Source organism: Dermacentor andersoni, chromosome 3 (assembly GCF_023375885.2).
Source record: "Dermacentor andersoni chromosome 3, qqDerAnde1_hic_scaffold, whole genome shotgun sequence".
Taxonomy (NCBI): Eukaryota; Metazoa; Arthropoda; class Arachnida; order Ixodida; family Ixodidae; genus Dermacentor; species Dermacentor andersoni.
In genome coordinates this window covers 191,801,059-191,945,237 of record NC_092816.1, presented here as the reverse complement: position 1 = coordinate 191,945,237, position 144,179 = coordinate 191,801,059, and the positions used below count along the sequence as shown (strand labels likewise).

The window sequence follows — 144,179 nt, the reverse complement described above, 5'->3', positions numbered from 1 at the left end:
TTTTGTTTTGCAAGATGCAGAACAAGTTTACTACATCAAGTGCTTTATTTTTAGCAAGTGGTCAAATGAAGCACTAGGCAATAATATATTTCTCAGCGAAACAAAAATGTGTAAAGGCTTTGAAATACGTTATTTGGTTTGTCATAACGCCCGAATGCTTTTTCATTCAACAGTCATTTATTCAAACAGTTCGTTAAGTGGATAATTCCTTTAAACCGAAGCTTCTGTGCTCTATCAAATCAAGAAATCAGAGCAGGCTGCTAACTCACAGTGAGACTGATAAAACCATGTCGGCAAGCTTTTGATGTATGTTTTCGAAGAAGCCTTGAATGTATCTGGCCATCATGTACAGCAGCCTTCATTTACTTCGTTACACAAGCACAATGTGTGGTAAATCATTGAGCAGAGTTGTGCGTCGGGCTATGCCTAGTGCATGAATTGGCTATTGGATGCATCCACACGCATCATCGCAAGCATGCAAATGTTGTTCTGTATATATTGTTCATTTTGGCAGTGTAGGAAAATCTGTTTAGTAGCGCTTCGTGGTGACCACTTGTAGCAAAGCAGCAACTCCTCCAAGGCAATATTGTGGAAGAACAGGGCTATATTTCTTGACTTTTCCTGCAAGAAGAAAAAGAAACTTCAGAGGCTCCACATTAGCATGCCCGGATTTTAATGCCGTCATCTTTTCTTTCCTTTTTAATTTGCTACGTCACTCCGAGATTAGGGCGTGACGCTTTTTTCTAGTTGGTCAACGCGCTCTACGTGGGTTTCATAGCTACTGAAGGACAAAAGGTGTAGAGATGTTTCACTCGACACCCCGATGAAGTCTGTCAGAAAGCACTATGCTCTCAATCAGGTTTCTATTGCTTCCGGCATGTGCTTATACGCAATGTGCAAAGTCTTTTACTTAATTGAAACGCTGGTGCAGGAATACCTTGCCAAATTGTGGTAATTATAAGTAGCCATCAGTGAAATAAACTCACCATAAATCGTAAATCTGGCAATTCGAAATTGGTCAGTGTCATTCATTCGCGACAGTGAAGCAGCATCTCTTCCTGGCTCTTGTCTGCGCAGGGCTGGGGTGGGCATGCGGGCAGGAAACGGCCCGGCCAGCTGCGCTACGAGTCGCGGCACCTGAAGCGAGCACTGGACCTGACCACCACCACTGCCACGCCAAATGGAGGCGGCAGCATGGCATCACCATCTGCCGAAGTGCCACTTGCACCATCGTCATGGTGCGCCTCCCCTTGCATGCCCATCTAATGGGACAACACAGCCACTTGCCTGCCTTCATGCTGTGCCAAGCTGAAGTGTCGCAGCAACATTCTATTGGTGGCAGTCAGGCCTCAGAACAGTTTTATTTATTTATTTATTTATTTATTTATTTATTTATTTATTTATTTGAAATACTTTCAAGGCCTGAAGGCATTACAGAAAGGAGTGGGGGAACATAAGAAGACAAATTTTGCAACATACAAACATTCAACGTGGCGTTTCATGAATGTTGGTTTTGAAGGTGTCGGTATCCAGGATAGCTGCAACGGTGCGCGAAGTTGGCTGCAATCTTTGCTTGTGCTAGGGATGAATGCATTAATACAAAGTTTAGTACGTGAAGACGGCACACAAACTTTGAAACTGTGGTCAGAGTGAAATAATATGTAGGATGGTTGGGTGATAAGCTGTTCTTTCAACAAAGGGTTGTGGTGGTAGATTTTATATGGGAGAGCAAACGGTGGAAGCATCTATGACAGAAAGCTCTGGCAGGTGTTGTTTTCATTGAGGTAATGCTAGCATATCGGGAGTAGTTTGATAAGATGAAACACGCTACACGATTTTGATTGGCTTCTATGATGTTTAAGAGTGTAATGTCAGCCGGGTCCCAAATGGCGCATGCATATTCTAGTTTGGAGAGAACTAATGTTTTGCAGAGTTAGTTTCCGTGACGATGATGCAGATGAGAAGCTTCGGCGAAAATAGCCCAACATGCGATTGGCATTGCTACATATGTCTACGTGCATGTGCCAGGAAAGGTTGCTGGTGATGTTTAGGCCAAGGTATTTGTACGATGAGACAACTGAGAGAGGGCTATCATTGAGGAAAAATGTATGCATATCAGCAGTAATGGTACGCTGTGATACGCTCATGCATTTACGTTTGCTTCAGTTAAGCCTCATGGGGCACTTGTTGCACCATAACAAAACGTTATTAATCTCGTGTTGAAGTTTGCGAGAATTATTGAGGTCAGTAATTTTATGATAGAGAATGCAGTCATCAGCAAAAAGCCTAATAGTTGAAAACTACACACAGGAAGCAATATCATTATATATATAGAGAGAGTAGAGGACCTATAACCAACCCTTCTGGTACGCCTAAAGTTACCGTGAGGGGCGCAGACAACGAACTTTTCGTGATTACGCATTGTGTTCTATTAGCAAGAAAGTTTATAATCCAGTTCAGTTCTAGCGGATCAATGCGGAACAAGTGGCAACTCGGACTGGTTCCATTGCCCTACCATTCGTGACTTGACCATCATGTGTTTGCCTCATGGGTCGTCAACTTCTGGAATGCTGTGGCCTGTGACAGAAAACCAGCTCATTTGCTGTGCTGCTTTTTATGTGATGGCGTTTTATATATTTGGCAGATTTTGTAAAAGGTACTGCTTCTGTGCCCATTTGATAGCTTTCGGTGGCTTAAAGCAGGCTCGTCTCTCACCTTAGATAATGCAGCGCATTTAATCAAAATTTCTTAAACCAGCATTCGGTGAACGAAACCATGCACTGCCTGTTTGAAATAAGTGATCCGGAAGTCAAGTTTGAGTAAAATTGCACGTGCGACATCATTAACAGCTTCTGCATGGAACCTCACTAACTGAAACTCCACGAGCAGCCGTGAATCTGTTCGAATAAGTTGATGCGTGTTATTCGTGGCCATGGTCATCTATGATGCGATTTAGCGGGAGATCCCGCATCCCTTCCTTGGTGTGTAGGCTATGTACGTAATACTCGACATTAGCAGTGCCCACGCATGACTTGCTCTAGCCGAACGAGTTTTTGGGCTCGCTCGAATAATAGGGCATTTTCGCGGCAGTACCCTGTGCTCTGTTGGGACAGTTCCATTCTACAGACTAGCAAAGTACTGCCTCTTAAATGTTTTCGTATAAAGCACGTACCTGGTTGCATTTCTCAAGGTCGGGCATTTCTCAGCCTTCAGAGAGCAGTTTGGTGAGAAGTGATTATAACAATACCTTGATTTGGGTGTGTTAGTTGATCTTGAGTTTTCATAGAAACGCGCTCCAGACGAAGACGAAGGAACACATTCGACAGGACTGGCGCTACTTTCAACTGGCGTTCATTATAAACGGTCATCTATTTATGCTCTGCGCATCAGGTACATCATGCACTCGTCATCATACACACAAAAGATTGTAAATGAATCAGATGATACACACAATTGTATGGTCAAACAGTTCATGTGCCTAGATATCTCGAAAGAAACGTCACTTCTTTTTGTTGCAAAACCAAAGACGGACAGCTGACGCACTTGTCGACTGCTTTCCTTATAAAATATGCTTCAACTATTTCGCGTTCCCTTTTTGTGTTTTCTTTTCTCAAGAAAGCTGTGTCGCCAAACATGCGTGTGCATGCGCACTTTTTGCAGTGCTCGGCCAAGTGACTACCACATCCTTTTCTAACATCGTCATTGTGCTGTCTAGCCCTGTCATTGAAGGACTGACCACTTTGTCTTATATAAATGCATCCACAATCTAAGGATATCTGATACAGAACAATGGAAGTGCATTCGGTGTAAATGGTCCGGCGATTAGTATGACTTTGCATGCGTTTCTGGTGCTTCTTGTTCTGAAGGTTACACACCGCTGGCAATTTAGAAGGCGCTGAAAAATTTAGATTGACATTGTGTCGGTTTGCCACCTTCTTCAAGTTATGTGAAACTATGGAAGCATAGGATTACATGTACAGACCTTTTGTCGCGATCTTTAGTTGGGCACTTCCTCCCCCGTTGTAATTTTTGAAGCCATGTTTCACGGACAGATGAAATGACACACTGGAAATCTAGCATGTTTCAATCTTTCTACTTAGCTACACATACTGTGCTCAATTTTGTGAACACATTACTTTTGCAAAGCACTCTGAAGGCATGTGGTGGCTATGCCCCTCTTTTTCAATTTCGCATGGGCGCGATCGAAAGGCAAAACCCTTTTCTTTGATCTTGGGCTGTATCTCCAGCATACGTTGTCATCTGAAAAAAATTAAATTTTAAGATCTAGAAACTGGGTACAGTTGTCATTAGGCAGTTCAGAAGTAAACTTGAGCCCATGGGAAAACTTGATGAAAATTTTTAGACAATCTGCTACAGCATTGTCAAGACAGAACTGATGAATTGTTAAGGACTATCAGATAGTCGTCGACATACCTAAATACACGAATGATTGATTTCCCCAGTTAGCTATGTATTACCGTGGTTCTCAAAGGGCGCTAAAAAGTACCACATAATATTGGGGCTATTAACGAACCAATAGATTCCTGTGCATTGAATGTAATAAGAATCATTGTGACTAGTAGCAGTAGAATCCTAGTAAAATTCCAACAAGTTTACAAAATTGTCGCAGTTCGTGGATACTACGCGCTGAAACATCAGTGCACCAATTTCAATTTTTTTTTCACGAATAGCACACAGAATGGCTTCACGCATCGCTTAATCATGTCTTCAATGTCTAGTGAGAAAGCTCTGGCTACACATTCCAGACCATCTTGCAGCTATAAGCTAACGTCATCAGAGCACCTCACCATGAAAGGATCTTTGATTGGTGGTCACTTCGGGTGTACTTACAGGAACCGTCCAACCTGGAGCTACCACAATGCATTCTCTGAGATGATGGCGCGCAAAGGATATTGAGGCTTATGGGTCTTGCATGTAAAGAAGGCTTCGAGGTAATTATTTTCAGTAGATTTCACCCGCTTGTTTATAGAGTCCAACTGCATGTCTTTCAACAGTTTTAGTGCTGGTTTATTTGGTTTCTCCGGGTTAAAGTCGATCAGCTTGCAGTTTTTGTTTATAGCTTCATTAGTCTTCTCTTCCAGCAGGTTTTCTGGCAACACCACAAATCGTACTTCTTAATCTGCTTGGAGAAGGCCAATGTTTAGTCCTTCAGGTATATCGCTATCCTCCTGAGCGGAGGTTGGAATGCTGTTCCACAATCGGCTTTTGTAGGACGCAGTCCACGGCTTCACTGACTTGATCACGCTCCCTTTCTTCTGCTCTAACGCCGACCTTTCTTGCTAGAGTTACGAGCTGCTGCCCGCTGAGGGGCGGCTCGACTCTTTATTTAGGGCCTTTCTCGAGGACATTGCTTACGGTGCCAGGTAGACTAGCATTTCCGAAGATGGTGACCGTGTTTGCATTGGAACGTCTTGCCCGCTGTTTAGGTAACGTGAGCCTTGTACATTGCCAAATGAATTCCATAGTCGGTCCTGCTAACTTTTTCTAGTATTTATTTATTTATTTATTTCCAATACCCTCAATCGCCGAGGTATTGCACAAGGGAGTGGGTGACAACATATGAGCAAAGAACAGAATGAAACGTATATACAGTAATAGTGACAAATTATAGAAGTGACATAAGATATAACAGAATGGTACTAAAATAAATATAACGCAACTGACCAGAGATAAACGCAGCATGTTATGCAATACTAGTGGCGAATATGAGCGTAAGAGAAATTTGGGAAATGGGAAAAGAGAGACAGGAGAAAGAAAAAGAACGTGGAAAAGCAAAAGAAATTGCAGGCACATGGAAAAAGAAAAAGAAAGGAGTGGCGAGGAGAGATACACGAGATGATTAAGCAGGGCTATCACAATGCACGTGTGCAGATAAAGAATGGGAAAATATAGAATGATCAGAAATGGAAACAATATCGTCAGCTTGGTGGTTCCAATCGTTTGATGTGTGCGATATGAAGGAAAAATGTGTTTGTGTTACAAAAAGTGTCATTAACTTTGTGTTTATGGTCAGTGCGTGATGAGCTCGATGAGCCCTTCAGTTAGGTGCTTTGTCGTACTACGTCAAGAAAAAACTTGTGCATCCGGAAGTTCAGGCCATTTCTGGGCTTGTTCAGCCACACTGGGGTAACGTCAGAAGAATGTGCAAGCTCTTAAAATCGGAGAAGTAGCGCCCAATCCGAATCTAAGATGACTGGATGAAGGAGTTAGTTCATGAGGGTAACGACCAGAATAAAGACATCAGAAAGCTGAGTTACTACAAAAAGTTAGCAGGACAGACTACAGAATTCATTTGGCAGCGTACAAGGCTCACGTTATCCAAACAGCCGGCAAGAAGTTCAAAAGTAAACACGGTCACCATCTTGGCAGATGCTAGTCCGCCTGGCACTGAGAGCAAGATCCTCAAGAAAGGCTCGAAATACAGTTTCTAGCCGCACCTCAGCGGGCAGCAGCTCTTGGGTCTAGCGAGAAAGGTCGGCGTCAGAGCAAAAGAAAGGGAGCGTGATCGAGTCATCAGTGGAGCCGCGGACTGCGTCCTGAAAAAAGCAGCTTGTGGAACGGCGTCCCAACCTCTCTTCAAGAGGATAGTGATTTGCCTGAAGGACAAAAAATTGGCCTTCTCCAAGCAGATAACGGACGATTTGCGCTGTTGCCAGAAAACCTGATGGAAGAGAAGTACAATGAAGCTATAAACAAAAACTGCAAGCTGATCGACTTTAACCCAGAGAAACCAAAGGAAGCAGCACTAAAACTGTTGAAAGACATGCAGTTCGACTCTAAAAAAGCGGGCGAAAGCTACTGAAAATAATTACCTGCAAGCCTCCTTTACATGCAAGACCCATAAGCCTCAATATTCTTTGCGCGTCATCGTCTCAGAGAATGCATCGTGGCAGCTCCAAGTTATGACGGTTCCTGTAAGGGCACCCGAAGTGACTACCAATCAAAGATCCTTTTATGGTGAGGTGCTCTGATGACGTTAGCTTATGGACCTCAGACTCTGGAGTTTTGCCAGACGCGTAACGACACCTGCCGGTGCGAAGAGGCAGTAATTGAGTAGTGCGAAGCCCGACTCCCTTGCTAAGTTGCCTATGCAGATAGCGACTGCGAAAGAACGATTTAACTAGATTTTGGTCCATATTGCGAGTGTTTTGCGCATTTAAAACCCAGACAGAGAGCTATGAATTTCTACGCTAGTCGGACGCGCCGCCGAACTGCCATGAAGCGCTTGCACTCTTCAGACTGATGGCGGAAACGACGGTAACCGCGATAGCTCCGCGCGCTACGAAGAAACGCCGCAATCGAGGCTACTGTTGTGTTGTAAATTGCCATGAACGTGAAGGACGGAATAACAACGTTGAGTTTTACCGATTTCCATCGCGATCGTATGAAGGGGAAAGGCGAGAGCGCTGGATACGGACCGTTCAACCTGTTGGGTAATCGGGTTACTTGCATTCCCCACAACACAGCGGCTCGCATGAGAAAGTGCGACAATTTTGTTCTTCTGTAATTTTGTTGTGTAGCTCTGACAGAGGACCGTGGTAACCAAGTCAAAACTCAAAAATCTGCAGCCGCCACTTCGTTGGTAACAGAAAAAAACAACGTTGCGAACCATGCTGCTTATGTGCCATCGATATCTCCAGCTTTTAACAGACGTCCGCCTCCGCTTAACTCAACAAGTGGAACGGAGAGATTTGGCAGGTCAGCTTAACCAAACATTTTGGGTCTTTTATGAATTCAAAATCCTTTTCTATAGCATCGTTGTATCGCGAGCTCATTTCCACTTTCGATATTTTTTATGTCGATCCTGGGCCGATACAACAAGCACGCTTTGCAATATGCTAGCCTGCTCGACTGCGTTTTTCAAATGTGAGCAATAAAGTTGTTGTAGAAGCACTGGATGAGTAATTGCGAAGTAACGCACGTGTGTAAAGAAAAAAATGTCGCGTTTATTTACATTTATTTGTGCGCGCTTGTTGCTCGAAGCGTCTGCGAAAAGTTCAAATTAAGGTACTGAGCGATGCTGTAGCTCCTGCGAGAAAGAAAGATGGAGCGCGTAGGAAGCTTACTTTCGTTATGATCGCACGCTGTTTGCTGCCTTGGAAAACGTTTTCTGTTTGCTGCCCTGGAAAAGGCTATGAAAGGATTTACTCTCTGGAAATAATTTCAAGACAAATCATTACGATAAAATACATAAAAATATAGGAGATACTTAAGTCTTAATAATTATGTTCAGGACATATTCAATATGAACCAATTTGAAATGCTTAGATTTTTATGCTGATATGCCTGTAGACAAACCTGATGCTCTCTGTACTTGCGAGTTGTAGCACGTCGAAATAACACTTGAGACGTTATTTTATATTGTACACGTACTTCGCCCTGCTGAGCTTCCTTTCCGACGCGTGAATGGGCGGAAGAAGCTTTCCAGGTCCTTGATTTTTAGGAAACCGTGCCTCAACACAAGCGAAAGAGAAGGGTTCATTGTGGCCTATGCGCCTTCCCTTGCGGACAGCTCTCCTTGCACTACTCAGTTTGCGCCAAGGCTGCGATGGGGGCGCTGGTGACGGGTTTTTCCGCAGCGCCGCCTGGGCGGAGTCTGAGGTCTATAGCTCCAAGATGGTCTGGGATCTGTAGCGAGAGCTTTCTCACTACACATTGAAGACATTATTAAGCGATGCGTGAAGCCATTCTATGTGCTGTTCGTGAAAAAAAAATTGAAATGGGTGCACTGATGTTTCAGAACGTAGTATCCACAAACTGCGACAATTCTTTAACCTTGTTGGAATTTTACTAGGATTCTACTGCTACTAGTCACAATGATTGTTACTACATACAATGCACAGGAATCTATTGGTTCGTCAATAGCCCCAATATTATGTGGTACTTTTTAGCACCCTTTGAAAACCACGTTTATGCATAGCTAACTGGGGAAATCAATCATTCGTGTATTTAGGTATGTCGACGACTATCTAATAGTCCTTAACAATTCATCAGTACTGTCTTGACAATGCTGTAGCAGATTGTCTAAAAATTTTCATCAATATTCCCATGGGCTCAAGTTTACTTCTGAATTGCCTAATGACAACTGTACCCAGTTTCTAGATCTTACAATTTTATTTTTGTCAGATGACAACGTATGCTGGAGATACAGCCCAAGATCAAAGAAAAGGGTTTTGCCTTTCGCTAGCGCCCATGCGAAATTGAAAAAAGAGGGTCATAGCCACCATATGCCTTCAGAGTCCTTTGCAAAAGTAATGTGTTCACAAAATTGAGCATAGTATGTGTAGCCAATTAGAAAGATTGAAACATGCTGGTTTTCCAGTGTGTCATTTTATCTGCCTGTGAAACATGGCTTCAAAAATTAAAACGGGGGAGGAAGTGCCCAACTAAAGATCGCGACAAAAGGTCTGTACATGTAATCCTATACTTCCATAGTTTCACATAATTTGAAGAATGTGGCAAACCGACACAATGTCAATCAAAATTTTTCAGCGCCTTCTAAATCGTCAGCAGTGTTTAACCTTCAAAACAAGAAGCACCAGAAACGCATGCAATGTCATACTAATCACCGGGCCATTTACACCGAATGCACTTCCATTATTGTGTATCAGATATCCTTAGATTGTGGATGCACTTATATAACACAAACTGGTCAGTCCTTCAATGACAGGGCTAGACAGCACAATGACTATGTTAGAAAAGCATGTGGTAGTCACTTGGCCGAGCACTGCAAAAAGTGCGCATGCACACGCATGTTTGGCGACACAACTTTCTTGAGAAAAGAAAACACAAAAAGGGAACGCGAAATAGTTGAAGCATATTTTATAAGGAAAGCAGTCGACAAGTGCGTCAGCTGTCCGTCTTTGGTTTTGCAACAAAAAGAAGTGACGTTTCTTTCGAGATATCTAGGCACATGAACTGATTGACCATTACAATTGTGTGTATCATCTGAGTCATTTACAATCTTTTGTGTGTATGATGACGAGTGCATGATGTACCTGATGCGCAGAGCATAAATAGATGAGCGTTTATAATGAACGCCAGTTGAAAGTAGCGGCAGTCCTGTCGTATGTGTTCCTTCGTCTTCGTCTGGAGCGCGTTTCTATGAAAACTCAAGATCAACTAACACACCCAAATCAAGGTATTGTTATAATCACTTCTCACCAAACTGCTCTCTGAAGGCTGAAAAATGCCCGACCTTGAGAAATGCAACCAGTTACGTGCTTTATACGAAAATATTCAAGAGGCAGTACTTTGCTAGTCTGTAGAATGGAACTGTCCCAACAGAGCACAGGGTACTGCCGCGAAAATGCCCTATTATTCGAGCGAGCCCAAAAACTCGTTCGGCTAGAGCAAGTCATGCGTAGGCACTGCTGATGTCGAGTATTACCTACATAGCCTACACACCAAGGAAGGGATGCGGATTCTCCCGCTAAATCGCATCATGGATGACCATGGCCACGAATAACACGCATCACCTTATTCGAACAGATTCACGGCTGCTCGTGGAGTTTCAGTTAGCGAGGTTCCATGCAGAAGCTGTTAATGATGTCGCACGTGCAATTTTACTCAAACTTTACTTCCGGATCACTTATTTCAAACAGGCAGTGTATGGGTTCGTTCACTAAATGCTGGTTTAAAGACAAGCCTGGTTTAAGCCACCGAAAGCATCAAATGTCACAGAAGCAGTACGTTTTATAAGATCTGCCAGCATACCTAGCTCCTTCTTCAGTTCTATTTTTTCTGCGTGGGCGACTAATACTGAGGCAACGTTTCACTATAGGCTTATTGGAGGGGAGCCTATGAATGACATCGTCTCGGACAGGAGGGGTATTCAACTACAACTTGGGCGTTTAAGTACCGCTAGTGCCAGGGGTCCCGATGACTTGTCGAACTTTCTGCTTTCCGCTTGTGCAGGCCCGTAGTCTAAATACCTTTATGTGCTCTTTGCTAATTCCTTGACATGCGGAATGTTGCCTGCAGACAGGAAAATTGCTAATGTTGTTCCTATTCTGAAGTCAGGACCATGAAGATCTGTGTTTAATTATTGATCGGTGTCCTTGAGTAGTTTACTTTGCAAGATCTTTCAGTATGTACTTTTTAGCAACATCATGAATCACTTAAATTTGTTTTGCTTATTGACCCCTCAGCAATACGCATTTTAAGTGGTTTTTTCCTGTATTACTCAGCTTACTGAATTAACGCACGACCTAGCATCCACTCTTGACAAATGGGGGTTGTGTAAATCGCATCTTTTTAGGTTTCAGGAAGGCCTTTGACCTAGTTCCCCACTCTTTGTTGCTTGAAAAAATGTCGTGGTACAACATAAGTAAAACGGTTGTTGAATGAATAAAAATACTTAAATTGTAGGACACAATGCGTAGTCGGTAGTAAGCGGTCGCATGGTATTGATGTGCCATCGGGGGTACCTCAAGGTTCAGTCTTGGGTCCGCTATAGCTTTTCTTATACATGAATGACGTATCACCTTTCATCTGATTGTTTGCAGATGACTACGTTTGGTATCGTGTTATGAAAGGTGCTGATCATTACAATGAACTACAGAAGGATTTAGACAAGGTTGTAGAGCGGTGTGATAAATGGGGCATGAGTATAAATATTTATAAAACTGTGCAGATGTGCTTTACGAGACAAAGGTCACCACATGTATATAAGCATTAATGGGACAAATCTTGCATCCGTCTGTGAATATAAATATCTTGGTGTGTACTTGACCCCTTAATTACACTGGCACCGTTATGTTAACTGTATAATTGCTAAGGCATGTAGAGTTCTTGCTACGCTACGTAGAAATGCCAACTCCTTTCCTTTAGAAACAAGGAACTTGCTTTACAAGACTAACATAAGACCGATACTGAAATATGCTTGTACGATCTGGGACCCGTGGACTGTGACAAACTAGAAAGAGTACAAAGCTTAGCAGCCCGTTTTGTGGTTCGAAATTATACTCTGTATTTTAGCGCATCCCAAATAAAGGAAACATTAGGCTGGAATACACCTCAAAATCGTAAAAAAACGTTCACATTATAATTTTTGCACAATATATATCATTCTAAAACCGGCCTCATTCGTAATAGCTGCATAAAGTCACCGGAGTACACTTCTGCCAGGCAAGAGCACCCACTCAAGATTAAAGAGTATAGATGTAGAACGGAGCTTTTTAAGATGGTCTTTTTTTTAAGACGGTCAGTGAGTGGAACAGGTTGCCTAGTGATCTTGTGTCGCTACCTTCAAGTGATGCCTTTGCTTCAGCCGTGCGACTTGCAAGTTTTTTCTGTACTTTGTGCTTCCGTCACCAGAACCGCTTTTTCACTTCCCGCATGTATGGTTATGCTCTGCTTACGTTATTTGTTTTGCTGTGTCAGCCATTTGGCCCTGGACTGTAATTTTGTCTCTTGATGTATTCTATATAAACTGCTTTTATTTGTCAAAGATATATGTACTTCTCCCCCCCCCCCCCCCCCTATAATGCCAAACTGGCACTGTGGGTATTGTGATGCTCGACAGCTTCACTGATAGCATGCAGATGACAAGGCCATCTGCAAACATGGCTCGTGAGGGTGCTGTGTTAGTGTCAAATTTGCTGTCTTGTCATCTCTGAGAAAATCACAGGATGGCTACGCCTTGCCTTACTAGTTAAAAAACATATGGTGGCATTGGACAGTGTCCAGAAAAGCACTGCTTTTTGACGTTGTCGGCGGCACATTAAAATGATAAAATGTGCAAATAATACCAAGTTTAATGGTTGAAAAAGTTGGTTCACTTAAGTAAAGCGAATTTTGAAGTGTTCTGCGCCCCTGAGCTGTGCAGCTTTCCACGATACCTCAGCACTGTGAATAACGTGCGAAATCGTATTGCTCTTTGGTCCCTATCACATGGATCTCTACCGAGAGTCACCTAGCCCACCACGCGGGTTTGACGATCTGAGCCCTTAGGGGAACAATGAACTCGGCCACGTGCATTTCACTGTGCACGAAGTGGATGCTAGTTCACTCCCTACCGGGAGCGATGTAGAGCACCGCACAACGAGAAGTCATTCAGTACTATTGATTAGCAAAAGAAAGGTGTTTATTATACGTCTATATTTTCATTCACTGACTGCTACAACATATCCTCCTGGTGAGCATGAGCCTAAGCTCCCGCCATACGATCGTCACACCAAAGACGGATACAGGGAGGGGAGGAAAGGACATCACCTCTTCCCCTTCGAGTTTTTTATAGTTTTAATGCTTGTGTAGTTTGCATAGTTTCTACAGTTTGTATAGTTTGTAGAGCTTGTATAGATTGTAGAGCTCGTATACTTTGTAGAGTTTTGTATAGCCTGTAGTGTTTTGTAGAGCTTTGTACAGTTTGTAGAGTTTTGTATAGTTTTGTATAGTTTTCAATGGTATTTCTTTCCCTGTTACAAAAATTAGTAACTCAAAAACTATATTGCGGTGCTGCAGTTACATGTGTCCTATTTCTTTCTCATTTTGGATTTATGAGACGTGAACTTCTGTGCTGTTTCAAAAAAAGAAACGTTCCTGCCACCTTTGGAAATATTGCCGTGTGCTTTTTTTATTCTTCAACAGTCATCTGGCGAACTGTTGTACTATATCCTGAAGGAAAATATGCATGGTCGCACACACGGTCACAAGCCTGTCTTCCTTTCATTGTTGTGTCTGTATGTTTGAGTGCACTAATTCCCCTAAAAATGTCATACAAGCTGGCCACAGAACAAGTCCTTTTAATCACCAAACTCAGCTTATTTTATATCCACTTCAAGGCGAAGGCTTCTCCCTGCGATGTCCAATTACCCCTGTCCTGCGCCAACTGATTCCAACTAGCGCCTGCGAATTTCCTCATTTCATCGCTTCGCCTAGTCTTCTGCCGTCCTCGACTGCACTTGCCTTCTCTTGACTCATTTTGTATTCCTAACGGTCTACCGGTTATCTAACCTACGAATTAGATGACCTGCATAGCTCCGTTTTTGGTTTAATGTAAATGAGAATACCTGCTGTGCCCCTTTGCTCTCTGATCCACACCACCACTCTCTTTTTGTCTCGCAACGTTACGCCTAACAGTTTTCCTTCCATCGTTCTTTGAGCAGTGCTTGTTCTGAAGCTTCTTTATCGGTCTCCTAGTTTCTGCCCCATATATTAACAACAGTAAAATGCACTGATTGTGCACCTTTCGTTTCATTTATAAGGCTAAGTTTCCAGTCAGTATCTGAAAATGTCTGCTGTATGCACTAAACCATTCTTATTTTTCTGTAAGTTTTCTTCTCATGATGAGGGGCGCCTTTTAGTAGTTAACCTAGATAATTAACATTTACCTATAACCTAGGTAATGGCACTCCTCCACACAAGAGGCTGACTGGCGATCCTGAACTCCTGTTCCCTTGCCCAGCTATTGATAATTATCTTTGTCTTCTGCTTACCATTCTTTAACCCCAAACTTCCACTCTCTCTGTTATGTCCACAATCAATTGTTGTGAATCGTCCCAAGTCTTGCTGAATAGGACAGTATCATCTGCAAACCGAAGGTTGCTGGGATATTCACCGTTAATCCTCATTCCTAAGCCTTCCTTGTTTATTAGCTTGAATACCGCTTCCAAGAACGCAGTGCCTGAGTGACGCAGAACTATGTTTTATGTCAAGACAGGCTTAAACCATGTTGCCCGATGCTGTCACTCTGTAGTAAGCATATGAAAAACAAATTAAAAAGCGACCTAATCCAGTTTGAATACTAAGGAGCAGTGTTTATGTTATTCAAAAAGAGAATAGGAGGGAGGGGTTAGTCAAATGCACAGCAAATAAGATGACTTCGAAAAAATCGCAAATCGACTCAGATATTCTCATATACAAATAAAAAGGAGATAGATACAGACGCAAATATTTTCGAATACGAGCTATTTCTATGAACTGATAGCAAGCTCAGCGGTATGAGGCTCGAATTTTGCCACAATTGAGATTCTCAGCAGCTGGCAAGTTAACCTCAACTGTCCTTACATACTCTCAGCCCGCGCACGACATCTCAGTGTTGTTTCATTGCTTTAAATATTTTGTTTTTCTTTGGATGAGAGACACCTGCATCTCGGCATGAGCCAACACTGTGCTTTGAGCTCAAGCTCCTTCAAGACAGCGGCAGCACGCTTCCTTTCCCTTTCATTCCTCAATGCGTGGGTCCTTTTTGTTCTTGTCCTCCTTCCGCCACTCGTTCGACCCACGGACCATTTGAAGCAATTTCTTGGTCAGTTCCACAGTGCACATCCGATTTTTCGAACTCCCTAGGGGCCGCGAAAACAACCGAAAAATCGGCCATTTGGAAAAAATAAATGCATGTCATTTATGTCCTTAAGGGCTCAAACCGCCCCAGGCACATTCGAAAATACTCTGAAGGCCTGTTACTACACGTATTAGGCATATCAATGCTCGTACTGTGAACGGAGATACCGGGTGCACGCGTGTATAATTAAGGAATGCATAGTGCGTCCGTACGCAAGTACGGGGCAGGAACCTGGAGGCTTACGAAAAGGGCTCTACTGAAACTGAGGACGACGCAACGAGCTATGGAAACAAGAATAATGGGTGTAACGTTGAGAGATAAGAAAAGAGCAGATTGGGTGAGGGGAAAACGCGAGGTAATGACATCTTAGTTGAAATCAAGAAAAAGAAATGGGCGTGGGCAAGACATGTAATGAGGAGGGAAGATAACCGATGGTCATTAAGGGTTACGGATTATATTCCAATGGAAGGGAAGCGTAGCAGGGGGATGCCACAAAGTTAGGTGGGCGGATGAGATAAAGAAGTTTGCAGGGACGACCTGGCCACAATTAGTACATGACCGGGGTAGTTGTAGAAGTATGGGAGAGGCCTTTGCCCTGCAGTGGGCGTAACTAAGCTGATGATGATGACTGTCTCGTGGCAATAGCCCCTTCCCAATCTTGTTATGCTTCACTGCAATAGTTTGCGTATGCTTCACCAAGTAACATTTCTGTACCGAGGCGAAGCTGACTATCGGGCACCGGCATTATGCAACGCACCGTGCTTTCCAAGCTTCTAAGCCAATCACAAGGTCCACAAAGGCGGAGTCGGTGCCATTGCTGACAGCGGCGAATTCTTTCAATGGAAAACACGGCACCCAATGGCAAGAAGCATAATCGCGAACGCCGAAGCAGCTAGGTATAGCGTTGCCGCAGTGGTGGCTACGGGTGCCAGCGCATCTGCGTGCGAGAGCGCCGGTTCCAGTCGGCGAGGTTAATCAAAACGGCAGCGGTGGTTGCTTTGATTAATGCCCTTTCGGACCTGCGGTCACAATAAAAAGCACCGGAAAATCGGACGGCGAAGGGTGCTTGCGTCTGAAACTTCAGACGTTCTGATACATTGCCTCTATGGAGTGCATGGTGGTGCCGCGAAGCTGTGCAAATTATCGGGCATCCGGCAAGTCGGTCGTTGACTGTACACTGGCAACTCCTCGAGCTGACGACAGGGCATCAAATACGATTCATTACGATTCATGTCTGTTGCTCTAGCCAGCATTACCGCGACTTTGGACCCTTTCAACAAAATCACAGCTAATTTTCCCTGACAGAGGTACAAATTCCCCGAGTTTTCCCTGAGTTTTTCGAGACTACTCAATATTCCTCGAGATTCCCGGTTTTTCCGCTTGGTAGACACCCTCATTATGTCTCCTACATCATCATAATCGGCCTGGCCGCGTCCACTGCAGGGCAAAGGCCTCTCCCATACTTCTCCAACTACCCCGGTCATGTGCTAACCCGCCCATTTCACGGCGCGATGGCACATTTGCCCTGCCCTAGCGGATTAGTCGCGAAACGTTTTGGAAGGGACGCGCGCGCGACCGCGCGGCCAGATTAAGGAGTCTAGAATACCTAGCCATATATTGGGGGAAAGTACCCCGGAAAAAAAGAAGCGCTTGGACACGCGCTGTTGCAAACGCTCGTGCCATGTACCGCGTTGAAACTCTACTGGTAGCTCGACGTCGGTGCGGTGCCGGCAGGGCCGGATTAAGAAAAATGGGGGCCCGAGGGTAATGCGCATGCAGGCCCCCTTTCCCTATACTGACCCCCCCCCCCCCCCTGTCGCCTGCTACGCTACTGAAAATATGCCATCTTTCGTTTTAATTCCACCTCATTAAAAAGAACGAAGTGCGATCAACGGGATTAGTATTATTATTACTATTATTATAATTATAAGGAAAACAAAACTTGCTTAAAGCGCGTGCAATTGTAAAACCAACACATACGTTCGCTTTGTGATTATTCTGCTTTCAGTTTTCAGCAAAAGCTAGGCTTTGAGGGAAAGTTTGGTGCACTCAAGACAAACAAGAACGTAGAAAAGACAACACAGCTCAGATGTCGATCCTTCTAAGCTAGGCTTTGTTTGCATCACTATGTTTAATCCCGTGAGAAGACGCATTGTTGTATCCAAAACATTCTTTATTAAAATTCAAGCATAAGACTGCAGCAATCGTTATACACGTTGCTCTATAAATATGTAATAGATATATACAATACTTAAAGCAATAAAAACACCATAAGATGCACTGGAATACAGATGAAAATCACCAACTGTAATTACAAAACATAATTTCAAAATATTTTCGTTAAAGGTAAGACAAGAAGGGACCACACCAAATAAACGTGGCACTATCAAAAACAACAAAATAAAGTTTTTCATAAGCACGCTAAATATCACAAGAATAAACAAGAGACGAACAACGAAGATTTGCATATCTTGAATTACACTGCTGAGCGTTTCATTGGCAACGTGGAGGCTGGGAGGCGACACAACGAACTTATTGGAACTATTAATATATAGCGTAAACAGTCCACTTTTAAAATGGCATCTTTCCCGCCTTCGCTTTGGCGAAATCAGATATAGTCTGTTCGAAGGATAGATCGCGGAGGTCACTTTCAATGCACATGATAGCAAACGAGTTCACCTTGTCGTCAAGGTGGCTCGAACAAACGCGATTTTTTATCAGCGAGGACTTGGAAAACGATCGTTCGGTCTCACAGTTTGCCACGCGTATGCTTAAGTACATTCACAAAGCAATACAAAGGTTCGGAAACACATGAATAAGCTTTCTTTCGTGCAGCAACTTCATTATTCCCAGGGGACTCGTGTCCTGGCACACAGAATTGTGCAGAAAGTTCGCAAACGGAACGATTACAGTGGAAAATGCTAGCTCAAAATCATTTCCGTCGGTTTTCACCAGCTTCTCAGCCTGCTGTACCAGAGAGGCCTCACTCCCAACTTCTGTCAGCAATTTTAAGAATCCGAACCTTTCGCAGAGTTCAGTGTAGGTAGCCTTTCGCACTCGCAAAGCAGAGCCTATAGACTGTCAAGTACAACATTCTAGGTCTCTCTATGATCCCTCTATGACAATAGTGCAGCCAGCAGCCTCCTCTTCGAGGCACGAGCCGGCGCTCTCAGAACTCTGGTTTACAGCCGGCGCTTTGACGACAATGTAGGAAGCGCTATCTGCAGAATGTGTGATGCGGACGAAGAGACAATTGAACATTTGGTCCTGCACTGCGCGAACCTCACACCAGCGACTATAGATGGCACCACACTACCGCGAGCGCTTGGCTTCTCCCGCAGCGTTCCATCAAGCGGCGGTGACCACGTGGCCACAACCAAGAGTCGACGCAATGAGTGGTGGGCCATAGTGCGCGCGCATTACCGGCCAAACGTGGCGTGTGCCTGAATGCATGTGTGACTGTGCTTATGTGTGCGTGTACCTAATTGTTACCTACCTAGGCCAGGGCATCGCTACTTTTTCACGGCGATGCCCACCCATTACAGAGGGCGAGGCCACTAAATCCAATCCAATTCAAGTAAACAACGTTCCTAATAGGAGGTCAGAAATTTTGGCTTTGGGAGTTCATAGTGGCTTTCTTTTCTTTTTTTCTTTCTTAACTTAGGTAGGACATTAGGCAGTATAATAGCAAGAGCTTGGTGGCTCAACCCACAGCCTCGTTCCAAAGGGGACGCTCATAATATCCATCCATCCATGCACATAAGCGTGTGTGCGTGTGTGTGTGTGTGTGTGTGTGTGCGTGCGTGTGCGTGTGCGTGCGGGCGGGCGTGCGGGCGTGCGTGCGTGCGCGCGCGCGCGCGCGACGGATTTCTGTATGGATGTCCCGATGCTTACGTAGGTTCTACGCCGCGATATTCTAGCGATGACATTCCTTTTCGCACTTGGTCAGAGGTTTGAGTGACGCTCAGCTCGCGTTATTAACGTTATCAGCCGGCCGTCAACGTTGGGTAATAAGCGGGGCAGTCGAGCGGAAGGCATCGCTACGAAATGGTGTCGTACTTGCACCTGGTTCCTTGTATGCGCCAAAGAAAGCGTAGCGAGAGTGTTTTTTTTTTTCGTTTTTGCAAATAACAATAACGTACACTATGCTTATGACGTGCTAGTTCTCAGCTGGAAAACAACGTACGCATTTCGTAGGCCTAGTCGCATCCATCGCTTCGCTTCCTGGAGTCGGCCATGTTGGTTTTGGAGAGGGAGGAACCGTTGCTCCCATGCATGAGGGAGGAATCTTGCTCCATTTAAAGAGGAACATAGGCGACATCGCCGTTTCTTCCTTATTGGAGCAAGCGTCAGTCCTTTTTTTTCTTCGAGTGTAGTTATAAGAGGAGGCGCACATAGCAACAGGAGCTTCTCCAGAGGAGCTAGGTTACTTTCATTTGACTACTGACGTCTACATAAATGAATGAGCTCAAGAGCAAGCACGAAATCTTAAGACATAAAAGAGAGCACTCAGGCAGTATACAAACTACACAAACTACACACTGCATATTCATCCTGCATGCCGAGCGCACTAATAGATGAAGCACTTGTTCTTGCACATGAAAACCAAATCACCGAAGCCCTTGTCCTGCAAAAAAAAAAACACTGCGCATGCACACCAGGGCATCACATTGCAGGCTGGTCATCAGGCACACTTAGCACATCACCAGATGGAGAACATGTTCATGTGGCACATACGAAAAGCAACTATCAAAGCACTAAGCCAGCACACTCAGAACACCCTTTCAATAATACAATATGGCATCACATCGAGGCTTTGCGTCCTGCACACCAATTGTTCGCAGAGTGACTATGCTGCGGGTCGTGTGAAGTGAAGTCTGTGCTGTCCCATGCTCCCATCATCTGGTCAATTATCCTTCACTGAGACGGTAAAGCAAGACGTCATGACGGCGATCGGAGCCGTGCTAATCCTGCTCATGGGAGTTTACAAATCCTTGCTCAGTGCGAAGGGCCAGAAATGTAAAGCGAGTACATCACCAGGAGCACAAGTTCTTGCGGCATGTGGAAAAAGATCGCCAAAGTTCTGCCGTCTTGCATAATTACTGGACAGAAATGGGGCATACTCGACACTTCTCGTTGTCTGGCGCTATCATAGCGTGCCATGACAAATGAAATCTTGTGGCACATCAAATGAAACTAATCCCTCTTGTCCTCTACGAACAATGAAGTGTGGTTAAATTTAACACTTTAGCTTCACCATTGAAATAACTGTCTTTGTCTACCAGCCGTTGCCACGATTACGAACTAGCTACGAAAATATGCTGTCTTCCAGCTGTCTGTCGCTTTCTGCAACAAAATAAATACTGTGTTTGCAGCGACTATATTTACACTTTTCACGGCTCCAATTTGCTGGGTAATGTAGTCAACTACTGGGCTGCTCGGAACATTGCAGCATCCTGTCATGCGTCTGCCTGCCCGCCTTGTAGAGTGCGGCCACCGCCTGATCCTTGTCGTCGAACGTGCCTGCGTCTCCATCAAAGTCGTCGATGCCGGAGCTGCCATCTGGCTCTGCAAACTCAGCACGAATGCACAAGTTGTGCCGCATTGCGCAGGTGGCAATGATTTCAGAAATAAACATTGGCCCATAGCAGAGCGCCCGTTGCCGCTGCAGACACCCTAAGCACATCTTCAGGACGCGAATAGTACCACCAAAGAATAGTACCACCGAAGTACCACCAAAGATGCGATGACCAGGAACCGGTGTGACAAGCTTTAGCTGGAGTGGATAGCTGCTGTCACGTGCACATTATTTAACAATGCTTTGCACACTAAATAGGTACCCTACTTGAAGACATGAGACAGCAAACATTATTTGCGTAACATTACCGTATCTTAGAGAATATATTTAAATAACGCACGTTTTTATTTAACGGCGCTTAGCATCTAAAAGCTGCAGTGACGGTATCGTATATTGCCTTGACTATTATGATTATCTTCAGTCAGCCAGTGTTCATTTGAATGCATTTCAAGCTAAATGCACGTTTAATTTCATATTGTTTCACCTGCACTAGTTACAGTAACTATACGGTCACATTAAATTGCACAGATCACTGTTTATTTCCTGACAAAATTGTGAGTGATATTTATGAATATTCAGAAATCTGCAAAATATGCTTGACATAAGCACAGATGTTAAAAAATAGAAAATAGGTGAGCCGCCTTTAAGTACTAACGCAGTTTGGATTTGCTACTTTCATTCAAACTATGTGTTCACACCACCATAACGGTTGCTTCACGCAAATGTATTTTGTTCATTACAAGACATCCTCGGAGGCTCCTTGAGCGGCACTCTCCGTACGCGCTTGATGCTTTCCACACGAACGAGTCATGCACAGATCCTGGCTGTGATTTTTGAGGGCAGTTCTCAGGCTTGCGTCGCATACCTGAGAGATATTGCGGAGTGGTTACACTTTACCTAACACTTTATACGAAAAATGCAGAAAGTCATCGGGATGGCCACTGTTGAGCACCTGCGGTCGCACTGCCCGGTGAACAATTAGCATCCATTCATGCGAAAATGCTCGGTCGGAAGCATCAAAGTGGTGCGTCTAAAGGAAAGGCGAAGTTAGAAAGAGAACAGCGTGAAAAGAAGCTACCCAAAGATGACAAAGTACCTACTGGATGCAGCTTCCGGGGAGCATTATGATCGCTCTACCCAGAGTCCGTGTCAAACTCTCAATAGTACCGACTGTGCTTCTGTGGCGGACTTGCCGACTCCAAAACCACGGTTTCCTGGCAAGAAGCAAGCTTTGACTCATCTTGGTTGTCTGGATCCTGTGAAAACGGCGCCAACCTCGGTCATCCATATTTCTGAGCAACCGACGCTAACCGAGCCCTGTCCTGCTACTCGGCCGGGCCCCTGCCACAGAGCTCCAGGTGTCCGGTCAGCCACGCCCGATTTCTAGTACTGCTGATCAACAGGTGCCAAACCTCACCGATGAGCCTCATTCTACTGACGAGCGCCAGGAAACAACATTCTAAGAACTGACTCACTTGTTTCCTGTTAGTTTGGCTTCAAATAATCATGTTCCCACACAACAAGTGTGCCTCGAGAGGACGAATGAGACGGCTTCTCTTTGCGGCAACAGAGGAGTACAGACAACCCCGAAGCAAGAGGTACGTTGCAAGATTGTCCGAAGTGACCCTGTTAAGTGGCCGGACGTTATTACATACGGAGTTTATGCCTTGAGAAAGGGTCATTTTATTTTCAAAATCGGGCAGAAAATTTTCATTCTTCCGAAAGGCAATACAAAACTCAGAAACGCTATATTTCACCTCATCATTTCTTGCGAAAGGCGGTAAATGGGGAGGCGTACGAGCGACACTGGTTCATGTACTCCGAGTCCAAAGGTTCCGTTTACTGTTTCATGTGCAAACTATTTTTGATTTCAAGCAACCCCAGTGCTTTCACCACGCACGCCTTTTCCGGTTGGAAAAGAGAAGAAGAAAAGGTTTGCGCACATGGAAATAGCGTCGAGCACCGGAACTACGTGGCAGCACGGCTCGCCCGCTCTAACCCGAGCAGCACAATTGACAAGGAGCTGGTTAAGCATCTTGTCACTGAGACCATTGAGACCGTGATGTCCCTCTTGACGACCAATGGCATCTCAATTGATGACTGTAGGGGCCAAGGTTATGATAATGCGAGTAATATGTCAGGAAAATACAAAGGACTGCAAGCTCAAATCAATCACCTGAACGAATTCGCAGTCTATGTCCTGTGTGTGCTGGTCATTCACTGAACTTAGTTGGCACGAGTAGCGTTGACAGTTGCCTTGAGACAGTAAAAGTTTTCACTGTAAACGCGCCGTAGTTGCTCAGTCGCTATGGCGTTGGGCTGCTGAGCACGAGGTCGCGGGATCGAATCCCGGCCACGGCGGCCGCATTTCGGTGGCGGCGAAATGCGAAAACACCCGTGTGCTTAGATTTGGGCGCACGTTAAAAACCCCAGGTGGTCGAAATTTCCCGAGTCCTCCACTACGGCGTGCCTGATAATCAAATGGCGATTTTCTGGTGCGAAATTTTGGAGCGCTTTGACAAAACGAGCGCAGCACTTCAGAAACCAGGCCTAGACATTTCAACTGCTGTAGACCTGCTGAGCTCTCTAGGAGGCTTTGTTAATTCTTTGCGACCTCTCTTTGATACCTTCGAAGAGAGAGCACGCACGCTAAGTACATATCAATGTTATCAGGATGAGGGCGAACGCATCGTTTTGAGTAAGCACCCGGACGGAAAAAGCGATGGTGGGCTAAAGGTATGAATGAATGGATGTGTATTGTTTAGTGGCGCAAGGGCCAGTTACGGCCAAAGAGCGCCATGACTGATAATGTTGTGTTAAGCGCTGATTTGTGAGTTGCGATGGTGGGATGTAACATGGCTGTAAAGTGGCCTAAAATCAAACCTTATCATAGAAGCGTAAAATGATATATAGTGTAAAATTATGATAGTGATACATATAGTATATTGATATAGTACGCGTGGTAAGTGATCATGAAGCTAAAATGCAAGAATATGGAATAAGCACCTATGCCTCCGGGAGGCCTTTGAGCCCGAAGGCTGGGAGGCAGGTGCTTTCTTTAATGCAGTTACCGCAGCAGAAACCTCAGTTAAGAGGCCGTGCTACGGATTTATGGTGATATGACATGAAAACTACGTACATCTTTTAAAAATTTGAACAACGATTGATATTTAAAGCCTGGTTCTGTACCTATGATCATTAGAGGTTGAAGTGGAAAACGTTGCCGGTGTGGTAATGGAAAATGCTTTTTATTATTAGCGTCTAATTCAGTACATTGCAGCAGTATGTGAAGCACGGTAATTGGCTCACCACATTTATCACACATGGGCGGATCGCCACCGGACAAGAGGTATGCGTGTGTGCTGTATGTGTGTCCTATCCTGAGTCTGCAAAGTGTTACTTCTGTGTGGCGGTTCTTTGATACCTGCGGCCAGTTGCCAAGATAAGGCTTGATAACATGTAATTTATTTGCTGTTTCTTTATCCCATAAGCGCTGCCAGAAATATATTAGTTTCTTTCTTATTGAGGGCTTGAGGTCCATTACAGGAATAGTCGTGGAAGTGTCTGCAACGTTCGCGTGGACGGATGTGGCTAGCTGGTCAGCTAACACGTTTCCCTCTATTTCTCGGTGCCCCGGCACCCAGCATAAGACGATATGCTGCTTAGACGCATAGGTGTTTAGCAATACTGAGTAAAGAAAAATAATTACAGGGTTTTGATATTTCTTGACAGTTTTCAAAGCATTTACGACGCTCAAAGAGTCTGTGTATATAACTGCCTTTGGGATATTAAATTCGTTAATGTGTTTAACAGCGGCCAATATCGCGTAGGCCTCTGCTGTGAAAATACTTGTGTTAGGGTGCAGAACACCAGCATCCGAAAAGGATGGACCGACCGCTGCGTAAGATACGCCAGAATTACACTTCGATGCGTCTGTAAAGAATTCAGGAGAGGAGTATTTGTGCTGTAATTCGAGGAAATACATTCGTATATGCGCGACAGGCGCGCACTTTGTAACAGCTACGAAAGATATATCACAGTCTATTGGTTGCCACTGCCATGGCGGGGGCCGTATAGCAGGGGACATAAGGTGGTATTCAAGCAGTGGAACCCTTGTTTCTTCAGCCATGTCTCTGACAAGCAGTGAGTAAGGCTTTGCCACTGTGGGCCTGTTGCGAAAAAAGTTGACTACTGCACAAATCGTTTATGGTGGAAAACGCGGGCTGCTCAGTGCGTTCACTCTCAGAAAATACATGAAAGACGAATATGCTCTCTGCAGATGAAGTGACCACTCATCCGATTCAACGTAAAGGCTTTCCACTGGGCTTGTTCTAAAGGCGCATGTGGACAAGCGAATGCCTAAGTGGTGGACAGAGCAGTTGGAGTAGCCGACTGGTAAACTGTGGCTCCATTGTCTAGTCGTGTGCGTATAAGGCTTTTATACAAGTTCATGAGACATTTTCTGTCACTGCCCCAGGTTGTGCGTGAGAGCACCTTTAAGATATTCATTGTTTTCATGCACTTGTTTTTAAGATATTTTACGTGCTGCACAGAGGTTAGTTTCGCGTCTAAAATTATGCCTAAGAATTTATGTTCCCTGTTTACGGGCAAACGCTCACCATGCAACACAATTTCAGGATCAGGGTGCAGGCCTCTTTTTCTAGAGAAAATGACACAGGTGCTTTTTTGTGGGTTCAGTCTGAACCCGTTCTCATCAGCCCATTTGGAGACCCTGTTAAGACCAAGCTGGACTTGTCGCTCACAGATTGCAAGAGAACTTGATTGAAAACCTATCTGTAGATCGTCAACATAAGTTGAATAGAAAATGTTATGTGGTATGTGTAGACGAAGAGAATTCATTTTTACTATAAAGAGCGTGCAACTGAGCACCCCACCCTGCGGCACTCCAGTTTCCTGTAGAAATTTCTGTGACAGACCATTGCCCACTCGAACACGGAATGTCCGATTCGACAGATAACTTTCGATAACATTGAACATATTTCCGTGTATACCTAACTGTGAGAGGTCTCTCAATATCCCAAACCGCCACGTTGTATCATAGGCTTTCTCCATATCTAAGAATACTGATAAGAAAAACTGCTTATGGACAAAAGCTTCGCGGATACGTGCCTCGATACGTATTAGATGGTCAGTGGTGGATCGACCCTCCCGAAACTCGCACTGGTATGGGTCCAGCAATTTGTTTGATCTAGGAGGTGTAGTAGGCGACAGTTAATCATTTTTTCGAATACTTTGCACAGGCAACTTGTTAATGCTATAGGTCTGTAACTTGATACAGAGGAAGGATCCTTTCCGTGCTTCAGTATTGGAATTATAATAGCCTCCTTCCAAGCAGAGGGGATCTCGCCGGAAGACCATATAGCGTTGTAAAGGGAAATGAGGGTTTTCTGTGTTTCGCATGGTAGTTGTTTTAACATCTCATATATTACGCGATCTGAACCTGGGGCGGATGTATTACAGCAGTTCAGTGCTGCCTGCAGTTCTGCTATGCAGAATGGTTCATTGTACGGCGCACTTCTTGCACATTTCCTTTCTATCTTTTGCTTCTCTATTCGTGTTTTGTACTTTAGGAATGTTTCGGTGTAGTGTGAGGAGCTGGATACGTGTTCAAAGTGTGTGCCAAGAAAGTTGGCTTGGTCTTCCAGGCTTTCTCCGTGGCTATTTACTAAAGGCAGGGAATACGTTTGTTGTCCATTAACTTTTTTTCACTCTATTCCATTCTTTTCTCTCATCTGTGTACGAGTTGATGCTTGATATAAACTTCGTCCAACTCTCTCGTCTTGCTTGTCGGCGCGTTCTCCTTGCCTGGGATTTGACATGTTTAATGTTTTTCAGGTTTTCAGCTGTTGAAGAATCGCGAAATATCGCCCACGCTTTGTTCTGGATCCTCCGTGCTTGCCTGCATGCATCGTTCCACCAGGGAACACGCCGTTTGGAACCTATGCCGCTCGCTTGAGTAATACATTTACATGCGGCATCAAGTATAAAAGCTGTAAAATATGCAACAGCGTCATCTATGGTTATAGCGCACATCTCAGACCAGGTCATGTGTGTAAGAGTTCGGTACTGTTCCCAATCGGCTGAGTCAACCTTCCACCGAGGGACCTGCGGGGGAAGTTGATCTTGTTTCGGCGTAGTTAGGATTATTGGGAAATGGTCACTCCCATACGGGTTCTTAAGCACATTCCATTTAAAATAGGGTAAAAGCGTCGGCGATAAAATGCTAAGATCTATGGCAGAGTATGACTTGTTGGACAGGTTAACATATGTGGGCTCCTTCGTGTTCAAGAGACATGTTCCAGAGGAAAAAAGCACCTGTTCAATGACGCGACCTCGCGCATCACAGCGTGAATCGCCCCACAAAGTACTGTGTGCATTAAAATCACCAAGAATAAAATAAGGATCCGGGAGCTCATCTATTAATGACTCTAAGTCGCGTCTGTGAAGGTGATAATGTGGTGGTATATACAGAGAACAGATTGTAATGAGTTTATTTAAAAGCACGGCTCGAACGGCCACGGCCTCAAGGGCCGTTTGGAGCTTTAAATGCTGACACGCTACACTTCTGTCAGCAATAATGGCTACACCGCCAGATGATGCGACAGCATCCTCGCGGTCTTTGCGAAACGTAACATACTTTTGGAGAAAGCTTGTGTGTTTAGGTTTTAAGTGTGTTTCCTGTAAACACAGCACTTTTGTATTGTGTTTTTGGATGAGTTCCTGCACATCATCAAGGTTTCTAAGGAGACCTCGGACGTTCCATTGAATTATCTTTGTATCCATGTTGGCAGCAAATATGTGCTGTGTGTACAGAAACAGAGGTAGTGATTATGGAAATTGCAGATATTAAATTACAGAGCCCTTTCGAGGCCCCGTAATCGGGGTTTTGCCCTTTCTGGAGCGTTCGAGGGAGCCTCGCCGCTCCTTAGGCGTTTGGTGCGCCTTCAGGACAGGTGTAGTGTCCATTGCCTCTAGTGAGGCTCCGGACACGTGCTCTTGCGAGCGAGAGGTTACCAGAGAGAGTCCCGCCTTGGAGGGCAAGACCCCTGCGCCCACCAGCCCGGAGGTCGATGGGGCTCCCTGAGGGATTTGGCTGCGCCGGCTGTTGCCAGCGCTGGAAGGGGCCGGGGATGTTGGGGCAGCCTCGGCTGCGCCCACCTGCGGGGTCTGCTGTGTTGGCGTAGCAGCGTAAGTATCAGGTGTTTGGTCTGTATTTCCTTATTATCCCGCCTCATCTTAATTCGCTTAACGTTGATGACATACCGCTCACTGAAGCCCTCCAAGAGCTCAGCCTCGGTCAACTCCAAGAGATCATCATCGGAGACTACGCCACGGGTTGTATTCATAGTACGATGCGGAGTTACTGTTACTTTGGCGTCGCCAAATGATACTAGATTGGGTAGCTTTTCATATTGCTTCAGGTTGCGGAGCTCCAAGAGGAGATCACCGCTTGCCATTCTGGATGCTTTGTAACCAGTACCAAAAACTTGGGTCAGAGACTTGGACACGAGGAATGGTGAGATTGTTCGAACGGGTTTGTTTGGTGTTTCAGAGTGGACTACATAGATTCGAGGAAAAATTTCTTTTTGACGGGCGAAAAATTCAGACATCATCGGTGCGCCCCCTCTTCAGGGAACGATCAGGTAGTGCGGGGAAAGAAGAAGCCATAAGAGATTGTAATTTCGGAAGTAACGCCAGCCACCCACCGTGGAGTCCTACAAGGGGACGCTGCAGGGCCTGTGAAACACGGCCTGCAAACGCCAGCTGTACATTACCACTATAACCAAATATGAAATAAGCTAGGTTGGCTATTCACACAAGGTTAACCCTTGCCGCCGTGAAGAAAGGAAGTAACTGGAAGAGAGAAGAAGCCAGGAAAGATCAAAAAGTGAGAGATAAAGACGAAGGTTTGAGGAGAGAGAGAGAGACAGGAAGAGGCGCCTGCCGATTTCCCCCAGGTGGGTCAGTCCGGGGGTGCCGTCTAGGTGAAGCAGATGCCAAAGAGGTGTGTTGCCTCCGCCGGGGGGCCTTAAATGTCCAAACACCCGGCATCGGCTCAACCCCCAGGATCCCCCTTTCCCCGGACACGGCAAAGCCGCGCACAGCTACAAGCGGGAGGGTCCAACCCTCGTGTGCTCGGGTACGTGGTGTCGCAACACACCAAACGCCTGCTGACGCAGACGCCCCTGCGGGTTGGGCTACAGGTAGAAAAAAGTTTATCGTAGAGACCTAGAATGTTGTACTTGACAGTCTATAGGCTCTGCTTTGCGAGTGCGAAAGGCTGCCTACACTGAACTCTGCGAAAGGTTCGGATTCTTAAAATTGCTGACAGAAGTTGGGAGTGAGGCCTCTCTGGTACAGCAGGCTGAGAAGCTGGTGAAAACCGACGGAAATGATTTTGAGCTAGCATTTTCCACTGTAATCGTTCCGTTTGCGAACTTTCTGCACAATTCTGTGTGCCAGGACACGAGTCCCCTGGGAATAATGAAGTTGCTGCACGAAAGAAAGCTTATTCATGTGTTTCCGAACCTTTGTATTGCTTTGTGAATGTACTTAAGCATACGCGTGGCAAACTGTGAGACCGAACGATCGTTTTCCAAGTCCTCGCTGATAAAAAATCGCGTTTGTTCGAGCCACCTTGACGACAAGGTGAACTCGTTTGCTATCATGTGCATTGAAAGTGACCTCCGCGATCTATCCTTCGAACAGACTATATCTGATTTCGCCAAAGCGAAGGCGGGAAAGATGCCATTTTAAAAGTGGACTGTTTACGCTATATATTAATAGTTCCAATAAGTTCGTTGTGTCGCCTCCCAGCCTCCACGTTGCCAATGAAACGCTCAGCAGTGTAATTCAAGATATGCAAATCTTCGTTGTTCGTCTCTTGTTTATTCTTGTGATATTTAGCGTGCTTATGAAAAACTTTATTTTTGTTGTTTTTGATAGTGCCACGTTTATTTGGTGTGGTCCCTTCTTGTCTTACCTTTAACGAAAATATTTTGAAATTATGTTTTGTAATTACAGTTGGTGATTTTCATCTGTATTCCAGTGCATTTTATGGTGTTTTTATTGCTTTAAGTATTGTATATATCTATTACATATTTATAGAGCAACGTGTATAACGATTGCTGCAGTCTTATGCTTGAATTTTAATAAAGAATGTTTTGGATACAACAATGCGTCTTCTCACGGGATTAAACATAGTGATGCAAAAAAAGCCTAGCTTAGAAGGATCGACATCTGAGCTGTGTTGTCTTTTCTACGTTCTTGTTTGTCTTGAGTGCACCAAACTTTCCCTCAAAGCCTAGCTTTTGCTGAAAACTGAACGCAGAATAATCACAAAGCGAACGTATGTGTTGGTTTTACAATTGCACGCGCTTTAAGCAAGTTTTGTTTTCCTTATAATTATAATAATAGTAATAATAATACTAATCCCGTTTATCGCACTTCGTTCTTTTTAATTAGGTGGAATTAAAACGAAAGATGGCATATTTTCAGTAGCGTAGCAGGCGACAGGGGGGGGGGGGGTCAGTATAGGGAAAGGGGGCCTGCATGCGCATTACCCTCGGGCCCCCATTTTTCTTAATCCGGCCCTGCCGGCACCGCACCGACGTCGAGCTACCAGTAGAGTTTCAACGCGGTACATGGCACGAGCGTTTGCAACAGCGCGTGTCCAAGCGCTTCTTTTTTTCCGGGGTACTTTCCCCCAATATATGGCTAGGTATTCTAGACTCCTTAATCTGGCCGCGCGGTCGCGCGCGCGTCCCTTCCAAAACGTTTCGCGACTAATCCGCTAGGGCAGGGCAAATGTGCCATCGCGCCGTGAAATGGGCGGGTTAGCACATGACCGGGGTAGTTGGAGAAGTATGGGAGAGGCCTTTGCCCTGCAGTGGACGCGGCCAGGCCGATTATGATGATGTAGGAGACATAATGAGGGTGTCTACCAAGCGGAAAAACCGGGAATCTCGAGGAATATTGAGTAGTCTCGAAAAACTCAGGGAAAACTCGGGGAATTTGTACCTCTGTCAGGGAAAATTAGCTGTGATTTTGTTGAAAGGGTCCAAAGTCGCGGTAATGCTGGCTAGAGCAACAGACATGAATCGTAATGAATCGTATTTGATGCCCTGTCGTCAGCTCGAGGAGTTGCCAGTGTACAGTCAACGACCGACTTGCCGGATGCCCGATAATTTGCACAGCTTCGCGGCACCACCATGCACTCCATAGAGGCAATGTATCAGAACGTCTGAAGTTTCAGACGCAAGCACCCTTCGCCGTCCGATTTTCCGGTGCTTTTTATTGTGACCGCAGGTCCGAAAGGGCATTAATCAAAGCAACCACCGCTGCCGTTTTGATGAACCTCGCCGACTGGAACCGGCGCTCTCGCACGCAGATGCGCTGGCACCCGTAGCCACCACTGCGGCAACGCTATACCTAGCTGCTTCGGCGTTCGCGATTATGCTTCTTGCCATTGGGTGCCGTGTTTTCCATTGAAAGAATTCGCCGCTGTCAGCAATGGCACCGACTCCGCCCTTGTGGACCTTGTGATTGGCTTAGAAGCTTGGAAAGCACGGTGCGTTGCATAATGCCGGTGCCCGATAGTCAGCTTCGCCTCGGTACAGAAATGTTACTTGGTGAAGCATACGCAAACTATTGCAGTGAAGCATAACAAGATTGGGAAGGGGCTATTGCCACGAGACAGTCATCATCATCAGCTTAGTTACGCCCACTGCAGGGCAAAGGCCTCTCCCATACTTCTACAACTACCCCGATCATGTACTAATTGTGGCCAGGTCGTCCCTGCAAACTTCTTTATCTCATCCGCCCACCTAACTTTGTGGCATCCCCCTGCTACGCTTCCCTTCCATTGGAATATAATCCGTAACCCTTAATGACCATCGGTTATCTTCCCTCCTCATTACATGTCTTGCCCACGCCCATTTCTTTTTCTTGATTTCAACTAAGATGTCATTACCTCGCGTTTTCCCCTCACCCAATCTGCTCTTTTCTTATCTCTCAACGTTACACCCATTATTCTTGTTTCCATAGCTCGTTGCGTCGTCCTCAGTTTCAGTAGAGCCCTTTTCGTAAGCCTCCAGGTTCCTGCCCCGTACTTGCGTACGGACGCACTATGCATTCCTTAATTATACACGCGTGCACCCGGTATCTCCGTTCACAGTACGAGCATTGATATGCCTAATACGTGTAGTAACAGGCCTTCAGAGTATTTTCGAATGTGCCTGGGGCGGTTTGAGCCCTTAAGGACATAAATGACATGAATTTATTTTTTCCAAATGGCCGATTTTTCGGTTGTTTTCGCGGCCCCTAGGGAGTTCGAAAAATCGGATGTGCACTGTGGAACTGACCAAGAAATTGCTTCAAATGGTCCGTGGGTCGAACGAGTGGCGGAAGGAGGACAAGAACAAAAAGGACCCACGCATTGAGGAATGAAAGGGAAAGGAAGCGTGCTGCCGCTGTCTTGAAGGAGCTTGAGCTCAAAGCACAGTGTTGGCTCATGCCGAGATGCAGGTGTCTCTTATCCAAAGAAAAACAAAATATTTAAAGCAATGAAACAACACTGAGATGTCGTGCGCGGGCTGAGAGTATGTAAGGACAGTTGAGGTTAACTTGCCAGCTGCTGAGAATCTCAATTGTGGCAAAATTCGAGCCTCATACCGCTGAGCTTGCTATCAGTTCATAGAAATAGCTCGTATTCGAAAATATTTGCGTCTGTATCTATCTCCTTTTTATTTGTATATGAGAATATCTGAGTCGATTTGCGATTTTTTCGAAGTCATCTTATTTGCTGTGCATTTGACTAACCCCTCCCTCCTATTCTCTTTTTGAATAACATAAACACTGCTCCTTAGTATTCAAACTGGATTAGGTCGCTTTTTAATTTGTTTTTCATATGCTTACTACAGAGTGACAGCATCGGGCAACATGGTTTAAGCCTGTCTTGACATAAAACATAGTTCTGCGTCACTCAGGCACTGCGTTCTTGGAAGCGGTATTCAAGCTAATAAACAAGGAAGGCTTAGGAATGAGGATTAACGGTGAATATCCCAGCAACCTTCGGTTTGCAGATGATACTGTCCTATTCAGCAAGACTTGGGACGATTCACAACAATTGATTGTGGACATAACAGAGAGAGTGGAAGTTTGGGGTTAAAGAATGGTAAGCAGAAGACAAAGATAATTATCAATAGCTGGGCAAGGGAACAGGAGTTCAGGATCGCCAGTCAGCCTCTTGTGTGGAGGAGTGCCATTACCTAGGTTATAGGTAAATGTTAATTATCTAGGTTAACTACTAAAAGGCGCCCCTCATCATGAGAAGAAAACTTACAGAAAAATAAGAATGGTTTAGTGCATACAGCAGACATTTTCAGATACTGACTGGAAACTTAGCCTTATAAATGAAACGAAAGGTGCACAATCAGTGCATTTTACTGTTGTTAATATATGGGGCAGAAACTAGGAGACCGATAAAGAAGCTTCAGAACAAGCACTGCTCAAAGAACGATGGAAGGAAAACTGTTAGGCGTAACGTTGCGAGACAAAAAGAGAGTGGTGGTGTGGATCAGAGAGCAAAGGGGCACAGCAGGTATTCTCATTTACATTAAACCAAAAACGGAGCTATGCAGGTCATCTAATTCGTAGGTTAGATAACCGGTAGACCGTTAGGAATACAAAATGAGTCAAGAGAAGGCAAGTGCAGTCGAGGACGGCAGAAGACTAGGCGAAGCGATGAAATGAGGAAATTCGCAGGCGCTAGTTGGAATCAGTTGGCGCAGGACAGGGGTAATTGGACATCGCAGGGAGAAGCCTTCGCCTTGAAGTGGATATAAAATAAGCTGAGTTTGGTGATTAAAAGGACTTGTTCTGTGGCCAGCTTGTATGACATTTTTAGGGGAATTAGTGCACTCAAACATACAGACACAACAATGAAAGGAAGACAGGCTTGTGACCGTGTGTGCGACCATGCATATTTTCCTTCAGGATATAGTACAACAGTTCGCCAGATGACTGTTGAAGAATAAAAAAAGCACACGGCAATATTTCCAAAGGTGGCAGGAACGTTTCTTTTTTTGAAACAGCACAGAAGTTCACGTCTCATAAATCCAAAATGAGAAAGAAATAGGACACATGTAACTGCAGCACCGCAATATAGTTTTTGAGTTACTAATTTTTGTAACAGGGAAAGAAATACCATTGAAAACTATACAAAACTATACAAAACTCTACAAACTGTACAAAGCTCTACAAAACACTACAGGCTATACAAAACTCTACAAAGTATACGAGCTCTACAATCTATACAAGCTCTACAAACTATACAAACTGTAGAAACTATGCAAACTACACAAGCATTAAAACTATAAAAAACTCGAAGGGGAAGAGGTGATGTCCTTTCCTCCCCTCCCTGTATCCGTCTTTGGTGTGACGATCGTATGGCGGGAGCTTAGGCTCATGCTCACCAGGAGGATATGTTGTAGCAGTCAGTGAATGAAAATATAGACGTATAATAAACACCTTTCTTTTGCTAATCAATAGTACTGAATGACTTCTCGTTGTGCGGTGCTCTACATCGCTCCCGGTAGGGAGTGAACTAGCATCCACTTCGTGCACAGTGAAATGCACGTGGCCGAGTTCATTGTTCCCCTAAGGGCTCAGATCGTCAAACCCGCGTGGTGGGCTAGGTGACTCTCGGTAGAGATCCATGTGATAGGGACCAAAGAGCAATACGATTTCGCACGTTATTCACAGTGCTGAGGTATCGTGGAAAGCTGCACAGCTCAGGGGCGCAGAACACTTCAAAATTCGCTTTACTTAAGTGAACCAACTGTTTCAACCATTAAACTTGGTATTATTTGCACATTTTATCATTTTAATGTGCCGCCGACAACGTCAAAAAGCAGTGCTTTTCTGGACACTGTCCAATGCCACCATATGTTTTTTAACTAGTAAGGCAAGGCGTAGCCATCCTGTGATTTTCTCAGAGATGACAAGACAGCAAATTTGACACTAACACAGCACCCTCACGAGCCCTGTTTGCAGATGGCCTTGTCATCTGCATGCTATCAGTGAAGCTGTCGAGCATCACAATACCCACAGTGCCAGTTTGGCATTATAGGGGGGGTGGGGGGGGGGGGAGAAGTACATATATCTTTGACAAATAAAAGCAGTTTATATAGAATACATCAAGAGACAAAATTACAGTCCAGGGCCAAATGGCTGACACAGCAAAACAAATAACGTAAGCAGAGCATAACCATACATGCGGGAAGTGAAAAAGCGGTTCTGGTGACGGAAGCACAAAGTACAGAAAAAACTTGCAAGTCGCACGGCTGAAGCAAAGGCATCACTTGAAGGTAGCGACACAAGATCACTGGGCAACCTGTTCCACTCACTGACCGTCTTAAAAAAAAGACCATCTTAAAAAGCTCCGTTCTACATCTATACTCTTTAATCTTGAGTGGGTGCTCTTGCCTGGCAGAAGTGTACTCCGGTGACTTTATGCAGCTATTACGAATGAGGCCGGTTTTAGAATGATATATATTGTGCAAAAATTATAATGTGAACGTTTTTTTACGATTTTGAGGTGTATTCCAGCCTAATGTTTCCTTTATTTGGGATGCGCTAAAATACAGAGTATAATTTCGAACCACAAAACGGGCTGCTAAGCTTTGTACTCTTTCTAGTGTGTCACAGTCCACGGGTCCCAGATCGTACAAGCATATTTCAGTATCGGTCTTATGTTAGTCTTGTAAAGCAAGTTCCTTGTTTCTAAAGGAAAGGAGTTGGCATTTCTACGTAGCGTAGCAAGAACTCTACATGCCTTAGCAATTATACAGTTAACATAACGGTGCCAGTGTAATTAAGGGGTCAAGTACACACCAAGATATTTATATTCACAGACGGATGCAAGATTTGTCCCATTAATGCTTATATACATGTGGTGACCTTTGTCTCGTAAAGCACATCTGCACAGTTTTATAAATATTTATACTCATGCCCCATTTATCACACCGCTCTACAACCTTGTCTAAATCCTTCTGTAGTTCATTGTAATGATCAGCACCTTTCATAACACGATACCAAACGTAGTCATCTGCAAACAATCAGATGAAAGGTGATACGTCATTCATGTATAAGAAAAGCTATAGCGGACCCAAGACTGAACCTTGAGGTACCCCCGATGGCACATCAATACCATGCGACCGCTTACTACCGACTACGCATTGTGTCCTACAATTTAAGTATTTTTATTCATTCAACAACCGTTTTACTTATGTTGTACCACGACATTTTTTCAAGCAACAAAGAGTGGGGAACTAGGTCAAAGGCCTTCCTGAAACCTAAAAAGATGCGATTTACACAACCCCCATTTGTCAAGAGTGGATGCTAGGTCGTGCGTTAATTCAGTAAGCTGAGTAATACAGGAAAAAACCACTTAAAATGCGTATTGCTGAGGGGTCAATAAGCAAAACAAATTTAAGTGATTCATGATGTTGCTAAAAAGTACATACTCAAAGATCTTGCAAAGTAAACTACTCAAGGACACCGATCAATAATTAAACACAGATCTTCATGGTCCTGACTTCAGAATAGGAACAACATTAGCAATTTTCCTGTCTGCAGGCAACATTCCGCATGTCAAGGAATTAGCAAAGAGCACATAAAGGTATTTAGACTACGGGCCTGCACAAGCGGAAAGCAGAAAGTTCGACAAGTCATCGGGACCCCTGGCACTAGCGGTACTTAAACGCCCAAGTTGTAGTTGAATACCCCTCCTGTCCGAGACGATGTCATTCATAGGCTCCCCTCCAATAAGCCTATAGTGAAACGTTGCCTCAGTATTAGTCGCCCACGCAGAAAAAATAGAACTGAAGAAGGAGCTAGGTATGCTGGCAGATCTTATAAAACGTACTGCTTCTGTGACATTTGATGCTTTCGGTGGCTTAAACCAGGCTTGTCTTTAAACCAGCATTTAGTGAACGAACCCATACACTGCCTGTTTGAAATAAGTGATCCGGAAGTAAAGTTTGAGTAAAATTGCACGTGCGACATCATTAACAGCTTCTGCATGGAACCTCGCTAACTGAAACTCCACGAGCAGCCGTGAATCTGTTCGAATAAGGTGATGCGTGTTATTCGTGGCCATGGTCATCCATGATGCGATTTAGCGGGAGAATCCGCATCCCTTCCTTGGTGTGTAGGCTATGTAGGTAATACTCGACATCAGCAGTGCCTACGCATGACTTGCTCTAGCCGAACGAGTTTTTGGGCTCGCTCGAATAATAGGGCATTTTCGCGGCAGTACCCTGTGCTCTGTTGGGACAGTTCCATTCTACAGACTAGCAAAGTACTGCCTCTTGAATATTTTCGTATAAAGCACGTAACTGGTTGCATTTCTCAAGGTCGGGCATTTTTCAGCCTTCAGAGAGCAGTTTGGTGAGAAGTGATTATAACAATACCTTGATTTGGGTGTGTTAGTTGATCTTGAGTTTTCATAGAAACGCGCTCCAGACGAAGACGAAGGAACACATACGACAGGACTGCCGCTACTTTCAACTGGCGTTCATTATAAACGGTCATCTATTTATGCTCTGCGCATCAGGTACATCATGCACTCGTCATCATACACACAAAAGATTGTAAATGACTCAGATGATACACACAATTGTAATGGTCAATCAGTTCATGTGCCTAGATATCTCGAAAGAAACGTCACTTCTTTTTGTTGCAAAACCAAAGACGGACAGCTGACGCACTTGTCGACTGCTTTCCTTATAAAATATGCTTCAACTATTTCGCGTTCCCTTTTTGTGTTTTCTTTTCTCAAGAAAGTTGTGTCGCCAAACATGCGTGTGCATGCGCACTTTTTGCAGTGCTCGGCCAAGTGACTACCACATGCTTTTCTAACATAGTCATTGTGCTGTCTAGCCCTGTCATTGAAGGACTGACCAGTTTGTGTTATATAAGTGCATCCACAATCTAAGGATATCTGATACACAATAATGGAAGTGCATTCGGTGTAAATGGCCCGGTGATTAGTATGACATTGCATGCGTTTCTGGTGCTTCTTGTTTTGAAGGTTAAACACTGCTGACGATTTAGAAGGCGCTGAAAAATTTTGATTGACATTGTGTCGGTTTGCCACATTCTTCAAATTATGTGAAACTATGGAAGTATAGGATTACATGTACAGACCTTTTGTCGCGATCTTTAGTTGGGCACTTCCTCCCCCGTTTTAATTTTTGAAGCCATGTTTCACAGGCAGATAAAATGACACACTGGAAAACCAGCATGTTTCAATCTTTCTAATTGGCTACACATACTATGCTCAATTTTGTGAACACATTACTTTTGCAAAGGACTCTGAAGGCATATGGTGGCTATGACCCTCTTTTTTCAATTTCGCATGGGCGCTAGCGAAAGGCAAAACCCTTTTCTTTGATCTTGGGCTGTATCTCCAGCATACGTTGTCATCTGACAAAAATAAAATTGTAAGATCTAGAAACTGGGTACAGTTGTCATTAGGCAATTCAGAAGTAAACTTGAGCCCATGGGAATATTGATGAAAATTTTTAGACAATCTGCTACAGCATTGTCAAGACAGTACTGATGAATTGTTAAGGACTATTAGATAGTCGTCGACATACCTAAATACACGAATGATTGATTTCCCCAGTTAGCTATGCATAAACGTGGTTTTCAAAGGGTGCTAAAAAGTACCACATAATATTGGGGCTATTGACGAACCAATAGATTCCTGTGCATTGTATGTAGTAACAATCATTGTGACTAGTAGCAGTAGAATCCTAGTAAAATTCCAACAAGGTTAAAGAATTGTCGCAGTTTGTGGATACTACGTTCTGAAACATCAGTGCACCCATTTCAATTTTTTTTTCACGAACAGCACATAGAATGGCTTCACGCATCGCTTAATAATGTCTTCAATGTGTAGTGAGAAAGCTCTCGCTACAGATCCCAGACCATCTTGGAGCTATAAGCTAACGTCATCAGAGCACCTCACCATAAAAGGATCTTTGATTGGTAGTCACTTCGGGTGCCCTTACAGGAACCGTCATAACTTGGAGCTGCCACGATGCATTCTCTGAGACGATGACGCGCAAAGAATATTGAGGCTTATGGGTCTTGCATGTAAAGGAGGCTTGCAGGTAATTATTTTCAGTAGCTTTCGCCCGCTTCTTTAGAGTCGAACTGCATGTCTTTCAACAGTTTTAGTGCTGCTTCCTTTGGTTTCTCTGGGTTAAAGTCGATCAGCTTGCAGTTTTTGTTTATAGCTTCATTGTACTTCTCTTCCATCAGGTTTTCTGGCAACAGCGCAAATCGTCCGTTATCTGCTTGGAGAAGGCCAATTTTTTGTCCTTCAGGCAAATCACTATCCTCTTGAAGAGAGGTTGGGACGCCGTTCCACAAGCTGCTTTTTTCAGGACGCAGTCCGCGGCTCCACTGATGACTCGATCACGCTCCCTTTCTTTTGCTCTGACGCCGACCTTTCTCGCTAGACCCAAGAGCTGCTGCCCGCTGAGGTGCGGCTAGAAACTGTATTTCGAGCCTTTCTTGAGGATCTTGCTCTCAGTGCCAGGCGGACTAGCATCTGCCAAGATGGTGACCGTGTTTACTTTTGAACTTCTTGCCGGCTGTTTGGATAACGTGAGCCTTGTACGCTGCCAAATGAATTCTGTAGTCTGTCCTGCTAACTTTTTGTAGTAACTCAGCTTTCTGATGTCTTTATTCTGGTCGTTACCCTCATGAACTAACTCCTTCATCCAGTCATCTTAGATTCGGATTGGGCGCTACTTCTCCGATTTTAAGAGCTTGCACATTCTTCTGACGTTACCCCAGTGTGGCTGAACAAGCCCAGAAATGGCCTGAACTTCCGGATGCACAAGTTTTTTCTTGACGTAGTACGACAAAGCACCTAACTGAAGGGCTCATCGAGCTCATCACGCACTGACCATAAACACAAAGTTAATGACACTTTTTGTAACACAAACACATTTTTCCTTCATATCGCACACATCAAACGATTGGAACCACCAAGCTGACGATATTGTTTCCATTTCTGATCATTCTATATTTTCCCATTCTTTATCTGCACACGTGCATTGTGATAGCCCTGCTTAATCATCTCGTGTATCTCTCCTCGCCACTCCTTTCTTTTTCTTTTTCCATGTGCCTGCAATTTCTTTTGCTTTTCCACGTTCTTTTTCTTTCTCCTGTCTCTCTTTTCCCATTTCCCAAATTTCTCTTACGCTCATATTCGCCACTAGTATTGCATAACATGCTGCGTTTATCTCTGGTCAGTTGCGTTATATTTATTTTAGTACCATTCTGTTATATCTTATGTCACTTCTATAATTTGTCACTATTACTGTATATACGTTTCATTCTGTTCTTTTCTTTGCTCATATGTTGTCACCCACTCCCTTGTGCAATACCTCGGCGATTGAGGGTATTGGAAATAAATAAATAAATAAATACTAGAAAAAGTTAGCAGGACCGACTATGGAATTCATTTGGCAATGTACAAGGCTCACGTTACCTAAACAGCGGGCAAGACGTTCCAATGCAAACACGGTCACCATCTTCGGAAATGCTAGTCTACCTGGCACCGTAAGCAATGTCCTCGAGAAAGGCCCTAAATAAAGAGTCGAGCCGCCCCTCAGCGGGCAGCAGCTCGTAACTCTAGCAAGAAAGGTCGGCGTTAGAGCAGAAGAAAGGGAGCGTGATCAAGTCAGTGAAGCCGTGGACTGCGTCCTACAAAAGCCGATTGTGGAACAGCATTCCAACCTCCGCTCAGGAGGATAGCGATATACCTGAAGGACTAAACATTGGCCTTCTCCAAGCAGATTAAGAAGTACGATTTGTGGTGTTGCCAGAAAACCTGCTGGAAGAGAAGACTAATGAAGCTATAAACAAAAACTGCAAGCTGATCGACTTTAACCCGGAGAAACCAAATAAACCAGCACTAAAACTGTTGAAAGACATGCAGTTGGACTCTATAAACAAGCGGGTGAAATCTACTGAAAATAATTACCTCGAAGCCTTCTTTACATGCAAGACCCATAAGCCTCAATATCCTTTGCGCGCCATCATCTCAGAGAATGCATTGTGGTAGCTCCAGGTTGGACGGTTCCTGTAAGTACACCCGAAGTGACCACCAATCAAAGATCCTTTCATGGTGAGGTGCTCTGATGACGTTAGCTTATAGCTGCAAGATGGTCTGGAATGTGTAGCCAGAGCTTTCTCACTAGACATTGAAGACATGATTAAGCGATGCGTGAAGCCATTCTGTGTGCTATTCGTGAAAAAAAAATTGAAATTGGTGCACTGATGTTTCAGCGCGTAGTATCCACGAACTGCGACAATTTTGTAAACTTGTTGGAATTTTACTAGGATTCTACTGCTACTAGTCACAATGATTCTTATTACATTCAATGCACAGGAATCTATTGGTTCGTTAATAGCCCCAATATTATGTGGTACTTTTTAGCGCCCTTTGAGAACCACGGTAATACATAGCTAACTGGGGAAATCAATCATTCGTGTATTTAGGTATGTCGACGACTATCTGATAGTCCTTAACAATTCATCAGTTCTGTCTTGACAATGCTGTAGCAGATTGTCTAAAAATTTTCATCAAGTTTTCCCATGGGCTCAAGTTTACTTCTGAACTGCCTAATGACAACTGTACCCAGTTTCTAGATCTTAAAATTTAATTTTTTTCAGATGACAACGTATGCTGGAGATACAGCCCAAGATCAAAGAAAAGGGTTTTGCCTTTCGATCGCGCCCATGCGAAATTGAAAAAGAGGGGCATAGCCACCACATGCCTTCAGAGTGCTTTGCAAAAGTAATGTGTTCACAAAATTGAGCACAGTATGTGTAGCTAAGTAGAAAGATTGAAACATGCTAGATTTCCAGTGTGTCATTTCATCTGTCCGTGAAACATGGCTTCAAAAATTACAACGGGGGAGGAAGTGCCCAACTAAAGATCGCGACAAAAGGTCTGTACATGTAATCCTATGCTTCCATAGTTTCACATAACTTGAAGAAGGTGGCAAACCGACACAATGTCAATCTAAATTTTTCAGCGCCTTCTAAATTGCCAGCGGTGTGTAACCTTCAGAACAAGAAGCACCAGAAACGCATGCAAAGTCATACTAATCGCCGGACCATTTACACCGAATGCACTTCCATTGTTCTGTATCAGATATCCTTAGATTGTGGATGCATTTATATAAGACAAAGTGGTCAGTCCTTCAATGACAGGGCTAGACAGCACAATGACGATGTTAGAAAAGGATGTGGTAGTCACTTGGCCGAGCACTGCAAAAAGTGCGCATGCACACGCATGTTTGGCGACACAGCTTTCTTGAGAAAAGAAAACACAAAAAGGGAACGCGAAATAGTTGAAGCATATTTTATAAGGAAAGCAGTCGACAAGTGCGTCAGCTGTCCGTCTTTGGTTTTGCAACAAAAAGAAGTGACGTTTCTTTCGAGATATCTAGGCACATGAACTGTTTGACCATACAATTGTGTGTATCATCTGATTCATTTACAATCTTTTGTGTGTATGATGACGAGTGCATGATGTACCTGATGCGCAGAGCATAAATAGATGACCGTTTATAATGAACGCCAGTTGAAAGTAGCGCCAGTCCTGTCGAATGTGTTCCTTCGTCTTCGTCTGGAGCGCGTTTCTATGAAAACTCAAGATCAACTAACACACCCAAATCAAGGTATTGTTATAATCACTTCTCACCAAACTGCTCTCTGAAGGCTGAGAAATGCCCGACCTTGAGAAATGCAACCAGGTACGTGCTTTATACGAAAACATTTAAGAGGCAGTACTTTGCTAGTCTGTAGAATGGAACTGTCCCAACAGAGCACAGGGTACTGCCGCGAAAATGCCCTATTATTCGAGCGAGCCCAAAAACTCGTTCGGCTAGAGCAAGTCATGCGTGGGCACTGCTAATGTCGAGTATTACGTACATAGCCTACACACCAAGGAAGGGATGCGGGATCTCCCGCTAAATCGCATCATAGATGACCATGGCCACGAATAACACGCATCAACTTATTCGAACAGATTCACGGCTGCTCGTGGAGTTTCAGTTAGTGAGGTTCCATGCAGAAGCTGTTAATGATGTCGCACGTGCAATTTTACTCAAACTTGACTTCCGGATCACTTATTTCAAACAGGCAGTGCATGGTTTCGTTCACCGAATGCTGGTTTAAGAAATTTTGATTAAATGCGCTGCATTATCTAAGGTGAGAGACGAGCCTGCTTTAAGCCACCGAAAGCTATCAAATGGGCACAGAAGCAGTACCTTTTACAAAATCTGCCAAATATATAAAACGCCATCACATAAAAAGCAGCACAGCAAATGAGCTGGTTTTCTGTCACAGGCCACAGCATTCCAGAAGTTGACGACCCATGAGGCAAACACATGATGGTCAAGTCACGAATGGTAGGGCAATGGAACCAGTCCGAGTTGCCACTTGTTCCGCATTGATCCGCTAGAACTGAACTGGATTATAAACTTTCTTGCTAATAGAACACAATGCGTAATCACGAAAAGTTCGTTGTCTGCGCCCCTCACGGTAACTTTAGGCGTACCAGAAGGGTTGGTTATAGGTCCTCTACTCTCTCTATATATATAATGATATTGCTTCCTGTGTGTAGTTTTCAACTATTAGGCTTTTTGCTGATGACTGCATTCTCTATCATAAAATTACTGACCTCAATAATTCTCGCAAACTTCAACACGAGATTAATAACGTTTTGTTATGGTGCAACAAGTGCCCCATGAGGCTTAACTGAAGCAAACGTAAATGCATGAGCGTATCACAGCGTACCATTACTGCTGATATGCATACATTTTTCCTCAATGATAGCCCTCTCTCAGTTGTCTCATCGTACAAATACCTTGGCCTAAACATCACCAGCAACCTTTCCTGGCACATGCACGTAGACATATGTAGCAATGCCAATCGCATGTTGGGCTATTTTCGCCGAAGCTTCTCATCTGCATCATCGTCACGGAAACTAACTCTGCAAAACATTAGTTCTCTCCAAACTAGAATATGCATGCGCCATTTGGGACCCGGCTGACATTACACTCTTAAACATCATAGAAGCCAATCAAAATCGTGTAGCGTGTTTCATCTTATCAAACTACTCCCGATATGCTAGCATTACCTCAATGAAAACAACACCTGCCAGAGCTTTCTGTCATAGATGCTTCCACCGTTTGCTCTCCCATATAAAATCTACCACCACAACCCTTTGTTGAAAGAACAGCTTATCACCCAACCATCCTACATATTATTTCACTCTGACCACAGTTTCAAAGTTTGTGTGCCGTCTTCACGTACTAAACTTTGTATTAATGCATTCATCCCTAGCACAAGCAAAGATTGCAGCCAACTTCGCGCACCGTTGCAGCTATCCTGGATACCGACACCTTCAAAACCAACATTCATGAAACGCCACGTTGAATGTTTGTATGTTGCAAAATTTGTCTTCTTATGTTCCCCCACTCCTTTCTGTAATGCCTTCAGGCCTTGAAAGTATTTCAAATAAATAAATAAATAAATAAATAAATAAATAAATAAATAAAACTGTTCTGAGGCCTGACTGCCACCAATAGAATGTTGCTGCGACACTTCAGCTTGGCACAGCATGAAGGCAGGCAAGTGGCTGTGTTGTCCCATTAGATGGGCATGCAAGGGGAGGCGCACCATGACGATGGTGCAAGTGGCACTTCGGCAGATGGTGATGCCATGCTGCCGCCTCCATTTGGCGTGGCAGTGGTGGTGGTCAGGTCCAGTGCTCGCTTCAGGTGCCGCGACTCGTAGCGCAGCTGGCCGGGCCGTTTCCTGCCCGCATGCCCACCCCAGCCCTGCGCAGACAAGAGCCAGGAAGAGATGCTGCTTCACTGTCGCGAATGAATGACACTGACCAATTTCGAATTGCCAGATTTACGATTTATGGTGAGTTTATTTCACTGATGGCTACTTATAATTACCACAATTTGGCAAGGTATTCCTGCACCAGCGTTTCAATTAAGTAAAAGACTTTGCACATTGCGTATAAGCACATGCCGGAAGCAATAGAAACCTGATTGAGAGCATAGTGCTTTCTGACAGACTTCATCGGGGTGTCGAGTGGAACATCTCTACACCTTTTGTCCTTCAGTAGCTATGAAACCCACGTAGAGCGCGTTGACCAACTAGAAAAAAGCGTCACGCCCTAATCTCGGAGTGACGTAGCAAATTAAAAAGGAAAGAAAAGATGACGGCATTAAAATCCGGGCATGCTGATGTGGAGCCTCTGAAGTTTCTTTTTCTTCTTGCAGGAAAAGTCAAGAAATATAGCCCTGTTCTTCCACAATAATGCCTTGGAGGAGTTGCTGCTTTGCTACAAGTGGTCACCACGAAGCGCTACTAAACAGATTTTCCTACACTGCCAAAATGAACAATATATACAGAACAACATTTGCATGCTTGCGATGATGCGTGTGGATGCATCCAATAGCCAATTCATGCACTAGGCATAGCCCGACGCACAACTCTGCTCAATGATTTACCACACATTGTGCTTGTGTAACGAAGTAAATGAAGGCCGCTGTACATGATGGCCAGATACATTCAAGGCTTCTTCGAAAACATACATCAAAAGCTTGCCGACATGGTTTTATCAGTCTCACTGTGAGTTAGCAGCCTGCTCTGATTTCTAGATTTGATAGAGCACAGAAGCTTCGGTTTAAAGGAATTATCCACTTAACGAACTGTTTGAATAAATGACTGTTGAATGAAAAAGCATTCGGGCGTTATGACAAACCAAATAACGTATTTCAAAGCCTTTACACATTTTTGTTTCGCTGAGAAATATATTATTGCCTAGTGCTTCATTTGACCACTTGCTAAAAATAAAGCACTTGATGTAGTAAACTTGTTCTGCATCTTGCAAAACAAAAAGCATTGTTTACTGCCTGCAGCTCCTTCAAAAAAATTTCGTCCTGAATATAACACACAGTTACAGCTTGTCTCCAGGATTAGTATTCATGTCATGCAGTTCAAACTGACACCAAGTTCTTAAATGTAGCACTGGGACAATGGAGACGTTTCGGACAATCCAAAACAGCGAAAGCCCTACGTTTTCATCAGTGAACATGAATCAGCCTTTGGGAACACGCAGGCATCTGTGTGCATGTTTGTGCCCCATTGTGAAACATCCTTTCTTTCTGCATGTGGAAGAGTGAGCGACGTTCTATGCAGGAAGAAACCACCTTCACATTGGCTTCACACAGTGGCTTCACATTGCAACAAATGCGGCTGCAGACCAGATATATTAGGCACTCAATGTTGCATAAGAGCAGGAAATAAACTACACATGAACAGAGGCGTTTTTCTTACACGATGGAGAACATCATTACACTGATAAATCATTATAGACAGCAGGTGCCCATTTGCAGTGTTTCAAGTGAATTTTTGCCTTTTTGCTGTGTTGCGTTTAGGTAGCTTGCTTTACTTGTTTACTTTCTTTGTGAGCGCTGCCTACGTAAGGAAACACAGTTTTGCCCTAAGTTAACAGGAACAGTCTATTTGCCTCTGGCAACATCCAGCACTGTACATACGCCAGATCCCGGGGTGAAATCGGAATCTACGGGGCTTTCGCACCAAAGGCGAACAATACATGAAGGGACGCGTCTAGCACGTCTCTGTGGGAGGATGTCTCCCCGTGACATCGTTAGGGAAAAGTGCTCCCGCAGCTATGCTGCTTGCTCGCGAAAAGAAGAGTGCCTCGAGCGGGAAGTTGTGCGGCAGTTTTGCGTGTATTTGCGGGCTTCTTTCACGCTCGAAAAAACACTTCCGTGTAGCACGTATTGTGCAACAGAAAGGTGTGTCGCGGGTCTTTCAGGTAGCTCTACAATTTCCTCACTGACACTTTTCCTCTAATCATAACATTTGAGAAGTTGATTAACACCACTTATGTAATTAGTGTTATGTCGGCGTGGCCGCCGAGTACGCCACGTCAGGCACACCAGGACGGCGTCCTAAAGAGTGACGCAGACGGGGACCGAGGCTGAGAGTCCATTTATTGTAAGCGCGACGCCTTAATAGACTCAGCGTCGCTATCACAGCACCCCGTGAGGAAGAGTAAGCTTGGCTCTCAAAACCGAAACCCTATATAACAATTAGGCAGAATGCAAAAAATAATGAGAGTATCTCCAAGCAACGACAAACAGCATTACCTTTATGTCCCGCTATGTGGCATTTGCATTTTTAAATCTTGGCGGATGATATAGTTCGGACACCCTGTACACAGTCAGGCCTTGATACAGCTAATACACATATAACAAATTATTGAATATTATGCAATAAATATAATATTTGGTTGGTCATTCTGTTTCAATGGAGCATTCTCTTGCTATAACAAAAAAAAAAATGCGGGATCTGACAGAGTATTGTTAGATTGAAGCAAAAATGTCAATATGATTGCAGCGATTTTTCAGATGCCAAATTGTTCAAATCTGCATGCAAATGTTGACTTGCTTCGCGGCACTGCAGCTTGACTAGAACAGAAAAATAAAAAAGCGAGTAACAGCGCAAAGAACGGGATGTGCAGACTGAGACCGACAACGTGCTGGGCTGTCTCAGTGCATCATCTGTTTCAGTCTGCCCGTACCTAGTTACTAGTTTTCTTTTATTCCAGACATGTACCAACTGACACAACTTAGCACTTTATTGCTGACTAGAACACTTACATGAGCCACAAAAGGTGTGGCGAGGAACATGGAGTAAATAAAGCAGCTTCACCAGAGAACGAGGCAGTGCACAAAGGCAGGATGTATAGTATTAATGATGGACACAATGCTGTGTGCAGTATAAGTACCGTCTTCTTGCATTGTTCGAATCCCTTCAATACGCACCAACCATCCCAGTTCAGCACACTCCAGCTTGACCAGCTCCTGTGTATCGAATCCACAACGAGACAAAACAAAGTTTACATGTTCATGGTGTGTCACTCAGTCTTTCGTTCATGACCTGCCCGTCTGATGCTGCATGTTTGCTGGCTGTGAGCAATGCTTACGCCACATCAACTCGGTACCAAGTTGCAACTGTGACTGCCGACTGCCGTGAAAGTGGCACTGTTTAGGCCTAACGGCCTACAGGCACTATGGCTGCAACAAAATATGCCAATGTCCAGTGGCATGGCTGGCGACAAGCTATTGCGTGAAGCTCACCATTAATATCTTCATTCCAGCAGGCCTCATTAGTAATTGACTGTGAGGTCCCACGCATGGGCTAGGCTGACGGCAGTGGCAGATGAGTTTGGTGCACATGTGGCTTCTTCTATGTCTAAAGAAATTGTTGGCAACTGTACTTGCCAAGCGCAAGTTGCAGAAAGAAAAACTTTCTTTACTCCGTGTTGAAATAGAACATTCAGGACGTGCTCGTGCGTCTTGGCTTGCAGCTTGGCTTGGTTGGACTGCAGCCGACAACAGACAATATGGTTGCGTGTCAGCGACCGTGGAAAGCACATGTACGTAGGTTACTGTTGTTCACTCACGAGGTACTTGCATGGAAAATCCTAACAGGCTGTCAAAATATACATGCGAGTGTTTAATGGCTTATTGGAGGCTGGCATTTCTGTCAAGCGACCACTTTTTTTTAGACGTTTGAGATGTTTTTCTCAATATGTACGCTTACAACGAATATCGGATATAATGAGGGTATGTTCGTGACAGATTCAACTTAGGTACAACGAAGTTCAACTCTGCCTACATATTTAAGCGCATTCTGTGTTAACTTCACAATATGTCTCGTGTACTGGGCTGTGACCCACATGGCACTTGAGTGGCTGGCACGCATTACAACAGATGGTGCTCAATATGGCGCTTAGCCATCGTGGGTAGTCAAAGAAATTGACGGGGTAAAAAATACAGTAAAAAGCAAACAGGTCACACAGACCCCCACCTACCCCTTTGCGCATATCTGGCTCTAGTGTTAGTGTAGCCTGATGAATGCCCAAATTTTTCTATTAGATCCTGCACTATAAAATCTATTGTGGTTTGGGCTACATCACTTTTTGGAACAAGCAATTTTGAGCCCTTGCTGTAATCACTGCTTATATAAGTCATATATCATTGCTACAAACTGTACACTAAAGTCCCTTGATAAGTTGAAAGTACCACTGCTCTTTGAACTATGCCACCATCGCGCGGTCTCCTCGCCTCCTCCTCGCCCCTTGCGCGCCCATTGCACGTCCTTTCCGCAGGAACCGGTTTCGCATCTATGTTTCTGCACGAGAATTGGTCTCCTTGCCATTGCCCTTGGGAATGCGTAGGCCTTGCGTATTGCTTGCATTTTTTCTTTTCGTTGGTGCCATTTTTCTCCTTAGCTCAGCACAGTGAACATTGCACACTGTTTCCTGCGGTGTAGTGATAGTGCTGTGCTGTGCTGTAGCGCATGTAACTGCAACACAAAGCCTGAAGATGGCCATGCAGTTTTTGAAACCACAAGGCAAGCGTGATTACTCACGCTTTCCTTGTGCAAGAAGCAGGGGTTGCACAGCATTGGCCTAAAGAACTTTGTTCTGACAAAGAACAGTGTTGTTTGCGAGGTAGGTCACCTTTCTTACTGTTAGAATGAAATCATACCCTAATGCTCCATTTTTATAGTGTAAGCCTTCTTTGGCGTGTACCCTAGCCCATTACACAAGTGCAATGCCCTGTATCTGCGCCAGAAATGCGTAATTTGCAAAGTTAGGACATCTAATAATTATTATACTGTAAGTGTAGATTACCGAAAGCTTCATAGGTGATACGAAACAACGGAGACAAAAAAAATTGTGAGAGCATTCCCATAGGGATACATTGTCCTCCATTAAAAAAATGCATGGGGAATCCTACAGTAGGGGAGGGCCAACTGAAATTTGGCAATGGGCGAATTTAAATGTGGGGGTGGGCCAACTTGAAATTTTGGGGTGGGCTATCTTTAATTTGGGGATGAGCCAACTGAAATTGGGGAGTATGCTTGTGCATACTTAGACAACTCCAGTGGAATTTCTGCGTAATTTTTTTTATTCTTCGAGCCTGCTCATCCGCTTTCCGGTGCAGAATTTGTACGTTACATAAAAGTGAGGTTGTTCTCAGCATCCTGAATATTCTTCTGGGACCACATGTACCCTCATGTTTACCGGTATTTTGTGCTCTCTGCTGTGAACAATTATGTGCGAAAATAAAGCCTGTAGTTTGCGCCGTTTGCGATTGTTAGGATCAGTTGCCTCTTTTACTGAAAATCGAAATAGTGGCTCGTAAAAGAGGTTTATTTCCAGCTTATTTGGATTTGTGGACCCGTCACTTAGATATAATGAATGTAGGCCTTGAAAAAAAATTATGGCAAGTATACCCACGTTATAGAGGGTGCTGAGCGCTAGTAATAGCCTACATTGCGTTTTTTCAGTTCTTGAATTTGCTTTGAATTGGGCTGCCACGCACGCATGAATGGGAGATTATTATTTGGTTTTCTCACGGACACAGGCAACGTGCAAGGGGTGTCCACATGATCGTGCACGCTTGCTCGCACAACAGACCAATTCAATTTAGAGACCACAGTGCAAGAGCTACTTTAACATTAAGACCAACATACTGATGTACGATGCACTCTCCATAAGCCTAATACAACACTTGCAGTGCACATGCGCAAACAGGCAAGGAAAAAAAAGCCAAGCACCAACGGATATGCCACAAGCAATGCTAGACGAAATGCAACTCACCTCAAAGCTCCTTTTACATCAGTATAGCTTTAAAAAGAAGCCAACTTCCTCCCAGACGTTACCTTCAGCATGCTCTATGCTGTCATCACGATGTTTTGAAATTTTATACACAACTGGAGCACGCCACTGCCCCAAAGTCATGCGCCCTCATCGAATGCAGCGGCCCCTCCGTGGTAGCCAAGGAGAAAAAGCATGTCGTGCACAGTACACACAGCCGGCGCGCGAGGAGAATCGCATCAGGACTACCTTATTTTCTATGGCCTTGCAGACAACCCATCTGAAACATGGACACAATCTGAACAGCATGTACGTGACGTCCTTTCTTGAACTTTATATCTTAGTTTGCCTGACGATGCTATCTCAAGTGCTCACAGATTACGCCAACACAACGCCAAGTGACCATGACCTATTATTGTTAAATTACCTTTGTCAAACCAGGGGGAAAATATCCTTTCTCAACGCTCCAAATTCCATGACTCGAGCGTCTTGTCTCTGTTGCTGAAGATTTTTGCACGCGTCAATCATGTAAAAAGCTAGTTGAATTTGGAAAGGCTAGCGGCCAACAATTCATGCTTCGTTTTAATAAACTGTACATTAACCGGTACTACAGTATATACTGTTATGTTGCCCACCAAGTACATGAAACGAATCCTTCCAATAGCAGGACTGCCACCAATACTAACATATCCAGGGCAACTTCAAGCACTTCCCATACACCACAGTTATAGCCACCCCATGGTACCAAAGAAAGATCAGTTTTCGTCCTGTATTCCAACATACGCAGTGTATGCAATAAGCTCGATCAGCTGTCCAATTATTGACACATGTGAAGCTGATATTGTGGTACTGAACGAGACATGGCTTACTGATCGCGAGATCTTGGCAAGTCAAAATAGTTAAATTCTTTCGAGATGATTGTGGCCGGCGCACTGGCAGTGGTGTACTGATAGCTGTCCGAGCTGGGATTATCCGCAGCAACAGCAACAGGCACTTTCGTCGCTTCTTGAATTAGTATACACGCATATATGCGCCGGGCACAGGGACTTCATTTTTTTTTGTGTGTTACCGCTCGCCCACTTCATGTAACATGTTTTGTTGAGACTTTCATGGTGCGCTAAACAGTATAACCATAAGATTTCCCTCATATCCATTATTGATCCTGGGCGACTTTAACTACCCTATTATTAATTTAGCTACTGGTTTTCCCTCAGTAAATAATTGCTCGTCCGAGTGCTCATCTTTCATCAATATTTGTTTGCACTTTAATTTAACGCAGCCAGCTCTTAAACCAACTCGGTGCACGACACGTTTTGCTAATATCTTGGATTTAATCCTCACGACCATATCCAGCTTTAGTGGACACGTACCATCTAGCGCCCCAAGCGGCCCCGGCACGAAGCTAGAGCGTTTTCAATGGAACGAGCGGGTTTTTCGCGAATAACAAAAGCTGCAGGTCGATTATCGAAAAAGGCAAGTAACAGACGTGTTCTGGAAGACAATCCACACGAGCAAAATGCAGTGATTACTCTATGGGACGTAAGAATTGTGTTCCCGCAGCGGTTAAAGATTTAGCAGTGTGAGCCTATGGAAACGACGAAAATTCGTACTTGATTTTCGAGGCAAGAACCGTGCCTGTCGTTAAACTCCAGCGTCTATCGTAATACCGAGTGCAGTGTATGTAGTCCGGAGACTCAGCTTTCGAGTGATGCCTATCTAGACTCTCCACACATGGCGTAACTCTAATCCCAAAAGCGTTTTTTGTAACACTGTCGTGAAAATTCGCGTGGTATCTATAAGATGATGAGCCTACCACTGAGCGAAGCGTCGGAAGCCGTGGCCGAGTGGTAGAATCGCGTGCAACTTTAGTCCCGCGTCGCGGTTGCCGCGGTCCGATTCCCGCTTCGCGCTTTTTTTTAAGCCGCATAGGACCTAGCTTTGTAGCCTGTCACTAGATGGCAGAAACACAAAACCCAACATTTGCTTTCGGTTCTGGTTTTCCAGTGGTTGTCTTGAAATATGTTTTCTATTTTTCCTTCCTGAAACATAGCAGTGCCGTGTTCATTTGTTAAGTCATCGCATTTATGCAGATTTTATCCATTGGACATCATAACTAGAAGCTTGCGCATAACTTTGTGTTATGCAAAAGAAAAAAAGACTTTCGTGCTTTGTAGCGTGGAACCTGGGAGAACAAAATGGCTATTCTTATTGCGTTCTTCTGCAAGGTCCATTTTGTTCGACTTTCGCCTTCCTTAATCGCACATACTCCTAGGGAATCAGGTCCACCTGGGCCACAATGCCACCCGGTGGCCAGTGCCATTCCTATGCAACATTTGTGCGGAACAGAGGGTCTGCTAAGCTGAGTCGCTTCCCGAACGTTAATTATTTCTAAAGATTCATCCAAATAAGAAATACACCAACTAGGAGAAGATGTGAGCGTGTGGATTAATAGCTACTGTTAATGTGTTCCCTACAGCCAAGTGGTATGAATCCGTAGGTGTGGCCGTAAAAATACCATTTGAATAAATGTCCCGTGCTGTGCCTGCCCCGGTCGCTCTACAGAGAAGCTAGCTTGGCTAGCCGTCAGTATTTAGGATCAACATATGGCGTCGCTCGTTCGGTGCAGTTGCTTTTAATGCGCAGCAATATTTGGCGAGTACCCCAGCAATTTGGTAGCAAAATCGTGCAAAAGGCCAAAAAACTTGACGCATTTCCCATATGAATACACAGGTATTTATAAAAAGAGTTGGGGTGGCCAACTTAAAATTGGAACTGGCATCAGCACAAACTTCGGCGTGATACAGGGATGGACCAAGTTGAATTTGGTAGTGATATGGGAGTGGCCCAACATAAATTTGGGGTGAAATGGTAATGAGCCAAGCTGAATTTGAGGCTGATGATATATGGGGCTGGTCTAATCTAAATTTGAGGTGATATATGGGTGGGTAAGCCTAAGTTCGGGGGAATATGGGGGGAGGGCCAGCATGGATTTGGGGATGATGCGGGGTTGGGTAAACCTACATTTGGGGGGGGGGGTATATGGGGGATGGGCCACCCTAACCATGGGGGTGATGTGGGGCTGGGCGAAGCTGAATCGGGGGTGATATGGGGATGGGCTAACCTAAATGTGGGAGTGATTTGCGATGAGCCATCCTAAATTTGAGGTGTTAGAGGGGTGGGCCAGGGTAAGTTTGGGGCTGATATGGGGGTGGGCCAACCTAAATTTTGGGGTGACATCGGGACGGGCTAATCTAACCATGGGAGTGATGTGCGGCTGGGCCAAGCTGAATTGGGCGGTCATATATGGGTGGACTATACTTAACTGGTGGGTTGTTTGTGGTGGGCCATCCTACATTTGAGGTGATCGGGGGGTGGGACAGCGTTAGTTTGGGGCGAAAATGGGGGTGGGCCAACCTCGATTTACAGGTGGTATTGGAGTGGGCCAACCTATATTTGGTCGTGTTGTGGAGGCGGGGCAATTTGTATTTGGGGATGATATGGCATTGGTCCTACCCAAATGGGGGGCAATCTCGGGGTCGGACAATCTGAATTTGGGGGCGATATGGGGGTGGGCCAACCTAAATTTTTGGGTGCGTCGACTGGAAATTTGGAGGACGATTTATGAAAATTCGTGCGTGGACCAACTTGAAAATTAGGGGTGGCCCAATTGAAATTTGGGATTGGGCCAACTTGATGTTTGGGGTGGGCCAATTGAAATTTGGGGGCGTGTTTACGAATAGTTCGACAACACCAGTGGTGTTTCTGCATATTTTTCAGCATCGCAAAGTACGTATATTAATAATTGTTACCAATACCCCTGAAGGTTAGCTACCACTCGAGCCTTCCCAGCCCACTGAGCTAATAATGTCACAGGAGTGCTCTCATCGTGACGACTGCGACGTTCAATGTGGAGATCCACAAGAACAAATCGCAGACCGAGCAGACCATTTTCACACCAATGTTATCGCTAACGCTACTCGCTCGTGCTAGGCGCAACACACGCTTACAACGATCATAATTCAACTTTCAATTGCACGCTAGTCGACACGTTCTCAGTGCACAAGTTCGTCAATCATCTGGATAGGAACCTTGCTGGATGTTTTACTGTTATGTTGCGTTCTTTTTCACGAAAGCGTTCTCCCGCAAAGAGAATACATTTTTGAGATTGACGAGGCAAGCTAGTATATAACTCATACGAAGCAAATGTATAAAGGGTTATAGTGATTTTTCAAAAAATATGTATAATAAGATTTCAGATGGTATTGTTTCGACCGGGCATGACAATGATTTCTCCCAGCCTGTCACAGTGCTTTGACCGAAAAACTAGTCATTTTGCTTAAACGTGTTGCCCCAACACTACATGGGCTAAATGTACAAAAGTGCAGTGCGTGGTCACAGCTTCAAAGCCAGTCTATCTTGTGTACTGTTGTTGATATCGTAGTAATGTGGCGTTTTCCTCTCCATAAGAGCACAAGAAAAATATTACAGATAGTAGCTAAGCGCAAAGTACATTGGACGATCTGAAACCAGCAATTATTTTTAATTTGCGGGCTGGTCTTCTTCGCTGGTAGATCGCTGTCCGATCACTTCAACGAAATTTGTTTGTGTGCAACTGCAGCAAAACAAAGATACTACCATTTCATTGCCAGGACCTTTATGCCCTCCACACACACACACAAGGACACCAGATAATTGACACTATCAGCTTATAAATTGATATTGTTTTGCTAATTTCAGTGTAGCGTGGTGTCTGCAAACGGAGTATTTTCTTAGTATCAGTCCAGTGTTAGCAGTGAGAAGCAGTTCGGTCTACCATCCCCATGAGGGCATACTAGCCATTGCAGCGCTTTACTCTAGGACAAGTGCTAAAAACTTGGTGTGCTTTGTCCTTTCCGCACGTCGTCCATCCAATTTGTTATGGTGACCATCAACGTTGTGTCCGTCAGGCCTCCTCCTCATTTTAGCTTCACCATCGCGAGAGTGGACAGAGAAAGGAAGCTTTCTTCACAATCAGCCCCAGCGGGATTCCACCACTCGTAACTTCTGCAATTTGCATTCAGTGCCTGAGCATGCTAACTACATCCTTACTTTCACAATGGCTAAAGCGCGCAGAAAAAGTAGTGCTTTGGTCGCTATCACTACCGCGAACCCATGTGAATGCAGGTATGTGCAGGGGCTGGGCATGCTAACTGCTGCGCTACCACCTGCCGCCGCCACCTCAGATTTTCTATGCATACCTGCTTCTTGTTTTCATCGCAGGCGCATGCAGGACAAACGCGGATAAGTAATTGGATTGGATTGGGAAAACGTTTATCGAGCCTGCAGTAAAGCGCGAAGGTGCGCTTCGGACGTGGCCTACGTCGTCATCGTGGCGGGTGCTCTGCGAGGATTCCCGCTCGCCGTTGCCGGCTCGCCAGGCTCCTGCCTAGGCAGCGCCTCAATGACCTGCTGGGCGGCCTGGAGTTGTCGCTCCGCGTTGCTTCCTCAAGCTGCGGCGGTATACGTCCCGAGTTAGCTTCGTTTGGATGTTCGGAGCAATCCCATAGCATGTGCTCGAATGTGGCCGCGTCCCTGCAGCACGCTCTGCACTTCTCATGGGGGTGCGATTCTGGGTACATCCTACGCAATAGCGCCGGGCTTGGAAGCGTTCTCGTTTGCAGTTTCCTGAACAGCACGGCCTGCGACCTGCTCAACCCTTTGCAGGGCGGCGGGAGAAGTCTGCGGACCAGCCGAAAGCCTTGGTCAGTTCGGTATAGCTGGTCATCCGGTCTTTGGCGCTGAACCACAGCGGGCAACCGTTGTCTTGGGCGCGGTCGGTTAGTCCTCGCGCTCGGGCGTGTGCCGTTTCGTTGCGATTGGCATGCTTCTCCGACGCTTGTCCTGCGTGCGCCGGGAACAACTTGATTCGAGCCCTCTTGTCGCGGTCTGCCTGTTGCAGCAGGACGCGTGCCGCCGTTGGGCCAATTCTTCCTTTGGCGTAGTTCCTCACCGCCTGTCTGGAATCGCTGAGGATCATGTGGCATTCTCGGTCTACGATGGCCAGGGCGATGGCTATTTCTTCTACTTCCTCCACTTGCTTGCTAGATGTGCTAGCGGTCGCCCTCACGTTGCCTCCAGAGTCGACCACCGCGATCGCGAAGCCGTTGCGGCCGGCATATTCGGCTGCATCCACGTATCTGGCGTCGGTGTCTTCCGCGTGCAGGCCCGTCAGTGCCTTGGCTCTAGCGCGTCTTCTGCCTTCGTTGAATTCCGGGTGCATGTTCCTCGGCAAGGGGTCAAACCGCACGTTCCGTCGTACGTGGTCGGGGACGGGGCATTTTGGTCCCTGCTGTTCGCGATAACCGATGCCTAGACTGCACAGGATCTTTCTGCCGGCCTTTGTTGATGACAATCTTTCCAACTGAGCGGCTCTTTGCGCTTCGGCGACCTCGTCGAGCGTGTTGTGTATGCCCAGCTGGAGATCTTTCGTGTTGGTAGTTTCGGGTAGACCGAGGGGTGTCTTGTAAGCCCTCCGGATTAGGATGTCTGGCTTGTTCTTTTCGCTTTTCATCCACTTGTCGAAGGCTGCCAGGTGCACTATGTGGCAGAGTACGAAGGAATGTATAAGTCTGATGAAGTTTTCCTCCTTCATGACTCCCTTCTTTGTGGTAACGCTCTTGAGCAGTCTGGTGGCGTTGGCCGCCTTACCCATGATGCGGGTGACGGTGTCTCCGTTCCTGCCGAGCGCTTCGATCGTCATACCCAGGACTCGATCTTGCTGACCGTCGGTATTGTGTTACTATCCCTGGTGCGGATCTATCCCTGGTGCGGACCTTGGTCGCCGGCTCTGAGTTCCGCCGTTCTGCCGGTGAGGAAGTCTGAAATATTCGTACGACCTCTCGCCTAGGTTTAGATGGGATACCTGCGCGAGGATGGCCGAGTGCGTCACATTGTCGAAGGCGCTTTCTAGGTCGAGCCCGAGGACGGCTTTGGTGTCCCTGGTTTCGCCGTCGATAGCCTGATGTTTGATAAGTAAAAAATCTCAGTGCCCTCCCACTTTGTGAAGAAAGATGACCAGCAAAGCTGAGTATGTGGGCCCCTTAATGGCCAACTGCACCTCCGCCGTATGTCGGCCCCGCATTGCCCTGTCTTAGGGATCGGCCCACGTATGGGGAGTGCTTAATGCGTGCTTCACCTCCGCCGCAGGTCGGCCTGGCATGGCGTTACATTCGGTATCAGCCCACGTATGGGGAGAGCTGAACGCTTGCTGCACCTCTGCTGCGGGTCAGGCCGGTATTACGCTATCTTCCGGATGTTGCTCTACACGCGGACGCGATAGTGGGGAAAGTAGCCCTTAAGAGGTACCTTTAGCTCTGGTGGTCCTATCTAAATACATGTAAAAGGAGAATTCGATTTTCTCCACAACCACTGCATCAAATTTTACAAGGTTTGTTGCACTTAAAAGAAAAAATATCTAGTGACTGTTGGTTTAGAATTATTGATTTAGGTCATCATTTGTTTATTCGAAATTTGCAAAAATCGCAAATTTTCAGAAAAAGAAACCATCAAGTTTACAACTCTGTCTTTCCGCCATGAAAACTGATATCACAATTCTGTACATTGCATCTAACAGCACATCTAAAGGGGACACAATTGATATATTACGCATGAATCTAAAAAAATTTAATAATGTGGAAATACAGCTTTTCCACAACCCTTGTTCACAACGTAAGGACTTCACGTAAGATATAAATCGGCATATTGGGTTTGTTCGCTTTGGATCGTCTAAAGGTTGCAGTTTACAGAACCGCGATATCAGTCCTTGATGCGGAGTTATTAATTTGTAAACTTTGTGCTCCTGTATTTTTCGCACTTTCGAATACTTGAAAATCTTTTACCAGAATTCAAGCCCTAAAAAGAAATACCGCTTCCAATAGTCATTAGAATTTACCTTTCTCTCCGGAATCTACCAAATTTCATTGAAATCGGCCCAGGGGTTATCTCAGAAAAGCGTTTAGGCGTTTTACGTCTATTTGGGATGTTTTCAGTACTTTGTAACATATGGACCAGCACGGATATGTACGTTAGAACAAAGTGTACTGAAATATTAAGGTGAGGATTTCGCTGGATGTATTTTAGCTGTCTAATGATAAGATTTAAAGAAAAAATACTGTGATTTTGGGACAATTAATGCTTTCATGAAACATGAGCTCCGACACAGCACCCGTGGTGGAACTGGCCCCTGAACTACAGGGCTACATTGAACCACGATATGCTGGTTTGATAAATACCAGTAATTGGAAAGTGGTTCGGTCTTGAATTCCCTGAATGTCGGCGTCGCTGTGCAGTGTTGGAGGCCCTTTTTAAACCAGAAGCACTGCTTCGGCTAATATTCAAAGCAACTGTACTCCTTTTTTTAAGGGGGGGGGGGGTGCTTTATTTTGCGTCTAACCACAGTTCCAAAGTTATCAGTTAGCTCAAGATGCGCCTGCATGTGTTTCTAATATCCAGTATGTTGTCACGGATTCAATAGCGAAAGAGCGTTATCTGATCAGATTGCGCGCGCGAAGCGAATACTGGCGTACATTCTCCATCACATTTGACGACCCGAGAGCGCTGCAATGTACGAGCAGCCATCGTTATGTTTGAGTGTTATTTTTTTTTCCAGTGCAAGCTCATCTTATAATGAGTAATATTCGTGACTGACTCCTTTGAAAGTGTTTTGTTCTTGACATTACTACAACGTGAGACTATAGGGGTGCTCCATCTTCATTGAGTAAATACTGGGAAACGGACTAGGCCTATTCTTGCGCCTGCGTTTACACATTTACCGCACCAATTTATTTTTCATAACTTACTTTTACTTTAGGGGACTGTAAAGCACAGCAACACAGAAAACTTAAATACTTATTATGCGGCTTTCACCTCATGGCAAGGAATTTATATAAAGACATACTTATGATAATTAAGAGCCTACCCGTTTGACAAGGCTTCATCTGAGTTCCCATTCGCAAGGTGATACAGACTTGCATGTGGTTCGTATCGGGGACCCTCGACATATGTTCAACCGCCAAATAAAGGGTTATTCTGAATGTTTCATTTCAGGAAGGCGTGTTACCCTCCTCTCTTTCATTCCCGTTCGCAAACACGCATAAGACGAAAGTGCTGCGTGAAGAACGTCGTTAGTCCAAGGCAACGAGCCACCACAACTCAACTCGCCTAAATCGCTGTCATTTAGGCTTAGAAGAGAAATATATATTTTGAAATCGACGCATCAAAATCCAAAAAGAGCTGCCAAAAGAGCAAAAAAATCCCAAAAGAGCTGCCCGCGACCAGCCCAGCTAGGTTTCTTTCATTTCGTACTTCGTCGTGGCGGCTAATAGTAGCTCACGAAGCAGAGCACTGAGAGTGGATATGGCAGAGAAGGTGTTCTGTATAGTGTCTCGTCACCCACCTAAAATTGCCCGCCGTGCTACTGGCAATTCCTAGAAAATTCTATATGTGGCGCCCAGCCATTTGCAACACAGCAACATTGTTTTGCTGTGGGAGAGTCCAGGTGAGAGACAGGGTGCCTATAGAGATAAAGACACGCTATTTTCTGCAGAAACTTTTACCTTCTAACTATTAACTGCAGTAACTATTTTCTGCATGAATGAATGCCTCCATTTATTGTGAAAAAGGAGGAGCAAGCATCAGTGGAAGCACGTCTCAGTAGATTGCGAAAGAAGCGGGGGACAAAGGGGAAGAGCTGGGGCCCGTGTTGCAGGCGAAGTCGCAGCTTAGGGGCGAGAGAATATAAGCAAGAGTTGGCGAAACCAGTTGAATTCCAGTGTAGTTGTGTGATGTGCCGAGTAAATGATTGGAGCCACCGCCCAGCATCCATCCTTTGCGGCAGTATAAGCTCCCGCCCTTCTTGGTAACAAACCTCACTGAAAACCAATCTTCGCAATTACTCATTCATCAGCCATGCCTAGCCACGTATTCCTTAGTGGCAGGGTCTGTGGATTACAACTACGCTGTCCCGACAAGTTACGACCATAACGTGACGCTAGCGGTTACGGATGCCATACTCGTGACTCTTACTATACTACTACTATACTGCGCGAACACTATAAACATGGGTTTACTGCACAACTTAGTGAACATACATTTTAGAACCGCGTTTTTCGCCTTATATACGCTCAACGCAAGCATCATGGCAGCAAGTTACGGTGCGCGTCCCTTCAAGACAGAGACGCGAACGCAGACACAAGAATGCGTTAGAACACAGTGTCTTGGGTCTCGTGCCAAACATATGGATACCTAGGTGTGCCAAACATATGGATACCTAGGTGTCCATATTTCACGTAACTTATCATGGCATACGCACATCAAACACGTCACTAATAACGCTAACCGGGTTCTTGGATACTTACGTCGAAATTTCTCTGCTGCGTCTATGCCGATAAAGCTTACCCTCTACAAAACATTAGCGCGACCAAAGCTAGAATATGCATCCACCGTATGGGATCCCCATCAAATCACACTGATAAACACTCTAGAATCCATCCAGAATCGCGCAGCACGTTTCATCTTAACTATTGCCGTTACGCCAGCATTACTTCCATGAAAAAGACACTTACATTACCGGAGCTTTCATTGCGCCGTAAATGTTTTAGACTGTGTCTTTTCCACAGGCTGTATCACCACAACCCAGTATTAAAGGTTCATCTTATTACTCGCCCTTCATACATTCCATCCCGTTTCGATCACGTGTTTAACGTTGGTGTTCCATATTTTAGAACAAAGATGTGTCATAGTTCTTTTATTCCTAAAACCAGCGCCGACTGGAACGACCTTCCTCCCTCCATCGCTGCCATTTCTGACGTTGGCAATTTCAAGACTGCTGTATTTTCTGCCGTTTTGTAATACCTATTATTGTATAATTATGTACTTTTTTTTCTCACTTACCACTCCTTTCTGTAATGCCTTCGGGCCAGGAAAGTATCCGAAATAAATAAATAAATAAATATCCAGGCCAACAATATGTTAACAATCATGCCGTCGTTTCTATACAAACAGGTTATGTATTTCAACTTCTGGAGTGAAAGTCTAATCCGCCACCTACGGGAGCGCGTGAAGCCGCCGGGGGCCACATTGTTAGAGAAAAAGGAGCACGGCCACAGTACGTGGCTGCGGTATACGCGAGACGCAACCTGTGCTTGCGGTTCTGCGGTGAAGTATATCAGTCCGCCATTGTGTGTCGTTTTTGTCAAAAATAAAATGCCATGGTGGTGGGTGCCTTGGGTTCTGTGTACAATATGTTGCGAGAACTGAAAAACAGTCGGTTCCTGTTTTCATTCTGTAACCTGCCGCGTGCATCGGCACTGCGATGCCCTTTCGTCGTTACGTGGTGGCGGCCCGTATTGACACAACGACATGACCTTGAAGTATAGTATCCTTATGCCATTTCTTTAAAAAAATCACTATTTGTGTAATTGAGCGTTTTTGGTTTAAACCTAGAAAACCAGAAAAAAATATTCAACGGTAGGTCTAATTTTTGTCCGGCATTTCAGTTCTAGCAGAAAGGAGTCAGAGAAATCAAATTTACAATAAAGCTAAGGCGACCCACAATCTGCACGCAGCCGCAAGCCTACATGCGGTCCAATGAGAATAACCTGTCAAAGTTAAGGTCATGTGTTAGCTGCCGGCTCAAGCAATCTTTACTTTTTTTTTCGTTTCTGCATCCGTTCTGCGTGCGTCTGCAGCAAAAACGTGAAGTGGGAAGGCAGATAAACAGAAATTTGTGTGGATGCAGGTGGTAGCGTAATGGTTAGTGTGCCCATCTCCCAAATGCAAGATGGTGCATTTGGGAGATGGGCTCGAATCCCGGTGGTTTGTTTATGAAGACAGCTTTCTGTGCTCTCTGGTGACTGCGAAGCTCAAAATGAGGCGGCAGCCTGACGACAATGGTCGCCACCAACGTAACAGAATAAGCGGGCGTGCAAGGTCACACCTAAAGCCGAAAGCACATTCAGAGAAAATACACTATGCTCTTGTCGACAAAAAAAAAAAAAAACGATGAGTAACGAGCGGTGTTGATGAGCGAGGCTGTAGACGGATAATTTCACCACAGACAGGACCACGCTCCAATCCCGGTGCTCAGCGGAAATATACATCGACTGCGTGTCAACTAGCGTGTAATTGATACTTCATTAAAGTCGTTGCGTGTATGCGTTGTGTCTAGTAGGAACGAGTAGTGTAAGAGGTGACACTGGAGAGAAGGCGGGTGAGCGAAGTCCGCGAGAAGTAATTGAGGATAGCCATATTGAACGTCGACGCCATGTTGAATAAAGCCTGCGACTTCAGTTGCTCAGCCGCCAGAAAGGCTTGAGTGGTAGCATACCGCTGGGCGTATTTGGTAACCACAGCGACAAATGCACACTTTGCGAAAGTAAAAAGAGGGAAGGGACGTAGTGAGTTGGCCGCCCTTTTCGATCTCGGGCATAGTTTGAAAAATGAATGTGGCGAAGTGTGACGCACAAAATAGTATGTCAACCCAAATGAATCAGCGTGGTCATACTTGCTCGACACGCCATAGTGGCCTGCAACCAGGACATCATGAAGTTGCAGCGATGAGAGTTTTCATTGGGTACTTGAGAATAAAAACGAGCACATCAGAGACGTCCGAGGGACATTTCTAGGGTACAAGAGCACATCGCCCCCCCCCCCCCCCAAAAAAAAAAAAAATAATAAATCACGAATATAAGCTTACGAATTGGGACATCATAAGATCGAGCACTACGGCGCTTTTTGATCTTGTTGAGGATGACATTAGCATTTCATTCAGCGTTTATTTCTGAGAAAATGAGTTGAAGTTCCGTTTAGTTGCATCGCAATGGCAGGCGTAATCTGGCAAACATTGACAACTGTGAGCGACCACCGAAGCACTGTATAGTAAGAGTGACGCACACAAAGCAGATGCTGACACCGAGAAAACTACAGACAAAAAGGTAGCTTCATGTTGCCTCCAAAGCGCAATGTTTCTTGCTTTTAGTTTTTTTTTCATATTTCTTGAAGTGGACACCGTGACTGTCTCGCTCGAGGCGGACACCTGAACTATGTAAAAGTACAAGTGCGCGTAAACAACACAGTCTGGAAGGTACAAAATGCAATTGTGTGGCATCCCCGCGAGTACGGAGGTTACATTTCACCGGGCATATAGCTGGTACGGCTGCAGAAAGAAGCACGAAAGAAAGAGGCATGTGCGGAAAGAAGGCTGAAAGAAGGAAGAGACGTGCCTCCCTTCCTAGGCAACAGTTTTCTGGCCAGAATGCGCAATCACTTTCTCCCTCTTTTCAGCGGCGTCGCCTCTTGTTGCGTTCGGGAAGCGTTTCTCTTCTTCCAGTTTCCCAGCAGCAGATCGCCGACAAGGTAGCGCGGAGAGGCCTCGGTTTATAGCACGGTTATAACACGCCTCTTGTTGCGTTCGGGAAGCGTTTCTCTTCTTCCAGTTTCCCAGCAGCAGATCGCCGACAAGGTAGCGTGGAGAGGCCTCGGTTTATAGCACGTGTTCTTTGTCGCAATCCTAGCGACCAGCGTTCAGCGGTGGTTTTGAGTTGTGTGGAGCAACGCGATTCGCGATGTCCCGAAAGCGGACAGTTCTGTCGCTCGGCGATAAGCGGAATATTATCGAGGAAGCGGGAAAGCGGTATGGAGCCTCGAAAGCCAGCATTGCCCGGTACCTTAAGATACCCGAATCTTCGCTTAAGACGATCCTGGCAAACAAAGCGGTGATGTTGCTGAATGCCAACAAGTTCGGGCTCAAGCGGAAAATGACGAAAGAAGGACAGCATGAGAAGTTAGAAAAAGTTATCGTCAAGCGGCAGCATCAAGCACTGAGCTCTGTGATCAAAGTTGACGGCGCCATTCTAAAAGGAAAGGCGGACCTTGTGGCATTGTGTCTGGGCATCGATGACTTTCGGGCACCGATGACTTTCAGACATCGAATGGGTGGCTGGATCGTTTCAAAAAACGAAATAGGATTGTGTACGGCCGCTCCTGCAGAGGATGCACTTTTATGGACGTTTCAACGGTGAACGAGTGGATGGAGTTCCTGCCGAAGATGATTGCTGCATACAAGCCCTGCGACATTTTCAACGTCGATGAGAGTGGTATTTTTTATCATATGCAGCCCGAGCAAACCCTTGCGTTTAAGGGTGACAGCTGTCATGGTGTCAAGCATAGTAAACAGCGTGTGACTGCACTATACCGTGCTCACGAGGATGGTTCCGAGAGGCTACCCGTGCTCGTTGTTGAAAAGTTTGCAAAGCCACGGTGCTTTAAGAACTTGAAGATGCTGCCATGCAGCTACAACTTCAACAAAAAGGCGTGGATGACGTCTCCGCTCTTCTGAAATTTTTGCAGCAGCTGGATAACAAAGTGCGTGCTAAGGCGAGGAAAATATTGCTTTTCGTGGACAATGCACCGTGCCACCCACCCGATACGTCCAGCCTGAGGAACAGAAAGGTTCTTTTTCCGCCGAACTGCGCAGGCTGGCTGCAGCCTCTGGATGCCGTCATCATCAAGTGCGTCAATCAAGGGTACCGGAAGCCGTTAGTGCAGCGCCGGCTGGCGGCTATGGGGCGCAGCAAGTCTGAAAGAAATGATCACTGTGCTCGACACCATGCATTTTATTGCCAGTTCGTGGAACGCAACGTTGCGAAGCATAATCGCAAACTCGTTCTAGCACTGTGGCTTTACGCGAGAGACTGCCTCCTCTGCTGGGGACAAAACAACCTCGGTGCCGCTCGAGGCCGATGCAGGCTTCACCGACGACGATTTCGAAGGTTTAAATCTCACCACGACCTTCGCCGAGTACGTGGAGGCCGACAACGTCGCGATCTGCGGCGAGGTGTCGCTGGATGACGCCATCGAGGAGGCTTTGCCTATTGCCGACACCACTGCGACATCGGACGAGGACGACGACGATGCCACAGACGCCGTGCTTGTGCTTACCACATTTGCCGAGGTGCTACGGCACATAGACGGCATCGGCAACTGCATCTGTTCACGCAATGCCGCAGAGGACCTCCTTTTGCACGTTGCCCAACTCTAGCGAAAGCCCTTGGTTCACGGATGAAACAAGGTCCAAAAGAAATTTACTGACTTTTTTAATGTTTGCGCCGGCTGGCGGGAATCGCGGCAGTGTGCAGTGGACTGCCGTAAATGTTCGTTTGAAAAAAGCATGATTGGTACTTGTACTGCAGTATTAATTCTTATCACATTTACTTTTCTCGTAATGTAGGTTTCCAAGCCCTTCAGAGTATGTTAGTAGTTTACATTGAAGTAAACTCTTAAGTGTCGCGCGAAATAAGTAGTATTTTTATAGGCATAACTTATGTTCGGATTTTACGTCGCCCGCATTTACGACGCTTTGTTGCGGTCCCGAGAGTCATAATCGGGGTTTCACTGTACCTGACTAGATTAACAGGTTCGGATGCTTGCTTTATGAGAGACTTTTAGTGTGTCCGCTATTCCGGCAAACCGGGGCTCTTTAGGCGGCTTACCGGATGGTCAGGGGCGTAAACGTGAGCGGCCAGACCGCTGGCGCCAGCTGGTGGTGCAAAGCTCAACCACCTAAACACAGAGCCAATTACTATATTCTTAGCTGGGATGTAAGTTTTGGACAGCGGCGTAATTGTGAACACAATTAAGCCGCTGCACCGAAAATTTGCACCAGCAGCGAAGCAGAACAAAGTATGTTACTGCAATTTTAGCTGTGTTTGATTGAGCTCTACAACACCAGGCCGCTGCACCGCTCCGGCCGCTCACGTTTACGGCCTGATCATCCGGTTATCCGCCCAATTCGCCCTGGTTTGCCGGAATAACGGACACGCTAAATGTCTATTTTCCAATAAAGGAACGGTATGCGTGATGGTATCATTTGCATAATACCACCATAAAATGAGTCAGAATATAATGGGAGTTACTACGACAGGCAGTGAAAGAATTCATCAGCTGGGCCGACCTAGTGATGACAACAAATCTAGACGTAGGCCAATTATGAAGTTCCTTGGCTATCAAGACAAGATTAGCATTCTTAAGCAATGTTCCAAACTAAAGAATTCTGGGTACTCTATCGGGTAAGTTTTCACTTACTGTCAGAAATATTGGAAATAATTACACGAATGAACTAAACAACACCGGGACAGAAAAGAAAAAAAGTCTCTCTGGTATACGACAAACTAAAAATAAATGGACGCCTATTCACATGGGACGATGAATGCAAGGACATAGTTGAAGTGAAGTCAAAAAACGACCAGCACAGTGCTTGAAAGCGAATCACCCGGAGTCAACGCGGATAACTGTTCAATTGAAATGCATGCAGTATTACAAATAAAGCGCATTACTTGAAGGTATCCTGCTGGTATTTAAATCCGACATTGTCGTAATTATCGACACATGATTACACAAACATTTCAGATCGTGAAATCGTGCCGCTAGCCTGCACAATTGTGAGAAAAGAAAGAATCAAGGGGCGAGGGCGTGGCTCCGTTTCTTAAAGAAGACAAAATACTCGGTCATGCCGGACGTCCCAAAAGTTGAAGCGGTCTGGTACAAGATCTATCTGACAAATGGTGTCGCGCACGTTGGCACTGTTTAACGGCCTCCAAACGCAGAAAACACGTACCTAGATCCCTTGTTCGATAACATGTTAAAGCATATGCCCCGCGGCCGGATGCTAAGGGCAGGGAGCTGTGGCTTGCCATGTAATGCTTGATTTCTTATTTACGTTTAATTTAAATCAACTTGTTTGCAAGCCAACTCGTACCCAGGGAGCGTCCAGTACAGTTCTGGACCTAATATTTGTCACTGAACACTTCCTCCACAGTACTGTTGACAATACACAAGAAGGCCTTTCTGACCATGAAATGGTGATGTGCATTTTGCATTTGCCAAATATCCATTCGCTCTCAACGTCCATCCAAAACTGTACACGCCTTCAATAGAGCAGACGACATGGCCATACTTGCGTACCTTGCACACAAATACCAAATTTCCATAACCTCTGCACAAATGATCAAACTAGCATAGACGACTTATGGCTGCAATTCAAAACTCATATTGGACACTGCATAGACAATTTTGCACCCTCAGTACAGAAGGTAATCAGGAACAGAATCCTTGGATAACGCGTGACATAATACATATGAAGCGCAACATAAAAGGGCTACGAAAATCTAACAAGTCACTTGTCCCAGCTTACCAGTTATTGATAAATAATTAGGGAAATCACTCAAACATAAAATTCGGTGCCAAAGAACTGTTCTGTGACACAACAATGATCACTTTTATCAAAACTGCCCTGCATAAGTTTTGACAGTACCTAAATGAACGTCCCAGCCCTCGCCCGCCGATATCTCTCCAGGAAGGCACAGAAAAAGGAAACTACCAGTACATTCACTCCATTTTTACACCAGACAATTGTCAGCTTGCTGAGTACGGGTCCAGCGCTACTAGCCAGGTCTCACTGTTAGGCGTTCTTGTTATATCTCAGGCTGTACTGCTATCACTGCTGCTGAACCTAGATGAGAAGAAAAGCAGTGGACCAGACGGTACACCAAAATGTTTTTTTGAAATGGTATGCTGAGGCAATGAGTAAATTCCTTTCCCTGATTTTTTCAGAGTCACTACGCGAATGCCATTTACCCTCAGAATAGAAAGTTGCTCAAGTAGTCCCCGTGCTCAAATCAGGAAACCGATCCACACCAGCTAACTTTCGTCCCGTATCCTTCACATGCACACGTTGTAAATCACTAGAGCATATCATCTTAAAGTACATCACAGAGTTTGTAGACGATCACAGCCTACTTAATTCAAATCAACATGGTTTTCGATCTGGCCTATGCACGGTTACCCCGCTAATTGAAATGCTTCGTGACTTTGCAATAGGCATAAACACGCAATCGCAGATCGATCTTATTTTTTAGACCTGTCAAAAGTCTTCGACCGTGTCTCTTACACCAAATCACTCTCAAAACTGCAGAAGCTAATTGGAGATGTACCGATTCTTTATTGGATTAGAGATTACCTCACAGAATGTTATCAGTTGGTACAGCTTGGTGACTAATTCAGACAGTTCGTGTTGTATCTGGTGTTCCACAGGGCTCCGTACTAGCTCCACTATTACTTCTACTGAACATGAATGACATAACAAACGATAAATGCCAATGTTTGACTATCCGCCTACGACTGCGCGATATATTGTGAAATAAAAAGCCCTAGTGACAAAATAAACCTCAACAATGCCCTTAACCGCGTCGCACAGTGGTGCGATTAATAGCAAATGGGTATGAACACACATAAAACTGTTTCTATGACAATTACACAGGAAAAGGAGCCATCATATTTCGAATATCGTGTTAATAACGCACCACTATCGAAAGTGCAGGGGTGTCGATACTTGGGCCTATCAATAATTTCAGATCTTAGCTGGTCAATACAGGTTCGGAATGTCACCAAAAAGCTACAAATAAACTGTTCTGTCTTAAACGGGCACTCCGTCATTCTACCCCCAGCACAAAGAAACCTGCGTACGTTACACTCATTCGTCCAGTTCTTGAATACGCCAATATAGCCCGGTTTCCGCACGTGAAAAATGAAGTAGCTATGTTAGAAAGCTCGCCGCGCAAGGCTGCCTGGTTTATCTTCAATAGATACTGTCCAACCGATTCCCGAACGGAACTACTGCATCATGCATACCTCCCAATGCTGAACAACCGAGCAAAGGTACATTGCTTAAAATTTTTATTCTTGCTGCTCCACAATTGCTTTAAGGTTGATCCCTCAGCCTTTATCAGTATGTTTACCGTTCGAGACATACAAGTCAGAAACATGCTGTCACACTTCAGGAATTTTCGTGCAATAATAACACGTTTTTCTATTCCTTCTTCCCACTTGCAGTGTGCGAGTGGAACAAACTGGATACGGTAATTGCTCAACAGAGCTCCCCTGAAATGTTTGTGCAGCTAGTAGAAGAAACACTACTCGGGCCAAACGCACAATGAATATTTTTCCTGATATGATGTCACCATTCTTTGTATATTGATACCTTCTTTTCATTGTGTACTGTTGTATTTTTCTCTGCATGTATATTAAGTGCCTAATTGTAACACCTGTTCTGTGTACGTACGCTCATACACAATAATTCTAGTGCTTCCCTGTTTTTGTGTAACTATCCTCGGACTTGCACTTTATTTTGAGCAATCGATTGTGCCGCTTTGTCTCCTCATATATTTGTTTAATCCAAACTCTGTACCAACATGTTACTCTACCAACCCGTTACAATCCTACCAGGGATTGACAGTATCTCGAAATAAAAATAACATCTGCTCCAATCCGCCTCAATCCGCCTTTCGTATGATCTGAATGTGCATGCGCTGTACCCTACATTTTATATGCCATCGGTGGTTTGTACAGCAGACGACACATGTAGGCAGCCGCCATCGTAGTTCACGAGGACGCGAACTCTTATGTTGTCAAAGCAGTGCCGATGGCACGGTATTTGCGCTATGTCTCAGTAAAAACTTAAACTGTTCACGATATTCAGTAAACGTGCGGTGTGTCACAATATAGGCTGGGAAAACACCGATGTCGATAAAAAGTAGACTCGATGCCGACGCCTAGTTGACCGACTAGTTGGTAGACTGAGTGGGAGATCTATTTGTCATACTATTATGACGAGACGCAACCGATGACAGTGAGCCGGAATGAGACAGACTTTCGTGCCGACAATACCGACAAAACCACTGTGCCGATCCACAAAACCACTGGCCACTGAATGAGAACATTGCACCGACAACGCGAATGTCGCAGCAACTGCGCTTCTGCATGTATTTACTGATGCTCAAATTGATTCGGAAAGTACTTCCTAAGTTTAAATGCAAAATTTTCAGCCCTTGTTAGCCGTCCCATAGAGTTTGATGCTGTGTCGTTCAGCGCAGCTTCATTAGGCCTAACACAGCCTATGAGTTCATCCATTACCAGATGACTTAAAATATAGTACAAGCAAGTAGGGCGAAGGAAATTGCTTTTATGGTACAGTCCTGGCCATACCGACTTGAAATAAACCACTCTTAGCATAGCACGAAGCACACACAAAAAGTGGGGAGCAGTGACATGACGCAGTGCCAACACCGCGGTACATCACCGTCCTCGATTGAAGACTGTCGGTCAAACTCGCCAGCGCTTCCATCAAAGTGCAACTATGTGGAGTGGTAGATCTGTGTGTATTGTTATGCTGGCATGCTTGTTAGTTACAGATAAACACTGCTTTTTGTGTCAAAAAGGCAATAAGTGATGGCCCTTTTGAAGCTGCAGCGTAAACAGCAACACTGCTCGTTGTCATGCGAGTTCTTGCAGATCCCACTAGCTGCAAACGTTTGAGCCCTACTGTACCTATATGTTACTTCCTGTTATACAATGCTTCAAAGCATGTGCAGCACCACTGCATTTGCACACACCCTTACCTTAAGCTCTTGTCTTGCAAATAAAACAGAAGTCTCAAGGACGCAATGTCTCCGGCGGCCCAGTGGTGGCAATGACGAACCGAGATTTGGAGCAATATTAGGAGCAGTTTGGAGCACCCAAATACCAATTTTGGAGCACTTTGGAGCTAATAAATTCCAGCTGCTGGATATTTCTAAGGCTATTTCGAACACTTAAAATTAACAAGCGTTATTTCAGAAAGTATTCTATAATACAATGCTACTGTGCCTCTATATACAATAAATGGAAACGTAAGTATCCCTTTATTCAGATAAAGACAACAAACCTGTTCACTCAGCATGCTGTAATTAGTTTCCTTTAAATTCAGTGACGCTGCAAGGACTTTGCCCTTTAACATCTTATAAATTTTTCACCGACAGCTGCCAGCTTAGCAATGTTTTCAGCAAGGCTCCAGCACCAATCAGAAACACCTGGCCAGTCTGAACATCACCGATGCTCTTCTGAGCCAAGCCAGCTTTGATGAGCTCTTCGTAATGCTCAAGCATTAGACGACACCAGGCACTTTTAATGGTCTGCTTTTCCTCGTAAAGCTGAAGCCGCTGTTCAGAAGCTGGACAATTCACAACTTTCAGCAACTGATTACCGTATTTACTTGCAAAATGATTGCACTTTTTTCTAAAAAAATTGACGCAAATTAAGGGGTGCTATCATTACGCTGGTTAAATTTCCCACGAAAAGAAACATCCTTTTTTCATCCCGCATTTGCTGCGGGATGACAAGCAGGCGGTCGCCGCTGTCAGTGCGGGACACCGAAACCAAAATGGCGGCCGGCGGAGCAAGCAGAACGTGCTGAACGCAGTTATTTTTCTTCTCGATAGTACATTACGCACATTGAAACAGTTTCTTCCGTATCAGTAATGAATAATATCGTTAATATCAGCAAGTTTGAGACAATAACGTAGCCATGTCCACTTTGAGGGGACAGAAACAGACATGGGCGCACTTAGCTGCCAGTGACATTGACACACATGGCGGGCATGCTGCGGGAATTGCGGCATTTGTCTTCACTGCTATCCTAATACGGCACATTTCCGCTAAGGGTGAGCGAATATTTTAGGTGCGTTACAAGTGGCGGCGTATGATAAGGGTACACTTCTCACGTATCAGTGTAAACGTGGCCGCTATCGTTGCCGCTGGCTATTTGTTGCATGCCCACGCGTGCAGACATTGAAGAATCGAAAGGCGCCCTTTATGTTGTTGACCAAAACAGTTATGAAGCCTACAATCAATAAAGCCGAGGCAAGTTTGGTTGTAGCTTTTTTTTTTTCATGTAAGTGTGGAAAGTGATGAAAGGAATGAAATGGGACACTTGCTTAAGAATGTTGGCTGCGTGCAGACCGCTTGGTATGTCTTCAAGAGTCGTTCACGTAGCATTTGACAGATGGTAAGCGCAATCATCATTAGCTAGACTTGGCACACGACATATCGGCGCGACAAGTTCAGGGTGCGATCATTATGTGAGTGCGGTCATTAGGCGAGTAAATACGGTGTTTGGACACCCGCAATTCAAACAAGCTCAATTATTAAGGCTACCTTGAGATACTATCACTAGCTAATAAATTTAGTGCACGAGTATGACCGAAATTTCGTACAATTAAAGCACACCATTCAATAACTGAGACTCGACCTGCCTAACGGTGTGCTAATGTGACCACCGAGTTGATTGAAAATGACAATATTTTGGCTTCGATACGTCGCTGGCATGGTGATCTACCATGTTGCCGACACCTCCTGGAAACCGAAACTAGCAAAGCCTAGTTAATATTGACACGTGTACTTGTCTTTATCGGGCGACACGTTTTGCCGCCTTACAAATGTTATCGCACAGCGCGGGACGCGCCTGCATGTATCCGAAGTTTCTGGAAAGTTAACGATGCTTCTATCCGCTGTCTGTTGTCGCCGAACCTTGTGTTATCTGATTTCATCGCTTGACGCGAATGGTGTAGAACTTTGTAGAAGGCATGCGGGTCACAACGATTAGTCTGGAACGTTCGATGACTGCTGTATAAAAGCCGACGCGTTTGACCCGCTGATCAGATTTTCGACGATCGCCGAGCGTGTTCGCCGCTATCGTTGTGCTATAAGTGTAGCCTGATTTGCGGGCACAGGTTCGCCCAATAAAAGTTAGTTTTGTCGCTCACAGTGTTGCTACTGTGTTATTAAACGTCACCACCACGTGACATCTGGTGGAGGCGCTGGGTATCGATCCCAGTAATATAGCACCGACCATGCACATAACCAGAGGGCAAGCAAACCCCGGCAAGCCATCATGATGATGATGTATGGGGTTTCATGGCGCAAGGGCCAGGAATGGCCAAAGAGCGCCATGCCTGTGGTAGTGGGTGTGCGGTGTAACTATGATCACTATGAAATCGGTGTGTCGTGGCTGTAAAGGGGCCTTAAAATATACGCTATAAAGCGCGTAAAATCTGTGTAATAAAATTATGGCGATGACGTATGACATGTACTATGAACATTTAGATGCATATAAAAAGAATGATACGATAGGTAAAATATATCAGATTATGAGAAATGCCAGAGCACTACTGCCTCCTTAGAGCCCTTGAAACACAAGGACCTGGAGGCATGTGCTATTCAAAACAATTATCGCAGTGGCATCCTCTCGAGAGAGGAGGCGCTACGAATTCATGGGACTAATAACATCTAAGACCACATCTCTAAGATAACGTAGCACTGTGTCTGTATTAAAAAGCGGTTCTGGACCAAGGAGCATTGCAGGATGAAGAGGAATGTGCTGTCGGTATGCTAATAAAAAATGTCTCTTTCTCTCAGATTCGGCTTCCCGACACTCCAGGAGGACGTGGAGTACGGTCAGCCTCTCCCCGCATCTACCACAGGTTGGAGGCTCACTTCCGGTGAGTAGAAAATTATGGGTGCCAAACGTGTGTCCTATTCTGAGACGACAGAATATGACATCTGTCCGGCGTGATTTTGCAGTAGAGGGCCAGAATCCTAACTGTGGTTTTATCAGGTGGAGCTTATTATCCGTTTCCGCGTCCCACACGCGTTGCCAGTGGTCTCGCAATCTCCTTCGCAAGAAAGGTCTCAGATCTGTGACAGGCACCGCAGCGGTAGGGTTAACAGCTTGCGATGCGATTGACGTGGCCATCTCGTCCGCCAGAACGTTACCCTCGATGCTCCTATGGCCAGGCACCCAGCATATTATGATATGCTGGTTAGATCTGTACGCTTTATACAAGACGGAATATAGTTCATTAAGTACTGGATTTTTGTGTGTATAAAGTGACATCAGGCCCTTCACGACACTTAGGGAGTCTGTGTATATCGCTGACTTTTGGAGTTTTGATTTTCTTATATGCTTCACGGCAGACAGTAATGCGTAGGCCTCGGCCGTAAATATACTTGTTTCCGGGTGTAGTACATCGGATTCTGAGAAGGATGGGCCGACGGCAGCATACGACACCCCGGCATTAGACTTCGATGCGTCTGTGTAGAACTCTGCGCAGGAGTGCTTGTGCTGGAGTTCTAGGAAATGAGTTCGTATGTCGATGTCTGGTGCGTGTTGTTATTTCTAAAAAGGATATGTCGCATTCTATGACCTGCCACTCCCAAGGCGGTAACAACTTGGTTGGATGCATTAGGCGAAGCTCGAGGAGTGGGACATGTATCTCATCACTAAGCTCCTTCACTCCAACCGAGAAAGGCTTTCTTACAGAAGGACGATTATGGAATAGTGTAGAGCAGGTCATATCGTTAACAGTGTTAAAACATGGATGTTGATGATTAGAGTGTATTTTTAGGAAATATGTAAGGCTGATGTAACTTCTCTGTAGATGGAGCGACCATTCATTTGATTCCGCGTATAAGCTTTCAATCGGGCTTGTTCTGAAAGCACCAGTGGCTAAGCGTATACCTAGATGGTGGATAGGATCTAGGACCTTTAGTGCGCTCGGAGCGGCAGAGTTATATACGACGGCACCATAGTCCAATCGTGATCGAATTAGGCTCTTATAAACATTCATCAGACACTTCCTGTCGCTACCCCATGTTGAGTGGGATAGAATTTTAAGTAAGTTCATTGTCCTTAGACATATTTCTTTAAGATATTTAATGTGCTGTATAAAAGTAAGCTTGGAGTCTAGTATAATACCTAAAAATTTGTGTTCTTTGTGTATGGGTATTTGATGTCCACACAGTTGAACACAAGGATCTGGAACCAGGCCCCTCTTTCTAGTAAAAAGAACACAAGAGCTTTTGTGGGGGTTGATCTTAAATTCGTTTTCGTCAGCCCACTTGGAAACCTTGTTCAGGCCCTGCTGTACCTGTCTCTCGCATACTGCGAGGTTGCAGGATTTAAAGCCTATTTGTATATCGTCGACGTATACGGAATAAAAAATGGCCGGTGGCAGTGAAGCACGTAGTGTGTTCATCTTAACAATAAAAAGAGTGCAGCTGAGCACACCTCCCTGGGGTACACCAGTTTCCTGCGTAAAAGGACGTGACAGTGCATTACCGACTTTTACTCGGAAGGTACGGTTGGACAAATAACTTTCTATTAGGGCGAGCATATTGCCACGGATGCCCATTCCCGACAAGTCTCTCAAGATTCCGTAGCGCCACGTTGTGTCGTACGCCTTCTCCATATCGAGGAACACGGATAGGAAATATTGCTTATGTAGAAAGGCGTCGCGAATGTTTCCCTCAATGTGCACAAGGTGATCAATTGTGGACCGCCCTTCCCTGAAGCCACACTGAAAGGGATCAAGCATTTGGTTTAATTCCAGGAAATGTATGAGTCGCCGATTAATCATTTTCTCAAACAGCTTGCAAATGCAACCTGTGAGGGCTATCGGGCGGTAACTTGACGCCAACGAAGGATCTTTACCTTGCTTCAGAATGGGAATCACAATCGCTTCTCTCCATGCAAGTGGAAGATATCCAGCAGCCCAAATAGTGTTAAAAAGTGCAAGTAAAGTCAGTTGTGTATCAGTGTGTACGTTCTTAATTATGTCGTACATAATTCTGTCAGGTCCTGGTGCAGAGCTCTTGCATGTGATCAAGGCAGCGCTTAGCTCGGCAATGCTAAAGGGACCGTTGTAAGGCTCATTCTCTCGACCTTTTCTTGTTAATGGCTTACGTTCTTCTCTTTCTTTGTATTTGAGGAAGGATTGTGTGTAATTTGTTGGACTTGACACGCTCTCAAAATATTCCCAAAGTGAGTCTGCCTGGTCTTCCAGTGTATCTCCCTGCGTGTTTACCAGGGGGAGTGAATGTGTTTGCCGCCCTCTAATCCTATTTACTCTGTTCCAGGCTTTGGCCTCATCCCTAAACGAGTTAATACTTGATAAAAACTTGTGCCAGCTTTCTCTTCTGGCCTGTCGGCGGGTTCGCCTGCCTTGGGACTTTATTTTTTTAAAGTTCATAAGATTCTCTGCAGTGGGAGAAGCGCGTAGCAACCCCCACGCCTTGTTCTGATTCTTACGGGCGATCCTACATTCGCTGTTCCACCACGGCACACGTCGTTTGCATGCCAGACCACTCACTTCGGATATGCATTTTGATGCGGCATCTATTATGAATGATGTAAGATATTCCACAGCAGCATCAATTTCTAAAGAAGACATGTCGGCCCATGAGATGTTAGTGAGAGTTCGAAATTTCTCCCAGTCGGCTGTGTCTATCTTCCACCTAGGAGCTTGCGGAGGATATTCGTTTTCTTTAGATGTTCTTATCAGTATAGGGAAGTGGTCGCTCCCGTAAGGATTGTTCGTTACTTCCCATTCGAGTTCGGGCAGTATGGACGGGGAAACTATGCTAAGATCTATTGAAGAAAAGGTTCTGTTTGCTAGGGAGTAATACGTGGGTTCCTTCTTATTCAGTAAGCACGCACCTGAAGGAAAGAGGAACTGTTCAACGAGACGACCTCGCGCGTCTGTACGAGAGTCGCCCCACAGGGAGCTGTGCGCATTGAAATCGCCGAGAACAACATAAGGTTCTGGCAATTGATCTATATAGGATTGAAATTCTTGTTTCGTTAATTTGTAATGTGGGGGTATGTAAAGAGAGCTAATGGTGATGAGTTTGTTTAGGAGAACAGCTCGAACCGCCACTGCTTCGAGAGGCGTTTGTAGCTGTAAAAGTTGACACGCAATGCTCTTATGGATAACAATGGCGACACCGCCCGATGATGCAACAGCATCATCGCGATCTTTGCGAAAAGTTATGTACTGTCGGAGAAAGTTTGTGTGTTTGGATTGTAAGTGTGTGGCAAGCCACTCGCGAGTTCCGTGGTGTGGCTACTGTGCGTCCTGCGTTTGTCCATTTTGTTCTAGTGTTATGTCTGTTCTAAACTATTCAATTACACAAAATGTTTGAATATTACTAGAAAAATCAGATTTGCAAACAGCAGTTATTCACTTTTAGGATTGAGTCAAAACAGGCCACATTTCATTCATTATTTGAAAGTTTAGATACCTGCACACCCCAAGCAGAATACAAGCGAACCAATATAAAATAATTAAGTTGCATTGCTGCGGTTTGCCAGGTTGGTCAAAGTCAAATGCTTCACTAACGACGGGGCTGCTGTGAAGTCTGGTGCAATAATTACTGGGAGCCTATTACTAATTAACACACTCCTGCAACTTCCAACATTGCAGAAAAATGAAACACTTGCACTGCTGCCTCAATACAACAGAGATATCAGAGCAATAACACAGTAGCCACAAGTTATTGAACACAGAAACTTGTGACACATACCTGCCGGTGCAGCCGTTGTTTTGTAGCCCTCATAGAGCTAGCCGTGCTAGCTGCAGCGATACGGCTGAGACGTCTGCCTCCAAGCTGCTTTTTTGGCGCTGCACAGCGTCCAGCTCGGCACTGCAGGGATCGAAGGCACATTTCATGAAGCATGTGTATTGCGTTAGTACTGTCGATACTCATTACAACGGACCATAATATTCCAGCCAGAGAGGTTCGTTACATAACATATTAGGGCATTTTGAGATCGTTGATGGTTGTTTTTGAAGCGCTGTAGACACGATTTGAAAGCGAACCAGGTAAGGCCTAGCGACACGCTTGGCATTTTCTCGGCACTGAGCAGACAGCAATGGCCAGTGGTGAGCCAGTTGCGTCGCTGACCAGAAAATGCCGATGGGATGTTGCGTGGCACATCATTGAGGTAACCATTACACTAGTAGGTTTGTTTTTTCAAGGAGAACTAAACCACTTTTTATCGAGGTTTAGATGTTAACAACTGCTATTTCAGAAATACTTTGCCACAAAAGGTACTTTATAGCGTTCCGTAGAAGCAGAGTTATTAGCAATCAAAGGTCACGTATGATCCCCCTTCACGCTACGTCCGTTTCTTCTTCAAAGCTTTGCACTGCGAAGGCCATGGCTGAGTGGGGTGTTCCCACAATGCTCCTCCTAGTGAACGTCACCGTGGCTTGCAGCTCAAAATTGATTTCGGATGTTCACGTAGATGCCAGCACTTCCCATTTTGGCACCTACGATGCAGCAAACGTGGCTGTCCTCAGCGAGCAACAGTGCGCTCAGCCAATAGACTCGTCGCAGCATCTATTCTAGGTAGAAACTGCAGGTACATCAGTGGTCCCACTGACAAACTGAGGTTTAGAGCAATTTTAGGAGCAGCAAAATCCTAATTATGGAGCAGTTTAGAGCACCACAATACAGATTTCGGAGCACATTGGAGCTAATAAAAGCCAGCTGCTGGACATGTCCTCGGCTATTTCGAACTGTCACGATATGTACAGAAGTGCGCGAAAAACAAGAATGCTGTGTTCACCACACAGTGGCGCGACGAAGTGTTGAGCTCGAGTGGTGTGTGGAGCATGCCCGGTTCTGTGCTGCTCGGCAATCAAGACCAGCCAGTTCTCACTGGACGCCCAGTCCAGAAAACCCTGGATCCACCACTACGCCAATCTCTGATGCCAAGGGCCTGTGTTCCTGCTGGGCAACCCGTCCAGGGAGCCAGGCAAGGTGGCTGCTTTCCCAGGCCACTGATGACCAGCCTTGCTGCCGGAGGCGAGAGCAGCGGCTGGAACTACTGCGCGGCTACCGTGGCTATGTCGGCTACCATGCTGTCATCACTGTCGCTGCTCGTGGAGAGAGCAGTAGCTGGAGCTACTACACAGCTACCGCGGCTACGTCGGCTACTGTGGTTATGTCGGCTACCATGGCTATCCCAGTCGCTGCTACAACTGCATGTTCCATGATGCCGTGGGGAAGCCCATGGTAACGTCGACTAAATGCCAGCCAACCCTTCCTGACCAACACTGATCTTGGCGAGTTCCCCACGCAAGAACGCACGGTGAGAGACTATATCACGAGACAGAACTTTCAGTTAAATTATGGGGTTTTACTTGTCAAAACCACTTTGATTATGAGGCACGTCGTACTGGAGGACTCCGGAAATTTCGACCACCTGGGGTTCTTTACCATGCACCTAAATCTAAGTACACAGCTGTTTTCACATACCGCCCCCATCAAAATGCAGCCGCCGTGGCCAGGATTCAATCCCGCGACCTTGTGCTCAGCAGCTTAACACCATAGCCACTGTGCAACCACGGCGGGTACGAAATTTCAGTTATCAGCTAGAGGACTGTATTTGTTAGTTATGCAGTTAAACTTCGATATAACGAACTTCAATATAACGTAATTCGATATAACAAAGTACTTCACTTCTCATAAGCTCTCATCCATAGAACACCATGTATTTAGGATCTCCATATAACAAAGTGAGTTTGTATGTGATTTCAATATAACGAAATTACAGTTCCGATGCAGAGACAATAACTGAAAATTTGTGTGGACGCAGATGGCCAGATGATTTAATTACAAGCAGCTGCTTGCAAACGCACCTCTCAAATCGCTCACGGCACGACAAGAGCGACCGCCGAAGTGGAGCCGCATCATGTTTCGTATAAAATCCAAGTGCGAAGATCCTACCGCGGCCCATGCACGTTATGCTTTAGGTGCAAGTAAATGTGTGCGAGACTGAGACAAGAAAGATGGTGGCTTCATGATCGCCGCTTTGCTGCACGGGCGAAGGGAGCTCGTTCGTGGTAACGCGATCACGCACGCGCGAGGGAGGGTAGTAAGCTGGCACTTTGCAATTTCTGGCATGTGTCTCAGCAGTGGCTGTGCATGGCTGTAAATGCAGCTGAGTGCATACAAAGCTGCACACGCTCCTATAGGGATAATCTGCCGCGTGTGCAAAGAGTGCGCGTGCCAAGACAGTGTGGTCTCATGTTAACTGTCTTCCCACACATTTTGATTTGGATATTGCGTCATCTCAAGTTTCAGCGAAGCGTTGGGGCGAGAGGTAGACAAAGCATTCGCTCCTTGCTGCCGGTGTTTTTCATGATAGCGTCGTCCCACTGCGGGTGACTCCACCAGCCATGGAGGCTGAGTGCACGCAAAAGTGTGGCTGGCTTCGCTTAATTCGTACCACCTATGTGAAGGTATCGTCGACGTGGCATGAAACTTATTCATTGCAGACTCCCAAATTCGTCAAAATAAGTTTTCTCATTCAAACTTACTTTTTTTCATTGCCCGATAATCCCAACATTTCTGCGGCCCCTTTCTTTGTAAGAAAAATTACTTGGCGACAGTATACCTTACTTGCATAAATGGTCGACTTGCAATACAACAAAATTTGGATATTACCTATTTCGTGATATCGAGGTTTAATTGTAATACCTTTAAGTATACGTCTCTCCTCAAGTTTATATTTTCTCCTGCAAATGTAGATTCTGTGTTGTGTGTACTCGGGTGTCATTGTGTTCTTTGGCGAGTGGTCCTGGGCACCCCAACCTCTCTTATTTAATCACACAAATGCTTAAAATTGGCAAGCTTTATTCCAGCAAGTATTTGCTTGCTGTAAAACAATGCTGCTCTGTCTCTAAATACAAAAAAGAGTAACATAAATTTGAGAATCCTTTTAATTTAAATGAAGACAACAAGCCTGTTCAACAGCATGCGGTTATTAGGTTACTTCAACTTGAGTGAAGCTGCGCAGACGTTGCCTTTTACATCTTATGAATTTTTCATTGACACCTGCCAGCTTAGCAATGTTTTCAGCAAGGCTCTAGCATCAATCTTAAACACCTGGCCCGTGTCAACATCACCAATCCTCTTCTAAGCTTTGAGTACTTTGTTATGCTAAAACATTGCTTTAGACAGCACCATGTACTTTTTAATGGTCTGCTTTTCCTCGTAAAGCTGAAGCCTTTCTTCAGCAACTGGCCGATTCACAGCTGGCACCAACCGATTTAGACACCAGCAATTCAAACAAGCTTGTTTATTAGGCCTACTTCGAGACAATATCACTAGCTCATAAATTTATTTTATGACTGAAATTTAGGACAAATAAGTCACGCTATTCAATAACCGGAACTCCCGCCTGCCCAACTGCAGGCTAACGTGACCACCACATTGAGTGGAAGGAGCGATATTTTTACTGATACGTCGCTGGGTGGGTCGTCGCCATGTTGCCAACACCTCCTGGAAACCCAAACTAGCGAAGCCTCCAGCACTGACGAAGCCCAAACCGTAGGGTAAGCGAACCCCAGCAAGCCATTCACAATTTCTGCGGTGTTGGCTCCACACGTCCTGTGTTTGTCCAGTTACATGTTAAACAGCGACACGGTCACGGCGACTTGAAGTTATTTAAGTGGTGCCAAATCTACCGTCGATCTCTGCGCCGACGAGGACAGTGACTGTCGCTTCGAAAAATGATCAATGATTACGAGGCTCCATAATGTGAAATTTCAGTGCAGCTCTATACGCGTTTTTATTTCACGATATATTGAGGCATCACACCGGTCACTGCACCAACTGGCAGAGCCACGATACACGGCGCTATATATTGTCACTTGTCTTCAAAGAGGACTCGCGACGTTTAGTGCAGACAGCTGGCTTCCGAAAAACACGGTGCTGGGACCTGGCTATCGAGCGGGCAGGGGTTGCATGCACACTCCTTGCTTGTTCTTGCTTCTCTTGTACAGTGCCCACTACTGCAGGTGGCATTTTGCCACTCACTCGAAAAGAGAATCTGCTCGATGTTGAACAAGTGGAGTAAGAAAAACAGGGGGCAAAAAAACATGGTCAAGGCAGATGCTCGTGCAAAGAACACAGTCATAGTGACAGGGAAGCCACCAATACAGCAGTGGCGAAGCGTGACATGCTCCGGTTCTTGAGACTGCGTTAGCTGCAAATATGAGCACAAACAAAAAATGAAGAAATGAAGAAAAAAATAATGATCACGAACGCGCAACATATGGCTTCATGCGTACAACGTCAACGATGTCAGGGCTAGGTGGTTGTCTACGCCGTGTTTGAGCCACATGTCCGGAACGACTCCGTAGTTCAGGTCGCCGATGCAGTGCAGCACTTTCTATGGGCCAAAATAGCGGCTGAGCAACTTTTCACTAAGGCCAAGGCGGCAAGCGGGAGTCCACATTCACACTTGGTCGCTGGGGTTGTAGCATACTTGTCTGTGGCAGATGTTATAACGCCGTGCATCTGCGTGCTGCTGCTGACCGATGTGCAGCCACGCAAGCTGGCGAGCTTTCTCAGCGTGCTGAGCAAATTCTTCAGCATCAGTAGTTAGGTGCTCGTCGTCTTGACACGGCAGCATAGTGTCTAGAATCGTCTGAACTTCGCGGCCGTAAAGTAGATGAAACGGTGTAATGCACGTGGTTTCTTCTATAGCAATATTCTACGGGAAGGTCACGTAAGGCAAAATATGATTCCATGTTTTGTGCTGGTCGTCAATATATATAGAGATCATGTCCGTGATGGTCTTGTTTAGTCTCTCCGTAAGTCCGTTGCACTGCAGCTGGTGAGCAGTCTTCTTTTGATGCCTGGTGTTGCTCAGTTGAAAAATTTAGTGCATGAGCTGTGCGGTGAACATCGTCCCTCTGTCTGCGATTACAGTGGACGCGGCACCATGGCGCAATACATTGTGGCACATTAAGAACTGCGCGACCTCACCAGTGGTGGCTCGTGCGAGCGCCTCCGTCTTGGCATACCGGGTTAAATAGTCAGTCGCGACAATCGCCCAATTGATGCGGTTGGTCGAGGGAGCAAAAAACTCGAGAATGTCCAAGCTGACTTGGTCGAACAGCTTATGAGGTGGTTCAATGGGTTGCAATAACCCGGCGGGCTTTATCGGCGGTGACTTTTACCGTTGACATTCACAGCAGCCTTTAACATACTGTTTGACGATCGCCGAAAGCCCGGGCCAGTAATACATCTCGCGCACTCTGGCAAGTGTTCGTGAGGAGCCTAAGTGGCCAGATATCGGCTTGTCATGGCAAGCGAAAAGAATCTCATCCCGCAAGTCTTTTGGGACCACCAAGACGTAGGCTCGGTCATGCGAACGGATGCTTTTCTTGTAAAGCACATAGTAGCGTAGAGAGGAACGTCAATATGCTACATAGATGACGTGGAATGGTTGTTGGCCTTAGTGTTCCTTAAAAAAATTAAATTATGGGGTTTTACGTGCCAAAACCACTTTCTGATTATGAGGCACGCCGTAGTGGAGGACTCCGGAAATTTCGACCACCAGGGGTTCTTTAACGTGCACCTAAATCTAAGTACACGGGTGTTTTCGCATTTCGCCCCCATCGAAATGCGGCCGCCGTGGCCGGGATTTGATCCCGCGACCTCGTGCTCAGCAGCCTAACACCATAGCCTTAGTGTTCCTGTATATGCTCCCGCAGGGAGCAGAGTTGCGCATACCTTTTCCGGCGTCGCTCGCACCGGTATTCGTCGAACTCAATCACGTGGTGCAAGATGCCGTCAAATGATCAACTGCGCGCCCCGAAGCCAACTTTAACGAAACGGCGCCAACTCGTTTCTGTCAGTACCACCGAAATTGCAATCAGCGGACCGTCGAGCGTGCGTAGCAACAATCGGCTCCTGGTCGCAGGTACGGTATTCGAGGATACTAAGCTAATGACTTTGGTGAAGTGCTACGAAGCAGACCATTTTGACACTTGTATTCCAGTATGACGGGTTGCAGCGCATCGAACTGCGCAAATCGCACGGAAGGTACGAAAGCTTTTTACGCGGTGCCGTGCGGACGGACGTGACCGGCCGGCTCCGAAAGAGACCGAGATATGCGAGGTCCATTCGTCCTGTTTACAGAGGTGAGTTCGGCTTGTTTACACTAAAGCGGCATTTATCTCGAGTAACACTCCTGTACACGCTTAAATGCGTACGCCTGGCATGAGAGGTTGTTCACTTGTGCAAGTTTTGGTGTATATGTGCAGCGCGACACATACGCGGTACAAAGAAAGGACGACACGTCTGTGTCGCGCTGCAGATATACACCAAGAATGTTAACTTACCAACTCTCTCAATTCGCTTTGTTGCTTGTACGATTGTTCTGACTATGCGGCTCAAGAGAAGTGTGTTCAGGACAGAGTAAATGCTAGCAGGTACAACTTGCCCGCTGCACCCTGGCTTTTTCTGCACCATTTCTTAAATTTTTATGTCAGTGTTTTGATTTTTCATGTAAAGTCGATTCATGTGCTTGTGTTCATTGTTTTGTAGTAAGCGAAGACACCGTGCGCTCCTGCTTATGAGACAGCTACGATGGCTTCAGCATTTACCGCCTGCAATATGTTGCTCGTTCGATCAGCCTTAGTCGACGTGAGGAACGTGAAATTATTTTTGTACGTTTAATAAGCGCTGTGTTATAGCAAATTAACCTGAGTAGTATGAAGAGATAAAGAAAAATGTGCTGTCGTATTACAGTTTGCAATGTATGAATTATTACTTTGCCAGTTTGTCGTCTTATGTGATTAGTCCAATAAAAATAACCTGTGGTTACTCTTAATAACTTTTTGCCTTTCCAGTGGCTTTGAATTCTTCCCCCCAAGGCTCCAAGAAACAGCACTCATCCCCTGGTACCACCAGCTATTGCTCACCCACTCCCTTCTACGAAATAAATTTGGTCTAGATGCTCGTGCCTCTTGAATCTTTTTCCACTTGCAGATTTGCTACTACGAAGTAGCTGTTAAGTTTGCGGTATGAATCGTAAAAACAAGCTTTGCATAAGATGTGCGTATCTGAACATTTGAAGTGCGTTTAAATTTACGTGCCTGCACCGCATATATAGAAAACGTGCAGTTGCTGTGAACGACGTTTAGTGATGAATGACGGTCAACGGTCACTCACAATTGCAGGCACAATAGTTCTGTTGGCGACATTGATTATTCGTCTCGTTTCGGCAGCCAAAATGTGCTCACATAATTGTCTGCCACCCGTGTGTGAAGTTTTCTTTAAACACCCTTTAGAACTTTTCTTGTCTTCCGCCTCCGCGAGAAAACTTCGTATACGTGCTGAAAAACATTGCACCGTTTTTTGTTTCAAGGTAATGCTCGTTTGCACGCGAAATTTTGAGCTGTTCGAGCCACGGGCGTAGTCAGGATTTTATTTCGAGGGATCGAGAGGAGTCCTATTGTTTATATGTACATTAGTGCATGTTTTTGTATATGTGCGTGTATACATGTACACACAAACTAAAAATTTCGGGGGGTTGGCGCCTCTCCGTCTACGTCAATCGTTCGAGCTTTTCCTGCATTAAAAAGTGTCACCTTGCTCAGCGCTTGCGTACAGTTGCAGCATGCAGCTCGCGACCAGCAGACAAAAAAGCAAATTGAACACCCCGCGGCATTTGCCTCCTGCGCGCGCGAGAAGTGGCTTCACTGCAGAGCTGGATCATAAACCGGACCTATGCGCCACTCTGCTCCCTGCGGGAGCATATACAGGACCGCTAGTTGGCCTGCCCTCTAAGTGGTCAATGATAGGTTGAATTTCAGCGTTGTCACTCTTCCGTCTTATTAGGTCCGATGCAGTAATGCGCCCAAGAAGGCATCAAGGTCCTCTCACTCTCGACAGAGATTTGGCGGGTGCACGCGACAGTGTGTCCGCGTCTTCGTGCCTGCGGCCAGACTTGTAAACGATAGTGACATCAAATTGCTGTAGCTGCAATCTCCTTGCCAGTCGTCCTGAAGGATTGCGCATGTTTGCCAACCAACACAAGGTATGGTGGTCGGTCACCACTTTGAAAGGCCGGCCGTAAATATAAAGACGAAACTTCGTGATTGCGCACACAACCATGAGACACTCTTTTTCTGTGGTAGAATAGTTCGTCTCAGCAGGGGACAACGAGCAGCTAGCATAAGCTATTACTCTTTCAATTCCGTCTTGACGTTGGACGAGTGCTGCGCCAAGACCGATGTTACTCCCGTCACTATGCACCTCGGTGTCAGCGTCGTCAAAATGTGCCAGGACGGGTGCTGACTGCATGCGTGGATGTAGTTCAGCAAAAACCGTTTGTTGCTCACTCATCCAGACAAATGGCGTATTATGCTTTGTAAGGCGAGTCGGGAGTTCCGCTAACTGAGAGAAGTTTTCAATCAAACGGCGATAATACGCATACAAGCCTAGGAAATGCCACACGGCCTTCTCGGCCAGAGGAGGAAATGATGCTACTGCAGAAAGCTTGTCGGGATCAGGTCGAACTCCTCTGGCACTTACGACGTTTCCAAGAAACTTGAGCTCTTCATAGCTGAAGTGGCACTTTGCTGGTTTAAGCGTTAGATCAGCCGAACGGATTGCTTCTAGCACATTCTGCAAGCGATAAAGATGTTGCTCAAATGTTTCAAAAAAGACTACTACGTCATCAACGTACACGAGATAAGTCTGCCACTTCAATCCAGCGAGTACGGTATCCATAATTCGCTGGAAAGTAGCCGGGGTTTAACACAAGCCGAAAGGGAGCACTCAAAATTCGTAGAGGTCGTCGGGAGTCACAAAGGCAGTTTTCTCGCGGTCTGGTTCTTCTACCTCAATCTGCCAGAACCCGCTTTTTCACATCGAGTGACGAAAAATACTTGGGAGTCGCAGTCTAACGAGTCGTCTATACGTGGCAGTGGGTACAAGTCCTTTATGGTTAAATTACTGAGCTTCCGGTAGTCAACGCAGAAGCATAGCGTTCCGTCTTTCGTTTTAACAAGAACGACAGGAGACAACCATGAGCTCTTCGAAAGTTTGCTAACGCTGTCTTCAAGCATCTCTTACTTGCGTACGAATCGCTTCTCATTCCTTCGCAGCCATGCGGTAGGGCTGCTGGCGTATCGGATGTGCGTCATCGCATGTGACGATCCTGTGCCTTGTGATTGAAGTCTGGCGTACCTTAGATGAACTTGCAAAGCGTGCCCTGAATTCAAGCAAGAGCTCGCGCAGTGCTACCTGGTTGTCTTTCGATAGCTCTGAATTTATGTCGATGTTGCCCAGTGACTTCTCAGGCATCGCGATGGCTTCAGAGGCAAAAAATTCAGCCATGTTCTCGACTTCGTTGGAAAACGCAATCGAAGTACCGCAAGAAAGGTGGCGATGCTCATTGCTGAAGGTGGTGACAACCAACTGAGAATGGTCACGATTAAGCTGTAGCACACTCCTAACCGCACAAACACCTTGCATCAATAGATGGGATAAGTTTTTTTCTGCAACCACTTCGCCTTCATGCATTCCAGCGCACATAACTTCCGAAAGGACACTGGCTCGTGGAGGACGGGTAATGCTTTCGGTGAAAACACGAAGGGTGTCGTCATGTCTGTTGTATTCGTCGATTTTGCTCGGTCAGCTGAGAAGGTGACAACACCTCCCATTGGTCAATAACAGCTCCGTATTCTTGCAGAAACGCAACCTAGAGAATGGCATCATGGGAGTATTCGCGCAGGACAAGGCAGCTCGCCACAAATGTCAATCCTAGAATCCAGACTCGTGCGTGCGGTTTCCCAGTGGACTAACGACGTGACCACCAGCCGTCCGAATCTGCGAGCCATGCCAAGGGGTACTTACTTTTTTCCAGAAGTGCAGCCATCTGCCCGATCAAGATAGAAAAGTCTACACCAGCATCTACGAAAGCGCTAACCACGTAACCATCGATCACCCCCGCTTTTTCGAGTGAAAGCCGGTCATTCTGTTCAGCTGAAGTTGACGTCGAAGCAGTGCTCGTCCTTGTTTGCGTCGATCGGAGGTCTTCATCGTGTCCACTCCCAGCAGCCTTGCCCCCAAAGGTCGCTATAGTTAGTTTTGCTGGCAGGGACTTGACAATCTTGCATACAAAGATCACTGGGGCGCCGGTGAAAATCGCCTTGGTGATGGCGAGCGCGACTGTCGCTGGGTAGGTGGTGGCGTGCGCTGTTGCGCCAAATGATCTTCAATATCACGTGGTCGTTGGCCAGGTTTGGGTGGCGGCGAGTAGACTGAAAAGCCCCACAACCCGATACGTCAGTATGGGCACTAACGGTGCAAATGATCTGCCTCCCCGCAGTGGAATCCTATAGGACGGCGGTCCGGTGTTCGCCAACCTTCCGACTTCCGAAGGGTCATGCGTTGATTGTCGGCGTAATGCACCGGCTGCTCCGGCTGAAGCACAACAGGAGGGCCGGCAGGGGGATACGCTGGAGGAGTCCATCGTTCTGCGATGTAGTGTACAGGCTGGGCTGGTGAAAGTGCAACTGGGTGAGCGACATGAACAAACAACGGAGGTGATGAAGCAGGGAGTCTGAGGGCTTCCGCGTAGGTCGCACGCCGGTGTTCAGTCAGTGCAGGCGCAGTGTTAACAAGAGGAAAGCTGGACCGGAGCGCTTGGTGCACTTCATTTTTTACAACACTCGCGCAGTGGAGCTCACCATAGCCTCTGACACGCCGTAAACCTTTTGCATTTCTTGGCACACAACCGTGCAGATGAGTTCTCGGAGGTTGTCGTCATTGCCTCCGGTGGCCGTGAAAACATCAGAATGAGAAGTTGCATTCCCTTGTCGCACGTAGTAGTTCGATCGCTGCTGAAGCATCTTCTGCATACTGACAGCCTCAGATAAAAATATGGCGATTGTCTTCGGAGGGCTCCGTACAAAACCAGTGAAGAGCTGCTCCTTCACTCTTAAATCAGGCGGCGCAACTTCTTGTCAACGGTCATTCCTGGGTCTGCTAGTCTGAAGAGGTGCATAATGTCTTCGACGAATGTGGTGAGACTTTCGTTGGGAAGCCGGACGTGGGCCTGTATCGCACGTACTGCTCGTTCACTGCGATCAGTACTGGCGTAGGTGTCTAGGACCTGACGGCGGAACTCGGGCCAAGACATCGGTGGCTCCTTACAGTTTAGAAACCACGTACCTGTGCCATCTTCCAGGCAAAAATAAACATTTAAGTTTAATCGCTTCGTGCCATTCGTTCTACTTAGCCACGCGCTCAAAGTCAGCCATCCAGTCTTCGATGTCTTCAAACCCGTCGCTATGGAACGACTTTGGAACTCGTGGGTTCTGAATTGTGTACCTGGTCGTCATCGTGCTATCCATACCAGTTGAGGTGGCTGCAATCGCTGTGTTGTCTTCTGGAGTTAGTCCCCTGATCCTACAGCTGGCCCGATGGACTGGAGTCCGCACCTCCACCACATTCTCGTGTGTGTTCAAAGAGGACTCGCAACGTTTAATGCAGACAGCTGGCTCCCGAAAAACACTGCGTTGGGACCTGGCTTCGAGCGGGCAGGGGTTGCATGCACACTCCTTGCTTGTTCTTGCTTCTCTTGCACAGTGCCCACTACTGCAGGTGGCAATATAGACCGGCCACACAGTTACCGCTTCCCAGCAACTGAAGCTTATGAAACTAATCTATACCGGGAAACACCTGCAACAAATGCTATGCACGAAGGTGAGCTTTTTGGTTCTTTTTTGCTTTCCTCCACATGGCCAGTGCCGCCGCTGTCACGCATGTGTGGACACGAGCGTCACCTCGTGGTGCTTCAAGGTGGCTTCCCTCACTTTAATCCTCATGCTTCCACCGTACCCTCCTCGTCCACTTTCCTCGCTCTCGCTGTATTTCACATCCCACTGCGCTCTGCGTTGGCTCTTCCATCTTTTGCTGTGCTTGTTCGCTCTGTTACGCCGCCGAAGCATGGTAAAGCTCACCGCAGGAATGCACGCCTAATAGCTGCACTCCAATACCTGCCCATCATTCGGCTATGATAGCACAGTTGACATTGTAGTGGATTTTGTAGTCAATGCATTCTGCACGATTCTATATGCCTCCCTTACAATCCATCGTTCACGGCCAGCTGATATCATTGGTAATGCAAGCGGAGCACCGCTCTTCCCACTGACAGAGTACAAAAAGGAGTGGCGCCGGCAAAGGCATTGCCACAATATCGCAGTCCTGAGAAGTTTCCAAACATTGAAGATATGGCTGCATGCATTGATTGTACTTTTGTCCATCTGTGACGACAGCATGACAATGGTAGAGATACAGACTGACCAGATTGTACGCAAGCGCATGTGTGCGCAGTAACGCATTAAAAAATTCGTCTTCATTTGTATGTGTGCGCGTGAAATGTTATTGAAACGAGGTCTTGAGGCTCGACTTTTTAAGCCAAGGTGGGCCGCTCCCACGTTGGCACTGTCAGGCCATGCCCTTCAGCGAAATCATGGGCCCTCTCTATGGCCCTTAGTTAGTCTTGAAACAAGGGGCTTTGAATCTTTTTTGCCCACCGTGTCCATTCCTCAACGAGGTTGGGGAGAGTCGCAGAACACGCCGCCTGCCTATGTCCGATTCCAATGATGCCATGACAATAATTGCAGTTCACCTTAATCTCCCTCTGGATATATAGATTTCCCTCTGGATAGGAGAAGGCTTGTGCAAACGGAGGAAGCGGAGGATTCAGAAGGAGTGCTCGGCCAGCATGTATTATTGCATGGGATCGTGGTGCCATCCTTCGGTCCTTCTTGTAACATCCATTTGTACAGCGTGCGCTTGCTGGCCCGTAAGTTCAAACGTTCTCTTCACTACCGAGTTTGTGCTTGCACGTTCACCGCACTGTTCCAAGCAGGTTTAACATCAGCTGCTTCGTTCCCTTTGTGTTAAGAGCAGCTTGGAATGATACCATGCAGGCGTGCCTGCGAACGCCATATTTCCAAAGGACGAAGCAATACTCAGGATGGAGCCCTCCGCAATGCAATAGCTGGGTTGACTACACATGAATTTAGTCAGTGTCAAAACCGTGAATTGTTTGCAGTATCTAAATACAAATCACAGTCTATACGGAAGTGCTGCATAGATTTCTTTGGTTCTTTGCACTGTTTCACTCAAACAAATGGAGAATTTTATTTTCAGCATCACAGAGCCTCGATAAATGTTGTATTAAAAAGGAAAGCAAAATTGTGCGAGATACAGCAGCTATGACATGCAGAGAAGCTTCCAAGTAAGCATTTACTGAAGAGACCATTGTCAAGGCCATTATTAAAGCAGCGTGTACCGAACTATGGCACTATGTACAGCTCACCGAGCAATAATCTGTGCTTGCAGGCCTCGCAGCTTTGGCTCTGCTGTGAGGAACTACTTAAACAAAGTAAGTAGAAGGTTTTCCGTAAAATTTCTTCATTGTAGCCGATGGTCCATTACAGGTGGATTTATTAGAAGCAGAATCCTTGCATGAATAATAAAGGCAGACCAAACTAAGCGAGAGGAATGGTCTTTTAATATCAATATGTTGTATGTGGATCCGTTGTAAATGACATGGAAACATACCAGATAGCCTGCCTTTAAAATCGAAAGACTTACAGTGATAAAACATGCCGATATTAAGACATTCTTTTGTAATAGATGTCCATTTTACATTTTCATGACAATTTCACAAATATCTTGGGTAGCAAATAGTGTGAATTGATTATGGATTTCTGAACTTGTGTGCAAACATGCTTCAGTGTAATTCAAATGTTTTTTATGCAGTAAAATAATTTAGGCAAAAAGACACCATATCTCTCCGCTAAGTCCCACATGAGAAGATCAGTAAGTCTGGCACGGTGGAGACGTGCAACTCCATTGTCAACCCACACCCCTACCGCGAACTGACCTGAGGCGCGTGTTCTGCGAGTAGAGGCAGCCTGCTGCCGACTGGGCGCCATCAAGGTGCACCTCCAGAGTGGCCACCCGCTCCGCCAGCCGCCTTGATCGCTGCCGCGCAGAGGCTAGCCGCTTCACCAGATGCTCCACCTGAAGGCCGCACAAACAGCGCTCGCTGTTATGCTGGTCCGTTCACATTCAAGCTATAGCACGAACTTCAGGAAATGACGGGATGGGACAATCGCTGTTATTCTACTTGTGATAACAAGTTATACAGTAGAATTCTCTTAAACTCTCGGTATATGAAATTTTCAGATAATTCGAACCCAATTGAAGGGCCCGGCTGGCACCCGTGCAGTTTTATGGGCCTCAACTTCCATTATTTCAATCCTAAAATTGGCCTTTGCCAGTTAATTCGAACTAATATATCAGGTGTTTATTAGACATCTACTTTGTTTAGAAGTTTTAATGTCATTTCTACGTTAGTTTTCCACTTCAGACTTACAGAAAGTGGGCGTCTGTTTAATTGGGGAGTGATTGTAGCGGGCAAATGTTGCCAAATGAATCAGCAGTGTGTTTCGGAGTTCTTTTTTTGCATCTTGCTTAATTCGAACCACCGGATAATTTGACCACTTTTGCAGATTCCGCCAGGGTCGAATTAACTGAAGCCAACTCTACGAAGTATTTACATAGATTTGTGAAGCCTGTAGTGTGTCATAAGAGCCCTTGAGATGTGCAATCACTAGGGGTTTGTGAAAACCTAAAGATATATTTCTAATCGAATCTCAAATTGAGTTAAGAAATGAAAGAATGTAAAGCTAAGTTGAAAGTCAAATATCAGAAAATTTATCAAAAAATTATTACTTACAAATTTTGGGCAACAAAACAAACTGAATATGCTTGACAGTTTGCTAGTATTACATAACGCAAATATAAGAAGCCATCATAACTTTAGGTACACTGAAATCAAGATACACATCACCATCTAGTCTCCAGCAAATTAGTAGGCCGACACTGATTACAGCTCACTTCGAGTACATGACGGTCTTTTTATAAACAGAATGTCTGTTGAATAGAATGAAGTCCTTTTCTCTCCGATGATTGAGTACCTGATAAAAAGGCAAAATATCTTGACAATTTCTTAGTCTGACAAGGTGACTTAACTGTGCACTCTGGCTGTTAAGACGGCAATTTGGAGTTGTACTGAGCCGACTTTAAACCGTTTTCACATCTTTATTCAGCATAAATGTTCTTTTAAATAAAGCTTGTTAGTCTGAGCCCCTGCACTGTTTCCTGTCCCGTCATTTCGCATTGTTCCCAAGTTACCAACAATGTATCAACGAGGACAACTTTCAGCCACTCTGGAAGATAATGCAAACATGACGTAAAATAGTGTGATATTGTTGCTTTTGAATTAGTGACCGTTAATGTGTGGTTACCACTGTAGATGTTGGGTTTCATCCCTAAAGGATCCCACTGGAAGTCTCGGTCCGTGGGCTTTACGACTCCAAAAGAACCCAGACACATCTGTGCATAAGAGTGGCCAATTTTATGAAGACGCTGATTGCTTGTTGCGCCATCCACTAGACCAACCGGAGCTTCCCAACTGCTGCAAGTATACCCGCATGCTGTCGCTTACTACGCTTCAGAACATCGACAATGGGAAACGCCGTGAGCCCTACATGAAAGGGGTCATTCTCCGGCTGACTTCTGAGACACCTTCCCCTTCCCTGTGGATGTTTAATGCACAATGGCGTGTTGTACCGTTACAACATGCACCCCGACGGTCCTGAACTGCTTTTGGTTATTTCCACACATATGTGCCAAACGGTCCTTGCACAACTACGCAATGTTTCTACCGCAGGTCACCTCGCAGCCATGTACGACCGTGTTCGTCATTGCTTCTTTTGGCCTGGTATTTACTCTTCTGTCTGCCATTACGTCGCTGCTTATGAACAATGCAGCTCGACAAGAAACCAACAGTGCTCCCAGCAGGCTGCCTTCAGCCCCGTGACGTACGATCAGAGCAGTTAGTTAGGTTTGGTATTGACATTCTTGGCCCTTTCCGCTTACCTGCCTGCGGAAATAAGTGGATAACCATCACTACCAACCGCATGACCCGGTAGGCGATCATTCGGGCTCTCCCAACAAGCTGTGTAACCGATGTCGCCGACTTCGTCCTCGGAGACATACAGTCAAATCGCGATAACTCGAACTCGAAGGGGTCCAACAATTCGTTCTAATTAAAATGAGTTGGAATTAAATGTACTTGTTCTTGAAGTATTCGTACACCGTAGCATGATGCACGAACGGTGCGAGTCGTGGAATATTGCAGCACACAAGCACACAGCGAATGAGGACCATGAAACTGCCCATGCCGGCCAACGCTCGCTTTCCGATAATGGCAGAAAACGAAACTTTAGGGAGCAGGCTAAGCTGGTGCGAAGGTACGCGCATGCGAAGACCGTCAAAGCTGAAGGATTTATGACGGAGGTGAGAGGGAGGGCGAGGAGAGCGTAGTTGCAAGGAAGGTTGGGAGGAACCAGATTTGCTTTCCTGCCAGCTTGATGGATGCCGCTAATTACCTCTGCCACCGAAGCAGCGGAGTTGCCGGAGCTGGACTGGGCCTCTACCGCTGCTTCCCTCTGCATGCTCGCACGCTTTTTCCTTCGTCTGCTGACAGATTGAAGCTGTGTTCACGTTTTTTATCCTTCCTTCTTAATGCAAGTCACGTCTTATCAAGATGACGAAGTCGTTGCCACTGATCACAATCATGTTGGTGTGCTCCATCCTGTTGCTGTGTCGCCGCATTCAAAAGACAAGGAGAATGAGGTATTTGTCTCCTTTGCGTCCCTGCATTCAAGCTCTGTCTTGTCGCACAGTATAAGATATGGCGCGCCATCTCCAACAACCTTTCCGTAGGGACACCTCGGCTTAGACCCGTCGTTGTAAAAGAACAATCCCGAACGAGACCAAACCAAGCCAACCGAAAATCGGCCCAGGACTGATCCCTCCCGTGAAGCACATCTTGCCACTAGTGTGACTGGGGCATTATGGAGCGATGCAGAAACGTCAACCTTGCTATTAGAGAGAGGGTTAAATTTCCACCACGTTATTTTTTTTCTCCTCACGTGCGGCATTGAGGGGTCTCTCCTAAGGCTTTTCTCTATGGCGGGGTTGGAGCAATGCTAGTCGGAGGTGCCGCCGCATGATTTGGTGCACTGCTAAAAGCATTGTTGGAGTGTGGCATGTTCGAATTAACCATCGCAAATGCTTGTGCATGCAAATTACTGGGCGTTTTCGCCCATTGAAATACACATCACTTTGACGGGACCACAGCGTCAATTTGAATACACTGGAACTTCAAATTAAGCGTGTTCAAATTAACGAGATTCGACTGTACTCCAACATGGTGCTGCTCAACAGCTTCTCACAGACCAGGGCCGTTATTTCATATGAAACATTGTCCAGAACATCTTGTACTCCTGTGCCATAAAGCACAAGTTGACTACGGCGTACCAACCTCAGGCCAACAGCCTCACAAGGAGTATTAACAGAACAATCAAAGACGTGCTTGCCGTGTATGTTTCTGCCAACCCATGACTGGGACATCGCTCTGCCCTTAGTAACATTTGCCTATAATTCCTCCTGTCGTAACTCTACAGATTCTTCTCCCTTTTTATCTCTTGTACAGAAGAAACCCCTCGCTGCCATTTGACATGCTCCTTCCCACCGTTATTGACACGTCGGATTATGCCCGTGACACCATCTTCAAATCTGTAGAGGCACACCGGTCTGTCTACCTGTGCCTTACTGCTTCACAAGAAAAGCAATATAATGCTTTTATAATGCCTGCCACCACGATATCCACATCAATCCTGGTGAAATTGTTCTTTGGACACCGTCACGGTGAGTTGGCCTTTGTGAAAAGTTGTCTTTGCCTTACTCTGGCATATACCATGCCTTAAACCAAGTGACCACCATCACATATGAAACACGCCTCTCGATTCTACCATGTCTCAACCTTCCGCCGATGTCTTCCAGGTCATCTGCCTCAAGTGATACCGCTCAGACGATCTAGCGCGCACCGGGACAACACCTTCAACGCCAGGGGTCATGTTACCAAGCACAGTCAGAGATGACGCTCGCTGTTGCACGGACTGGTTTCCCTCTTGTATGCTAGTGAATGCTTTGTAAATAGCCTGTGAATACGTTTTAAACCTCTCTTCTGCTCGTAACAATATTGCCACAGCAAACACTGACGCTGCTTACAATAAGCAAGAAAAAAGTGTGTGAGCAAGAAAACAAAATGTCATAGCTTCCCCAGAACTCCAGTAACGTTTCAAAATAATTTTCTTCTAAGGTGCCTTCTGCAGAGGGTGAGAGAACCATCCATAGGTGAACATCAGCAGTGCCTCGATTGACTCGTGAGGAAAATGGGCAGGACACAAGGATGTCTGTCCATTAAGTCGACAGAAAGGACGAAGATAAAAAAGATAATGACGTCAATGAACCCCAATGGCAATGAATACGTACTCATCTGGGAACACAGGCACTACCTCGACAACGTGGGAAAGGCTGTCGTGCACACTGCAGGGCCATGTTTTCTTAATATCCATTTAGTTTTCCTTTCTTTTCACCCTTCTTCATTGTCTACAATGTCACCACACAGCGTGTTGATCTCTGACATTGGCACACCACTGTTACGGCCCGGAATTAGCCGCTTGGTGCGAGTGCTGGGGTCATCTGAGCCACTCTTAAGACTGGCAAGAATGAAAAACGATATTGATCATTATAGAATACATCACAATCATCATCATCATCAGCCTGCTTTATGCCCACAGCAGGACGAAGGCCTCTCCCTTCGATCTCCAATTACCCGTCCTGCACCAACTGATTCCAACCGGCACCCACAAATTTCCTGATTTTATCGCTCTACAGTTGTGTAAAAACAGGCAATCATTACCCAATTCTCCTAATAAAGAAGTTGTTTTCCAACTGCCATGCCCAGCTATGTACATTGTTATTGCTTTATATGCATTTGAAAGGCAGCACCAGGTATAACGAACTACCAATATAAAAACTACTTAACTGCCTCATGCAGTGAAGCCAAACATGAAGTGGTGCAAAGACCTCACTGCATGCTGCTCCGCATTGCACAAGGCAGTGATAAGGCAGCATATAAGTGGAAAGAGCTATGGGACACTGGCAGCCATGTGCTGCTACGATGCCGCAGTAACACTTATCTCCCCAAATGTTTTGCTCCTTTATTGCTGTGATCTTTCACATTGTCTTCTTGCTGGTATTTCTGTGCTATCATAAGGTCCGCACACAGCCATTGAGGACACCAGTGGACAACGCTGCTGTTTCTGAAGTGTAAATTTCCGTCTATCCTTTGTGCGGGCATGGTGTCACATTTATACGCAGACTGAGCTGTTGCCATTTCTCAGTTTTTTTTGCAAGGAAAACGTTCTTGTGATTGAGTTAAACAGGTCACAAACCAGTAGTCATGGTTAATCTGCAGACAGACAATGTATGAGAGCAGTAGAAATGGGGTTCGTAGCAATACCGCCAATATAAAATATCACGTACGTGCTGTCGCCAAATCTCAACACAAAGGCACTGCTGCACATGAGTTCTTTTGCTTCCAGCAGGTGATGACATTTACTGAAGAATCACTGCCATTATGCTAACACTCAAGCAGGACAAGCTTGCTTTATCAGAAGCTTTACAAACGTCATCGCTTGAAGTAAGCAGATAGGCCTATCATTAACAATTGGTATGCACATTTGACACATTACAGTACATTGTCGGACCGATGCATGCACCACCGACTACTCCAAAATGTGCTTTTATTCATGTATGAATAGCAGCAGCCAGACTCAAGCAGTGCGATTCAATTTCGCTCTCATTGACTGTGCTTGATGCAGTCAATTGTGCAACTTTGTTAGTGCAGCTTTGTCTCAAAGGCTGAGCAATAAACACTGATTTTTTTTCTCCATTTATTCTTTTTATACCGTTTCTACTTCTGCACAATAAATATACAGTGGCAACATAATGGGGCTCGATAACAAGCGAACTTAAGTAATTTCGCTCCCGTTAGGGCTACCACTGCGAGCTCGAAACACACACACACCTTGGCCTTCCAGTAGGCGCCCTCTCGCAGCTTGGCATCAGCCTCGGCTCTCTGGACCTGCTGAGCAGCCAGCTCGGCTCTTAGGGATTCCAGCTCTGCAACGCCCAAAAAGTTATGGCATGTTTGTTAAATTTCGGCCTTAAAACCAACTGCAATGAAATTTCAGTCGGGCTAAGTTGGCTATAAATGCATACAATCAAAGCAATCCTGGCAAAGCCACAGGGCTGGTAAGTATCTAATTTTCTTATACGTAGCCTTTAAATAGCGCCTAAGAAGACGACGCGTACACCTGGCACTGAGTGGTAGTGATGCAAATATGGCGAACGTCCCCGAACCGTACGCGACTGTTGGTCTCTCAGTTCTGCCTAGGCGCCCAGGCGCATCGCTTGCTCACCGTTTGCAAGTTGATGGGTCTCTCGGCGTGCTTTCTTGTTGTGCACGTGATTTGAGCTGTTCCAAGAATGGCGACGGGCAGCGTGGCCATTGGGTGCTGGACCACATAATCGAACACGAGCAATGGCCGTGCAGTACAAAACGTTGTGCAAACGAAGACGGAACGTATATTTCCAGTCCCAGCTTTCAAAGTGCAAATGTGCACCTCGCCGAAGCAGGCAAGTCCCAGTTACCAGCCAACGCGCATAAAGCATGCAAACTGCACTCGACGAAGCTGCACAGGCTACATTTCGCGAGCACAGTCCCTTATCCACGGAAGACCTGCATGCCGAACGCTCTCTCGCGATCACTATAAGCAGTATCAGCTGCGATGGCACACCAAAAGCAAAGGTAAGTTGTATTCAGGGGCAATATCCTCGAGCGATCATTTCCAGTGTTGCATCATCTTTGGGACATGTGTCTCTACATCGGACACATGGGCACGTTGCAAGTGTTAGGCGGCGCCCTATCTTTCGTACTCCTAGCGCCATCTGACGAACAGTTGCTTGAATGCGGTAGGATTACTCACGGGGTCAGCGGCTCGCGCTGCGTGTTTGGCGCTCTGTGAAACGGTAGTGATGGCACGAAACAGCTTGCCGATGTTAATTTGAGCCGGCTTTCGGGAATTGCAAGATCTTTACAGCTTTTTTGGTAGAAAGGACTTAGAGAAAGGCAGTCGTCTATTTGAAGCGGAGCGGGACATGAGGGAACTGCTTAACTCACACTGATCGGAAGTGACTGCTAGGTGTATTCCGCATACGAAAATCAGCTCACCAGCAAGATGCGTGAAGCTCAGCGTAATTTACTTCGTTATCTACGGTGTGGACTCATGAAATTAAAGGTGACATTGATTCTTGCAGATCGGCGACAGCAAACAAATCCTAGCGGGGAGCTGCTATTGCCGTGCTGGCATCGCAGGGAAGCGCAAGCACGCTGTGGTAGATGCGCTGTACATACAGGACGGGAAATGCGAATCGAAAATGTCTCATCCAAGAGCGTGGGGCGTACGAACGCCTCATAAGACCTACCCGAGGTATGCTAACGTTGCTCTCCCCAAACAAAAAAAGTGAGGAGCTTACCAGTTACGTAAGACTACGCTGGGGAAATATTTTCGCCCAAGTTACTGGAAGTTTGAGACTTCTTAAGATGCGTTTTTTCAGTGCGTGCAAAGCAGGTTCCAAAAAACCAAGTCGTTAAATATTTTGGTGATCTCAACTGCCCCTTAGTTGATATTGACACGTGTACTTATCTGTATCTGGCGACCACGTTTCGCCGCCTAACAAATGTAATCGCACAGCGCGCGACGCGCCTGCATGTATCCGAAGTTTCTGGAAAGTTATCGATGCTTCTATACGCTGTCTGTTGTCGCCGAACCTTGTGTTATCTGATTTCATCGCGTGACGCGAATGGTGTAGAACTTTGTGGAAGGCACGCGGGTCCCAACGATTTGTCTGGAACATTCAATGACTGCTGTATCAAAGCCGACGCGCTGAACCCGCTGATCAGATTTTCGACGACCGCCGACTGTGTTCGCCGCTCTCGTTGTGCGTTAAGTGTAGCCTGTTTTGTGGGCACAGGTTCGCCCAATAAAAGCTAGTTTTGCCTTCCACAGTATTGTTACTGTGTTCTTTGACGTCATGACCACGTGACATCTGGTGGAGGTGCTTTGCGTTCATGTACCGGACGCCCCCACAAAGCCGTGACCCAAGCCCTCACGCGGAAGACACCAACGTCGCCAAGAACCAGCTAGGTAGCCGCAGGCTGCAAGGACTGACACTGGAGCACCGACTTTTGCCTGAGACGACTAGGAAGATGGCCACCAAGTCCAACCCAATGGCAGCCCCAGCGTCTCCCGTTGTGCTGCAGCAGCCCAGGGAGCCTCCGACGTTCCGCGGTTCAACTTTGGAGGACGCGGAAAGCTGGCTTGAGACGTACGAGAGAGTCGCTACGTTTAACAACTGGAACAGCGACGACAAACGATACGACGATATGTCTTCTTCGCATTGGAAGACGCGGCCAGGACGTGGTTCGAGAACTGAGAAGCCACCTTAACGACCTGGGAACTTTTCCGTAGCGGCTTCCTGCAAACATTTACAAGCGTCGTGCGAAAAGAGCGAGCCCAAGCTCTACTGGAGATCAGACAGCAGCTGCCGATTGGGACGATTGCGATCTTCACTGAGGAAATGAGCCGTCTGTTCCGCCACGCCGACCCAGAAATGTCTGAGGAGAAGAAAGTCCGCCTGCTCATGCGTAGTGTGAAGGAGGAACTTTTTGCTGGAATGGTACGAAGCCCACCGAAGACCGTCGACGAGTTTCTTCGCGAGGCCACCAGTATCGAGAAGACACTCGAGATGCGAAACCGGCAATTCGACCGCCGCACGAACTCGACAAACTACGCCGGAGTTCAGTCACTGGCCACCGACGACCTACGCGAGACTATCCGAGCTGTCGTGCGGGAGGAGCTACAAAAGCTGTTCCCATCATCACAGCCTCAAGTGGCTTCGATTGCCGACGCCGTGCGTAAGGAGCTCCAACAACAACTTAGAGTACCCTTGAATCGCCGCAGCCTGAGCCGCAAGCGATGACCTACGCCGCCGTCGTACGCCGTCAAGGTCCCCCTCCGCGACCACGCCAGGGCCCTGTCACGCCGCAGTTCCGTCGTCCGCCGCCTCCAGCACGACCACCCGTCGCCCAGCGCACCTACGCGAGGAAGACGGACATTTGGCGCGCTCCTGACCACCGCCCGCTCTGCTACCACTGCGGAGACGCGGGTCACGTCTACCGACGATGTCCATACCGGGAGATGGGACTGCGAGGTTTCGCCGTGAATGCTCCGCGCCCGCAGCAAGGTGAACGCCTCCGCGATATCGCCGACAACCTCGCCGCTACTCAGTGGAGCTCTCGACGACCGTCGCGTTCGCCATCACCAGGCCGCTACCTGTCGCCGCAGCGCCGACCATACACTGGCCCAGCCCGCGGCCGGTCAGCGAGCCCATATCCGGAAAACTAAAAGCAGCAACCGATGGAGGTGCGGTTGCTATTCGTCGAACTGACGAAGATCCTCCGCCGCCGACGAAGACACCGAATAAACTACCTCGACGACATAACGACACGCCGCCGTCCCGACGACATCAGGAAGCCAAGACTACACCGACGAAAGACAACTGGACGACGCCACGTTCCAACTTCAGTTCAACACGACGCAGCCGTGATCCGACGCCAAGAACTAACAGTAACGCAAGACAAAGAACCACCGACCTCGACGTGCTTCTCGACGGCCACGCAGTCACTGCCTTAGTAGACACAGGAGCCGATTACTCTGTCATGAGTGGACCCATCGCCGCCCAGTTGAGGAAAGTTGAGACTGCATGGGAAGGCCCTCAATTCGGACCGCTGGAGGACACCTGATTACGCCGACTGGGATCTGCGCGGCAAGAATTACCGGTCATGACCGGACTTACCCTGCCACCTTCGTTATCCTCCAATAGTGTTCACGAGACGTCATTCTCGGCATGAACTTCCTGAATCAACATGGCACAGTCATCGACCTGAAGTCGAAATCGATAACGCTGTGGCAAGATCAAGCGATACCGCCGGAGAGCTGTCGTAGTCACCACGCCTTGAGTGTGCTCGAAGATCAAGTGAGCATCCCGCCGCGCTCCAGCATTATTATTTCCGTCGGCACCGAAACACCCGCTGACGTACAAGGCGTCATCGAGGGCGACCAACATCTATTGCTCGACCGTGAAATTTGCGTCGCAAGAGGGATCGCTCGACTGCACGGAGGAAACACGAAAGTGTTGCTGACAAACTTCAGCCAGGAGTTCAAGCACATCAACAAGGGCACGACGATCGCATACATCGAGGAAATTCAGGAAACCAGCGATGCCTTTGTCCTCTCGGATTCTGTTGCATCTACCCCGACGACCGTAGTTCCCGAGCCAGACTTCGACATAAATCCAAGTCTCCCCGTGATTAAGCAGCAACAGCTCAGAAGTCTGCTTCGACGATACAAAGACTGCTTTTCGACGTCATCGAGGATTCGACAAACACCAGTCGCAAAGCATCGCATAATAACCGAAGAGAGCGCTCGACCACTCCGCCAGGGCCTTTACCGAGTTTCGACGCGAGAACGTGAAGCTATTAGGCAACAAGTCGACGAAATGCTGCGCGACGACATCATCCAGTCGTCGAAAAGCCCGTGGGCCTCTCCTGTAGTCCCGGTGAAGAAAAAGGACGGAAACCTACGCTTCTGCGTCGATTCTCGTCGACTGAACTAGATCACGAAGAAGGATGTGTACCCCCTTCCACGGATACACGACGCATTCGATCGGCTCTGCAACGCTAAATACTTCTCGTCGATGGACCTCAAGTCTGGCTACTGGCAAATAGAAGTCGACGGGAGAGATCGCGAAAAGACTGCCTTCATCACGCCAGACGGCCTCTACGAGTTCAAGGTCATGCCATTCGGACTGTGCTCGGCGCTTGCAACGTTTCAGCGCGTCATGGACACGGTGTTAGCCGGACTGAAGGGGCAGACGTGCCTTGTTTATTTGGATGACGTCGTTGTCTTCGCCGGAAATTTCGACGATCACCTTAGGCGGCTTGCGACAGTATTAGAAGCCATTAAGTCATCAGGGCTCACTCTGAAGCCGGAAAAGTGCCGCTTCGCTTACGATGAGCTTTTCCTCCTAGGCCACGTCATCAGCAAATCAGGAGTACGCCCCGACTCTCATAAGACAGCTGCCATCGCAAAATTCCCGCAGCCAACCGACAAGAAGGCAGTGCGCAGATTTCTTGGCATGTGTGGCTACTATAGGCGCTTTGTCAAGGACTTTTCACGCATCGCGCAGTCGCTAACACATCTAACCAAATGTGATGTCGAGTTCAAGTGGGAAACGCCGCAGACCAAGGCATTTCAAGAACTCAAACGACGCATGCAGTCGCCGCCGGTACTTGCACACTTCGACGAGGACGCCGATACCGAAATCCACACTGACGCCAGTAGCCTAGGCCTCGGTGCCGTCCTAGTCCAGAGGAAAGAAGGACTTGAACGGGTGATATCTTATGCTAGCCGGTCGCTGTCAAAAGCGGAAAGCACTTATTCTACAACTGAAAAGGAATGCCTCGCCATCATTTTCGCTACAGCTAAATTCCGCCCTTACCTCTATGGCAGGCCATTCAAAGTCGTCAGCGACCACCACGCGTTGTGCTGGCTAGCTAACTTAAAAGACCCTTCAGGACGGCTGGCGCGGTGGAGCCCGAGACTGCACGAATATGACGTCACGGTAATATACAAGTCCGGGAGAAACACTCCGACACCGACTGCTTATCGTGCGCCCCCATCGATCCCCCGCGGCAAGACGAGGATGACGACGCCTTCCTTGGGATAATAAGCGCGAAAGATTTCACTAAACAGCAACGAGCAGACCCGGAGCTAAAAGGCATCGTCGGGTATTTGGAAGGGAACACCGACGTTGTCCCTAGGGCATTTAAGCGCGGGTTGTCTTCGTTCACGCTACAAAACAACCTGCTCGTGAAAAACATCTCACCAGAACGCGCCAGCTACCTTCTTGTTGTACCGTCAGCGCTGCGTCCAGAAATACTGCACGCCCTAAATGACGACCCAACCGCTGGGCACCTCGGATTCTCCCGGACGCTGTCGAGAATAATGATGATGTGTGTGGTTTAGTGGCGCAAGGGCCAGATATGGCCAAAGAGCGCCATGTCCGTGTTAATTAGTTTGCAGTGAAATCATGAGTACTATGAAGTTGGTGTGCCGTGGCTGTAGAGGGGCCTTAAAAATGGTAGCGCTAAAGTGCGTAAAATCTGTATAATAAGATTATGGCGATGACTTATGAAGTGTACTATGAACAATAAGACAGTTAAAAAGAATGATATGATGTCTAAAGATAAATCAGGTTATATAAGATATGCTAGAGCACTAATGCCTCCTTAGAGCCCTTGAAACACAAGGGCCTGGAGGCATGTGCTATTTAAAACAATTATCGCAGCGGCATCCTCTGGAGCGAGGATGCTCTACGAATTTAATGGGCTTATGACGTGTAGAACTACATCTTTTAAGAAGTCGAGGACTGCCTTGGTGTTAAAAAGCGGTTCATGACCAAGAAACATAGCCGGGTGCAGAGGGATGTAATAACGGTATGCTAGCGGAAAATGTTTCTTTCTTTCAGGTTCGGCTTTCCGACACTCCAAGAGGACATGGAGGACGGTCAGCCTCTCACCGCATCTACCGCAGGTTGGAGGATCGTTTCCCGTGAGTAAAAAGTTATGGGTCCCAAATGTGTGTCCTATTCTGAGGCGACAGAATAGGACTTCTGTTCGCCGAGATTTTGTTGGGGAGGGCCAAAAACCTAACCGGGGCTTTATAACGTGCAGTTTATTATTTATTTCTGCGTCCCACATGCGTTGCCAGTGGTTTCGCAGTTTCTTTCGTATGTAAGGTTTCAGATCTGTGAGAGGCACCAAAGCAGTATTATTAACAGCAGGGAGTGTAATTGACGTAGCCATCTGGTCTGCCAAAACGTTACCTTCGATTCCCCTATGGCCGGGTACCCAGCATATGATGATTTGCTGGTTAGATAGATAAGCTTTGCACAGGTCGGAATAGACCTCAGTAAGTACGGGATTTTTATGTTTGTAGGGTGACATTAAGGCCTTCACCACACTTAAGGAGTCTGTATATATAACAGCTTTTTGGAGTTTTGCTTTCTTTATATGCTTCACAGCCGACCATACAGCGTAGGCCTCTGCCGTAAAAATACTTGTTTCTGGATGTAGTACATCGCATTCCGAAAAAGAAGGACCGACGGCTGCATAGGATACTCCGGCATGTGACTTGGAAGCGTCTGTGTAGAACTCTGTGCACGAGTGTTTGTACTGAAGTTCTAGGAAATGCATTCGAATTTCTACCTCTGGAGCATGCTTTGAAACTTTTAGAAAGTATACGTCACATTCTGTGACCTGCCAGTCCCAAGGAGGTAATAGCTTGGTTGGGCGCATTAAGCGGTGCTCCAGGAGTGGGACATGCATTTCATCGCTAAGCTCTTTCACACGCAGCGAGAAAGGCTGTCTTATAGACGGACGGTTGCGGAAAAGTGTAGCATACGTCATATCGGTAAGGATATTAAAACATGGGTGTTCAGGAATGGAATGCACTTTAAGGAAATAACTAAAGCTGACGTATGATCTCTGTAAGTGGAGCGGCCACTCGTTCGATTCGGCATATAGGCTTTCGATCGGGCTTGTTCTGAAAGCACCAGTGGCTAGTCGGATACCTAGATGATGGACAGGATCCAGCATCCTTAGCGCGCTCGGGGCGGCAGAGTTATACACTACGGCCCCATAATCCAATCGTGACCGTATTAGGCTCTTGTAGAGATTCATTAGGCACTTTCTGTCACTACCCCACGTAGTCTTGGATAGAAGTTTTATTATGTTCATTGTTTTTAGACATTTTTGTTTGAGATATTTGATGTGTGGAATGAAAGTGAGTCTATCGTCAAGTATGATACCTAGGAATTTGTGCTCTTTGTTGATAGGAATTTGTTGTCCACACAGTTCTAAGCAAGGATCCGGGACCAGGCCTCTCTCTCGTTTAAAAAGTACACAAGAACTTTTGTGAGGATTGATTTTAAATCCGTTTTCCTCTGCCCATTTTGATACTTTGTTTAAACCATGCTGTACCTGTCTCTCGCACACTGCGAGGTTACAGGATTTAAAAGCCATTTGAATGTCGTCCACATAGATAGAGTAAAAAATGGCCGGAGGTAATGAAGCACGGAGCGTGTTCATCTTCACTATAAAGAGCGTGCAGCTAAGCACGCCTCCTTGGGGTACACCAGTTTCTTGTGTAAAAGGACGTGACAGTACATTGCCGACTTTTACACGGAATGTGCGATTGGACAAATAGCTTTCTATGAGGTTTAGCATATTACCATGAATGCCCATTTCTGACAAGTCTCTTAAGATTCCGTATCGCCACGTTGTGTCGTATGCCTTCTCCATATCGAGGAATATGGATAGGAAAAACTGTTTGTGTACAAATGCGTCACGGATGTTTGCTTCAATACGTACAAGGTGATCAGTTGTGGAGCGCCCTTCCCTGAAGCCACACTGATAAGGATCACGTATTTTGTTCTGTTCAAGGAAATGGATGAGGCGCCGATTTATCATTTTTTGAAATACCTTACACATGCAACTTGTGAGGGCTATCGGGCGGTAGCTTGCCACTGAGGAAGGATCTTTGCCTTGTTTTAAAACAGGGACCACAATGGCTTCTTTCCATGCAGTCGGAAGGTACCCTGCGTCCCAGATAGTGTTGAAAAGTGTAAGTAGTGTAACTTGCGTGTCATTGTGTAAGTTTTTCAGCATTTCATACATGATTCTGTCAGATCCCGGTGCAGAGCTCTTGCATGCGCTCAAGGCAGCTCTGAACTCTGCAACACTAAAAGGACGGTTGTATGGTTGATTTTGACGACATTTTCTGTTGAAAGGCTTACGTTCTTCTATTTGTTTGTATTTGAGGAAGGATTGTGAATAATTTGATGAACTTGACACGTTCTCAAAATACTCCCCAAGTGAGTCTGCCTGGTCTTGTAGTGTATCGCCCTGTGTGTTTACCAGGGGGAGTGAATGTGTTTGCCGCCCTCTAATCCTATTAACTCTGTTCCAGGCTTTGGCCTCATCCCTAAACGAGTTAATGCTCGATAAAAACTTGTGCCAGCTTTCTCTTCTGGCCTGTCGGCGGGTTCGCCTGCCTTGGGACTTTAATTTTTTAAAGTTCATAAGATTCTCTGCAGTGGGAGAAGCGCGTAGCAACCCCCACGCATTGTTCTGATTCTTACGGGCGATCCTACATTCGCTGTTCCACCACGGTACACGTCGTTTGCATGCCAGACCACTCGCTTCGGATATGCATTTTGATGCGGCATCTATTATGTATGATGTAAGATACTCTACAGCAGCATCAATTTCTAGAGAAGACATGTCGGCCCATGAGATGTTAGTGAGAGTTCGAAATTTCTCCCAGTCGGCTGTCTCTATCTTCCACCTGGGAGCTTGCGGAGGATATTCGTTTTCTTTAGATGTTCTTATCAGTATGGGAAAGTGATCGCTCCCGTAAGGATTCTTCGTAACTTCCCATTCAAGTTCGAGCAGTATAGACGGGGAAACTATACTAAGATCTATTGAAGAAAATGTTCTATTTGCTAGAGAGTAATATGTGGGTTCCTTTTTATTCAGCAGGCATGCACCAGAAGAGAAGAGGAACTGTTCAACAAGACGACCTCGCGCATCTATACGAGAGTCGCCCCACAGGGAGCTGTGCGCATTGAAGTCGCCAAGAACAACATAGGGTTCTGGCAGTTCATCTATAAAGGACTGAAATTCATGTTTAGTTAATTTGTAATGTGGGGGTATATAAAGCGAGCAAATAGTGATGAGTTTGTTTAGCAGAACAACTCGCACCGCCACTGCTTCAAGGGGCGTTCGAAGCTGTAAAGGTTGACATGCTATACTTTTATGTGTGAGAATCGCAACACCACCCGATGATGCGATGGCATCATCACGATCTTTACGAAACGTAACATACGTACGGAGAAAGTTTGCGAGTCTGGATTTTAAATGTGTTTCCTGTAAACACAGCACTTTTGGATTATGTTTGTGGATGAGTTCTTGCAAATCATCAAGGTTTGTAAGGAGACCTCTAATGTTCCATTGAATGATTTGTGTATCCTTATTTAAAATAAATTGGTGCTGTGTTTACGGAAACGGACGGGATGCCTTAGATTACAGAACCCTTTCGAGGCCCTGTAATAGGGGTTTTGTTCTTTCTGGAGCGTTCGAGGGAACCTCGCCGCTCCTTAGGCGCTTGGTGCGCCTTGAGGATGGGTGTAGTGTCCATTGCCTCTTGTGAGGCGCCGGACACGTGCTCTTGCGAGCGGGAAGATTTCAGAGGGAGTCCCGCCTTGGAGGGCAAGACCCCTGCGCCCACCAGCCCGAGAATACAGGAAAGGTATTACTGGCCGCGTCTGACCGCCGACGTCACCCGTTACGTCAAGACATGCCGAGACTCAACGATGCAAGACACCACCGACAAGGCCAGCAGGATTACTACAGCCGATCGAACCTCCTCGCCGACCATTCCAGCAGATTGGGATGGATTTGTTGGGGCCGTTTCCGATGTCAGCATCCGGGAATAAGTGGATCGTCGTGGCGACGGACTATCTCACCCGCTTTGCCGAAACTAAAGCTCTACCAAAAGGCAGCGCAGCCGAAGTGGCGAAATGTTTCGTCGAGAACATCCTGCTGCGACATGGTGCTTCAGAAGTCCTCATCACCGACAGAGGAACGGCTTTTACAGCAGAGCTCACCCAGGCCATTCTGCAGTATAGCCAGACAAGCCACAGGAGGACAACTGCCTACCATCCGCAGACGAATGGTCTCACGGAGCGCCTAAACAAGACCCTCGCCGACATGCTAGCAATGTACGTCGACGTCGAGCACAAGACGTGGGACGCGGTCCTGCCGTATGTAACCTTCGCGTACAACACGGCGGTGCAAGAAACAACACAGATCACGCCGTTTAAGCTGGTTTACGGCAGGAACCCGACGACGACGCTCGACGCCATGCTGCCCCACGTCACTGACGAAGAGAATGTTGACGTCGCTAGCTATCTCCAGCGCGCCGAAGAAGCCCGACAGCTCGCCCGCCTACGGATCAAGAACCAACAGAGGACCGACAGCCGACGCTACAACCTCCGACGACGCTTCGTCCAGTACCAGCCCGGCGACCGTGTTTGGGTTTGGACGCCGATACGCCGACGAGGACTGAGTGAGAAACTATTGCGCCGCTATTTCGGACCTTACAAGGTCATTCGACGTATTGGCGCTCTGGACTATGAGGTCGTGGCAGACGGAATTTCGCATTCACAACGGCGCCGCGCACGATCTGAAGTGGTGCACGTAGTGCGTCTGAAACCCTTTTACGGACGCTGACGAACTTCCTTATTTTTGTTTTCTTTGCTACGGGTGTTTTTCTTTATTACTTTCATTTGTATGCAGCATCGGGCCGATGCTTTTTAAGAGGGTGGTATTGACACGTGTACTTATCTTTATCTGGCGACCACGTTTCGCCACCTACCAAATGTAATCGCACAGCGCGGGACGCGCCTGCATGTATCCGAAGTTTCTGGAAAGTTATCGATACTTCTATCCGCTGCCTGTTGTCACCAAACCTTGTGTTATCTGATTTCATCGCGTGACGCGAATGGTGTAGAACTTTGTGGAAGGCACGCGGGTCCCAACGATTTGTCTGGAACATTCGATGACTGGTTTATAAAAGCCGACGCGCTGAACCCGCTGATCAGATTTTCGACAATCGCCAACTGTGTTCGCCGCTCTCGTTGTGCTTTAAGTGTATGCTGCTTTGTGGGCACAGGTTCGCCCAATAAAAGCTAGTTTTGCCTTTCACAGTATTGCTACTGTGTTTTTTGACGTCACGACCACGTGACAATATGCTGGGTGCAGAAGGGTGTATGCCAGCTGAGCCAGCTGCAACCCCTCCTCGTAGCTCTCAGCAAGCCCTGAGGTTGTCTGAATGGGAGACGATTGGGAAAGAGTTCCACAGCTTTACTGTGGTAGAGTGTGGAAACAAACTACTTTGTTTTCTCATTATCCTGGTACGTAGGGCAGGTGACCCGTTGCTGTCACTGCTGTAAAAGCAATGAACTCAGCGTTAACACACTTGGCATAACGCTGGAACATAAAACTGCTTGCTTCTGCCGTCGGACAAGCGCGATGTAGTGTTGGCGCTGTTCTACTTCATACGGTCAGCTCGAAAACCTGTAAAACTTCGTTCCTGGTGAGTTGCTGTACGTGCTGTTGTAGCCCTCTATGCAACAATTCGTGTTGCACTTCGGCAGTGCTCAGAAAAGGCAACAGCTACACGCGAAACAGTGCACAGACAGGCTTTCCGAACGCAAGCGGGCCAGGCGTATCCTACCGGGTGGCGTATTTCCAACTGCTCGTAGGTACAACGGGGCGTGCCACTTTTGACGGAGCTCGACGTTTCTGCGCAGGCGCGAGTAAGAGCGGGCGCGATAGAGAAGATCTGGGGGCTTTTGCTCCTTGAATATATGACAGCCTAGGCACTACGGAGGAGGTTTCTTGGAGCGCGTTGTATTCGTTTGTCCCCTAGACATGCCGGCATTGCGGAGTTCGGTCGAGTTGGTTTATACGCTCCGCCGCTGGCTGCCCGCGCGGTGAGGCAGTGGGCGCGGACGCCGCTTGGTGATCGCTGTGTCTGAAGGGACAATGTTCTGACTGGTGTTTTATAAGTCTCGGGTCGCTTTTTTCGTTGTGACGATAGATCGGATTTTTTACAAGCACTGCTCCAGGAGGGCACATGTAACCGGCAAACGGAGGCCTCAGGAGAGCACCTGAGGTTATATTAAAGCGGGCGGCGCAGGATCTCCGGGGCACCCAAGTGGTAGCGGGGGGATCAAAGCTGGAAGCTGGGCGGCCCGTGGGTTGGGGCCGCAGAGGCCGAAGCGTGCCTGGGGGTGTTCGCATAAAACATTGGCTGTCCGCGATAGCGGACAGCCGATCTTATACTCCCCTGGCACGCGCAGGCCTCTGCGAGCCCCAACCCACGGACTAGTCTGGCTTCTAGCTTTGATATCCCCGTTGCCGCTTTGGTGTCCTGGAGGCGCCGCCAATAATGCGAAATAATGACACGTTGTTTTCATTAGTAAAAACATGATCGATTAAATATGATTGCGTCGAGCGCCAACTTGCGATGCTATGTTCAGCACAACCGCGCCCCGCGACTTCTGCCGGCACGCCTAGGGACAAGCGCATACACCGCGCGCCAAGAAACTCCTCCGTAGTACCTAGGCAGAGTCGTATTTTCAAGGAGCAAAACTCCCCACATTTCCTCTCTCGCACCCGCTCTCATACGCGAATGCGCGCAAACGACCGTCGTCTCCGCAAGTTCCACGCCCCGTTGTACCTACGAGCAGTTGGAAATACGCTACCGGGTGCGCACTCGCCGCCGCGAGGGGCGCCCTAGTAGGCGCGGGAACTACGTTCGCAACCTGCCCATTGAAGTAGACAAAGGAAAGTCTGACACAGTGACAGAAACACCATCAGCAGGAACAACATGCTCCATTTGTCACGAAGGAGAACGCAATGCGGTGGCGGTGGTGTAGATGCGGCAGCAAACAATGCCCGAATGCGATGTCGCCAGAGGCAAAATGGGCAAAATTTTACCACGGCTGGACGTCGCTCGCGACTTTACGCACACTTTGCGCCGAGCTTCAGCTACTTGTCATCCTTTACTACAGATGGCGGTAGTTGCCTGCTCGGTCGACTCGGTCTAAGGTAGCTAAGGTTACACGTGCGGATATAGTCTGCAGTTTCTAGCGGGCCAGGCAGTGGCCAGCATGCTGGCAGATACATAATGTTCGAGACGCTAAGACCGCTAAAATTTTCCCCTCTATAGTTCAGCGCAATTAATGTGGCCTGTAGCAGCGCGGCATGCAAGCGCACTTTGTTGTTTGTCGAAGGCACAAACTCGGCATGCTCGCTTCAGTGAAGCTGAATTGTATGTCACCATACTTCCAGCCAGCCAAGGTAGCGCACGATGCACTCAGCTTCAGTAGCTCCGGCGTCAGATAGGACAAATTCTATTCCCGCACCAGGCACTGCAGACTAGCGCTGAATTTTTGCCAACGTAGCATAAATGCACCGCGTGTAAATCGCATCTGTGTTACGCCGGACTACATCCGCGCCTTTAGCTTAGTCACCCGAATCCACTCACTCCGAGGGGAGAAGGAATGCATCAAGGCTCAGGACAGCCAGGTTGATGCGAAAAAGAATGCTTTGTATAAAAAGCACATCGAGGGCCTGCAATGGCATGCGCACAATGCACGAAGCAGCTAGCAGAGTTTAACTATGCGGCTAGCAGAGATGTGGGACGTGCTCGCTGATACATAGGAATGGTACAGGCAAGGGAAGCAAACGACGTTGCCACTGGTTCTCAATAGTCTAAGTCATGCATCACTTCCAGCGAGTGGTAATGGCCGCACTTTTTTTAGTTTGACCATGAAAGACATCAATGTTTACAATCGTTTTGTAATGCACCCTCTTGCATTTGAAGTAAAATTTTCCTCTGACACTATAGCTCTGTCGAAATTTAGGCCGTCCAAACTTTAAAAAAAATTAAAATTATGGGGTTTTACGTGCCAAAACAACCTTCTGATTATGAGGCACGCCGTAGTGGAGGACTCCGGAAATTTAGACCACCTGGGGTTCTTTAACGTGCACCTAAATCTAAGTACACAGGTGTTTTCGCATTTCGCCCCCATCGAAATGCGGCCACCATGGCCGGGATTCGATCCCGTGAAACTTTTTTTTTAATGTTTGGAAAATTGCCTATTTTAAGAAGCTCAACTAGTATCAAGTTTATAACTCTGCAACTCAGTAATGAAAAATGATATCACAATTATGTAAACTGTACCTAATATTACAGCTAAAGCAGACAAAATTGATGTAATATACACCACTCCTAAATATACCACTAATTTGCAAGTAGGACTTTGGCAAAACCCTCATAAACATTGTACCAAGTTTATTTCAGTTATAGATTGATTTATAAAATTTGCCTGCTTCAGATGGTCTGACAGATGCAGCTTACAGAACTGCAATATCTGCTTCTGGTGCAGAGTTATGGAGATGTAAACTTTGTGCTCCTATATTATTTAAACTTGCTGTATTTTAGCAACTTTTGTAAGACATTCCAGGCTCTAAAAAAGAGTAAATAAGAATTCTCCTTGCTAGAGTCATCAGAAATGAACGTTCTCTTTCAGATACAACAAATTTTATTCAAATCGGTCCAGCGGTTGTCTCACGAGAGTATTTCTGTATTTTATATGAATAGTACAAGCGCAAAATAATGAAATTCACGATATAACCAAGTGTTTAACCTTTTATAACTTTTTGTCCATAGAACACCATGTGTTTCGAACCTCAATATAACAAAATGTATTTATGAATGATTTCAATGTAACGAAACTTACCTGCTGCTGCAAAGGAATTATCATCGTCAGCCTATATTTTTTTTCCCTGCAGGGCGAAAGGCTCTCCCTGCAATCTCCAATTGCCCCTGTCCTACACCAACCGATTCCAACTAGCACCCGCAAACTTCCTAATTTCATCGCTCCACCTAGTCTTCTGCCGTCCTTAACTGCATTTCCATTCTCTTAGTACCCATTCTGTAACCATAAATGGACACTTCCATCGGCACAGTTGGTCAAATGGTTGAAATAAATGTGGATGCCTGTGAATGCACCTCTCAAATTGAGTGCCACACAATAGAGAGCAATCGTGTAAACGAAGCAGCATCATGTTCTGTACAAAATCCCAGTGTGATAAGAGCGTATCGTGCCCCGTACCCTGCATGCTTTGGGTACGAGTGAAAGCGTGCGAGGGTTGCCCAAGAAGAATGGTGGCTCGATGAGCACTGTCTGCCTGCACGATAAAGGGGCGCGAGCTCCCAATTACACGATCAAGCAAGCAAGGGAGGAGGGGGGGGGGCTGTCGCACATCTCCTTTTCTAAGGCATCTGTGGCTTTGCATGGCTGTAGAGGTAATCTGCTGCGTGTGCTAGCAAAGCCTGGGCGAGCTGAGATGGTATGGCATCATGCGATGCTTTCACATGTGTTTAGTGCTGGAGATTGCGTAATCTTGAGTTTCGGATACACATGAGAGGCCGGTGAAGCATTTGCTCCCCACTGCTAACTGTGGCGGTATGAAACCGTATCATTTGTCACCAACTCTCCGATTCCATAAAATTATTTTTTTTTCTCGTTCAAATTTGCTTTGTCCGATTGCTCGATAACAGAAAATTCTGGGGCCCCTTTCATGCAACAAATTATCCATCGGTGACTAATTTCCTTAAAAGATCGAATTTCAATAGATTGGAATTTCGACACAGTTAAACCTCGGTATATTGAAGTCATTAAAGCCGACAATTTGCTTCGTTATATTGTAATTTCGTTACACAAGTTCGACCTTTTATGCAAACAAGTACAGTCATCAATGGATTTTTCTTCCGTGGAAAGGGGTCGCAAAATTTCCCAAATTATTGGGCAAATGGAAAAAGCAAATTTGATGAGAAAACAATTTATTGAATTTGACAGTCGGCGATGAAAGATGCGGTTTCATGTGTCGACAATATCTTCACATCGTTCATACGACACGAAGCCAGCCGCATTTTTGGATCCAGTCCACCACTGCAGCTGACAGTGTCACTGGCAGCGGGGAGCACTGCCTCTTGCTTCAACACGTCTCTGAACTCAAAATTATGCAACCTGCAGTACTAAACGCGCGAGAAGACAGTGCACGTGATGCCACGCCATCTCGGCACACCCACTCTTTGCATACGTGGCAGATTATTTCTAAAACAGTGCACGCGCTGAATACACGCTCAGCCATGCGCAACCACGGCCACACCAGAAAAGACACCAACTTGCCACACACTGATGCCTGATCAGGTTACCGCGAGCTCACTCCCTTTCCGCTTGCTCGAGCGGGAAGAGTGCACTCATCAAGCTATGATCCTTCTCAGTTCAACCTCGCGCTCGAAGCATACAGTGCACAAGGCGGGATGGGATCGTATCGCACTTGGACTTTATACAGAACATGAAGCTCCTCCATTTCAGCAGTTGCTCTTGGTCACACGGCATGCAATTTGAGAGGTGTGTTCACAAGTAGCCATTTGTAAAAGGAACCATTTGATCATCTGCATCTGCAGAAGGTTCCATTTACAGTGAAACCTCGTTAAACCATAGTTGGCCGGAGCTGGGAAAAAGTAAGCACTGAACGGTAGTACTGCTGAACTAAAATAGTATGGCATCGCCCACTTACCTGTCCAAAATTCTGCATGCTTTATTTGTTGAGCACTGTCTGCCATAGGTACCAGTCATGTGCCGCTGAGAAACATTGTAATTAGTGGAGCGCGATTTTTGCGTCATGATGCAGAGAAGTGGCAAACTATGCTCCAGACAGGTCAGTGAGCACACTTGCTCCTCCAGCCACCGTAGGCAAACACAAGCAGTGGCTTACTGCCATCGCTATTCTCTCTCACACTGCAACACATCAGGTAGGCTAGCGCAGCTAAGTGTGGCCTAGGCGTGGCCTCCAAGACTGCACCAGCGGAAGCTCAGCATTCGCACCCAGCTTCACCTAACCTTCGACAGTCTGTGCAATGCATAGCAGCCACTGCTTGCGAGTGACTACGCAGAGCAGTGTGAAACACCAGTGCATTCAGTTTTATCTCTCAAAGCAGCACAGGCTGATTCAGCTAGGCGTGGCCTTCGAGACTGCATCAGCACTAATGCAATCTTGAAGGCCACGAGTCGGCCAAGCCAGGCAATTGTGATAAGGTTTGCTGGCCTCCTAATTCACACAGCAGAAACACGTAAGGGTGGTGGATCAGCGTGCGTCAGCTGAATAGTTGGCAAGCCATGCTCCGTGCCACATGCTGTTTAACCCTGATGTACTTAGTATGCGTCGCAGTGTGCAGGATGGTTTCATCAACCGCGTGGATCTTTCGCCAGTTTCACAATGCTATGGATGAGCCAAGTGGAAAGCGGAAGCGAAAGACTATCACATTGGAACAGAGCACAGCTTATCGTAAATGTAGTCGCATCAGGTACTAAGTCACATGTTGCTCCCACTGTATTCTTTTCCTGCTTTCATAAAGTTTCATCACATAAGTAACCATGTAGTGGTTACACAGGCCGCAAAGCTGCAATTTTCTTTGCATCTTTAAAGTTGTGTACCACATTGAACATATCAGGAAGTAATTGTAGCTCCCCTCAGAACTTTGTCATAACGAACCACTTTCTATCAAAGTCGAGAAATGCATTTGATGTTATAATAGACTTCAGAAATGCTTTGCCATAAAAAGTACTTGAACGCATTCAGCAGAAGGAGAGTTATTGGCAGTAAAAGACTGCCTATGATCCCCTTCGCGGTGCTACCGCTTAGTCTTCAATGTCTCTCACTGTGAAGGCTACAGTGGAGTGGGATGTGCATACAAAACTTTGCCCACTGAAGGTCATCGTAGAGCAGAGTTAAAATCCGATTTTGGATGTAAGCAGAGGTGCCACTACTTCCAATTTCGGCGCCTACAACGCGCCAAACTCTGAGGCTATCCCTCAACTTACGCTGGAGTCCATGGTGTCTGATTCCCATGTTGTGCTAAAGTGTACTGGATAGCTGTGCACAGCTTTCTCGCGCCATGGGGCAAGTAGCCCATTTTCTTTCACAGTTATCGTTAAGGCAATCACACAATTTCAGAGGGTCGAACAAAACGCCTTTACGTTCGCTCGTAGCAAGCTTCGACCATGATGACGACACATCTCGAAGGTGTGCGCCTCAGGAACCAGACGACTTGTTCCAGTCGGATGTTGGGGCTCGCACAGGCTCGCGTTGTGCCTGGAGCCATGTTGCCTGCAGAGACTATTGTGAATATGTTGTCCTTAGCGTGCAGTAGTGAGCTGAGCTGGTGAGCTTGTTGCGGCACACACGGTCACCGCGGTATGCATGTTATGTAGCAGACTGCGTCTGCTACATAACGTAGATACCGCAACTGTAGTGCATTTTCTATGTGCTAGACATGGCGGGAGTGCGCGCTCATGTTAATGTGCTCGAGACTGACCGTGTTACGTACTGCAGACCAGCTGTGTCCTGCATCAGCTTGAACGGATAGTAGCCACATCCAAATTGTGCATTTAGAAGCACTGTCAATAGCTGAATATGAAGTGATGCGTGTCTATGCATCTGGCCAGGAGCTGCCAGGAATGAGCGCATGTTGGCAAACGTATGTGCGGTCTGACCTTAAGTATCGCGTGGTTCAATGCTATATGAGTGTTCAGAACTAATCAAAATTAGCCAGACCCGACGTCTACGACACTGATAAGCATTGCGGCCAAAGTTTAGTTCCTAAGCGAGCGGTTGCAGCTGAGCGTGAGCACGCTATATTCGGCTTTTCCAGGAAGTACGTAATCTTCATCGAAATTGGAAACGCCGATTTTTGCTTACTTCAGCCTGCTTAGTAAAAAGCGCCAATAAATATGTACAGTAACAGCAAGAACAAGCGCACTGATCCAAATAGCATTTTTGATTGATGTCAGGCCAATGGCTGCCCACTGCCCACTGATGTCGAAGGGCAACTACGGGAAGGGCCGAAAGGGAGACGGGAAGGCCTCTGTTGAAAAAGAATGTTCGAGAAAAAGGTGACGTCGTGCTACGTTTGTGAGCTCCACGCTCCGCGCACGAGTGTAAAATTTGGCCAATATACTCACAGCAGCATGCGCTAAACGCAGTATGTATTTTTTTCACTAAGCTTGAGGGGTGGTTCAAGGCACTTTGAAATATATGACACCAAAACAATTGTTATATCTGATAATTTGTTACCTGTGCTATTTATTTTAGGGTCCTTCATTCTCGGGTTTATTGTTTTTTTAGATTTAGGGTGTAAAAACGCGCTGTTAATTTGAAGGAAGAAAACTGTTTGGTTTTAAGGAAAATATCTGTTTGGTTGTCTGCTAGCCCAAGGTTAAAAATTTTTCTGGTAACTTTTGCAAATGTTTAACACAAGCAATGGTCTCCTTTTGGACAAAAAAGCTCTTAAAACAAGCAAAATCACTCCCTGGAACACATAATGGCAATGGTAGCTACTTGCAAAACATGTGACGAACTCCAAGAGACCCCATTAGCAAAAACAACAAATAGAAGTGGGTTTGGTGGTCTTTTTTTTTTTACTTTGTCCATCGCAATTTCTTTCACAAGACAAAAAAGCACGAAGGGTCCTGCATATAGGCATGCTTTGCAGGAGGCGTGATGCTTTGCCTTATGTTACACTAGCCCTTGTTGACGTGCATTGCCGTATGCATTGGGAACATTCCTGTGTCCATCCTAGACGAGTTAGATCTTTTGTTCTCGTGATTTACTGGTTCCCAATACAGTAGACTTACATTATGTGGACAGTGCTTAATTTGATTTTCCGGTTAGTTTGATTCCAACCAAAGATCCTGGCTGGCGCCCATGCATTTCTATGGCCCAAACTTTCGTTATTTCCGTCCTAAAATTGGCCGTGGCTGAATAATTCTAAGTTGACCAGTCAGCACGCATGCAGCTGACCATACAGTGACCCCTTTAGTGGCAGCATCTTTCTCGGCAGAGATTAGGGGACAGTGAACACATCGAACAAATGCCATCTCCAGTTGAAAACACCCATTCTCGGCCTGCCCGAGGAAGATTTTCTAGCAATTGTAGCTCACAATGCCCGATTATGGTATTTACCCAATTCTAACACGGGTTTTTCTTTTATCACAGAAATTGTGCCGAAAATCGCCTGCGCGGTGCAACCAGACACGATAACAACACTGCCACAGAGGTATTTAGATGCTTGACTGCATAACAGATGTATTTCGGTGAAGCTGACTAAAAATGACGAAACTGACTAAGAAACTGGCCGCCATTATGCAACACATAGCAGACCCTTGCCCCTTTTTTCTTGCTATTAAATTGGGTGCGCATTTGATTTATACTTTATTTAGGAGTTTATTGTCATTTCTATGTTAGTTTTTTCACTTTGGACGCAGAAAGTGAGTGCGTGCATGATTCACGTGTGCGTAGACTCTTCAAATACTGCGAAATGAACTGATAATGTGTTTTGCCATTATTTCTGCACCTTGTTCAATCCGAATCCTTGCATCCTTTGATAAATTTTGTCCCATCATGGTCGAAACAACCGAGGTCAATTCTGTACACCCTTGGCACAAAATTAATCGAATACTATTAACTTCAAAAAACCGCTATCTTTCCTGGAATGTGATATAGTTGGTTAAACATCTTTTCAACATGACAGCTATTGTTTGCGATGCAGAGCAATGTCAGCACTGCATTAATTTATTTCTTAATGCACATATCACTAGGCACACCTATGCGATGTGTGAGAAATGCAATTGTCAAATTCACTTGCATGAAGCTACTAAAAAAGAATGAAGCTTTTGTTTACCCAACGATGGCAGGTGCTGCATACATAATATATTTATACATGACGGTTTTCACTTGAGTCTGAAGTGAAGTCTGGTGCTGGGCCTGTTGGTACATAGCTTGACAAACGAACGATGAAACACAAGCACACAGTTTGGGTGTGGTTGTCTTTTTCTCTCTTGTGTACGCATCTTCGAAGGCTAGGTTTTCACCGTCTGTTTGTCAAACTTAAGTGAAAATTAGGCTGGTACCACCATATTCATATATTAATAATAATGATAAGATATATCTTTACCAATTGCTCAAAAAGGTAGGCAGCATTCATTAGTTTGGTAACACGTGCAGTTTTATTATCCTTCACGAAAGGGCAAACTTCAGGGGAAAACATGGGCTTAACCAGACTTTCCTAAATTTTGGTTGAGGTTCAAAAATGGGGAATTATCAGGTTTTATCTGAAAATCAAGTACTCTAATCGAATTTAGGCTTCATAGTATTGAACACTTCTCATATTAAAAACAGCGAAGGCAGTGAAACCAAGTGAATACTCAAAATTAAGGAATTTACACCTACTGTAAAGAATGTAAGTACTAATAAAATAGTAGTAGTTACATACATTTAGTTGTATATACAATACATAACAAACACTATTAGATTGCACACAGAAGTTTGTGATGTGAGAAGAACATAAATCTTTAGGGTCAAGAATTCAACACAAATAAGGATAATTTAGTTTCGTGATCTCAGATTCCTAGAAGAAAGCACCAATCATTGCCAAACAGTACAGCACCTCGGCTGCTGTGTACCCATAAAGGCCAAGTGGGGTCCCCAACACACACCTGTATTGAGCCGCCGTTTGTCCGCTGCCAGTTGCCGCAGGTTGACAGTAGTGGCCATAAGCCGACCCTCAAGTGTCCACTGCTCTTGGTGCGACTGCTCGGCTTCGGCCACCAGTTTCTCCTGCAACAGATAGAGGCAGTGGAGTGGCTCACTCGTTCCGCACAGCCTAGAGCCACAGGCTGAGTCCTAGGATGGGACTGCGGCCCGATTACACTTAGCTGAAGTGATACAGCGACGACCACTTCATAACCCCAGTCTAGGTCAGAGTAATTCAAATACTCAAATAGCAAAATATGAACTGAAAAACGAATGTTTCACTAAAATTAGGTTCACAAATAAAATATCTATTATTTGGCTTATCAACTATTTGGTTCATTCGATGAAAGACCCACCCGTCGTCGGTGCCTTGATGTGCACAAACTTTTCACAGTGCACGCTCTCTGTTGGTACAATGTTTGTCCTGGAGGACAGGACCTATCAAAACGGTAATGCGACGCAGGCAGAGGCAACAGCAACAAACACAGCTAATATGGAATGCACAAAAGCATGTGGGAAGGTCTGGTGATTCGGCCATCGGAAGGCACGCAGGCAGCATCGAACACGCATGTTCATGGGCCAATCATCATGCAGTTCGGAGATTTTTGTCCCCACGTGAGCAGAGCAGAGACACTCACTGTGCATACTCGCAGTAGTTGCCGGTTGCACGCCCACATAGCAACTTGCCTAGCGCATTAGGCCTGATCGGTGCTGCTTTGTTGGGTGTCGGCGACTAAAGTTACATTTGGTGCCAAATCAACGCAGATCTATACGCAACGACCGCACGACACTTGGAAAGGTAGCAAACCACCTCGCCAATGAAAGCTAGTGTACGGGATGGCACCAAAGGCTGCCATCTTTGCAATGTACTGCTACCAACCATTCGTTCCCGATACCATTCTCGGACGCACATTGCAGTCTCTTCTCGTAACTTCAAGCGACTGATAACAAGGCTACCTTTGGATTTACAAGGCAGACACTAATATGTCACGCGACAAAGGTGCTGATTAACTGGCTACAGACACTCGCACAGAGGGCAAATGGATGTGGAAAATGCGAGAGGGGAAAGTGAGGCAGGCGTCGCACAAACTGGCTGTGGTCCTCCGGATTTCAGAACCTTCGACAGGTACCAAACGACGCCAAACTCAACATTGAGAAGATGCCTGCTCTTTACCGTTACTGCCAGCTACAATCCAACCATGCTGCGCCAATGATGGCTACATGCAAAGTGGTGTCGAGTCGCATACGCAGTCCACACTTTCGTCTTTCCCGTGGATTGGTATTAATGAGGTAACGATAAGCCACACGACCCACCTGCTATACATATGGGAAAATTTGTTTTCTGCAGCAAAACTAGAAAGCAACACTTTCTAAGCAAAAGAATATTTCCATGATATTGCTGCATGCGTGCGATATTTGATTGTTTCAATGAGGCGCGTGGGTACCATCACGCAAGAAAAGAGGAGGAAGAACGAACTGCGCTCGAGCTGTGAATCTAACTAGTCAGCGCTGCAACCTCTGTTGTAAACATAACCTTTAAATAGTTGCTCGTGTTACTGACTCGTCCTTCTCGTAACAATATATAGTATGGCCAGAGTCCTTCCATGTTCTTTGGTTACTAAACTCCTCCGTCACGCTATGAGAGAGGTTCATGTAATGCATGCTCAAAGCCGCCGTAACGTGGCACCACTGTGCTTCGGAAGGCATCGGTTGCGTATCGAAATGCTTGCGCGTTGCGGAACGAGCTGGTTGATACGGTGTGCTCTGTGCACGTGCTTCGCTATTTTTGTGTACATCAACACTGTGGGGAATGTTTTGGTGGACAGTCACAGTGCTACAGATGCTGTGAAACAGTTTGTAAGTACCACTGCAGAAGTAGTTCAGTTTTCTTCTCAACACCCGCATGCATTTTTTCACTTGAGAGAAAAACAAGCAGATGCGAGCAAAGGGGCGAGCTTTGTGTCCAGCCGCGGGTGGTAGAAAACCAGCCAGCTAAAGGGGCACTAGCTGAAGGGGCATAGTAGGAAGCACGATTATCGCATAGGGCGACCACTTACAAAACATTGCACCGCTGACCAAGAAAAACAAGGGTGTTACAAGGCCTGACCAGGGCAATGATGATAAAACACACATGGTAAGGTAAAACAAACATGATAAACACACAGGTGTAAGAGAATACATCTACTTATGGGAGGTAGTGACCGCGGATCCGGATCATGAGACTGAATTAATCGGAAGAATAAGAATGGGCTGGGGTGCGTTTGGCAGGCATTCTCGGATCATGAACAGCAGGTTACCATTATCCCTCAAGAGAAAAGTGTATAGCAGCTGTACCTTACCAGCACCCGCATACGGGACAGAAACCTGGAGGCTTACGAAAAGGGTTCTGCTTAAATTGAGGATGACGCAACGAGCTATGGAAAGAATAATGATGGATGTAACATTAAGGGATAAGAAAAGAGCAGATTGCGTGAGGGACAGACAGACAGACAAAGAACTTTACTAATGGTCCTGAGGAACAGCGTTAGGGTACCTCCCTTTTCAAGGAGTCCCCGTAGCCGTCGCGGGCCGCACCCACGTCGGGATAGGAAGATTGTGGTCCTCCCCCCTGTCGCAGGCCCTCTGGACAGCCCGTAGTTGCTCTGAGAGGTCGCCGCTTTTAAGGGCTGCCTCCCAGTCGGTTAGAGTCGTTAGCGATGAGCTGCGTAACGCCGGGCATTGCCAGAGCATATGGCATAAGGAGCAGTACGCCTCCCCACAGTCTGGACAGTGGGGTTCTACATTAGGCGCAAAATGACGGAATCGGCCCCTGGAGGGGAACGACCCCGTTTGTAGCATGCGAAATACCGACGATTGTGGTCTATTAAGTTTAGGTTGTGGTAGCGGAAAGGCCCGTCGAGCGAATTCGTAATGTGCCAAGATTTCATGGAAGGTGAGAAGTGAATCCCTGTACAGCCCTAAGCCCGTGAGTCCACCTGAACCGCCGCGGTGTGTAAGACCTCGCGCACAGTCATGGGCCAACTCATTGGCGTTAACAATCTCAGAGTGCACATTCATTCCCATATGGGACGGGAACCATTTGATGCTGTGAAAACCAGCAGCCCCCTCGCTGCCGAGGAAGGCCGCCGCCTCTGAGATCGAGCCGGAGGCGAAAGCTCAGGCTGCAGACCGGGAGTCTAAATATATTTGGACGTAGAGGGTCCTTCAGTGCTATAGCTATAGCAACCTGCTCGGCTACTGTTGCAGAAACCTTCCGCACGGATGCTGAGTTAATGCTGAGGATTCTGAGATGCTGAGTTAACGAAACATGCCAGATTCGGAGTGGCCACAGCCGCTTTTAACAGGGAACGAGCCCTGGCTACCCGGCGTCCTACATTGTATTGAGGGTGGACGTTACGTGGCATGGGATCTACCTTGAACGAATCTCGGACCACGGGTGCTAGGGTCACGTTGCGCTCCGTGATTTCTTGGTGACCGCATCCAACTGATTCGAGGATACGTCTCCCCGCTCGCGATGATGAGAGTCGCATTATTTGGGCCACTCGTTGAGCCTCGATCACCTCTGATAGGGTGTTGTGCATGCCTAGTTGCATGAGACGCGCGCTGCTGTTAGAGAGTGGTAAACACAGCACGCGCTTGATGCTTTTGCGCATGAGGGCGTCGATTTTGGCCTCATCCCGTTTAGACCAGCACAACGCGGAGGCTACATAGTTAACGTGGCTCATCAGAGACGCCTGGTAGAGTCTGAGGAAATTGCTCTCGCTTAAACGCCCTCTGCGGTTCGAGATCCTGAGGATAAGCCGAAGCATATTCTCCGTCTTGGAGGTAAGGCGGGCTATACTCTGCGAGTTGCCCCCACTAGATTCCAGCAAGAGTCCGAGGACCCTGATGGTATCCACTCTGTGGATTTGTTATCCATCCCTCGTATAAAGGGCTATGGCAGCTTGATCTAAGGGTGTGGAGCACCTAACCCCCCGTCAGGTGGCCTATACAATAGGAGTTCGGACTTGGTTGGTGACAGACTTAGGCCCGTGTCTAGTAGGAAGTGTTCTGTGATGTCGAGCGCCTCTTGGAGCGCACTCTCAACTGCAGCGTCAGACGCTCCCATGCACCACACGGTAATATCATCCGCGTAGAGGGCGTGACCCGTTCCTCTTACTGTGGCCAGCCTGTCCGAGAGGCCCTTCATGGCGATGTTAAAGAGTAGGGGAGAGATGACCGCCCCTTGCGGGGTGCCTCTCGCTCCCAATGTAAATTCCTTAGATTTGATTTGCCCTATTTTGACAGTGGCCTTTCGATTCCTCAGGAAGGAGCTAACGTACGCATGGAATCGTGGCCCCAGGCCCAGGTCCGAGATTGCGTCTAGCACGAACCGGTGGGAGATGTTATCGAAAGCCTTGGACAGGTCTAGAGCAAGGATGCCCCGAGTGTCTCTAGTGTCGTCATCAATGATTTGCCTCTTTATAAGTAACATGACGTCCTGTGTGGAGAGTGCCGGCCGAAAGCCGACCATGTTGTGAGGGAATAACTCATTATTTTCTATGTGCCTAGATATACGGTTGTGAATGGCATGTTCAGCCACCTTACCCACACAGGACGTAAGCGAGATGGGTCGCATGTTCTCCGGCGCAAGAGGTTTGCCTGGTTTCGGGATGAGCACCACTGAGGCTGTTTTCCAGGAGTCGGGGACGAGCCCCGTTTCCCAAAGTTTATTGACCTCCCCGGTGAGCAGTGCAACTGATTGTTCGTCCAAGTTGCGGAGGAGCTTATTGGAGATGTCATCCGGGCCCGGTGCAGAGCGACCGTTGAGCGTTTGGAGCACCTCCCAGATTTCAGATTCCGTGAAGGGGGCGTCGAGCTCCCCCACCGCTCCCCCCAGGTAACCAGGATAATCCCCGTGATCGGAGGGTCCCAGCAGGAGATACTTTTCGGCCAACTCTTGAAGGAGGACGTGCTCAGATACACCAGCCGCCTTTTGATTATATACGATGCGATCGATGGCTAGTCTCCGATTGTTTTTGCTTTGCGAATCGTCGAGTAAGTGTTTGAGCAGGTTCCATTTGCCGCCCGTTCTCATCTGTCCATCAACCGAGGAGCACACTTCATTCCATTGTTGTTTGGACAGTTCGATGGAATGAGTTTCTATTGTACAATTGAGCTCCGCAATTTTCTTGCGAAGTCGGCGGTGTAGTCTGTGCGTTCTCCAGCGTCACAGGATGGAGTTTTTTGGCTTCTAGGAGGTGCGCAAGGCGCGCGTCCATCCGATCTACTTTTAGGTCGGTCTTAACCACCTTGGTCGCAGCTTGTACGTCCTTCTGTAGACGTGTGAACAGACTATCGAGATTATCGTAGTCGGTCTGGTCCGCCTTCCGCATTTTCCGGAAGGCATCGCAGTCCGTCACTTTAAATTCCCTGGTAGGGGCTGTGCTAATTGTTAGGGTAATCTCCACAATGAAGTGGTCGCTACCCAGGTTCTCTTGCAAATTTTGCCATCCTGCTCCGGGGGCGTTCCTGACGAACGCCAGGTCCGGAGTGGTGTCTCGGACTACAGACGTGCCGGTTCGCGTCGGGTATTGAGGATCCGTAATCAATTCCAGTGAGCAGTCAGCAACTGCCTGGACAAGGAGATTCCCTTGGTGGATTGGCAGGGGTATCTCCAGGCAGTGTGGGGTGCATTGAAGTCACCCGCTATCACTATGGGGGCTCCCTTGCTCAGGGCCACCGCCTTTGTCATGATTGTGGCGAATGCCTGCCGTTGATCAGACGGCGAGCTGTATATATTCAAAAGGAAGACACTGCTCTTAAGCCAATTGTTAGGGAACAAACGCGAGGTAATGACATCTTAGTTGAAACCAAGAGAAAGAAATGGGCATGGGCAGGAGATGTATTGAGGAGGGAAGATAACCGATGATCATTAAGGGTTACGGACTGGATTCCAACGGAAGGGAAGCATAGCAGGAGGCGGCAGAAAGTTAGGTGGGTGGACGAGATTAAGAAGTTTGCAGGAACAACATGGCCACAGTTAGCACATGACCGGGGTAGTTAGAAAAGTATTGGAGAGGCCTTTGCCCTGCAGTGCGCGTAACCAGGCTGATGATGAATATCATCAGAAAGTACATGCCTTCTACAAGCCGATACTACATGTTGTAATATTAAGCATTTACTGCAGCAGAAAAAAAGTTAATTGGACTACCTAAAAACTGCCTAGTTTGCCTTGCACAGAAAAGTGTTTGAAAGTTTTATGAATGCCTCGCTAAACCACCTTGTCATTTTCTGTTTCTGCAAAAAATTAGGTGCTCGATTCACTTCTTGAAGATTAATTCTCAAACAGTGAAATAGTGCAGTGCCCTCACAGCCTTTCACAGTAAACAAAACTAATGTTAAATGGAGCATACGATTTATCTTTTCCTGCGAGGTTTTGCTTATTAAAACTCTACGGTAATTTTAAACCTCAATTTTCGATAATCCAATTAAAATAAGCTGTCAAGCAGCATACACACCAAGTCACTGGCCAGAGAAGAGACTTCCCTGACTAGGCCTTCGACGGCGCGTACAACCAGCGCCTCTTCCTGCACGCTGTCAGCCTCAATCTGACGGGGTGCCGACGCACACAGTGTACAGCGCAGCGCTCCTAGCAGCGAGGACAGCCTGGCCTCTGTTCTCTGGCGCGAATCTGAAAAGTGACAAGGACATGCTGTGTGTTGCGCAAAAAACACACGGAAGAGAAAAGAAGTATACGGTAAACACAAGCACTCTCGTCACCTGCACGCTCCTTGTGGGGGTTACTGCAGTAGCAGCCCGCAGGGAACTCTGAAATGATACTATGACCCACAGTAATGACAAGGAACAAACTGTCCTTTGCTCTCAGACCATACATATGTACACAACACTGCCACCTGCCACCTTGTGGCACTGCCGATAATATGTGTATGTGTTGGTATCTCAAGTATGTGTGTTGGTATCGATTCATATCCACAGTTTGAATCGGTAACAATGTGCCCAACTTTCCTTTATTCCGGGGCAAGGACAGGCAACAATCCATTTATTTATGTATTTGAGACGCACAATACATGCCCACACAAATCATGGGGACGGGGCAGGCAAAGGCAACTGTCTCCCTGACTGGGCCACATCAATAACACATTTATTTTACACCGTGCAATGGTGGCAGGCAATTTCTAGGAAGAGAAATCTCTGCAAAATGCAAGCGTTCCTTTTCCTTCTAATGTACTGAGAGGGGCACAAATGAACATACAATGGGAAACAAGCGACAAATGTGTGCTTAGAAATTAAACTACAGTCGAAACCAGATATATCGAACCCACACATAAATTACTGTGTATATCAAACCGCTGTAAGATCTTGAAAATCTCATACATATGTGTAGGCCTAGTGCTCGCGTATATGCAACTCCCGTTACCAGCACATTCTACATATAGAACACGGCGCCACGCCAAAGACCTGAAAGTGTAGTTCTTTGTGCACTTTGAAGTTTTCTGGCACCTGCAGATGGAGAAGACTATTGTGCACTGGGGAAAGCACAGAGCAGCGTGCTGAGGATTGATGTTATGAGCATCCGCATTTAAGATCTCTGGTCAGCGTTCTACGGTGGACAGAAGTTTACCAAGCTCCACCGCAAAGATGCTTACCAGCAGCTGGTGCTCCACGATGCCACCCGGAAATATGTCACAATATCGACAACTTTGGGGCTCTTCTAGTACACGCGCTTACCGTATGGTGTGGCCTCAGCACCCGTCATATTTCAGAGGGAGATGGAGAACCTCTTCAGGGGCATGGGGCACGTGGCCGTGTACTTGTATGTTATCCTGGTTACTGGCATTGATGATGGGGACCATCTGCAGAACTTGCACAATGTCCTGCCATGACTGCCGGACGTCGGTTCAAGCTGGAAAGGTGCATCTTCCTGGCCCCCAGTGTTGAATACTTGTCCCGGAACAAGAAGGAACTTCAGAGCTACTTCGGCCTCATCAAAGTCTACAGGAGTTTCCTGCCGAACCTGTCGGAGCATCTACAGCTGCTCCATCTACTGCTTCGAGATGGTCAGCAATGGGTCTGGAAGAAAGAGCAAGACCGGGCCTTCCAACGCAGCAAGGAGCTAATCATCAATGCTCCAGTGCTAGTACACATGCATCCTGCAAAGCCTGTCGTCTTGACCATAGATGCATCGCCGCACAGCGCGGGAGCCGGCCTGGCACACCCATAGAAGGATGGCCAGGAACGCCCTGTGTCAATTGCTTCTCATAGGCTTCATGCTGCAGAGCAACGCTACAACCAGCTGGACAAGGAAGGTGTCGTGACATGGAACGTGACATGTTCGGTGTCGAATGCTTCCACCAGTATCTGTGGGGCCACAAGCCGCTGTTGGGGCTTCTAGGGGCTGATAAGGCAGTTCCCGTGCAGGCATCACCTCGAGTGCTAAGCTCGGCCTTGAGGCTGGGCAGCTTAGAGTTACCAGCTGGTTTACCATCCGGGAGAGGACCTGGGACCTGCTGACGCCCTGATCCGCCTGCCCCTGCCAGAGGTGCCTGATGCTGTTCCAGAACCTGCTGTAGTGTTCAGGGTGGAGCACGCGTACCCGGAGGTGCTTTCCAGATCTGCGGTATCGCAAGCGACCAGCCGTGACCCAGTGCCGTCTCAGGCGGTCATGGCGGTATCCCGTGGGGAGGAATTGGTTCAGCAGGCCTATAGCCATAAGGCCGCTGAGCTGAGCTTGCAGCACGGCTGGCTACTATGGGGTTCCAGGGTGGTGATCCCACGAAATCTCCAGTCCAGGGTCCTACAACTGCTGCACACAGTTCATCCTGGCTTGGAAAAGACCAAGATGATCGCCTGTTTCGGCGTTTGGTGGCCTGGCCTGGACATCGCTCGCATGGTGCAGAGCTGCCAAATCTGCCAGGAGCATTAGCGGGCCTCACGTCCTGTGGAAATCGCCCCCTGGCCCTTCCCACAGACCCTGGTCCCACCTGCATGTAGCTTTTGGGGGGCCCATCAAGGGCCATTACTTCCTGGGGGTGGTGGACCCCTTTTCGAAGTGGGTAGAGGCTCTACCTGGCGCCACTCCAGCAGGTGCGACCATTGCAGTGCTACGACAAGTCTTTGCCGCCCAGGGGTCGCCGGACGTCACCATGTCCGACAATGGTCCTGCTTTCACCAGCGCAGAGTACCTGGCCTGGCTGACGGACAATGGTATCTGCCAGATGATGGTTCCGCCTTACCACCCTGCTTCAAATGGTGCAGCCGAGCAGGTGGTGCAAACCATCAAGGACAAGCTCAAGAAGAGCCAGACTGGTGATTTCCAAATACTGTTCCAATACCCGACCACACCCCACGATGTCACTGTGCGTGCCCCCTGCGAGCTCCTGCTGGGTCGGATGGTTAAGAGACCCTTAGACGCCTTGCATCCAGACCTCCGATCCACAGTGCTCCTGAAGCAGCCGAAACAGAAGCTGGCTGCTGACGAAGGGTGCCGTCAAGGGCCTTTGCCGGAGCCGGGAGATCCAGTTTTCGCCAGGAACTTCCATCCTGGCCCACCCTCGTCAGCCGGACAGGTGGACTCCTGCCAGTGCCTCGACGCTGCTCGTCCGCATGCCAGATGGGGCCACGTCGCAGACAGGCCGACCATGTTAGGCCTCGCCTCGGGACCTGGCCAGCACCATCGACTGCCACTTCAGGGTTTCAGCCTGTAGGAGGACTAGCGGCAACACCAGTTGCTTCCAGCAGAGCACCACCCACCTCGGAGGCGGCAAGTGTTGCCAGTGGTGCGGCACCCGTTGGGCCGGTGTCAAGTCCGGCCCAACGGACGAAGTGATGCTGGCTCAGGCAGCCCCCGACTTTGCAGGCAGGCATCGTCGACTTGGTGGCATGGAGGCAGAGCCTCATACTTTGAACTTGGATGTTTTTTGGTCGTCGACAAACAGACTGGGGGTAAGGGGGTGTAACAAGCATGCGACGCACCCTCAGGTATAATCTTCATTGGCCTGCTAGGCAACATTGGTCACCGCACGAATAAACAGCAGCGAGCAAAGCTGCTCCGCGGTCAGTCATCATTCATCCCCACCACGCTGGGGAGCATTTATTTAACCGAGGGCGCCTCGAGCCCTCCCTCATTCACGAACCTGGGCGGTTCGCGACATCATCCAAACGTCCACTATTCTGAAGCCATTCTGGTGTTCTCCCCAAATGCCATTATTCTGTGCCCATGCTTGCAACTTTAATTTGATTGCCTGCATTGCTAGCTTGTATATTACATATGTAATGGTCAACGGTCTATACAAGTGAATTCTATCTTTCTCCCCCTTACCTTCATAAATTAAATTCATTCTACGTTGTCGCCAACTGTCTGGTATTCAGTTTTTTCCACTGCTTTCGCAAGAGCTTCCTCCTTTTTTAGTCCTAGTTCATTAATCAGCCTAACGAGAACCTGGTCTAGAACTATGGCTGTGCGTTGGGGGATTTTCTCTTCGGCTTTCTTCCAGTTGAAATATGTCAGCACCAGCTCCTTTTCCACCTGGGTCTCTTTCATGCTCTTTTGTTCTTCTAATACAACCTCGTCATTACCTTGGAAAGATTCCGCTGGGATTTTGCGGATGTAATTAAATGCCGTCTTGAAATGTAATTTTTGCCGTCTAGCTCACGTACGGTCTGTTTTGAATTATCTGCTAAAATAGACCGCATGCCGGAAGTCACCTTTTCTGTTGATGGTATCTGGAAATTATTAAAAGATGTGAACCAGGCTAAGGCATGCGGCCTTGACATTCCTGCCGCTATCATAAGGAATTTTGCGGACGCGCTATGCTTTTATTTCGCCCGGTTTTTCCCTAAGTCCCTCAATGAAATCGACATGCCTGTTAATTGGAAATTAGCGCGAGTCGTGCCCATACATATGAGTGGGGTGCGTAACTCCGTTCGGAACTACAGGCCCGATTCCTTAACTAGTATAACCTGCAAAATTATGGAGCATGTAATATACAGTAGCGTTATCGCCCATTTAACTAAACAATCTCCTAAGCCCCAGCCACCATGGTTTCAAGCGTGGTTTATCTTGCAATACACAGCTGGTAGAGCTTATTCACGATTTAGCCTCGGCAGTTGATAAGCAACAAGTTGTGGGCTGCGTTTTCTTAGATTTCAGTGAAGCGTTTGATGTAGTCGCACACAGTCTCCTACTCTCCAATTTAAGAGCTTATAACTTGGATGGTAAGATAATAGCGTGGATTACCGAATATTTGTAATTGCGGAAACAGGCTGTTCTGTACGGTATATCTTCAGAATATGCATCAGTTATGTCGGCAGTTCCGTAATGCTCAGTGTTCGAGTCACTATTTTTTTTTGTTGTATATTAATGATATTTCAACTGGCATACAGTCTTCATTCAGGATGTTTGCCGATGATTGTGTTTATAGTGTAGTAGATGCCATTCCCGATTCACAAATTCTGCAAGTTGACCTAAATACTATAGCAGTCTGGTGTGTGCGTTGGTATATGCCAATAAATATAAATAAGACTCTTCACGTCACCTTCACAAGAAAACGAGCTAATCATCCGTATAGGTATAGAACCCATGATTCAACTCTAAAGATAAGCAAGGAATTTAAATATCTAGGTGCGTTTTTTATGTCTGATTTACGATGGAACAAGCATGTTAACTATATTGGAAATAAGGCAGCATCAGTTTTTGGGATTCTTACGGCGTAATTTTAGTCATTTACGGAGCAACTTAAAGACAGTTGTATTTCAGTCATGTACGTTCAATACTTGTACATGGATGTGTTTGTTGGGACCCACACACATCTGAGCTTATAAATAAATTGAAAAAAAAATCCAGAATGGGGCAGTTCGAGTTGTTCTTGGTAACTATAGCTGGCAGCTTAGCAAGACAGAAAGCAAACTTAAACGGCAAGAGCTGAATGATCGTAGAATGCATATCAGATTAAAACTTTTCCACGATATTTATTATTCTAAAACAGGTATAAACCGCGAACGATATATCCAGGCACCACACTACATATCTAAGAGACTTGACCACTGCTTGAAGGTCAGGGAATTTTCTTGTGAGGGTGACGTCTTCCGTTATTCCTTTTTTGTTAGAACTGTTCGAGATTGGAACAGTTTGTTATCGAGAATTGTATGGTGTGCTACAAGTGGTTTTAAAAAAGGTTGTGGTCTAAGAGAGAAATGGTTGTTTTTCAGCAAGAAAAGGAATGTGAGGCTGAATTTTCCTTCGTAATTTGCAATATTTAAATGGCGTGTGTTAGCATTAGGGTGGTTGGGGAGTCAGAAGAGTGGTATTTGGAAAAACATGTATCACTGATTTGCACCGAATCATTTCCAAGGAAACAGTGTTATTTAGGGTGAAAGGATCCCACACAGTGCATGCACAGTGTATGCAGTGCACGCACAGATGAGTGCATAGCAAGCTGTTCGTCAAGTGCTAGGGGGTACTTGTTTCAATTTGTGCATCAGAAAGCAAAGTTTACAAAAAGCCAACTTACAGATGTTGGAAACATGCGTGTTCCAGCATAAATTGTTAGTTATTGTTAGTTAGTTAGCTGTATTGTTCAACTTGTGTGAGAGGCTTTGAAGCCATGCTGCAAGGAAAGGATAAATCGTTAATCTTCTTGGCAAGTTTCATGAAAATTGATTTATTAGCATTAAGCTCCTTATTCCACTTACGACACCAGGATGCTATGTTTTGAAGGTTAGAATCTGGTCCTCACTGCAAGTTATTTCATTAAACAGCCCACAGTCAAGCGCGAACAATCTGATTTGCATTGGTGCTGGAATTATGTTGACGCTCATTTACATATTAGAAATAACAAGGGTCCTAAGACGCTGCCCTGTGGCACACATGAAGTTACAGGAAGCTCATCTGAAAAAATTTGTCAATTTCAACCAACTGCTTACGGTTGGTTATGTACGCAGTTATCCAATTTATCACGTACATTGGCAGGTAAATCAGTTCGAAGTTTTTGAGGAGCTGCGAGTGTGAAACAAGATCAAATACTTTTCTGAAATCCAAAAAATTGCATCGATTTGCCCAGACTTGTCAAGAACATTTGTGAAGTTGTGAACGATGGTAGGTAATTGGGTAACAGTAGAAAAACCTTTATGAAATACTTGCTGGCAGTTACAGAGAAGATTTATATCAGTAAGGAATTTATTAATCTCTGTAGCTATAATATGCTCTAGTAGTTTGCAGCAACAAGACGTTAGTGATATCTGACCATAACTTGATATAAGTGTAGCAAGTACCCTTCTTTGGTACATGTACGAAATGTGCCTTTAAACAGCCGCTAGGAAGGACTGCAGAGGACAATAAAGTATGAAAAATAATAACTACAAAGTGGGATAATTTTTCTCTTTATCTGTGCAAGAAAACATTTGGTATACAATCCGGTCTAGGTGAGGATTTAGTTTTGATATTAAGGAGCATGGAAAGTATGCCTGGTTAAGAAACTTTATCGCGCAGTACAATATATGGCATATGACTACAAAATGGATGATCACAAAAACTAGAGAAAAACCCTGAAAATACTTGTTGAAATGCTCTACAATGCATTGCTCATCAACGACCAGGCACCCTTCGTATCTAATTTGATCAAATGGCCTCGATATCTCCATCATAAACCCCCAAATTTTCCAAGTGTATTGCACATGAAATTTGGCAGAGTATGCAGAAAATACTTTTCTTTTGCATTTCTGATCAACTGGTTTAATTTAGGTTGAATGTTCTGAATAGCATTAGGAGAGACACCTTGTCCTCTTAAGCATTTAGTGTTTCCTTTAAGGTTCAACACTTCTCGCGTTATCCAAGGAGCTGTCTTTGCTTTCTTTTTTTGTTTTATTAGGAATGAAATTATTAAGACAATGCATGCATACGCTTCTAAACTTGTTCTAAAGGTCATTAACATCGTCGCCATGACTTTCGCTGAGACAGAAGTCAGGATAGCCTAACATTCTCTTCCCTGGCGCATGAGAAGTTGACAGTAAACTTCTTGCATAGATTTTGGTTACATGAATTGAGTGGAAAGAAAAATACACCACGTAATGATCAGAGACACCAGGCTCAACAGACAGAAAATTTGCCAATGGTTTGACTGATGAAGACAAGGTCAAGTACAGTTGCTGAAGTGCCTCGAATGAGTGTTTGTTGATTAAAACTTTTTTGCAAGTTGTGATACAGTACATTATCACTTAAGTAGCTAACGTTTGAATTCAAATCGAAATTAAAGAAACCATGCTCCCACTCTATTTCTGGGAGATTAGAATCCCCAACAAGAAGCATTTTGTCGTGACCAAAGGTTGGCATGTGTTCACGCATTTCATGCATGAACCGCGGTGGTGAGTCAGGAGGGTGGTAGAAGCTGAACAGCCACAATGACACATACCAGCATGCAAGCTTTAAAGTGATGGATTCAATGTTTTCACCCTGATGCAAAGGTAGAACTGAAATATAAGAATAGGTTGATATCTGTGATATGTGTTGATATCTTCATGAAACCATGTTTCAGTTATGAATGCTTCATGAGGGGTGTATCCGAATTGCCTCTAGTCTATCAATTTTATTAACAATACTGCGCGCATTTATATTGAAAATTTCCAGTTCTTGCAACTCGTTGGGTTAAGTCAGTTTTCATGAAAAGCAGCTGGATGGTCCCGAATATTTATTCTCGTGTTTCGGCCGTCATCCCAGATAAATAGTTTATCGTCTACACGCAGTTTATTATCTTTCAAAGGGACTTTTTACCTGAGCTTTTTCCGGTCTCGCACTATCCTAATGAAGCTTGCGCTTCCCTAACGTGATACGTGAATAATCATTTTGCCCAAATATTGCAGTTCCTTTTAGTTGGTAGGCGTTCTGGAGAATTAGCCGTTTTTCGTTGAAGTCCTGAAAAGAAATTACTGGTATCTTTCTATGTCACAATGAATTCTTCCGATCCATTTGCACCTAACGTCAAGCTTCCTGAAGAACGCATCGTCTATAACTTTAGATTTTAGTACAGAATCCGCCTCATCTGCTTCCTCCTGAATACCGAAAACAATCAGGTCAGAAAGCCCACTTTTTTCCTCCAAATCCACCATCTTCGCTTCTAGAGATTCTACTGAATGTTCCAGAGCGTCAAAAAATGCAACTCGTTTTTCTAGTTCAGAAAAGACCAGCTACTTCAGACCCTATCAGGCATGAGCTTTTCCATATTACTATGCTGTGCTCTAAGTGTTGCCATGCCAGCAGCTAACTTATTTTGCCCGAACAGCATTTCTTTTAGCAAGGCTTCAATTGCAGGACCAGCGTTTGATTCTATGTCACCACATATGAGAAGCAGGCACATGCCGAACACATCACAAGCAATGCTAACCAATCATTGTGGGCACGGCAGGACGAAAAGATCGCGACGATAACTTTTAGTTGTGCTGTGGTAGACCTTAACCGTCGTACTATGCGAGCTTTGAAGCCATTGGCGAGGATTAAAAAGGCGGAGTCGGCGTCATTGCTAACACAGACATTGTTTTATTGAAAAACACGGCCCCAGACAGTAAGAAGCTTGATAGAGAACGTCAAAATCGCTAGGCCTAGCGTTGCCTTGGCGGTGGATATGGTTGCCAGCGGACCTACGTGTGAGCGCCTGCTCGAGGCAGCGAGATGATTAAAATGGCAGCGTTCGTCCCAATATGAGAACCACTGTTATAAGTAATCCGCCTTTTTCGTGGCACAACAGCGCATGCACTCTGCCCTAGTGAATTAGTCGCAAAACGTTTTGGAAGGGTAATACACGTGGCCGTGCACCGGAAAGTCCCTCGAGGTAAACAAAGCACTCGGGCACGCGCTGCTGCAAACACTCGTGCTGTGCACTGTGTTGAAGCTCCACTGGTAGCTTGACATCGGTGTGGAGCCGAAAACGTGCGTAGCTCAAGACTGCATCATCAGCAGCAGCAGCAGCCTGGTCACGCCCACTGCAGGACAAAGGCCTCTCCCGTACTTATAGAACTACCCCAGTCATGTACTCATTGTCGCCATGTTGTCCCTGCAAACTTGTTAATCTCATCCGCCCACATAACTTATTGCCACCCCATGCTACGCTTCCCTTCCCTTGGAATCCAGTCCATAACCCTTAATGACCATTGGTTATCTTCCCTACTCATTACATGTCCTGCCGATGCCTATTTCTTGTTCTTGATTTCCAATAAGATATCATTAACTAGCACTTGTTCCCTCACCCAATCTGCTCTTATCCCTTAACGTTTCACCCAACATTCTTTCCATAGTTCGTTGCGTCATCCTCAATTTAAGTAGAACCCTTTTGTTAAGCCTCCAGGTTTCTGCCCCGTATGCGAGTACTGGTAAGACAGCTGTTATACACTTTCCTCTTGAGGGATAGTGGCAACCTGCTGTTCATGATTTGAGAATGCCTTCCAAACGCACCCCAGCCCATTCTTATTCTTCTGGTTATTTCAGTCTCAGGATCCGCGTCCGTGGTTACTACCTGCCCTAAGTAGATGTATTCTCTTACCACTTCCAGTGCCTCGTTACCTATCGTAAAATGCTGTTCTCTTCCGAGACTGTTTAACATTACTTTAGTTTTCTGTAGATCAATTTTCAGACCCTCCCTTCTGCTTTGCCTCTCCAGGTCAGTGAGCATGCATTGCAATTGGTCTCCTGAGTTACTAAGCAAGGCAATATCAGCGAATCGCAAGTTGCTAAGGTATTCTCCATCTCCATCTGAATACCTCCTGTAAACATGCTGTGAATAGCATTGGAGATATTGTATCTCCCTGTCTGACGCCTTTCTTTATGGGGATTTTGTTGCTTTCTTTGTGGAGGATTACGGTGGCTGTGGAACCGCAATAGATATCTTCCAGTATCTTTACATATGGCTCATCTACACCCTGATTCCGTAGTGCCTTCATGACTGCTGAGGTTTCGACTGAATCAAATGCTTTTCAGTCGAAACCTCAGTATATATCTTGTTCCAAATTATGTGCTTTATTTTGGGCACCGAAAAACAGAGTACCCCAGTTTTAGTTGGGCTAAACTTAAGACGGATAGAGTGAACTAAAATGCCAGTTTCTCGAGGACGTGATTACATATTGGCGTTAGATCACTCTCATCTGTGCCAGAAAGCAAGATAGTGCTGTCATCTGCATATACTATAATACATTTTCAGTTTGTATCAATGCAGAAAATATTGTGTATGCATACATAAAACAAAAGAGGATCTCAAATACTGCCTTGCGGCACGCCACCTATTATAAGGAGGGGCGATGAATGGTAATTGCCGACGCACGCACGCACGCACGCACCGAGTTCATTTTTGATTGCACCGAGACCGATTTATTGGTCATATTTCATGTCACTGCCACTCTTCACTATCTCCCATCCCACTGCTTGGCTCATGTTTCTTCTCACTTCCCGCCGCAAACGCAACCAGTAACTGCTGCCGACGCCTCTCTGTCCACTCAATCTAGCCGCTCTCCTTCGCCACCTCGCTGCTTCGATCGATCGTCCCCATCTCATTGATCTACGTCTCCTAGCTCCTTCTGGCGGACTCTTTAAAAGAACTAGCGGGTGCAGCACCTAAACGTGGTGCTGCTGTTACGACCCATACCAAAATCCTCTTCTGACCCTACCCACACATCGGAACCTTATCAAAGTGAACGCGGATGGGGTACCTGTTGCGGCTCTCATTGACACTGGTGTGAACGTATCTGTGAAGAATGCTAAGCTTCGCAAATGTCTCAAGAAAGACTACACTCCTGGCCCATTGCTGGTGGTCCGTGTTGTCGACGGTAGAGCACTGGCCATTATTGGCATGTGTCAGGCTCGTACGAGCGTCGCCGGACATCATCTGTTTATGTTCTAAAACACTGCCCTCATGACCTAATCCTCGGACTTGACTTTCTGTCAGCACACTCCACGTTGATACTGTTCTGCTGGTGTTGTACAACTCTCTTATTGCTACTGATCCTCCCGAAAGTGCTTCAATCTGGCTATGTTCCGCATAGCATGTTTGCCTCCCTCACCTTGTTACCTGCACAGATGTTTCACCCGTTCCACCTAAACCAGACAAGGACAACATTGTATCCCCTAATCCGGATGTCCTGCTCTTGCATAATGTCGCGTTTCCTCCCAGCATCATTACCATTATGGAGAACACTCCACTTGTGAACACTGGACTTGGTGCAAGTGTTTTGCGTGGCATATCTGCTCATGCAAATCACACCGGCCCGGGACTACCACATTTCGGCTTTAACTTGCGACAGTGCCTCGTGTGCAACTCTTGCTTCGCCTCCGGCCCCTTAAGATTTAAACGCTTTAATAAAAATGATTGCTCCCGACCTTTCACCTCAGCGTGCTCACAAACTAAGTTGCCTCCTTGCCTCGCACTAGGGCATATTCGACTTTGGAGACCGTGCTCTAGGACAATCATCTGTTAAGCATTGAATTAACAACAGCGATGCGAGCCTGATTCATCGGTGACGCTGCCGCGTCTCGCCCACTGAGAGACGCATCATCCAGCATGAAGTGTACAAGATGCTTTCTTGTAACATCACAGAACCTACTTGGAGCCCATGGGAATACCCTTTTGTACTCATTAAAAAGAAGGCGATTTGGCGTACATTATCGGCCCTTCAACCATAAAACAAAGAGGAACATCTATCCACTATCACGGATTGACAATGCCCTGGATTGCCTCCATGGAGCACAATATTTTTCATACGTAGACCTTTGCTCCGGCTACTGGCAAATTGCCGTCGATGACATGGACTATGAGACGATGGCTTTTATTATTTCCGATGGCCTTTATCAGTTCAAAGTGATCCCTTTCGGTTGATCTAATGCACTGGCCAGATTTGAATGAATGATGGAAACATCCCTACATGATTTCAATGGTCCATCCGCCTCTGCCACCTGGCTGATATTGAATTGAATATATCCTTATTTGATATATTTGATTTATGATGAGATTGTTTATTCTCCAACTTTTGCGACACACTTCGAACATCTACTGACTTCTGTTTCCCGTCAGGTTGGGCTACAACTAAATTCATCCAAATGCCACTTTGTTCATCAAGAAATTTCTGTGCTCGGACATCTCGTCAATTCTGGTGTACGCCCTGATCGATATAAAATACGGGCTGTGAAGGACTTTCTCGTGCCAACGTGTGCCAAGGGCGTTCGCAGCTCCTTGCACCTCTGCTCCTACTTCCGTTGGTTTGTCCGGAATATTTTGGACTTACCGTGGCCTTTTACTCAGCTTAAGAAAAACGCTGCCTTCGTTTGGGGTCCTGAGCAAGCGGGTGCTTTCCGCAAGCTGACCCAACTATTCCCATTCTCGCTCATTTTGATGTGCGAGCTCCAATAGAAGTCCCTACCGATGCTAGTGGCCATGGTATTGGAGCTATCCTGGGCCAGAAAGAACAAGGGCAAGAACATGTTATTGACAACGCCGGCCGCTGTCTTTCCCCTGCTGAGTGCAAGTATTCTATAAATGAAGGCGAATGTCTGGTTCTCATTTCGGCACTCTACATTCCAAGCCTGTTTGTACGGCCAGCAATTAACAGTCACTACTGATTAAGTTTGTCACATATGCATACATATGGGCACATGCACTTGCCTTTGGCCTAGACAGTCCATGACCACAATTTTCTAGGAATCCCTTCCTTGCTACTCTGATGCCACTCTACTCTTATGTTGCGCCTGCGTTATCAGCGGGTCCAGCCTTTCCCTAATGGTGGATGATAAGAGTGGGAGAGAACTCCCGTGAAAAGTCATGCAAATCAGAAATTCAGTGTTTACGACTTAGCAGCTTGACATGTCCTGCGATTTAGGCACAGTAGGTGACTGCTGCATTCACTAAGCTTCCCTAGTTTTGGTTTAGAGGTGTTGGCAACCTAGCCAACCATCATTCCCGAAGTATATCAAAATGAAACAAAATTATCTCTTATTTCTGCTCTACTTGGTGCCGAGTTAGCATGCAGGCGGGCAGTCGGAGTCCAAATTATCGCATGGCCTACTGTATGGTGTAGGAAATTTCGGTCGTCCTTGTACATTAAATACATGGGGCCAATGGCGGTGCCGTGGCACTGAACCAAATAATCATTCGGCGACTAATCGAATAAGCATGGTTAGTGCAGCCCACTTACAACAATACCGCAAATAACGATATATCGATTATGAGAATGAGATGACTCCAGAGTGTCAACTTATGCATTACAGCTATGAGAAAAAAAACTATAACGATATGCAATTGTGCCTTGTGGGCGGCGTTTTCCATGCAAAATTGTGAACTTTGCTTTGCTAAGTTTCCCTTAACCGAGACGGGGCGAAAAGTTTGCCTACAAGAGTTCATATCTGCCACCATTACCGCTCAGTGCGTCAGGCCAGCGCACCGATTGCAAAAGCCATGGAAAGCATCGCAAGTTGGCGCAGCGTGCCACAAGATGGCACCAGTTGCTTCACTTCAGCCTCGCTGGCGAGCATCCAGAGAGGGAGAAAAAAACAGGCAGCAGCGAACCACACCAGCGCTCCCTTTCTACAATCCCCCTCTCTCCCTCAGCGAGTGTGGAAGAGCGGCACAAGCTGTGGTAGGTGCTCCGACAAAGCGCAAAGCCATGTGTGTTGCTTGAGACGAAGCTGCAAATTTTTCAAGACTCGCAGTACCGGCCCGCGCAGTCGATGATATGAACAATTCTGAAAGGCCCAAACGCCACGATCATGAAGGCTATAACCAGCGACCTAGCGGATGAACAGATACGGCAGGCTGTGTGTGCCAGGGCGAAATCCCCATGTGTGAAACCAACACGGTAGCAGCCGCTGACATTACCGAACTCTGGGAGCACGTCGCTACTGGCGATAAAATAGGTTGTGCTTCGATGGAGGAGTTTGCGAGCCCAGATAGAGCTGCCTCGTTTTGCGAAGAAACTCGAGCAGGGCGATAGTTGTTGCGACAGATGGCGACGTTGCGGGACGGAGCCGACGAGATTGACATTACCCCTATTTTACGTTGACCCCAATGTTCACACAAAGTGCACCACCGTTGAAAGAGCTACTCATTGATTCCATGCATGTTAAATTATTGCCGCCAGTATTCGCACAGCCGCTGGACGCGATGCACACTGTGGTTGTGAACCTGAAACTTCCACGAAAGCAAGTGTAGACATCCGACTATTTCAGCACACCCAATGCTTGACACGCTGTTTATAGGCCTAATTAAACGTTGTATTTCTCACACCTAATTGCCAAGAATGTAAATTTTTCATTTTAAGTGGCAAATTCGATTTCGGAGCTACAAGGGTATGTTTGGCAGCGTTTTGTTTTTTTGACACCAGTCGAGATATAGTGACGATTGGTTATGACGATCAGATTTTTATTTTTTCTGGATAATATAAGTGGACTGCACTGTGCTACATCATTACACTCTGATATCGGTGAGAATCTTTTTAGATTTATTTTTTTACACCTGTGTTTGTTATATTGAGGTTAAACTGTATAATAATATTCGGTAATCCGGTCAATTTCTCACCTGTGACTGCCTCCATATGTGCTTTGAGTTCACTGGCCTCGTCCTGCGCTGCGCTCAGGGCCAGTTCTGCTTGGTGCAGTCGACGACGCTGCCAGTTGGCCAGGTCCTGCTGGCGCTGCCGAGCTGCCTGGGCCACCTGTGCCCGGTGGGAGGCCCGCTCACGGGCAAGCCGCTTGCGCGCCTCCATTAGCTTCCCCTGCAGCTGGGAGGCCTGGGCACGGACAGCGCGCGCCTCAGACTCAGGCACCAACACCTGTAACGTAAATGGTGCACCACACTAGTTTCGAGTGCAAAGAGGGCAAATCACTCGTCCTCTGGCTTTTCCTATGTGCACAGGGAGAGGTGCCTGACCCTGGCACCATAGTTTCGTGGAAAAATTGCTAGAGGGAAATGTGAAACTAGTGTGTATGGGAGCTGCAAGCGGGTTAAACCAACATGGAAATGGTTAGTGCATGGATTTCCCTAAACTTTGTCCTTCTGGCTTCAAACAACTCAAGTATGAGAACCTTCCACGACAATGATCGCACCCAACCTTCCGGACAACCATGCGGACGTACATTGTTTCCTTGTCGCCTCGTAGTGGGACATTTTTGATCTCGATGACTGGCTACTGGGTCAAACGTTGGTCGTGAAACATCACATACACACAGGCAATGCCAGCCCAACTCACTGACAGCCCTATCGCGCCTCCCTTTTTGGGCGCCAAGTGATACAGAAGGAAGTCGACAAGATGCTTTGACAAGTGACAAGAGTGGCCAATTGTAAGAATACGCTGATTGCTTGTTGCGCCATCCACTAGACCCACCGGAGTTTCCCAACAGCTACAAGTATACCTGCATGCTGTCACTTACTGGGCTTCAGAACATCGAAAATGAGCAACGCCGTGACCCCTACTTGGAAGACGTAATTCTCTGGCTGACTTCTGAGACACTTTCCCCGTCCCTGTGCATGTTTGTCATGCAGGATGGTATCTTGCACCGTTACAACATGCGCCATGATGGTCCTGAACTGCTTTGGCTATTCCCACACACGTGTCCAACGGTACTTGCATAGCTACGCAATGTTCCTACCGCAGGTCACCTCAGAGCCATGTACGACCGTATCGGCATCGCTTCGTTTGGCCGGGTATTTACTCTTCCGTCTGCCATTACGTCGCTGCTTATGAACAATGCGAGCACCAAAAGAAACCAGCAGTGCTCCCAGCAGGCTACCTTCAGCCCCTTGACGTACTATCAGAGCTATTCTTTAGGTTTGGTCTTGACATTATTGGCTCTTTCTCCCTACCTGCCTGTGGAAATAAGTGGATAACCATCACTACCGACCGCATAACCCGGTAGGCGATCATTCGGGCTCTCCCAACAAGCTGTGTAACCGATGTCGCCGACTTCGTCCTTGAACACATACAGTCGAATCGCGATAACTCAAACTCGAAGGGGCGCAAGAATTCGTTCTAATTAAGAAGAGTTGGAATTAAAAGGTCTTGTTCTTGAAGCAATCGTGCACCATAGCATGATGCACGAACAGTGCGATTCGTGGAACATTGCGGCACGCAAGGACACAGCGAGTGAGGACCACGAAACTGCCCACAACGGCCAACACTCGTTTTTCGATAATGGCGGAAAACGAAACTTTAGGGAGCAGGCTAAGCTGGTGCCAGGCTGGTGCGAAGATACGCTCATGCGAAGACCGTCAAAGCTGAAGGAGTTATGAGGGAGGTGAGAGGGAGGGCGATGACAGCGTAGTTGCATGGAAGGGTGGGAGGGAAGCAGATTTGCTTTCTACCAGCTTGATGGATGGCGCTAATTACCTCTCCCACCGAAGCAGCGGAGTTGCCGGGGCTGGACTGGGCCTCCACCGCTGCTGCCCTCTGCATGCTCGCATGCTTTTTCCTTCGTCTGCCGACAGATTGGTGCTGTGTTACCGTTCTTTATCCT

General features: G+C 46.3%; 1 protein-coding gene across 1 annotated transcript; it reads right to left on the bottom strand.

Annotated features, from left to right (window-relative positions):
• Positions 1 to 77,996: 77,996 nt before the first annotated feature.
• LOC140216305 (uncharacterized) lies at positions 77,997 to 128,462 on the bottom strand. The gene is made up of 6 exons (XM_072286688.1): positions 128,435 to 128,462; positions 127,204 to 127,376; positions 120,667 to 120,853; positions 98,309 to 98,403; positions 92,183 to 92,322; positions 77,997 to 78,111 (listed from the first exon to the last, which is right to left on the bottom strand). The coding sequence occupies exons 1-6, from the start codon at positions 128,460 to 128,462 to the stop codon at positions 78,021 to 78,023; spliced, it is 714 nt and encodes a 237-aa protein (XP_072142789.1). The 3' UTR covers positions 77,997 to 78,020.
• Positions 128,463 to 144,179: the final 15,717 nt, after the last annotated feature.

Bases quoted from the DNA above. Each gene is read 5' to 3' on its own strand.
- LOC140216305 (XM_072286688.1), bottom strand. From the start codon at position 128,462: ATGACGGGTGCTGAGGCCACACCATACG. The intron at 98,404-120,666 runs GTGTGTGTTGGG...TGGGCGTTGCAG, and splicing joins CAAACGGCGGCTCAATACAG to AGCTGGAATCCCTAAGAGCC. The intron at 78,112-92,182 runs GTCAGTTCGCGG...CGATCCCTGCAG, and splicing joins TCGCAGAACACGCGCCTCAG to TGCCGAGCTGGACGCTGTGC.